The sequence below is a fragment of the Dipodomys merriami genome, unplaced genomic scaffold, assembly GCF_024711535.1.
Source record: "Dipodomys merriami isolate MVZ:Mamm:240054 unplaced genomic scaffold, mDipMer1.0.p SCAF_34, whole genome shotgun sequence".
Taxonomy (NCBI): Eukaryota; Metazoa; Chordata; class Mammalia; order Rodentia; family Heteromyidae; genus Dipodomys; species Dipodomys merriami.
The window spans coordinates 14,487,182-14,606,212 of NW_027204937.1; the positions used below are offsets into that span (position 1 = coordinate 14,487,182).

Here is a 119,031-nt window from a genome sequence, read left to right on the forward strand (position 1 = left end):
CCTGGGTTTGATTCCTAGTACCACATAATCAGAAAAAGCCAGAAGTAGCACTGTAGCTCAAGTGGTAGAGCTCTAGCTTTGAGCACAGAGAGGCTTAGGGACAGTGTCCAGGGCCTGAAGTCAAGCCCCAGGACTGGTCAAAACAAAACAAAACATCCTAAGAGCTGGGCACCAGTGGCTTACATCTGTAATCCTAGCTATTCAGAAGACTGAGATCTGAGGATTGCCAGCTGGGTCAGGAAAGTCTGTGAGACTCTTATCTTCAATTAACCAGCAGAAAACTGGAAGTGGCACTGTGGCTCAAGTGGTAGAGTGCTCACCTTGAGCTAAAGAGCTCAGGGACAGTGCCCAGGCCCAGAATTCAATCCCCAAGACCAATCAAAAAAAAAAAAAAAAAAAGAAAACATCACAAATTTACTTGCTTTTCTGTGTCAGTCGTGGGGCTTTAAGTGAAGGCTTGGGCACTGTCCCTAAACTTTTTTGCTCAAGGCTAGTGCTCTACCCCTTAAGCTACAGCTTCACTTGTGGTAATAGGATAATAGGTGTGAGCCACCAGTCACTAGCCTGAACTGGTTTTAAACTCTGAGTCAACAACTAAAAAGCCAGAGTGGGCCAGGGTTGGTGTTGGTGGCCCAGGCCTTTTATCCTCCCTATTCCAGAGTCTGAGATTTGAGGATTATCCTTTTTTGTTGTTGTTGTCGGTCATGGGGCTTGAACTCTGGGCCTGGGTGCTTGCTGTCCCTCATCTCTTCAGCTTATGGTGAGTGCTCTACCACTTGAGCCACAGCACCACTTCTGGTTTTCTGGTGGTTTATTGGAGATAAGAGTCTCATGGACTACTGAGTAGTTAGGATTTTAGGCGTGAGCCACTGGTACCCAGATTGAGGATTATCCTTTTAAGCCAACTCTGAGGGCAGACAAATCTGAGATTTTTTTTTTTTAATTTTGTCGATTATGAGGCTTGAACTCTGGGCCTGGACGCTATTCCTCAGCTCTTCAGCTTAAGGCTAGTGCTCTATCACTTGAGCCACAGTGTCACTTCTGGTTTTCTGAGTGGTTTATTGAAGGTAAGAGTTTCACCCTCATATCTCAGTCTCCTGTGTAGCTAGGATTACAGGCGTGAGCCACTGGTGCCCGGCTGAGAAATTCATATCTCCAATTGATCAGCAAAAAGCCAGATATGGAAATGTGGCTCAAGTGGCAAACAGCTAGGTGAGACTGGAGGCCCTGACTTTAAGCCACACACACATACACCACACACCTTTGAGTTAGAAATGTTAAAATTGATTGTCAGTATAAAAGGTATTCTGAGACATGCAAGAATCAGAGAGCTTATAATCCTATGTGGAAACATGTGAAGAGAATTATATCCAAGTGAAAAAGGATCCAAGAAAGACAGCATCCTGCAGGAGCCAAAAGCAGAAGACTTGTTTTTATAAACAAACAATTAAAAATGATGCTTATTGGGCTGGGAAGGTGGCTCAGTGGTAGAGCGCTTGCCTTGCATGCTCAAGGCCCTGGGTTCGATTCCTCAGCACCACATAAGCAAACAGAAAAAAGCCGGAAGTGGCACTGTGGCTCAAGTGGTAGAGCGCTAGCCTTGAGCTGAAGAGCTGAGGGACAGCGCCCAGGCCCAGAGTTCAGGCCCCACGACCGGACCCAAAAAAAAAAAAATGATGCTTATTGATTTACAATTTTTACATTGAAAGACTTAATTATATGAGTAGATGAGAAAGTATTATAAACCCTGACAAAGTGAAGTAGGTGAGTGGAAAGGTGGTTAGAGGAGGAAGCAGGAAGTCAAGTGAGCCAATTTTCTTATTTCCACACAGGGTAATCAGTAGGTACTGCATATAGGTGATGAATCAAAAAGCAGAAGGCAGCTGTAGAAGAATTTGTAAAAAGGTAATGTATCTCAGAGTCAGGAGGTAAAGGGAGATAAAGGGGAGGGGAGGAAACAAGTAAATTCCTGAAATCCTTCTCATTTTATAGCCCTGGAGTCAGCAGGCCGTATTTCCTAAAGGCATGTGAAAATAGTCACCATTATACTGCTGAAATCCAAAGTTCCAGAGAATGTAATGAAGCTTGACTGTTTGAGCTACTTTATCATGCACATTCAGTTCTTCTTTCACAAGTTATATTGATGACCTTTTTTTTTTTTTTGCCAGTCCTGGGGCTTGAACTCAGGGCCTGGGCACTGTCCCTGAGCTTTTTGCTCAAGAGATAATATTCTACCACTTGAGCTACAGAGCCACTTCTGGTTCTTTCTGTTTATGTGATACAGAGGAATTGAACCCAGGGATTCATGCATACACTCTACCACTTCATGCAAGCACTCTATCACCAAGCCACATTCCCAGCCCTGATAACCATTTTTTTTTTTGGGGGGGGGTCGGTCATGGGACTTGAACACTGGGCCTGGGTGCTGTCTCTTGCTCTTCAGGTCAAGGCCAGCACTCTACCACTTGAGCCACAGTGCCACTTTTTTTTTTACCCCCTTGGTTTATTGGAGATAAGAATCACATGGATTTTCCTACCCCGGCTAGCTTTGAAGGGCGATCCTCATGTCCCAGCCTCTTGAACAGCTAGGATTACAGGCATGAGCCACTGGCACCTGGTCCTGATAACCATTTTAAAGAGCATGCTATATTTGTAACAGAATAGTATGTAGCAGTTAAAAAAAAATGAACTCCTATGTATCTCTCCCTCCCTACTACCTGCCCTCCCATTCTCCCCCTTCCCTCCCCCATCATGAGGCCTGAACTCTGGGCCTGGGCACTGTTCCTCAGGTCTTCAGCTCAAGTCTAGTGCTCTACTACTTGATCCACAGCACCACTTCTGGCTTTTTCCACTTGTGTGGTGTTGAGGAATTGAACCCAGGGCCTCATGCATGCAAGGCAAGCGCTCTACAACTGAGCCAATTAGAAAGTAAATACTAAGCTGGAAGTGAAGCTGTCTGGAGCAAAAAAGCTCAAGAGCAATGCCCAGATCCTCAGTTCAAGCCCCAGGACTGGCACACAGAAAACAAGCAAATGCTTTAAAAACACAGGCTGAATTCAGTAGTAGAACACTTTTTTGGGGGGTAGAGGGGAATGGTGATGTTGGTACTGTAGCTTGAACTCGGGGCCTCATGCCCTATCATCACTTCTGGCTTTTTGGTGATTAATTAAATAGTCTCTTGGACTTTCCTGTTTGGGGTGACTTCCAATCTCGATTCTCAGATCTCACCTTCTTGAATAGCTAAGATTAGCGTATATATGGCCCAGGATTGGATCCCAAGCATCACAAAAACAAAAAACACCACCTTGACATAGAAAGAAATCTACAATATACTAAAATGAAAAGGTAAGTTGGCAAGTACATACAAACAGTATGATTCTAGTTTGTGTACATGCTTCTACATTTATTAAACATGCTCATGGGCCAAGTACTGGTCGCTCATGTCTATAATCCTAGCTACTGAGGCTGAGATATGAGGATTACAGTTCAAAGCCAGACTAGGCTGGAAAGTCTGTGACACTCTTATTTCTAATTAACCACAAAAAAAAAAAAAAAAAAAAAGGGAAATGAAGCTGTGGCTCACATGGTGGAACACTACTAGCCTTGAGCACAAAAACTGAGGGACAGTGCCCAGGTCCAGAGTTCAAGCTCCAGGACCAGCAAAAAACAAAATAAACAAAAAGGTGAGTCAGGTGCCAGTGGTGCATGCTTGTAATCCTTGCTCCTTTGGAGGTTGAGAGCTGAGGATCAAGGTTCAAAGCTAACTCAAGCAGGAAAGTTGATGAGACTCTGATCTCCAGTTAACCACCAAAAAAGGTGGAAGTGAGCTGTGTCACAAGTAGGAGAACACTAGTCTTGAGCAAAAAAGCTCAGACAGTGCCCAAGCCCTGAGTTTAAGCCTCAGGACCAACACACATACACACACAGACACACACAGACACAGTCCCCCCTCCCCCCCACAATAATAATTATACTAATCCCAGAATATAATAACTATACTAATCCCAGACAATATTAAAAGTTTGCTTATTTTAAAATTAATATTAACACTTTAGAGAAATTACCATGAAGTAGAACAAAGAGGCTGTTAAGATTATGTTGGGAGATGAAGGGAGAATGATGAGTAGGTGAGAAGAGATGGATTAGGATATATTATACACTTGTGTGGAAATGTCACAAGAAAGCTACCCTTCTATTACTAATGTACACTAATAAACAAAATTAAAAATCATTACATTGAAAGAGAATCATCCATCCTTACAACCCTTTTATGTGGAGACAGTTCTGGAGTTAGGCACCCCTAGGGGTAATATTAATTGCCAGATTCTAACCCTATTTCAATAAATGCTAACTTTACCTTTCCAGTTGCTCAGGCCTAAGCTGCTGAGTAACTCTTCTATTTCTTTTTTTCCTTCCTTCTTTTTTTTAATTTGGTCCTGGGGCTTGAACTGTGGGTCTGGGCACTGTTCCTGAGTCTTGTTTTGCTCAAGGCTATTGCTCTATTACTTGAGCCAGAGCACCATTTCCAGCCTTTTCTGAGTAGTTTATTGGAGATAAGAGTCTCACAGACTTCCCTGACTGGGCTGGCTTTGAACCGTGATCCTCAGATCTCAGGATCATGGGTGTGAACCACCAGCTCTGGCTCCTTCTGTCTCTTTTTCTTCTTTGGGTGCTGGTCCCTGGCCCTTGTGTTCTAGCTCATCTTTCTTGCTCACAATTGGTGCTCTACCAAACTCTGAGCCAAGCCTTTTGCTGGTTAGTTGGAGATAGAATCCTATAGATCCAGTCTGCTTTGAGCTGAGATTCTCCACATCTCAGCCTTTTGAGTAGCTAGGATTACATGTGTGAGCCTCTATCTAGCCTTCTCTATTTCTTTTCTAGTCTATTGGCTAACCCTCAGCCCTGTCTTCAAGATAATCACCTGGACACTTCTCATACTTGGACTTCTGCCCCATTCCCCTCCTGACCTGATTCTGCTACTCTCTTGCCCTTTCTCAGTGTCGAGGCCACCTTAGCCTCAACATACCAGGCATATTTCCACCCAGGGCCTTTGTACCAGTGGCCTCCTCTATCTCAAAAATCCCTCACCACATTGAAGTCTTCCTCAAATCCTCTTTCCAAAATATGTTTATTCACTATTTTTCATATCCATCTCTATCTCATGCTAGAATACACATGCCCCCAAGGGAGCTATCTGTTAGCTCAATGGTGTTTATTCCATATCCAGGTGCCACTTTGTTGCACAAATAGGTAAAACATTGGGTTGGGGGTGGGGTGGGGAGCTTGGACTCAGGGCCTAGGTGCTATCCTGTAATTTTTTATTTTTTTGTCAGTTGTGGGGCTTGAACTCGGCCTGAGCTCTGTCCCTCAGCTCTTCAGCTAGCACTTTACCACTTGAGCCACAGTGCCACTTCCAGTTTTCTGGTGGTTTATTGGAGATAAGAGTTTCATGGCTTCTCCTGCCTGGGCTGGCTTTGAACTGTGATCCTCAGATCTCAGCCTCCTGAGTGGCTAGGATTACAGGCGTTAGCCACTGGCCCCGGCTAGTCCCAGAATTTTTTGCTCAAGGCTAGTCCTATACTACTTGAGCCACAGCTCCACTTCTGGCTTGGGGAGTGGGGGATGTCAATTGGAGATAAGATGCCATGGACTTTCTTGTTCAGGCTGGTTTCCTTCCAACTGATTCTCTGATTTCAGCCTCCAGTAGAGGGGATTATAGGTGTGAACAATCATTGATTGCTCTGCTATCCATCTAATACCTTTTGCTGGTTACTTGGAGGTTGAGTCTCAGATTTGTTTGCCTGCACTGCCTTTAAACCTCAATCCTCAGTCTCCTGAGTAGGTAGGAATACAGGTGTGAGCTATGAGTGCCCCGCTAAAACACCGGTTTCTTTTCTTTCTTTTTGGCCAGTTATGGGCTTGAAGTAAGGGCCTGGGCACCGTCTCTGAACTTCTTTGAACTCAAGGCTAGCGTTCTACCCCTTGAGCCACAATACCACTTCTGGCTCTTAAGTGGTTAATTGGAGATAAGTCTCACAGGGACTTTTCTGCCCACGCTGGGATTGAACCGTGATCCTCATCTCAGCCTCTTGAGTAGCGAGGATCACAGGTGTGAGCCATTGGCACCTGGCCTAAAGCATTGGCTTCTAAAAGATAAAATGGGCATCAACAGAACCTAATTCACACAATGGGTTACACGAACAAATATATTTCAGGTAATTTTGTTAGGAATAGCTTCTCAAGGAAATCTTTTTTAGCAGCTGAGCGATACAAAATAGGGGGCTATCCACGTAGAGAGATAGGGAGAACGATCTAAAACAGCTTGTGGAAAAGCGCAAGACTGAGACAGGGCAAGGCTGGGGAGCACGGAGGGAGAAGGGGTCGAGTGCTGTAGAATCTGGGAAATGGGGAAGGACTTGGGGCTGACCCCAGGGCTTGGACAGGGTATTAGTATGAGAAGGATCACTCTGCTACTGTGGAGAATAGGTTGATCAGGACAGGGCTGGGGACAAGGAGACCAGATAGATGGTATGGCAGCAGTCCTAGGGATAACAGCAGAATGCAGATTGTTGAACAGGTTCAGGAGGCCATGTGGAAGTCTGGAACAAGTTGAATGTGAAAGTTTGGGAGGAAGGGATGGAGGTAGGTGGGAGGTGTGGCATAAGAGGACAGGAAAGGGAGGACCCACATCAGACAATGGAACAGGGACTTGAAAAAACACCAGCAGGTAAGGGCCCAGCTCTGATGCTCAGCTGCCCATGATTTCTGAGATGGAAATCTCCTTGTCCTTGAGTAAAGAGTCCTCTACAGGGGCTGGGAAGGTGCCTCAGTGGTAGAGCGCTTGCCTTGCATGCATGAGGACCTGGGTTCGATTCCTCAGCACCACATAAGCAAAAAGAAAAAAGCCGCAGGGGCTGGGAAGGTGGCTCAGTGGTAGAGTGCTTGCCTTGCAAGCCAGAGGCCCTGGGTTCAATTCCTCAGCACCACATAAGCAAAAAAAAAAAAAAAAGAAAAAAAAAGAAAAAAGCCGAAAGTGGTGCTGTGGTTCAAGTGGTAGAGTGCTAGCCTTGAGCTGAAGAGCTGAGGGACAGTGCCCAGGCCCAGAGTTCAGGCCCCATGACTGGACCCCCCCCCCCAAAAAAAAAAGAGTCCTTTACACAGGCCCTGAACTGTAGCCCTTGCTCCATAAAGCACTTAAGATTGAGCCTGTCCGAGGCAGTTTTGAATGCTGGTGTTTCTCAAGTGGAAACCTGCTATTCATCTCACATGAAAATGTTTCATAGGCCGGGCGCTGGTGGCTCATGCCTGTAATCCTAGCTACTCAAGAGGCTGAGATCTGAGGATCACGGTTCAAAGCCAGCCTGGGCAGGAAAGTCCGTGAGACTCTTACCACCAATAAACCACTAGAACACCGGAAGTGGCACTGTGGCTCAAGCGGTAGAGCACTTGCCTTGAACTAAAGAGCGCAGGAACAGCACCTAAGCCCAGAGTTCAAGCCCCATGACTGACCAAAATAAAGAAAAAAAATGTTTCATAGTCCATTCTTTTATTTAGCTAATAAAAATTTTTTTTTTGGCTTGAACCCAGAGCCTGGGCAGTGTCCCTGAGCTGCTGCTGCCTTCTTTTTTTGTCTTTTGTGGGATTTGAACTTGGCTTGGGTGCTGTCCCTGAGCTCTTCAGCTCAAGGCGAGCACTCTAGCGCTTGAGCCACAGTGCTACTTCCAGTCTTTTAGTGGTTTATTGGAGATAAGAGTCTCAGGGTAGGGGATGGGGTGGAGTGGGAAAAAAAATAAAAAATAAAAACAAAAAATAAAGAGTCTCACGGACTTTCTTGCCTGGGCTGGCTTTGAACCGTGATCCTAAGATCTCAGCCTCCTGAGTAGCTAGGATTACAGGCTTGGGTCACTGGCGCCCAGCTCCTGAGCTTCTTTTGTTCAAGGCTAGCACTCTACCACTTGAGCTATAGTTTCACTTCCAGCTTTTTTTTTTCTGTGTAAGTGGTACTGGGGAATCGAACCTGGGGCTTCACTCATGCTAGGCAAACACTCTAACACTAAGCCACATTCTCAGACCTAATCATTCAAATTTAATATCACAACTCAAGCAATGTGTGATGACCTTTTTCTGAGTGGTGACAGATGTCAGGCACTGAAGTAGGTACTAGGGACACAAAAAAAGCTGGTGCTAGGTTTCAATCACAGGCACTCACCAGAATCTCCTGTGCCCTTTACAATCAACTCAATATTTGGCTTCTTCTAAGCTGTGTCTCCCTACCTAACCACACTGAACTTCGTACAGCTTCCTGTTTATTTCATGCTTCCAAACCTTTATACACATCATTCTCTCCATTAGGAATGCTTTTCCTGCCTTTTACAACAAACCACTACTCACTCTATGAAACATTCATAATCGAGCTTATTACCTTATCCAGGAAGCCTTCCCTGTGGATTAGGTACCTACAGAATCTCCAAGATGACTCATGATGCTCTTTCCTGAAGTAACTGCTGACTCAGGTGTTTTTCTTCACCACTTATTCTTCATCTTTACCTCTGTATCTAGAAGTGCCATGATTTTACAACTCTCCAGGACTGACGTGATCACCACTAGAGAGGCCACAAGGCTCAAGGAGTAGATGTTGCTGTGTGCCAGTGCTTTTGGTGACCAGTATCCACAATGAAAGAATTCCAAGTCACTCAGGTCACAGAAACATCCTATTTCTTAGAGTGGAGGTGTGTGTGTGTGTGTGGGGGGGGAATTGGAGGGAGTTGCCTGAGGGAGAGGGAACCCAGTATTCCTGCCCACTGCATATGGCAACCTATGAGAAGAGGCAAGGCATATAAATTATATGCTCCCTGGCCTGGTATTCTTCACAATTATGACGCAGAGCTTAAGGAGGCAGTCATGTAGAAGAGCCCATCCTGTGATGAATACTGGATGGCCACACAGTCCTCAGAAGCATGAAATCTCTCCAACCCACCCAAGTTACTGATTTAGAGCCCAGACTCTGGATCCAAAAAGAGCTGAGACAGAGGCCCAGTTTTTAAGAAATTTGATTATTCAAATTTATTACCATCAAGAATTATGCAATGATGCTGTAGTTTTTCTTAACAAATAGAAAACAGACTGTGTACAACAGTGAACTCTACAGCACTAGCATCCACAAGGTAAAAATGAATGTTTCACCCAACATTTCCAACCCTGGATTGTTGATCTTGACTTAGCCGAGCTAGATTTCGGGACCTGGGCATCCTGTCCCTCAGCTAAAACAGCTATAAACCCTTTCCCGCCCCCACTTACCTATATCTAGATAGTCCTGCCTAGAGGAAGAGGCCCTCTCCCTGCCCCTCAGCAAGCCAAGATAATAAGATTATAGTACCATTGACAGAAATCCAGTAGTCTTGCCACATTGGTTTATGAGGGCATCTTGAAGAAGTGGAAAAGAGTAACTTTTTAAGGGGCTTTGAAAACAGCTGCAAACCAGGGAGAAAATCCATCTGGCCCCTGCTGAGGACAGACATGTGCTTCCAGGCCCACTGGCCTGGACCAGAAGGGCCAGCCATGCCTTGGCTTGGCCCTGAGGTGTGTGGGGCGTGGTCCATGCCCTAACTTGTGCCATTCGCATAGCCAGACGTCTGGAACCCCATGGTCTGCACTGGCCATTATGCAATGCAAGGGGACTGTGAGGCTCTACAGGCCCGGTGTGGGTCCCAGGTACATGTCGTCGCCTTCTTGGCCATCTGAAGTAGAGGCCAGGGATGACTCTCTTTTTTATTTTTTTTCTTTTGATTTTCACGTTTTTAAATTTTTTTTTTAAACCTTTGCAAACATGATGGTGATGAGGAACGCCTTGCCAGGCTCCTCCAGACATGTCTGTGGTTGTGGGCTGTTGTGAATGTTAAACACACACTGGAATAGATGGCTGGGGATGTGTGTTTCCTATCGCCTCCCCGCCTACCACTGTCTGTGGGGCCTAAAAAAAGGCTGTAAAGGAAAAACAAAACAAAGACCTTAAAAAAAAAATTGTGTTTCCCTGCATTTGGCTGAAACAAGATCTCATCTGAAAGGCTAGAAGAGCAGCCCCACTGCCTCCAGTCCACAGCCTTGTCTCGCTCAGGCTAGAGGCCCCAGCTCCACGTGAGGAACGCACACTCTGTCCCTCAGCACTAAGCCATACAAAAAAAGGATCCAAAGTGAACTCAAAAAGAAAACAAAGTGAGCTCCAACCCCTAGTGGCCCGTTCTGCAATTAAGGTTTTACAAAAGGAAAACACAGGGAAGAGGCTAGACTCCCTATTCTACCCAAACTTAAAAAATAAAAAAGGAGGCTTTGCCCCACCCCCCCATCCCCACCCATGAGAAGCATGAGAAACTCGGAGCTGAACAGAGAGCTTGAAGCGGGCTCTATTTGGGCCTGGTGAACAGAGCCTGACTGCCAGTCCACTTACTCGCCCAGATGGTCTGGGCTCTCTGATTGGTGTGGCAATGTTCCCGATGCAGTGATCCCAGTGGGCTGTACTTCACTGGCAACAGCATCCGTGCAGGAGGGCTGGACAATGTTGGTATGGCTCAGAGGAGCTGGGTCCCCTCCAGAGCCCCTCAGTGGGGGCGGCGGAGGAGAGGGAGCAGTAGTTACGTTGCATAGTGGTCAAAGCTGCCGAGGTACTCCAGGGCTGCGCGGTAGCACAGCTGATACTGGTCCTGCAAGGGCAGGGAGGCTGGTCAATGAAGGCAGTGCCAATAGATATCCTAACCACAAAGCTGAGGGCACTCATGCTGGCCAGAGACTGAGCATCTGCTGGATGCAGATAGCATCTCCAGAAGGGGGAAAGAGCATCTGAAGGCTCATTGCTCCTCTCTCTCCCAGGTCCCTGTAACTTCCTATAAACCATGTTCAGCTGCACCCCACAAGGACTGCTGTGCCCAATCCTATTACAAAACCAATCCACTAGTTTTCAGTCTTGAGCTACAGAATGAATACATCTTACTTGTCTCTACTGCACCTGAAGTAGGACAGACAGGCAATGCTAAATGCCTGTCACATAAACATATATGCCTAGAGATGTCTGTCTATAAGCACAGGCAGCTAGGGTTGCAAGGAGGGCTGCTGGTCCGCATACCTCTGTCTGCACCATTGCAGGACGCTGTGTGCGCAGGGTCTTCACGGTCTGGAACATGTCCACCACACCCTCATAGCGCATACGCTCCAGGACAATACTCAGAGTGATGAACACTCCGGTGCGGCCCACACCAGCACTGTTTAGGGAACAGCTGGGTCAGGAGGCTTGCTTGCTTGCTTGCTTCATGCAGCAGGTCTGCCAGGCCTTCAGGATGACCCTCCACCCCTAGCCCTTCATGGGAATAGCCCCACCTGCAGTGCACTGTAATGGGCCCATCCTGCCCAAACTGCTCCTTGGTCTTGTGCACCTGCCCAATGAAGTCGATGAAGCCCTCACCCGTCTTGGGTACTCCTTGCTCCGGCCAGTCTGTGAACTGGAACTGCCGGATTGTCCTTGACTGCCCATCCTGGGAGAGGTGGACAGGAAACAGTGAAGGTTTAGGGCCTTCAGCTGTAGCCCCTCTAGGCCAGAAGTACAGTAACACAGACATGTACCCACAAGACCATCCAGGAGATACGCCACAGCCTCAAACCCGTACCCCACCTTATATTCTGACAGATATCCTGTGGTCAGCCTCTGTCCCACATATGATCACATGCTGTGATGGACACACCTTTGTGCCAACAGGCATACTCTCAACACTTACCCGGGCATCTGTGACCTTGAACTCACGCAGGATATACTGGGGCATGTTGTATTCAGCCATTGGGTCAACGACAAAGTACTGGTAGCGAGCGGAGCGCTCTGCTGGCCAGTACTGGTGGCACTTCTCCTGTGAACAGAATGCCCAGCCCCCATGATCAGGTGGAGAGGACAGGTGAAGGTAGTGACAGGCTTCAGGACTCTGGGACAAGACTCCAGAAGTGGTGAAAAGGAGGGTCTGAGGCTAAGATAATGGTATGAAAGGAGAAAGGAGTAAAAGGGGCATGTTTCCCAAGGGTGGCTGGTGTTCTCCCAGGTATGGAAAGGGCACTAGAGGGAGGGGTGGGCTCACCCTGCCCATCTCCCGAAGTTTGGTCAGCATGACGATGATGGTGGAATTGTGCTCCCACAGCATGCGCCAGAAGTCCTCGGTGCTCTCTGCCAGAGGTCCTTGTGTAGCTATGTAGGCCTTCTGTTGTCTGGATGAAAATAAGACTGCATATACTGGAGGTGCTGCTGCCCCCACCTCCCAAGACTGCCTGGCCCCTCTCCTCCAGTATGTCCTCACTGTTTGTTCTACCCAGCCAGCCCCTCTGGTCTTTGGGCTGGCCCTGCTCTGCTACCATCCCACCAGCAAGGAGCAGGCCAAGGCATCATGGTGCAAGGACAAGCGCGCTGACCTATAGCCATCCAGGAAGCTGGCATTGATGTAATCAGAACCCTCCACGCCACGGATGGGCTGCAGACACACCCGGGTCAGTTCATAAGGCATGATGTTGACCAGGCGGTTCTTGAACTTGTTACAGGGCAGATTGGCACTAATGAAGCGAGATGTGTGGGCTTTGGAGCTGGCCAACAGCTGTTAAGAGGAAGGGTTTGGTTAGGCCTGGCCTCCTGTAAGGGGCCATCCCCCTGGCCCAGTCCAAGCCCCTGAGGTGAAGGAGGCACACCAAGCCCCACCTTGAACTCAAGTTCCATGGCAGTCACACTCTCCCCAGGAGGTACTTGGCCTAGCTTCTGGATGTGGGCATACAGGTTGCGGGCTGGCACTTCTGTGTGCCCACACGTGGCAGCCTCTAACAACGCCTCATGGATGAAAACATACTGGTCTTCTGTCTGCACCATGTAGTTCCTCTGTGATCGCATGCATGTCACATGGCCATAGATGTCTACTGTCTTCTCATGTTTCATCCTCTCCAGCATGGCGTCAATAACGATGAAGCAGCCTGTGCGGCCCACACCGGCACTGCAGGACATGGGCTTAGCTTGGGGCACTGCTCCCCACCTCCCACCCTACCCCATTTGACGGCACTGTGCCTCTCACCTGCAGTGCACCACCATGGGCCCTGCGTCCAGGGGATTGAACGCCTTGACCCGTCGTAGGAAGGCCAGGATTGGAGTTGGATACTCAGGAACCCCATGGTCTGGCCAGGCCATGAACTGGAACTGACGCAGCTCCCGTTTCTCACTGGAGCCACTCTGGACAGTAAAGTTGGGAGACAGGTCCTGACTAGGAGTCGGTATGCCATGACCCAGGGCAGAATGGACCCGTCACTGGGACCAGACCCTTCTCCCCCTACTCAGGACTCAGAGTCACCTGAGGCCCCCTGAAGGAGTTGTGGCATTTTTCCCATAACAGAGTCTGTCACACCACACTATCCTTTCACTTCCCAGGCCAGCACCCCCATTCCAGTCCACTGTCCTTACAAGGTTTAAGTGGAAGGCAAGTTTCATGGCACTTGGGGCCATCAATACCTTGTGGAGGGCAAAGGTACGCATGGTGTAGGTGGCCAGCTCCACTGTATCCAGTAGGGTCACCTGAATGAGGCCGTAGGTCTCAGTGCCACGGGCTGGCCAATACTGATCACACTTCACCTGCAGAGGGACAAACAGAATAGGGGGCAGAGGGTACATGACAATGATGGAGCATGCTCAAACACTGACAGGCAAGAGCAGAGTGTAAGATTCAGCCCATCTGGCTACCTGGTCTGGCTACCCCAAATTTTCAGATGCACGGTCTCTCGCCTTCACCAAGCTTCATTACTGTGTCACTAACTCTGCCCTCACTGGTGGAATGGGGCCATAATTGAAAATTATTTATTTAAGACCAGATCACACCAGGCACATTTTCTGCCAAATTTACCCATAACGTTTATGCCCCATTTTCAAGCTCTGTAAATTTTATGTTCCAGTCAGTGCTTTGCAGTGCAAAAGCAGATAACAGCAGCTCTTCTTCCTAATTAACTTAGGAGATGTGTTAATGCCTCAGGAATACTCTAGCATCTGGGGAACATGTGAACACCCCAGGAACATGCCAGCAACTGGGGAACACATTAGCATTCCAGAAAGTGATAGCATTTGGTGAAACACATTACCATCTCAGGAACCTAAGAGCATCTGGGGAACACACCATCTCCACTCCTCCCTCAAGCCCCCGGATACCCCAGTACTTTTGGAATATAACAATATCCCAGGAAAAGAATAGTACTTGGGGAATTCCTTGAGGAACTTCTGTCCACAGAACCAGAAGAGGGTGTCCAACACCACCTGATGACTGAGTTATTTCTCAGCCACGTCCTTGCAGGGCCCCTCAATCTCACCCGGGACTTCTCCTCCAGCCGTGTCATCATGACAACAGTGGCTGTGCGTTGTTCCCACACCATCCTCCAGAAATCACCCATGGTCTCAGGCAGTGGGCCCTGTGTGGCAATGTAGGCATTTTGCTTGCGATAGCCATCAATGTAGTTGGCATTGATGTAGTCACTCCCGGGGACCCCTGCAGAGGGAAAAGGACATGGACAGCATTAACCTAGGGCCCCCAGGCCCATCCTCTAGGCTTTTATGCACCCAAGAGTAGAGCATCTTCTACAATGAATTTTTACCCCAGTGAGAAAAGAGGAGGAAAACAGGGAAGTAGGAGATGGTGCTGTCCATGGCTCACCATCGATGGAGGTGAGGATGACTCGAGAGTGGTCATAGGCAATGACATTTGCATAACGATTCTTGGGCTTGTTCACCTCCAGGTTGGAATTCTCCCACGTGAACTGCTGTCCCGGGTCAATGGACTGTGGAAAGTAGAAGCAGGTGGGGTAAGGGACAAGACAAGAGACTGCCTCCTGGGACCCCAGCCTCTTGGGCTGTGCTCCTCCATCATCCCTCTGCAGGCCACATTACCCTCTATCCATGGTGCTGCTGAGATTGAACAGCCCCCCCCCCCCCAGCCCCAAAGGCGATGGGTCTTCTATCTGGAATGTGACAGATAGCTCCTGTAACCAAGCACCAAATCCCCTCAAGTGATTAGAGTGGTATGGGATGGGGTGGGGCCAGGGAAAGGGCAGTGTACTCTCAGCTAATGAAACCAGCAGTAAGCAGATAGAGTCAGCTACTTGGGCCACGTTGGAAACTGATGAAGGCTCTGGACACTGTGCACCTTGGCAGCTCTGTTCCAACTATTTGTCTATTCCTTCTCCATCTGCTCCTCCGACCTGCCTTTCCTGCAGGTAGGACACAGGCTTCTTCTCACTTACAACTCTTCCCAGATGACCCTTACTGCTCACAGGATTTTTTTTTTTTTTTTGTGATCATGGGGCTTGAACTCTGGGCCTGGGCACTGTCCCTCAGCTCTTCAGCTCAAGGTGAGCACTCTACCATTTGAGCCACAGCACCAATTCCAAGTTTCTGGTGGTTTATTGGAGATAAGAGTCTCACAGACTTTCCTGCCTGGGCTGGCTTTAAACTGTGATCCTCAGATCTCAGCCTCCTAAGTAGCTAGGATTACAGGTCTCAGCCACCAGTGCCTGGCTTCACAGGATTCTTATACCTGTCTGCTAGAGCTGTCATTTGAGTATCTGGCAGCTTCCTAGAGATTTCCACTAGGTGTTTTCACCTTCTGTCTCTCTCTCTCTCTTTTTTTTTTGCAAGTCTGGGGCTTAAACTCTGGGCTTGGGCGCTGTCCCTGAGCTTCTTACGCACAAGGCTAGTGCTCTACCACTCGAGCCACAGTACCACTTCTGGCTTTTTTGGGTAGTTTATCTAGTTTATGCGTATCTAGGATTATAGGCATGAGCCACTGGCAACCATCTCAATTTAATTTTAAAGTCAAGTTCATCAGGTTCCCCTCTGAACCTGGTTCTACTGCTAGGTCTTCTCAATAGAGGGCACAATCATCCATTTACTCTGAAGTCCAGGCCAGCAGCTGCAAGTCTACCTCAAAATCTCTGTATTTCTACCCATCGCTCACCATATCTAGTGTTCCTCTCCTTAACTCTCTTCAATCTGCCACGACTGCCCTTGGTCATTCCACCTAATTCAGGCTTGCATCTCCATTTCCCTGCCTCTTCTCTCTTGCCCTATTCCAATCTACTCTGGCCTATAGCCAGGACAATCCTTCGAAAATACAGATCTGAACGTCAAGTTTCTGCTTAAAAGCCTTAATGCTAATCATGGCCTCAAAGAACAGAAATGGTAAGAGCTAAGTGTTAGCAGTTGGCACTGTTAGAAGCACTCTCATGCATTTCTTCATCAATTTTCATGGGGTAGGTTCAGTTGTCATTGATGGACATAACCATAGTTCTCTGCATAACACACACACTTCCTATTTTGGCTCCAGCCTTGTTACTTCCATGGGATGGTGCCATTGCTTCCATGAGACCTCCATGATCACACCCACACTCAAGCTGCTTCAGTGCTCTCAGCCTCTTCCCTTTGCATGTTGGGAAAATTTAATATATATTTAAATATATCAGGGTAGATATTCAGTCACACATTCAACGCTGATTACCTGTCTGCCCATGTTTACCCACTGAGCTTCTGAAGACATTTGTTTTCATATCCTCAGAGCACTAACATTAACTGAGCTATGGGAACCTAGCTGAGGGAGAGCCCACAGCTGCCTTAAGTGGTCAGAGAAAGATGGTATTCTAAGGAAGAGGTATTGTAAGAAAAGCTTAGATCAGAGAGAAATGAGGGGAATCTGTGAGCAGAAACCCTTTGAGTCTAGACAATAGACAGAGCCTCATCAGAAAGGTAGGGATGGGACATGCCACAGGTTGAATAAGAATAAAAGACAAAGGAGGCCTTCTAGCCAGATAAAGAGTTGAAAACAGGGCTCAATTTATAAGCTTCATTACTACAGCAAGGTTATAGCTAAGCAGGTCCTATTGCCTCTACAGTAGCGGCAGAAGTTTGTGCAGCAAATATGCTCATTCCTATGTCCACCAAAGTTTAAGTTCCTCTTTGAAAACCTTGTTCACCAACTTTGCTATCTACTTGGTACATGGCCCTTCGAAGGGCTAAGAATATAAACTGCTAAGAGTGAACATCTGACCAGAAGGCCAGCAAAAACCTAGAAGAGTTGGTCTAACCTTTATTACTTCTCATGAACTTTCCTTCCTGGGCTGATTTTGCTGGGAACCCTCATATCCTGAAACCTGAGGCCCTGGCAAGTGGAAGTCAAGGCCTGAGTAGCAAGTCTCAAGTCTCATCAGTGAGCTGTGGTATCTGGAGTGAACGTGTGGGCACAGGTGGGTGGCAGCTAACAGTGTGCGAGCTGGGCTTCTACCATAACCACTGGGACAGCTCTTCTGGTGATGGTCACCACAGGAGGCTCAGTGACACCGTTACCTCAGGCACTGAGTGGATGGAGCCCACAAAAGTATAGGGCACTGGGTGTTAGGCAGACATGGGCTAGAATCCTGGCTCTATTATTTATCAGTTGTTTGACCCTCCCTCAGACCCACCCTCTGGTCTATAGAACGGGGCAGTAACAGTACCATTTCAATAGTCTGGGATGACAGAAAGAGAAGATGCCCAGTGCCTAGTTGTTGTGAAATAACCTCTGCTGACTATGGTTATTGATCTGTGTTGTATATAGTCTATGCTAGCCTCTAATAGCATCTGGCACATATCTGAGCATCTACCAAATTACCTTCTGAAGCACCTTTTAGCGGTTTACCAGAGGGTCCAGGCAGGCCCATGGCCAGGCCCAATACCTAGAACCATCAGTTCCCCCAGCTGAAACTTGGTGCTATTGACCCTCCTCATTGTACACCAAGAAAGTCTAGAACCCCAGTCCTAGCTGGGATCTGGGACAAGACAGGAACTGGTTATTGGCTAGGTCCAGGCCAATCACATCATGAGTGGGGACTGGGGATGTCTCACCTCATACTCCTGGGAGAACTTGAGGCCATCATTGGCTTTCAGGCGTTCAATGTTGTCTGCCAAGTCAGTGATAGGGATGGGTGGGTGGTCACGCATACCTGGGGGAGGTAGGGCATAGGAAAGTAGAATTAGCATGAGATTTGAGCAAGATGGCTGAGACAGCCCCAATGTATGTATGTGCAAATGTGACCATGGAGCACTCAGCACGGGTGGCATGGAGACAGCAGCACATGCAGCAACAAGGATGGCAGTACACATAGTGGCTGGGGCGTGGCAGATGTGTGTGCTGTCAGCACATGGGAGCATGTCTAGGTGACACACCGCTGAGTGAGGGCAACAGGGTTCAGCCTGGCAGGTCTGCTCAAGAGGATTAAGAAGCTTCTTCCCTCCCAGGCTGGGGCTGGAAGCCCAGGTCATCACAGCTGAAAGGATGGAAGCTGGATTTCCACCACATCTGCCCAGAGATGGCCTTCCTGCCCCTCACTGGCATCAGTTACCAGGGGAGACTTGGTGATATTGCCTTCCCAGGCACTGATTATGTTGATGAAATGGCCACTAAGTATAGAGACAATGACAGTGTGACTCAGAGATACACAGAGAGAGAAGCAAATGAAGAGGAAGACTGGAGAAAGACAGCCAAGAAGACAGGAGGCAGACAAGTGTCAGACTGAGACTAGAGGTGGCAGAGGCAAGGAGGCAAAGAGACAGATAGGGCCAGTGGGAAAGAAAAGAGATTGGAGGAAAAGTAGGCAGAAGAGAGGAGTAAAGAGAGGAGGAGACAGTCAGGAGAGAGGAAAGAAGAGATGAAGGTGGGGAAAAGCAAAGAAGGAAGTGAGAAGCAGAAGGGAAATGGGATGAGAGGAGTAGAAAAAGACATGGAAGCCAAAGTTTCCCCAAACATGGGAACTTTGAAAACTAACTTGAGATATTCGGGCAACTGGGGGCACTGGAACCTGTAGAGAAAACAAACCAGAAAAACAATAGGGGTAGAGAAGAGAGTTGGGTTGCCTTTTTTGGTCACTTGGATATGAGATCAGGCAGTGGAGGGCCTGGGGGTCTGGGAGGAGGATGGGGCAGTGAGGGATGAGGAACTGACCCACCACAGGTCTCCTTGTTACCCAGCAGCAGACTGATTTCCCACCTCCAGAGTGAGTGCTCCCAAACACAGACCTGGGTGGCCTCTTGGGGCTCTTTGTATGACCAAATGTGAAGTCCAAAATAAGCTCTTGTTCCTTCTGGAGCTATCAAAATTTGGCCTTGGATATTTTTAGATGACTTTCATATTGAAAATTAGGGAAGGGCTGGGAATGTGGCTTAGTGGTAGAGTTCTTGACTCGCATTCATGAAGCCCTGAGTTCAACTCCTCAGTACCACATAAACAGCAGTGTCTCAAATGGTAGAGCGCTAGCCTTGAGCTGAAGAGCTGAGGGACAGCACCCAGACTCCAGAGTTCAAACCCCATGACCAAAATAAATAAATAAATAAATAAAATTAAGAGAAATCTTTTTTTCCTTTCTTTCTTTTTTTTTTTTGTCAGTTGTGGGGCCTGAACTCTGGGTGCTGTCCCTCAGCTCTTCAGCTCAAGGTTAGAGCTCTACTTCTTGAGCCACAGTACCACTTCTGGCTTTTTCTGCTTATGTGGTATTGAGGAATTGAACCCAGGACCTCATGCATGCAAGGCAAGCGCTCTACCACTGAGCCAACTTCCCAACCCCGATAATTTTTTTTTCATTCCCTAACCCTCTCTCATCTCTTTCTAAGTACTTACCCAATGCCTGCACATTTCCCCATCCCCTGCAAGTTCTCACGAGCCAGAGACACTGGTTCTTCTCTACTCTAGGTCACTTGGTCCCCAATCCCTTGTATAGCTCTTCCCAGCTCTAGCTTCACAGACACCTGTTTGCCCTGTATCAATGTCTGCCTTACAGGTCTTAATCCATCCTTCATTTTTTTGTTTGTTTGTTTTTGGGTTCAGTCGTGGGGCCTGAACTCTGGGCCTGGGCACTGTCCCTCAGCTCTTCAGCTCAAGGCTAGCGCTCTACCACTTGAGCCACAGCGCCACTTCCGGCTTTTTTTCCCCTGCTTATGTGGTGTTGAGGAATAGAACCCAGGGCCTCATGCATGCAAGGCAAGTGCTCTACCACTGAGCCACCTTCCCAGCCCTTCATTAACACTGCACACCACCTTCCTCCCTGGGCTTCCTTCTTGCTCTGGCCTTGAGAGAATGCATCTCCTTTAGATTTTTTTTTGTCAGTTGTGTGCTTGAACTCTGGGCCTGGGCGCGGCCCCTCAGCTTGTTAGCTCAAGGCTAGCACTCTACCACTTGAGCCACAGAGCCACTTCTGGTTTTCTAGTGGTTAATTGGAAATAAGAGTCTCACGGAGGCCAGGAGCTGGTGGCTCACACCTGTAATCTTAGCTACTCAGGAGGCTGAGATCTGAGGATTGCGGTTCAAAGCCAGCCTGGACAGGAAAGTCTGTGAGACTTTTTTTTTTGTTGGTAGTGGATCTTGAACTGTGGACCTGGGAGGTGTCAGCTCTTCAGCTCAAGGCTAGCACTTTACCACTTGAGTCACAGCACCACTTCCAGCTTTTTCTGTTAAATGTGGTGCTGAGGATCGAACCCAGGGCCTCATGCATGCGAGGTAAGCACTCTACCACTGAGCCACCTTCCCAGCCCCCATGAGAATATGATTAAAAAAAAAAAAGTCTCATCGGTGTTCCTGCCCTGGCTGGCTTTGAACCGTGATCCTCGATCTCAGCCTCCTGAGTAGCTAGGATTACAGGCGTGAACCACTGGCACCTGGCTCTAACAATGTAACTGCTCATCAACTAAAGGTTGCCTAAATGAACCAGTTTTTACCATCTATAGGTTGGCAAACTTTTCCTATGGAAGGCCAAAAAGCAAATAAGATTTTGCAGTCATCAGCTATCTCTTCCATCCTTCATAGTGTAGTATCCTCAGTAATAAGTGAGCAAAACCTTATTTCTGAAACATAGTGGGAACGTATTTGGCATTAGCCATAGTGTGCCAGTCTCTACTTTAAATGGTTCTATCTCCTAGCCTTGAAGTCTTCCAGCTGAGGGCCCAGACATTTGGGAATAGAGACATTGCTCCTACTGTGCCCTGTGTGATTTCTGACTCATAGGAACTGTAAAAGAGAATACATAATTGTTGTTTTAAGCCACTAAGTGTGAGATAATTTGATATGCAGTAATAACTAGCTCATACAAATACAAGCCTTCTGTGTGTGCTCATTAGTTCATTCATTTGTTCCACTGCTGTGTGTTCATTTCACAAGCATTCAACAAGAACCCACTGCAGGTTAAATACAAGGATGAGGATGAACACGAGAGTTACTCCTGCCACAGAGCTCTGAGATTATCATTAAGGTAATGTAGCCCTCTGTTAGTGTCAAAATGCAAATAGAGGTTCCAGGAGCCAAGAAAGCCTCCAAACCCTGAATGGGGGTCTCTTTCTGGGAGGTGAGCTTTTAGCTGTTCACTAGACTGTAGAGAAGAAATCGCTAGACAAGACATGAATGGGGCTGAGGAGGAAGGACAGGTACTAAACCTTGAGCTTGGGTCCCTGTCCTTGCATGATAAACCTTGAGCCAGCTTCCAGTAAGGGTCAAGTGTGGATGTCTTACTGCTAACATGGCCCTCTTTTGCATGGAGGGGCAGAACATGGGTACACAGACTGGCCACCACATGGCAGGAATATGGGCTCTGGTGGGCTCCTTGTATCTTATATCCAGAGTCTCTGGAGATGCACAGGGGCTAATAAGAAGCTCTGTGGCCCTTGAGAGGTTCCCAGGTTCCATCCATTTGTTGGATATGGGGCTACTCAGTCATACTAGTCCAAAGAAAAGGACGAAAAGGAAGAAGGGCTGCAAGAAATGGGGCATGAACCCAAAGTCCTTTAGTGGAGAGTCCAGGGACCTGTGACACAGTCTGCAGGTCCGTGTGGTCTGAGCAGTGGGGCAAACAAGCCGCAAGAGCCACCCTACCTGGGGTCTGGTAGTTGAGCCTCCGCATCTCCACTGGGTCAGAAGAGTGGGCCAGCAGGGAGTCTTTCAGTCCAATGGACTGCTCATCCTTTGATGATGGGGAGTGAGTCCTTTTCCTAAAGATGCAGCGGAGCGGGAGGTTGATGAGAACCCGAAGTTCAAGCTCAGAGCAGCCCCATGTGCCCTATGACCCCACCCCATCCTGGGGTCTCTGAGCACAGAGGAGCCAGGGGCAGAGCAGCTTCAACATGAAAGAACACAGGAGTGTGGTAGACAGCAGGAGTGTGGAGTATACGGAAGGGCAAGCAGCAAGAAAGGGACACACAGGCTGGTGGTTCCTTTGGACAGAGAGCAGGTCACTGCTGGGCAGTGGCTGCTGTCCCCAAGACTGCCAAACCTGAGGCAGCAGAAGGCACCAGGAAGAAACATGCAATGACACATATAATATGCAAACACCACAGAGAACTGGGCCCCAGCTGTCTGGCCTTCATGGTATCTGTGTAAATTCCCAGAGCAGCAGGGGAGGGACAAGAAAAGTATCACCTTATCTGGGCAAAGTCTTCTCTCACTGGCCTCAGCCTTCCCATCCATAAAGACAGGGTCAGAGACAGACTACAGGGTCCAGCTACTGAGCAATACCCAGAGTCCACTTTCAGGTTGTATACTATATTGTCAAGGAGGAACTCACGAGTGTGCTTGTGTATACATAAAGACACTATTCCCTGCTGCTCTGTAGAGTGGAACAAGATCATCTTTTGGGGCATGATAACTTTCTAGACAATGGGGAGCCTGAGGAGAGTTCTGGAGAAGTCTGTAGACTTGGGAAACAATGAAGGCTGCATCGTGCATGAGCTCCAGAGGAACCTCCTCTATGGAGGAAATGCAGTTGAATAGGCAAAAGAGCGACAAAACCTGCCCCTCATGCCAGTGTGGACTCATCCCAAACCAGGAAGCCAGCTGTGCTGACCAGACACCACTTGCTGCTGAAAGCCAGTAGGCAAGAGGTTTCTGGTCAAAGCACCATCCCTCCCTGCTGGCCCATATGCACAGGAATAAGAAGAAAGAAATATGTGTGAAGAGAGAAGGAATAACTCCTACCTTTCTTGTTTACTAGGTCCCGAAAGACAGGCAAGGACAGAAGAAAGGAATGGTCATTGTTTCTGCCAAACACTCAACTCTCACATGATGGAGACAATGCGGGACCCTCATAAGGCACCCACATGACGCAGGGAGAAGGGTTCACCCCTGCACAGACACCAGGATCCAGGTGAGGGTGAGAAGGCTACTCAGTACTACTCAGTACTACCCACAAGTCTAACCACCCTGGGATGGCAAGAACTTGTCAGGAAGAAGCACAGGGCCCAGGCAAGGTCAGGGGGACAATGGGGCACAGGAGAATGGCACTCCTAAGGAGATACATCTGACACATAGACCAGGACACATGCATGGGACAGATACCCTCCCTCTGGGCATGCTTATGTGCTCTGTGTTCGGGGACAGGAGGCTCACCACGCTCAGCCACAGCTCCTGTCTAATGGGGCATTCTATAGGAGATACGGGCTGTGTCTGGGAGGGGCTGGGGACCAAAGAAAGCCTCCTGGACACCAGAGGCTACAAGTGAGTTACAAAGGATATGGAGATAACTGCCAGGCAGTATAGAAGAGAGCTGCAAAGCAGAGGAGGGTCCAGCCTCCATAGGTCTGGGAACCATTCACTGTGACCATATTAAGGATGTTGTCAGAGACAAGGTTAGCCAGGCATTCAACTTCCAGACTAAAGGGATTGGAAGCCACCAGCCTGTTTCAAATCAAGGGTTATAAAGTTAAATCTCTGGAAACACCTTGAAGGCCAGCAGGAGAGCTGACAGGAAAGGGAGACCTCAGGGTCAGGTGCTGTGACTACTCAAAAGAAGACCAACTGTTAAAGACACAGAGGTGTGACAGCTGGGAATGCGTTGGGTACAATAGGCTTTCAGTAAATGTCTGCTAACTGAATATTAGTGTGGATTTCTCCAGGACCATGTAGGAGAGGAAGCTGGAGAACCACCGAGGAATCATGTTTAAAGCTAGAAACCAGCAGCCAGTGGCATCTGGAAACTAAAATGGAAACACACATACACTCATATTCATAGAAACAGAGACACACATGCCTGACAATGTTCATGGAAAGCCCTGGCCCTCTTCCTATCCAGGCTGACACATACAAATACTGCTTCTGCCCATTCTGGCTTCCCACTGTGCCCAGGGGCCAGGGACCCACATTAGAATGAAAACATTCGCTTCATATGTACCATATTAGAGAGGGCCTGAGAGGCCAGGGGCAGGTGCTGTCCCCCAAAACCCTGAGCATAGCATTTACCTTTTAAACAAGAGGATGGCAATGACAATGAGAATGATGAGGATGACTGCCAGGACAGGGCCCGTCACCCACAGCATCTCAGGCTCCTCCTGCTGCTGGGCTGGTGTCACCTGGACCACGATCTCATCCGAGTAGGGGCTGGAGGCATAGCGTTTCTGTGGTCCAGAGGAGGAATAGCAAAGGCCGTAAGTTTAATGAGCCCTCCAACTTCTGCCCATCAAGCCTAGAGAGGGGCTCTGGGATTGGGACTTAGGCTGGCCCAGACCTGATCTGATGATCAGGACTGGGTGTCTAGAGACAAATTATATCTGGCTTTCGGGGCCTTGGTCAAATGTCTTGGGATACCTAATACAGATCTTTTTTTTTTTTTTTTTTTTTTTTTGGGTCAGTGGGCCTGAACTCTGGGCCTGGGCACTGTCCCTCAGCTCTTCACCTCATGGCTAGTGCTCTACCACTTGAGCCACAGCGCCACTTCCGGCTTTTTTTTCCTGCTTATGTGGTGCTGAGAAATTGAACCCAAGGCCTCATGCATGCATGCAGGCCACCTTCCCAGCCCACCTAATACAGATCTTAAGGGCTGCTCTAGGCTAGGGATTTAAATGTCTCAGGGCTAATATAGACCTAGGGATGGGGAGCTTCTCAGTAAGTAAGACTGGCCTAGTCTTGGATTAGATCTAGGGTGTCAGGATACTGAGAGTCAAGCTGGCTCAGGCAGACCTGGTCCACAGGTTCCTTTAGGGAGGCAAGAACAAAGCACTGGTAACTCAGGTCTGGAGACAGCGGCCGGTTGTAGAAGCCCTGGTAGTTCTTCTTGTCTCCCAGGGTGAAGGTCTCAGGGAGCACATCCACCTGAGCTGCCACATATGGCTTCAGCCGCTCTGTTTGTCGCCTCCGCCGATGTCCCTCTCCACCTTGTTCAATGGCCTCTAGAAGCTGCCAGAGCAAAGTCACAGAGGGCCTTGAAGCTGCGGCCTGGCACATCAGCTTCTAAGCCTAAGGCTCAATTTCTTTTCTTTCTTTTTTTTTTTTGGCTAGTCCTGGGGCTTGAACTCAGGGCCTGGGCACAGTGCCTAAGCGTCTTTTGCTCAAGACCAGCACTCTACCACGTGTGAGGCTCAATTTCTGTAAGGAACTCAAGCCTGTTCTGCCCACAGCCTTTATAGGATAATACAGGTAGTGTAACATGAGTCCAACCACCAGGCCATGAGAAAAGGCCTTATATAATGTCATGGCCTTATATAATCTCATCTCAACTAGACAGTTTCCATTCAGGCTGTCAGGAAAAGATAGAGGACTTCATGTATTCAAGAGAACTCAGGCTTATGGCTCACTCCAGACCCTCTATGGCCTTGACATCCACAGGCCTCTCCCATGGGCCTCTAGAACTGTGGAGCCATTTTCCCATCCCAGGAGATTCTCGCTAAACACTTCTCAACACTTCCAGAGAGTCCCATCAGAGTGTCCCTCTCCAGGAAGGGGTGGACTCCAAGCCAGAGAAGCCAGGATAATGACTTTAACCTACTGGCATAACCCTCAAGGAAAGGTGACCACTGCTAACTACAATTGGAGCCATCTGTGCTGCTCCCCTGCCTCCAGGTACCTCATCTAGCTCCAGTTCCTCAGGTGTGTTCCATCTTGGGGTGAGCATGTTCCCACCCACACGATCAATGGGCACCACCACGATGTAGAACCACCTGGACAGACAGAACAGCAATTAGGGTTGTCACCTCTAGTAGCCTGCAACCGTGTCCCATCGGCTGGCCCCCAACCTTCATATGCACACCTGACCAGCGATGGGTCCTGAACTTGGGGCATGGAGAGAGCAAAGCGACCATCTTCTATATAGGCAGAGGCAGGCAGTGGTTTGTGTGGCAGGAGGTCAGGGGCTGTACGGATGGACACGAGGTGTTGCAGTCCCCCTGCGCTGCTGCCACGGTTCATCAACACAAAGGAATACTCTGTATTGGGCTGCAGGTCTGCAATCAATTTCCTCATCGAGTGTCCATCCACCTCAACACTCTGACCGTTGTACAGAATCTGCAGGGGGAACAGAGCCATGGCAGTGCCTTTGGATGAGGATTCCCACTATGTGCCAGCAGGGCACTGTGCCTGTGCAACCAGGACACAGTTTACTGACACGTGATATGTGGGTTAGGACTGGAATGACAGCATACACTAAGTCTGTGTGTATGCTGGCTGGGCTGGCTGTGTCCATCACCTACCTTGAAGGGTACAGGAGACTTGTAGGAGTCAGGGACCTCCCAGCTGAGCAGCACAGATGTCTTCATCGCAGCTTCCACACGAAAGTTCTTGGCAAACACTGTAGAGGATAAGGAAGGAGTTAGCTTTGGCTGGCTAACTGGGCCACAGGATGATACTGGTCAGGGCAAGGAGGGGCCAGGGGGTTAGGAATGGCTGTACTCCTACTCCTAGCCAGCTTCAACTCCAGCCCACTCCCAGACTAAGCTCTTCCACAGTGAGCACCAAATAGGGCAGCAGCTGCCACAGCACCTATCATCAGAAACTCTAGAAGAGGGTGGGCAAATGCTTGATTTTGAGCTTACAGACATCATGTCACAGGGGCCAAAGGTCAATAGGTTGTGGTCATGAGAAGCATGTGTCCACATATCAGTGTATGTTTACTAGAGGTGTATAGGTCACAGTATCAAGGTTAGTGCCACACACCAGAGGTCAGTGGGTTGTACACCAGAGTGTGTGCAGTGGTGCAGTTAGAAATCAGAAGGTCAAGGTCAAGGTTATGAGATTGGAAGGTCACACAGTAGAAATCAGTAGGTCAAGGACAGCAGAGGTTGGGGCCATACCCCAAAACACGGTGCCTGTTTGCTAGAGGTTAGTGGTAATGGTCATGAAAGATTGAAAGGTCACACAGCAGAGGCTGGTGGATCATAGTTGCCAGAGGTCAGTGAGTCAAGGAGAGCAGAGGTCCCCAGGCGCAGCCACACTTGGGCAGGCAGTGCCATGATTGCCAGCACACACCTTGCTCCACAGGCATGGTCCGGGACTGGATGCTGGGGCTGAGTGGGCCAGAGCCTTTGTTGGTACGTGCGCGGACTTTGATGTCGTAAGTGGTATCCGGCTTGAGACCCGCGAGTGTAAGACGAGTATCAGTGGTGATATTCTGCAGCTCCTGTTGGCTGTTGATGTCACGGTATACCACAGTGTAGTTGGTGATGCGCCCGTTCCTTTCTGCCAGCACTGGTGGGTCCCAGGCCAGTTCCGTAGTAGATGTGGTGAGTCCTGTCACTCGTAGGTTTTGGGGGAATCCACTGGGTGCATCCTCAGGGGTCATGATCTCTTTTTCATACTCCTCACCTGGGCCAGCTCGGTTCTTGGCAGCAAGCCAGAAGATGTAGGTGGCCCCTTTGTGCAGTCCAGTGACTGTAAAGTGCTGGTCATCCTTGCCAAAATCTATGATGGTGGGCTGTGCCTCATCAGCCCGGCGGTACTGCAGCCGGTAGCCTAGCAGTTCACCAGGCAGCTCCTTGGGTGGGTGCCACTGAAGCAGCGCGGTGTTCATGGCTGTAGTGCTGACCATCATGGTGGGCCGCCCTGGGACTAAATAACCACGCACTGGGCTCTGGCACTGCCCTCCCCATTGCCAACCCTTGGTTCTGTCCCTGACCCCACCCTACACTTACCTGCCCCTGTTGTTGTAACAATCTTGGGCTTGCTTCGGGCACCATCTCCCTTGGTGGTGTAGGCAGCTACAGTAATGGAGTAGGTAGTCTCTGGGGTGAGTCCACTGATGGTGGTTTCCTGAGGAGGAAGGAGAAGCAGTCCCTCTCACTGTGTGCAGGAAGAAGCCAAACTGTCAGCCACCATAGTCCCCTGCCCCCAGGCTCATAGGGAAAGGGGTTTTAGAAAATGGGTTATACAATGCCTGACTCTGTTGCGACAGCCAGGTGGGATATGGGCTGGGAGGAGCCTGCTCATTGCAGGAGCCCTATGCCCACGGCAAACAGCTCATTCTCCTTTCAGATAAAAACAAAGGGCCACACTGTTTCCTTCACCCCATTGTGCTATGAATGGCACTTCATAAGGCCCTTCCACATACACACACAGAGGAAACTGAGCCTCACACGCACTGGATACCTTGCATGCCTATTGGCACGCAAACACTGAGACCTTAGCTCCTCCTACATTAGCAGATATAGGACTATTTATAGACACTAAAGCAAACACACACAAGGGAAAAATAAGGCTTCATACTACAGGGTAGGGTAACGCCCACTGAGGTTAGTGCCTCTGTAATATCTATGCCCTGCAAAACCTCCTGAAACCAGGGAATATATGAGGAGACCAAGGAAGCTCCCCATACCTATTCCCACTGATGCCTGAGAAATTACCCAGGGCATTCCTTTGCTTGGTGGATCCCCCACACCAATCTCCAGCAAAGGCACAGTTTCTAGACATGCGGAAAACACCACAGGAGATCAAGCCACGCCATACAGAGAGAAGAGTAGGAAGAAGGGAGGGGACCACCGTGCAGTGGGATCAGGGCTGCCACCACCAACCCTGGCATCCCTCCAGCTCTGAGCCTCAGGTGGAAGCTCCATCCTGTCCTAGCTGGAGGGTCTCTCAGGGCTGGGGCTTTAGCAGTACCAGTTTTGGGTCCTGGCTCCCTAGATGTTCTCCCAGCCTGGGCCTTGAGCAGGTTAATTTTTCACTCTAAGGATCAATAAGGTCTAATGATCAGGATTGGATTGAACTCCATCCCAGTCTGAACGAAGCAGGGGCCAGGTCCTGGTCGATCATGAACACTGGCCTCAATTGCTGCTCAACAGGCAAGAAGTAAGGATTAGAGGAAACGCCAATCATTGCTCAGCCTGGTGCTTGTGTCTAAATGCCAATTTTCTCTGGATGTGGCTGGTGCCCTGTGGATCTTGGCAGCACAGGCTGGGAGAGGGGGAGTGTCCCATGAGCCCAGCCTGACCCAGTCTTGCCGGTGATTGCACACCTGTTACTTACATAGTCCTCGGACTCCTCTGGCTGCCACTGACCGCGAGAGAGGGAAAGAAAGGGAGACAGGATGGTGAAAGGTGCTGGAGGGGACCTGGTCCAGGGGACCTGGAGGAAACCTGGCTGATGGAAGACTTGGGCCTCTACAATGCCCACAACGGTAATAGCCCAGCATCACTTTGCCATTCAAAAATTTGAGTTCCAGCATCACTCAGTAAAAGCTGTGTATTCCAGGGCCAAGGAAGGGAGACCTGGAAGGAAGCCTGTCTGAAGGGAGAGGGCAGATTGAAACCAAGGGATAGAGAATTCTAGGTGGAGGTGGTTTGAGAGAGAAGATACTAGATGTGGAGTGGAAGCTCAGAGTTGGGAAGGTAACACATGAGGGGCATTCATATACTCTGTTCACCTGGGTCAGTAGTCCTATCCTTGCCTTAGTATGATTATTCAGTGTATCCATCTACTCACAAAAAGCTGTATGCTAGTGACTCATGTTTGTAATCCTAGCTATTCAGGAGGCTGAGATCTGAGGATTATGGTTTAAACCAGCCAGGGCAGGAAAGTTCATGCAACACTTATTGCCAATTATCCACTAAAAATCCAGAAGTAGAGCTGTAGCTCTAGTGTTAAGAATGCCAGCCTTGAGCAAAAAAGCTAAGGAACAGCACCCAGTCTGAGTTTAAGCCCCAGTGCCAGCACACATACACAAAAAGACAGGGTCTGGGAAGTTGGCTCAGTGGCAGAGTGATTGCCTTGCATGTATGAGGCCCTATGTTCAATTTCCTCAGCACCACATAAGCAGAGAAAAGCTGGAAGTGGTGTTGTGGTTCAAGTGGTAGGACACTAGCCTTGAGCTGAGGAGCTGAGGGACAGCGCCCAGGAACAGAGTTCAGCCCTCAATACCAACCAAAAAAAAAAAAAAAAGAAGAAGAAGAAGGACCCCTAGGCCTAAGGAATGTCCCTGGTTTCCTCCTGTGGGTGTCTGAGAATTAAATTAGACACGCCAGTTTCATAGCTGAGAGTAGGAAACTCTTTAGGCCACTAGTGTGCATAGGTGTACAAGTTGGGTAGGTAATGGGACTGAGGTCTCCAACCTGAGGCATGGTAAAGTAAAGCACAGAAACATAACCCATGACATTGTCTAGGATAAAGGTGCTTTAAGAGTCCTGACCATTCTCAAAGTGCTGGTCTGGCCTCTCTGCCAGGGTGGCTCAAGTTCCCTTTGTCTGGCAAACTCTTGTCAGTCTTTTTTTTTTTTTTTTTGGTCGGTCGTGGGGCTTGAACTCTGGGCTTGGGCGCTGTCCCTCAGCTCTTCAGCTCAAGGCGAGCGCTCTACCACTTGAGCTACAGCGCCACTTCTGGTTTTTCTGGTGGTTTATTGGAGATAGGAGTCTCACGGTCTCTCCTGCCCGGGCTGGCTTTGAACCTCGATCCTCAGATCTCAGCCTCCTGAGTAGCTAGGATTAAGGCGTGAGCCACCAGCGCCCGGCTACTCTTGTCAGTCTTTGGAACAGAATAGGGAAAGATGCTAGACAAGTCTCTAACAGCTGTTGTCACTTTACAGGATGAAGCTAGGCCCAGCTGGTTAGTTTTTCTTGCTTTAGGGGAATTATGGACTGTCCAAGCCAGGTATAGGCATGGAGTTATCACATAGTATCTCTCCTGCATCAGATGCAGAGCAAGAGAGAAGGAAAAAAGAACAAAATGAATAAACAAGGAGTAATAGGGAGGGACAAGGAAGGGGTTGGAGGAGTGTTAAGGGAAGGAAAGGAGAGAGAAGAGTGAGAATATGTTGAACTAGATAAAACCAGAGCAGTGGGGAAGAAAAAGGCAGACTGAGTGTAAAGGACAAAAGGAGATGGAACCATGAGCCTCACAACCAGGCTGAAAAGGAGACAGGTCTAGTTGTAGGGAGGTCTAGGTGTGGGGAGCACATGCTATGTGGTTCTTACTGAACTGATGAGGGCCCTGGTGTAGCAGATGATATGGTAAGTGGAGAAAGACAGGTTGTGGTGCTCTTGGGAGGGAAGTGAAGTAGTCAGGCTGGAGTCTGGATTCTATCTGGTTTCCTCCTGCTCAAAGCACAGGATGCTTTGCCAAGGGTCCACAAGGGCAGGTGTTCTGTTTTCAGTGGCCTACCTGGAGCCTGGGTTCAGGTATACTTCCCCTTAAGGACATAAGGCAAAGAGGGTAGCGTCCCTGATCCTCTGCCCTAGCTACCTTTTCAAAATGCTTGGGATCAGAAGGGAAGACTCAAAGTGGTTTTGCTGGAAGCTCAGTGGCCACAATTGTGGCTCTGGTCCCCTAGAATGGGAGGGGCTGGAGGAAGACATTCTTAGGATGTTCTAGGTAGGTGTGGCCACTGAGGCTTTATGAGGAACCTTCAACCTGTTCCAGGAATGCAGGCAGATAGATAAGCATGCCCTCTACTGCCACCCTTGGTCCTTCAACCCAGGGCAGGCTCATGAGGAAGAGGGCACCCTCTGGGCAGAAAGAAATTTTGCTTTAGAAGGCAGGAATGTTAGCTTCTGCAGCCAGAGGCACAAAGTTCCTGTCTATGTGACTAAGCCTACCCCTCAGCACAGCCAATATAACATGGAATTTATGTTTATACTCCTGGCTCCCAGGGAGAGGTGAGAAGCTAGATAGGAAGGAAATCTAGCATCCTCCCACTGGGACTGGCTGGCTCAGTGCTAGCCCAAGGACCCCCAGGCCCTGATTCTAGATGGGTAAATCTTGAGAGCATGAAGTGAGGTGTTTTCATGCTTGAGTAGATTATTTTGAGAGGGCTCTCAAGTGAAAGTGCAGCCATTTTTCATGGGTCCAGAGACTTGGCCTCCTATCCAAGTTCTGCCACCCACATGCTGGGTTATTCTGGTTACTTGCATGACCTCTCAGTGGTCTATGTTCTCATATGAATAGTACACCAGGTCTCAGAATACCCCAGGGATCTCATGGGAAGTTGGCTCCTCCAGTTGGCTGACAGCACTTGAGATAAACATCAGGGACTGGGCCCTCCTCCTGGAGCTTTGCCATGGCCACTGGCCTTCAGCCAGAGGGTGGGGAAAGAGCCACAAGTCCTTGTCTGCCTTAGGCAGTGGCCAAGAGGGAATGCTTAGCACAGCACTGCCTGGGAAGAAAGCACAGTTCAAAGACCCAGACCAACCACTGCCGCAAATGTGCTTCCTACAAACCATAAAGCCAGACCTGGCAGTGTATAGTGGGGACCTGGGGGGTGAGAGGAAGAGGGGGGATGTCTGACATCTCCTCAGTGTGAATACTGGTAGCTAAGTCAGAGATACCCACCAGGCTAGGACTGGCAGGGCCTGAGCTGGCCCAGCCTGGACAGCTCCAAGAAAAGTATCTCTGGAACCTCATCTCATCTCATTGTTTCCTCATCTCCATGCTACCCACCCCTGGACACAGCAAGCCACCTCTAGGGTAATGACCATATATGTCAGTTGTAGCCCCCAAGGGCAGGAAACAATGCACAATGGTCTTTTTTCACCATTCCAACCACCACCATGCAATGGCGCACCTGAGCCTCAGCCAACATGACGTCCTGGATGACAGGAGGGCCTCGGGGCTCGCCATTCTCTAGTCGTACATAGGTGACCTGGTAGCCACGGATCTGGCCATGTTGCTTACTGGGAACAGGTAGCTTCCAGGAGACATGCACAGCAGTGGAGTTTAGCGGCTCTACCTCCACCTTCCGCGGTGGCCCACTGGGCACTGAGAGTCAAGTAGAGAAGGAAGTCAGGCTTGGTGGTATTGACCCTGGCTCAGGTGGGCACAGCGAACTCCAGTGCCTCCACATCCTATACTCCTAGGAAAAGCCCTAATGTAGTTTCCATGGGCTGGCTGTTCTAGTGATGAACCCTCTGCCTGTCATGGGGAAGAGGTCCCTCTGGCAGGACCACCTCCTTCCACCACCCTGGTAGAAGGGCAGACATGGGGAATAGATGAAGTACTAAGCCTTCAACCAACCAAAGTCAATACAACTTTTCATGGGCACCCATACCTTGTCAATATCCATCCAAGTTGTAGTCCTATTGACTCTATTTATTAGTCTTTTGCACTTCTCTTCCCAATCTTAATCTCCCAAATCTTATGGAGGGCTGCTTTTCCTGCCTTTTTTTTTTTTTGTCAGTCATAGGGCTTGAACTCAGGGCCTAGGCACTGTTCCTGGGCTTCTTTTGCTCAAGGCTAGTACTCTACCACTTTGAGCCACAGCTCTACTTCTGTTTTTCTGATGGTTAGATGTAAGCCTCTTGGACTCTCCCGACTGGGCCAGCTTGAAACTGAGATCCTCAGATCTCAGCTACCTGAGTAGCTAGGCTTATAGGCATCAGCCACCTGTGCCCAGCCTATTCTAGTCATTTAAGGCTTTAGCTGCTTCAAAGACTATTCGAAAAATGGAACTTGGGCCCAGGCTGCCTTAGCTATAGCTCCCCAATTTGGACCATTAGGTCAGAACTGGACTTAAAGCCTGGGCTGGTGGAGGAAAGGTCCTGGATGTCTAGTTCCTAGGCAGTGTGCCTCCCCTTCCACCCCCCGCTTGTGCCAAGGCTGCCTACCGTCTTCATCGGTGCGCACCAGCACTGGGCTGCTCTCAGGGCCAGGGCCCACATCTGTGTGTGCGCGTACCCACACCCGGTACTCCGTCCACTTCTCCAGGCCCACCAGGTCCCAGCTGGAATGCTCGCGGCTGATGCCATCCACCACATGCCGCCCGCGGTCCTCGCCGTCCACTGCCTCATAGGCCACGGAGTACTGGGTGATAACGCCGTTGCGGCTGGCTGCCGGGGGCGGGACCCAACTTACCCGGATGGTGGTAGAGCCCACGCTCACACATGTCACCTTCTGGGGAGGGGCGGAGGGGGCTGGGGAAGACAAATGGAGGGGAAGCAGGCAAATGGAGGGTGGGAATCATGGACATGGCAACTGAGTCACAAGGGACTAGAAACTCACCCAGGCAGGCTACCCCACGTGCTGCAATGGCCATCCAGGGTCCCTCTAGGCAGACTGCCACTGGAACAGCCTGACTCCTTCTGAACTACAGGCTCTTCCAACACACACACACACACACACACACACACACACACACACACACACACACACACACACACACACACACACACACACACACACACACACACACACACACACACACACACACACACACACACACACACACACACACACTAGGCAGACTGCCACTGGAACAGCCTGACTCCTTCTGAACTACAGGCTCTTCCAACACACACACACACACACACACACACACACACACACACACACACACACACACACACACACACACACACACACACCACACACACCTGATAGTATCTTCTCCAGATGTATGCCATCTTGCACAAAACGTACATAGTATCAAATACATATCACAGCATGGAGAATATAATTCTTCTCTTCTGAGGACAAGTGGTCCAAAAGGCTCTTTGGATGTAAGGCTGCTTTAACCTGTGCCTGTCTGTGAGCCTGAGCTCAGGCAACTGAGGAAATAGAAGGCTAGACACAAAGGTAGCCATTTATCCCTCAGGTTTGGAGAAAAAGTACCCAACAGAAGTGCTCCCAACTCAACAGGTCTCTTGAGGGATCAGGAGGCGGTGTCTTCTGTGTCCAACATTCCCAAACACTCTGCACACTGAAAATATCACTGCCAAAGCAAATGCATCCTCACTATCTCAAGTTCTGTCACTACCTTTAGCCCAGGTGACTTCAGCAGCTCTAACTCATTGGTCTCAGCCCCTCTCCTCTCCTCTCCTCTCCTCTGCATGGTTATGGCCACGCTCTGTATAGTACCACTCCTCCAAAATTATGACCTCCAACCTTCTCTACCATCTTGTCCCAGCTCAGCTGCTCTAGGACCCCAGTACTTCTACTCTTCATTCCTTAGGTTGGTCGGTCTATCTATTCATCCATCTCTGCCTTTACTGTCTTTAATATTCAGCTTTCATGCCAAGATCTACCAGCTCACCACTCTCCCCAACTAACTCTCTCACCTACTCATCTGTCCACCTCTGCTGGCCTGTACAAAACATGAATGAAGCAGCACTGAGTAGAACAGGCTGCTTGTCTGGATCTTCTTAGTGGTTTCCCCTGGGACTTCTTGCTGCATATTGGTGTCTGTTCCCTGCCTGGCTCATTCTCCTACTTAATATAGGATGTGACTAACTTTTTCCACACTTTTAAACCTACAGATTCCAGAATAAAGTCTCTTTTTCTCCAGAGGAAATCAAGCTTTCCAACAGCAGCTCACACCATTTCTAGCTATCCAAACCCATCCACTTACCGACATTCTCTCCTAAGAGTGGTGCTGCCATGTCTACAACCAAGCTCTCTCATTACCCATGCCCTGCCTCCTTCTACCTCCAGAGATTCTACCAGTTGAACTGTATCTTTTTCTTCTTGTGTGTGTTTGTGCATGTGCAGGTACTAGTGCTTCAACTCAGGACATGTTCTTGCTTAGCTTTTATGCCCAAGACTAGTACTCTAGCATTTGAACCATACCTCCATTAGTTAATTTGCTGGTTAATTAGAAATAAGAGTCTCACAGACTTTTCTGCCAGGTCTAGCTTAGAACTATAGTCCTCAGTTGTTGGCCTTCTGAGTAGCCAGAAGTAAGAACAGTCATTAGCCACCAGCATCCAGCCTTAATCTGTCTCTTTTCTGTGTTCCCTGTTTTCTCCTACTGACTCCCAACAGCATTTAAATATATTCAAGATCTTCTTCCTACCTTAAAAGAAAGCCCCATATTCAATGCTAACGTCTCCCTCTCCAGTTACCATGCTTTTCTTCATAGCTGAACTTGACATCCTCGGGGCTTGCTGTCCTACTTCCTCATTTCCCATAGTCCCCATGCTACTCTTAACTCTTATCAGGTCCACTCTTCCACCCACTAGATTCAGCAAGAAAGGAAGGCCTGAATTCCTCTGCTTCTGCCTTACTCCAAAGCAGCAAGAGGTCTACTTCTCAAAACAACTTTCAATTTCCAAGACACTACATGTTCTTGATTTAGTCCCATTTCATGTCCTCCCATCCCCCCTTAAGTACCTCTGCCTTTGGACAGCACACAGCATGTTTTGTTTTGTTTTTTGAGGGGGGGGTCTGGTCGTGGGACCTGAACTCTGGGTCTAGGCGCTGTCCCTCAGCTCTTTAGCTCAAGGCTAGCACTCTACCACTTGAGCCACAGTGCCACTTCCGGCTTTTTTCTTTTTGCTTATGTGGTACTGAGGAATCGAACCTAGGGCCTCAGGCATGCAAGGCAAGTGCTCTACCACTGAGCCACCTTCCCAGCCTAGCACACAACATCTTGAACTGCAAGTTCTCCAAACTAGGTAAACTTGTGTGTGTGTGTGTGTGTGTGTGTGTGTGTGGTGTGGTGTGTGTGTGTGTGTGCGCGCGCGTGTGTATGCGCACGTGAGCTGGTACTGGAGCTAAAACTCAGGGCCTCCTGCTCTTGCTTGGCTTTCTTGTTTGCTACTGGCACTCGACCACATGATCCACACCTTCAGTGTGGCATTTTTCTGGTTAACTGAACATCAAGTCTTGCTACAAGAAAACTAGGCTAACTTCAAATTGAGAACCTTTCAGGCCTCAATGTCCTGACTAGGATTACAGGTGTGTGTCACTGGCACCCAGTAAGGTGCCCTCTTTATATTTATTTCCTAATCTGGTAGTAGTATGCACTTCTCAGATCTCATATACCAGACCAAGATATACCTGGTTCCTGTACCTTCTCTTTCTTTCCCCCATTCTCAATCCATCACCAACTCCTGGATAAGTGGTATAACAGACAACTCTTAAATCGCCACCACCTCAACCTCAGCTGAGCCATCATCCTTTGCTTAGGCCAGTGTGCAAAGGCTTCTGAGTGATCTCCTGATTCTGTGTGAGCTTCCCTATTCACCCTCAACACAACAGCCAGAGCCAGTGCCTTCTGTCCCCAGGCTCTTACTGCTATGGATCCAGCCGCTGTTCTAGCCACAGTGCTAAGGCCTCTGGCTCTGTGTTATCTGTTCCTTTTGTTTCCTTTTTTTTTTTTTTTTTTGTCGGTCGTGGGTCTTGAACTCTGGGCCTGAGTGCTATCCCTCAGCTCTTCAGCCCAAGGCAAGCACTCTACCACTTGAGCCCCAGCCTCTTCCGGTTTTCTGAGTGGTTTATTGGGAGATTAAGAATTTCATAGCCTTTCCTGCCCCAGCTGGCTTTGAACCGAGATCCTCAGATCTCAGCCTCCTAAGTAGCTAGGATTACATGCGTGAGCCACCAGTGGCTGGCTTCGGTTCCTGTTCTTACCCAGTTGGCTGCCACTTTCAGGCCTCAGTGATTTTTACCTCTCCAAGGAATCTCTCTATGACCCCTCGCCAGGGGAGGTTCCCATACTATCATCTCTCTACCTGGTGATCTTCTTAATCCTACTTCGCACCAATGCAATTAAAAGCTCATTTGGGTAATAACATGTGGATTCCTGTCTTACTTAACGGTAGAGTCCCTGTGGGCAGAGGCCATTCTGCCAGCTCTGTACTACTCATAGGGCCTGGTTCCCAGCAGGCATATTGCAGGTGTGCTTCAAGAATGAATCCATGAACCCAAGGTCACATGCAGTCTCTAGACATCACTGGTTCATACACAGTCCTAAACCATAGGAATTTCATATATACTGTCATGTTTAGGGCTATCATATGTGGTTACCTTCTCAATCACATGGTGCCATTCAGCCAGCCACACCATGGCCACAAAAATCAAATACCATCAGATGATTACAGAGTATCATGCCCAGAGTCTCTCACAAACATAGCACCGAATGGTCTGTCATCTTCATCTGATGAACTACACAGACCCATTCATAGGACCAACAGGGTCATCACAATTACCCACAGTAACAGTTACAAAGGCCGTACCCATGATCCACTGGCACCTGCCGACCAGGTATAATCAGGTGTAGGCTCATAGAAGTTGCACATATAGGGGCTGGGAAGGTGGCTCAGTGGTAGAGCGCTTGCCTTGCATGCCTGAGGCTCTGGGTTCGATTCCTCAGCACCACATAAGCAAAAAGAAAAAAGCTGGAAGTGGCACTGTGGCTCAAGTGGTAGAGCACTAGCCTTGAGCTGAAGAGCTGAGGGATAGCGCCCAGGCCCAGAGGTCAGGCCCCATGACTGGAAACCCCCCCCCCCCAAAGAAAAGAAGTTGCACATATACATTCATACTGTCAGTCTCACACATGCAGAATACAACACCTCATGCCACACAATCACCACACAAATGACATGGTTCCTCAGGCAGACATGGGAGCATATTCTATGCAGTCAGATTATCATAGACTTGTCCCTAAGCACAGTGACCTCAGGGAGATAACACAACTCACAAGTAAGTAGTATGAGAAAGGGGATGGGGAAGATGAAATGTAGGGCTATGGAAAAGGAAGACAACTGCCAAAGCAGGTATGAGATATGGCAAAGTCACCACTAAGTCACTGGTATGACCCAACTGGAGGGAGGTCAGAGAACAAAGATGAGTCACAGATATAGAACTTACCTGGGCGAGAGGGAAAGGAGAAAGGAGGCTGGGCAGAGAGTGTAGCAGCCTCCTGGTCACAGACTAGGGAAGACTTACCTGTCCTTTGCTTAGGGTCCAGACTCAGCCCAGATGAGAGACCAATACTGGACCCAATATTCATTCATGTGATCAGAGGGAAAGTTGTGTGCATGTGTGTCTATGTGAGTGTCCCAGCCCAGGTGTGACAGTAGTGGCCTCCGGAGACACTTACTGGACTGTGCTGTGCGGGCCTCTATGGTGGGCGTGAAGACGCCCACCCCCATATCCGAGCGGGCGGCCAGCTGGAAGCGGTACAACGTGTCAGGCTTCAGGTCCTCTAGAGTGTAGGAGGAGGTAGGGTCGAAGGTCACCTTGTGCTGGAAGAGCAGGGGGCACGCACTCACTGCTTAGACCTCAATGGCCATCAGAGACTGTTCCCCAGGTGGGCTTCCACTTGTCCTCTGTGAGCCCACCATGGCTATAGGAGGCAGACCACAAGGTCATGTGGAACCCACAAGGAATAAATGACCTGGCCCACACCACAGGTGCCTCATGGACCACAGGCCATAGAAGCCACCAGGGATACATGGCCCTAAGGGAACTTCAGGGTTCTGCCATTACCAATTAACTCACAGAGCCCAGGAGAACCACAGGCAAACCTTAGGAACTCTGCCTCAAGCACAGAAGTGGCAAGTATACAGAATTATATAAGCCACAGACTCCACAGAAAAGGCAGTCTGTGCCCACATGAGCCACAAAAACCATGACAGCCTGCCTGGGGACACCCACCAAAGACCCTCAGGAACAGAGAACCCTTCCTTCCCCCTCTGTGTCCCCTATGGCTCACCTGTTGGCCTTCATCCTCTGCTGCCCAGTACACCAACTCATACTTGATGATACGCTCCTGTGGGGGCAGCAGCCAGGAGAGTTGGATCCTGGTGTCCGATTCAGCCTCTGCTTGGAAGTCTGCCGGCTGTGCTGGCACTGTAATACCCATCGCAGGCTCTGTCAGCTTTGCAACACCCCAAGGGCAGGGGCACCCAGGGAAAGAGAAGGGGCTCAACACACACTCTCTCATCCTGTATCCCAAGTGACCATGCATCTATGGAATATGTTGCTCTTATCCTCCCTCAGCTCTCAATCGCACAGCCTGAGGGAGGAAGGGCTCCACCACAGCCTCTCTGCAGCCCATCCCAGTGCCCAGTCCCACCTACCTCCCTGCTGTGTCTTGACCTGGATGGTGGGGCTAGGTGGGCCATCGCCCACAGCAGTGAAGGCAAGTACTCGCAGGCTGTAGGTGATGCCAGGCAACAAGCTGCCCACAGTGGTAAGGAGCCCCGCATCAGTATTGTGCTTATGCCAGGCACTCAGGGGGCGGCGTGAGTCTGGAGTATAATAAACTCGGTATCCCCGCACCAGGCCGTTGGGCTCCTCAGGTGGCTCCCACTGCACCAGCATGGTGCTGGCACTCAGCATGCGAGCCTGCACACGGCGTGGAGGGCTGGAGGGAGCTTGCTCACCCGTGCGTGCTCGCACGGACTCACTGGGTGGTCCTCGCCCAATGCTGTTCACCGCCAGCACTCGGAAGGCGTATTCTGAGAAAGGGCTAAGGCCACCGATGCTGTAGCGGGTAGTGGCTACCCCATCTACCTCCTGAAAGGGGCCCTCTGTGCCAGCTGCACGGTATTGGATGCCATAGTAGGACACAGGCTCCGCGTTTCCAGAGTCCCAGGTCAGAGTGACGCTGGTGGCAGTTGTCTCTGTTACCAGAAGATCAATTGGAGGCTTTGGCAGAGCTGGGGACAAAGTATAACACTTAGGACTTCCTGAGGTCCTGACCTGGGAAGCAATCCAACCCTTGAGCATCATCCATAAGCATGTGACCATAGCCTATCTTGAAGACTAGCGCCTAGAAGGGTACAGCAAATCAGGCCCACTGGTACTTCTGGAGAGCCTTGGGTCATACCCAATGCAAGTATGTAACAAATTGGCCTACTACCTAGTAACAAATAGACTCAGAGGTGGTATGTTCTTTGAGGTCCCATGATGATGAAAATCAATCATCCAGACTAGATAACAGACACAATTCTGTAGCTTACCTATACTTATCTGGTGGCAAGTGTTTAACAAGTGTGTGAGAGGGAGATATTTCCTAAGGGGCTGGCCCTGGAGTTTAGAATGAGAGATGGGGCTAACATACTCCATAGATTGGCTCAAGTGGAAGGTAGAGAAATCTCAGATACACAATTATCCAATGAATAATTATGGATTTCCCGCTAAATAACCAGAAAATGCATGGGAGAAATAGTGCCACAGAGTGACATTCTTGTCCTCATGGAGTTTATACTCCAGTGAGAGAATCATTGAACAAGTTGATGATAATCATGTACAAGGACAGCAGGAAAAGGTTGATGAGATACAGAAAAATCCACATAATCTCCTTAGGTGGGGTGATCGAGGAGGGAAAGTGTTACAACTTGAGGTATGAGGGGAATAGAGCCAGTGACAAGAAGGGCTGGGCAGGAAGGGAGCAAGGCAAACTGAAAACATTGTATATCAATGCATGCTAAGGACAGAAGGCAAGCTAGCCTTAGGGGACCCATGGTAAAAGTCCTAATCTTTATCCCAAGAGCAATGAGAGTCACTGACAGTTGTTTCTCCCTTTTTGAATGGAAGGATCAAGGGTGAATAAATGCAGCAGTGGTACTCACTAGAGACTATGTTGAAAATGAACTATACAACTTGAGGGTGGGCATGGGAAGGAGGAACTGGGAGAGAACAAGGGAAGGGGTGACATTGTCCAAAAAGGAATGTATTCTTTTCCTGACTTATATAATTCTAACCCCTCTGTGTATCTCCTTTTGAGTAACAATTTAAAACAGTCAAAATAAAATACAACATGGGAGTGACATGGGCTGGAGGACAGTTCAGTGGCATAGTGTTTGCTTAGCATACATGAGGCCCTGAGTGTATTCCCCATCACTATGCAAAAGACGGGGGGGCATGGAATAACATGATCCTAGTTCATATCTTAAAAAGATCACTGAAGGGCTGAGAAGGTGGCTCAGTGGTAGAGCGCTTGCCTTGCATGCCTGAGGCCCTGGGTTCGATTCCTCAGCACCACATAAGCAAAAAGAAAAAAGCCGGAAGTGGCGCTGTGGCTCAACTGGTAGAGCACTAGCCTTGAGCTGAAGAGTTGAAGCCTTGAGCTGAAGAGTTGAAGGACAGCGCCCAGGCCTAGAGTTCAGGCCCCACAACGGGACCCCCGCCCCCCCCCCCCAAAAAAAAAAGATCACTCAAATTGCAGAATAGAGGATGGATAAGAGGCAGGCAAGAACAGAAGCAGGGTAACCAGTAAAGTCTATCACATCTGTATTATGTACATATGTCTGCTCCTAGGACTCCATGAACAGAGAACCCCAAACCCTAAATGACTACTTTTTTTTGGTCAGTCGTGGGGCTTGAACTCTGGGCCTGGGCGCTGTCCCTGCGTTCTTCAGCTCAAGGCAAGCGCTCTACTGCTTGAGCCACAGCCTACTTCCAGTTTTCTAGTGGTTTTTTTGGAGATAAGAGTCTCATGGATGTGCCTGCCCGGGCTGGCTTTGAACCACGATCCTCAGGTCTCAGCCTCCTGAGTAGCTAGGATTACAGGCGTGAGCCACCAGCACCCAGCTAAATGACTATTACTCTACCACGTTTCTAGGATGCTGTCCAGTCCAAGGGTCTGGTACTTTGAAGTAGTTGGGAAGAGGCCGAAGATTCAGATCACCTAGGTTTAAGTCCTTGCTCTGTCATTTACTTCTGTGTGACTCTGGGCAAATAATGTAGCCTTTCTGTACCTTAGTTCCTTCATTTACAGAACATATAAGAGCATCTATTGCCCAGACTAAAGCTAAAACAAGATAAAATAAACTGTATTTATCAGCATGATGCCTGCAACTCAGTATGTGCTAGCTATTGTCATTAAGGCCATGAATAACAGAAGCCCCTCTTCCTCCAATGGTACAGAGGATCCAAGACAGGGTACCCAGAAGAGGGTAATGATGGACACCTTTATCTTGTCTATGCCCATAGTAGCCAGCTTTTACTCATTTGCTATAGGAGCTAGGATTTCTTAGAAGCCTCCGTGACAGGGAAGGGCACCAGCTGTGGCAGGTACCTGGTTTACTTACCTTTCACTGTGACCTGGGCTGTGGCTTCTATCATACCCAACGAGGAGATGGCCACACAGGTGTAGTTGGCAGAGCGTACAACATTGCTGAGCTCCAGCACATTGCGGCCAACTGGCATCTCGTCCTCCTTGGTGAGCTCCTCAGCCCCCATCATCCACTTCACATAGGGCATGGGTGCACCCACTGCCACACATGTCAGGTTCACACTGCCACCAGGCATCACCTCCTGGCTGCTGGGAGGGATGGAGAAACGAGGAGCCACACGGCGCACTGCAGGAGGAGGGAGAGAGACACTCACAGGCTAGGTAGGACACGAGTTTGTAAGGAAGGGCAGGGGCCCCTCATCCAGGAAGCTCCTCTTGTCAGAGCCAAGCCCATGCTCAGAGACAGGAGGGGTGGTGTCCCTGGACCCTGGCTCACCATATCCCACCCCACTTTGGGGCTACAAGTAGTTCCTGCACTCAGGGACCATCTGGAATAGCACATCTTAATGAAAGTTCTTATAATCAAGTTCCCATTTTATAGCCTGAGACATTGAGGCCCAGAAAAATTCTGTCTGTCCAGGGCCACAGACAGAAGACTCAGTGCAAGGTTCAGGCCTGGTCAAGGCCACAACCTAGCTTACTTCTGACCCCCTCCCCATGCATCTCCAGAGGGACCAGCTGGGGTACCAGAGAAATCCAGGCCCTAGGGTCAGGGTCCTCACAGCATGGTTGGGGCAGAGCAGTCCTCTACCTCCAGGCCAAGGGAAAGAGAAATGGCATGACCACCTGCTGGGCCTCAGCTGTGCTTGAGGTACAGCCTGGAACCCAGGAGGGCTGGGCCAGGGCAAGGGGTGAGGCGGGCCAGGGACGTGGTCTGCGGGCAGGATGGGCATGACGATGGCAGTAACATGATGAGGGCACTGAACAGACTGCATTCTGTGCCAGTGAGCAAGGATCTCAAGAGGGAGGGTGGCTGTGTTTGGACACAACTCCCCACCTTAGACTCCCCTGGCCAGAAGTTGTCCTCAACTTCTCAGTCCAGGGTGCAGCCTGGGAACACCCCCTGAAATCGCAAGCTTGGTACAGACATTTGGAGCATGCAGAGAGAGGGGAAGACAGACAAGACCTAGCTACACGCAGGCATGTGTGGCATGCAGACAGGTCATGCAGCTGCTGGGCAAAGGCTCGGGTGTGTCCTAATGGGTACCGTTACACATAGGACTGGAGAAAGCAGACAGTGAGACTAAGTGACCCCAGGGCACTATGAGACACAACTTTCCAAGAAGCCTTGCTGGAGAGACGAGGCATGCAAAGGACCAGTGATACCCGATCAGGAGCAACTCACACAGTCCTGTATCACAGCATCAGAGCTGAAACACTGGGTCCAACCTCTGACCTAACTACATAAGGGTCAAACTGAGGCCAAGAGTCAAGACATTCACTAAGTCACCCCATGGTGCTAATACCATTCACTGCCTAACTTTCAAATCTTATTTATTTCTCTCCAAATACATGGGTAACTATTTCTAAATTACAAGCCACCACCTCGCTCCTTGGGTTACAAGTGGATGCCATCTTCACTGGTTTTCCTGCATTGTATCATCTTCTGTGCCCCACCTAATTGACTTCCCATAAACAGGTGGCAGAAATCTGCCACTCCTCCATTTAACAAGCTCCTGCATGGTTTCCAATTGTACCTTTACCAGCCTATGAGACCTTGCACAGCCCTTGTTTCCAATACTTCTGTGGCCTGCTTCACTCTGAGTCCTCTAGAGAGAAAAACACTGGAAAGACACAGGAGAAGCTGGGCACTGGTGGCTTACACTTATAATCCTAGCTACTCAGGAGGTTGAGATCTGAGGATCATGGTTCAAAGCCAGCCTGGGCAAGAAGATCTGTGAGACTCTTATCTCCAATTACCCACCTTAAAACTGGAAGTGGCACTGTGGCTCATGTGGTAGAGCGCTAGCCTTGAGCTTAAGAGCTTAGGAACAGTACCCAGTTCCAGAGTTCAAACCCCACAACCAACAACAACAACAACAACAAAAAACCGGGAGAATGCTTAAGAACAAAGGTGCCAACAGTGGAGAGCAAACAGCCTGACCAAACTGAATATCCAACTCTAGCCCTTCCCAACATCAAATCTACTTCTACAATTTTTAAGTTTTTAGTTTTGTAACACCAGAGAGTCCTTATTCTGTTTACATTAGTTTAAGTGGAGTGTGTGTGTGTGTATGTGTGCGCGCGCGCGCGCGTGTGTGTGTGTGTCGCGCTCGCACGCACGCGCGCTTGCCAGTCCTGGGCTTGAACTCAAGGTTTGGGTGCTATTCTTGAGCTTCATTTGCTCAAGGCCAATGCTCTACCACTTGAGCCACAGCTCCACTTTTGTGTTTGTTTGTTTTTAGTAATTTATTAGAGATAGTCTCAGGAAATTTCCTGACTAGGCTGGCTTTGAACTGCGATCCTTAGATCTCAGTCTCCTGAGTTGCTAGTATTACAAGCATGAGCCACTGGAGCCCAGCTTAAGTAGATGTTTTTATCATCTTTCCTAAATGCCAGGAATCAAGGATGATGATAATGTGTCACAAGTCCAGTATTTCTCATAGCAGAGAACAGGTGGATTCAGGGTGATGACTGGCAAGAGCCCCTTTCAAGAACTCCCTTCAGCTGGCACAAGGAGTGGTACAAATAGGCTGCTGCCAGTCTGGGCTCTGGAGCTAGCCCAAGGGGCAGGTGCTGTGAGGTGAGGCACAGGCTGTGTGCAGACATAAGACCAGGCCTGCTGAGGATGAGTTCCAGAAGGAGAAGAAACTGTAACTGACCCAGTCTCTCTGTCATTTTGGCCAGTTGCTCCTTCTGCTCCCTGTTGAGGAGTACAGTTAACGGATTCAAGAGAAAACCATTCTCAAGCACCACAGTGGCCAGAGGCTCCTATGCCATTGCCTCATAAGCACAGATAAGGGGAGACAACACTGACATTTTTTTTTTTTTTTTTGCCAGTCCTGGTGAACTCAGGGGCTAGGCACTGTTCCTGAGCTTCTTTTGCTCAAGGCTAGCACTCTACAACTTGAGCCACAGTGCTACTTCTGCTTTTTCTGTTTATGTGGTACTGAGCAATCAAACCCAGGGCTTCATGCATGCTAGGCAAGCACTCTACCACTAAGCTACCTTCTCAGCCCACACTGACACTTTTATATCCCACCTTCAAAAATATAGTAGATTTGTGTGGTGAAAAGCTTTAGAGCCCTGGCTAACAAGGCTTTGGGGCTAAAGCCAGTAGGAAATGCAGCTCCAGCTGGTATAAGAATGGGATTTTGAGGGGCTGGGAGGTGGCTCAGTGATAGAGTGCTTGCCTTGCATGCATGAGGCCCTGGGTTCGATTCCTCAGCACCACATAAACAGAAAAGGCCAGAAGTGGCGCTGTGGCTCAAGCGGTAGAGCGCTCGCCTTGAGCTGAAGAGCTGAGGGACAGTGCTCAGGCCCAGAGTTCAGATCCACGACCGGCAAAAAAAAAAAAAAAAGAATGGGATTTTGAGGGAGGAACTGGTGGTTCACATCTGTAATCTTAGCTATTTAGGATGTGGAGACCTGAGGATCACATTCTGAAGCCAGCCTTGGCAGACAAACCCAAGAGACTCATTTCCAATTAACTAGTAAAAAGTGGGCTGGGAAGGTGGCTCAGTGGTAGAGCGCTTGCCTTGCATGCATCAGTCCCTGGGTTCAATTCCTCAGCACCACATAAGCAAAAAGAAAAAAGCTGGAAGTGGCACTGTGGCTCAAGTGGTAGAGCGCTAGCCTTGAGCTAAAGAGCTGAGGGACAGTGCCCAGGCCTAGAGTTCAGGCTCCGCGACCGGACCCCCCCCCCCCCCCCAAAAAAAAAACAAAGTAAAAAGTGAGCAGTAGAGGTATGGTTCAAGTGGTAAGAATGTCAGCTATAAATGGAGGGAAAAAAAATCATTAAATTAAAACTAACCACCCCCCCCCCCCCAAACCAACTAGACAGTTTGTGCCAGGGAACTTTCAGGGAAGGCTGCTAAGGCTGGAAGTTTAATACTGGTCAGCGATGAATCCTAAGATCAGGTCTCAGATGGCAGAAGCAAGAGACCCAGAAGAAGGAAGCGGGTGCTTGACCAATAAACCTTAGATCTGTATCTAGCCAGTCCCAAAACTTAACTGGACCTTACCCCCAAACACTCCTAGAAGACTTTGTGAATTCACTTTGTGACTCAGTCCTGAAGGTCAGGCCAATGTTTCAAAACCTTCAACCTTAGCCACTGTCAAAAAAAAAAAATGCCCTTTGGGAAATGATGCTAAGAATGCTTTTTTTTTTGGGGGTGGGGTGGTGGGTGTCAGTCCTAGGGCTTGAGCTCAGGGCGTGTGTACTGTCCCTGAGCTTTTCACTCAAAGCTAGTACTCTACTACTTCCAGTTTTCTGGGGTGGTTAATTGGAGATAGGAGTCTCACAGAATTTCCTGTCTGGACTGGCTTCCAACCTTCATCCTCAGATCTCAGCCTCCTATGTAACTAGGATTACAGGCGTCAGCCATGGGTGCCTGGATCTAAGAATGCTTTTCTTTTCCCCTCTTCTATGTGTTGGTGGCAGGTGGCACTCCAGTGGCTGGGGGTACAAGTGAGGTTATTTAGGGGTTTCCCCAATACCAGGCAAGGGACTTAACCCCAGAGGTCCCTGGGGGCATTGTTTTTACTCTTTCACAAAGAAACCACATGTAAGGAATCTGGAGTTCAGTTTCTTAAAATTCATATACCACTTCCCTGTGGGCTGGGAGGTCAGAATGTCTGAAGGGTGGAGGGAATGAATCTCTTGTTGTCCCAAGCACCAATGGGGCCCTGTGTCCTAGGCCTGTCTGGAGAGCCATCCCCATGCCAACAGCCAGAAGTGGCTGATGCCTCACTGATGGCAGCCCCACCATCTTCCTCCTGCTGTCACAAGCACAAGGCCTCCAAAAGGAGCTGGACTCACCCTGGCCTCAGTCTATTGACAGAAGCAACAGCAGGGAAGGAAAAACTGGAGCTGGGAAAAATGCACTTAGGGTCTAATCTCAAGCTCCAACAATGCCGGTCTATTACCGTTCCCTGAGTATCCTTAGTGCTGACATTTTATAGACAATTTCCAAAACAGGGCCCTGCCATTTCTGGATTATATTTCAGCTATAACTTTTAAGTCTAATTATTTGCGCTGACAACCCCCTATAATAGGGCGGTGCGGCGCCCAGAGGCATCAGCATTCAGTGGAGTGACAGCCTAATCGCAGGGGGAGGCAGCCCCGCAATCTGCATTCACTCGCGGAAATTTCTCTGATGAAAATAACACAACATTAAGGAGGGGATAAGGGGCAGGATCCACTGTATCAAGATAAAATAACTCTTTAATAAATAACCTTGTGGCTGCCGCAGAGCAGTAATTAAATGCTGGCGCACCCAGCACACAGTTTTAAGTAAAGCTGGAAAAATGTAAGATGCAATTATCAGCGCCAAACAAATTACCAGCCTGGCAAATCCCCCTGGAATATTTAGAAACTCATTTCTCCTTCCCATTAAATATTTGTGCATGTGCTTATTTTTGGTGGGACCACAGTGTGGGTGGAGTGGGGGAAGGGAAGGGACAAAGGACCCAGAGGGTGGGTGAAGGGGCGTTGGAGAAGTGGCTGTAGGCTGGGCTATCTGCTGATGACTGTTTTCTGACCATCCTGGCAGATCCGCCCGGTCAGCGAAATGGTATAACTGAAATGTCCCAGAGCTCAGGAGTGCATATAGATGCACACTCATAGCTGATATTTGAGCCCTAGGATGCAGCCTTCCGCCTGACAGAATCCTCTCCCTCCTAGAGAAAACTCAAGCCACGGAGCATGATGCAAAGAGGACTAAGTGGCTTGGGTCTGCTCCCTAGGGCTATGCTTCTACCCTGAATTCCAAAGTCCAGTGGATATGCAAATGACCACTAGACACTAGCTGGCCCTACATTGAGGGTAGAGGCCTGGCTCCAAGAAGAGACAGGAAGGGCTGGGAAGGTGGCTCAGTGGTAGAGCGCTTGCCTTGCATGCCTTAGGCCCTGGGTTCGATTCCTCAGCACCATATAAGCAAAAAGAAAAAAGCCAGAAGTGGTGCTGTGGCTCAAGTGGTAGAGCACTAGCCTTAAGCTGAAGAGCTGAGAGACAGCATCTAGGTCCAGAGTTCAGGTCCCACGATTGGACTCAAAAAAAAAAAAAAAAAAAAAAAAAGAATAGACAGGAAAAACAAGCCCCAGTGGGACTGCTTTAGAATAGGCTAGAGGGTGTCTCCAAGAAGCCCTACCTACCCAACCCAAAAATAAGTTGGGTTTTTTCCAGGCTCCCATAAGGCCTTGCCAAGTTACAGTTGCCTGTTTATTCGTTCCAAGTGTAAGTAACCTGGGTCTGAGTGCTCAGCACTAGTGATTGGATAGAGATGAGGACTACTGGCTGGTTGACAGAGCAAATACACTTTACCCTCTGAAAGACACAGAGGCTAGCTGGGAGGCTCAGACAGAGGGGCAGGTAGGGTGATATTCATTTGAATTTGGCTGAAAAAAGTTGACATTGGGGATTACTCAGTGAGCCAAAATGATGACCCTTGCTCTGGGTCATGGACACCAAGCTCCTGACATAGGTCAGGGCTCATCTCAGCCAGCCCTAGTGTGCCTCACTGAGGCTTGCTGAAGCTCTGGGAGGTCTCCAGGCCAGGGTAGACATTGCAGACTCTCAGAGGAACAACTCACTCTATATAAGCTTCTTCCTTGTGTCTTCAAGTAATTGTAGCTTTGCTTAGCGGAATGGCAAAGGTCACAGAATCCCCCTCCCCACCAATTACATGTCAAACACTATAGCTCTACAGTTCCTTCAGACTATTACTTCCCCAGCTATCCTGAACACTACCTGGAACAGACAGCTTGCCTAGCCTGAGTGCAAAGGTGGAGTGCGATCTTGGGCCATGCACATGCCTGCCCAACAACTCTACAGGTACAGGAGAACCTGGCTAAGGGAACATGCAGACACATGGTGCATCAAGGACTCAAGCAGCAGAAACATGCAGGGCAAGGGGCCTGCCCACCCATCCCTGGTCCTGCCTGCCAGCCCAAACAGTGATGAGCAGAGGCCAACAGGCGGGCAGGCACAGCAGGAGTGAGCCTGAGGAATCTGACCGAGCCCGCTGGTCCCTACTGACGGGCATATCCCGTTGACAGACGAACTGTAGATGGATAAGAAGTGAAAAGGACCAACCTTCTCGCTGATCTGAGAGATGAGAGTTTGGGTTGATGGCAGAGTGCGATGAGGATGAGGAGGGAATAAAAAAAAGACAAGGAGAAACACAGAGAGAGTAAAAACAGGCCAATCTTCATCTGCCCACACAGCACGGAGACAAGACAAGACTCCTGTGTCCCCTTGCACACACATGTGCACACAAGTGCACAATGACCACGCTGCTCACAAAAGACTCAGGACTTATGGAGGACACAGTGGACAGGGCTGGGGCCCACCAGCAGGTGCCAGGGACGCCAAGGGCAGAAGTGGACACCAAGGGTGGAAGGAGAGCATGGGCCAGTCCCCATACCCTCATACACACCCCACAGCTCAGACAGACCCAGTGAACTGGACTGGACTCGGGTCAGAGTCCACCCAACCCACCAGCCCGTCAAGGCACATAAGCCCCTAGACCCCCAGCAGCTTGAGGAAGCCCCCATCTGGGTGCCTGTGAGGAGAAGGTCTGCAGTATTGCCCCTGCCTTTTTTAGGCAGCTGTGGTCCAGCAGCCAGGTCTCTGTAGAGAATGAGAAGGGTGGTGGCCTCGATACAGGTAGGCCAGGCTCTGTGGAAGGCAGGACTCCACCCTGGTCCTGGCAGCTGTATGGTGAGAACTGAAGGAGAGACACTGTAGATGGAAGGAGAGAATGAATCACTCAGGAAAAGAGTCAGATGGTGACAGAAAGAGGCTGGTCCTCTTAGCATGCCTGGGCCTGCTAGACTGTGGGTGGAGCTGCGGGCAACTGTGAACAAAGTCAGACATAACTGCAGGATGCATCCCCTACTCAGTGCTAGTCTAACAATAACAGAGGACAACTGACCCTCATGTGCTCCCGGTATGCCTGGCACTGAGCCAGGAGCTTTATGAGTACTATATTGTCCCATGGAACACAGCAGTACAAGGAGGAAGTGAGAGCCCTGAGTTTGGGGAGCAGAGAAGGGATGTGAGGAAGACACTGAAGCTAAGTCTGAAGAGGAGATGAGGCCTAGGAGCTAATGGACACAGAGAGAGGAGAGAAACCAATGGAGACAAATGCCAATGAAATTACTGATCCAGAGCAGAGGGGCTCTACAGGGTAATTTGCCCCTAGGTGGCATGTGGCAGTGCCTAAATAGTGTAGTTATGTAGACTGGCTTGATTAAGGGCTGTCACTACTGGCTAATCAGCCAGGGATGCTCTAAGTATCTTACTTTGCACAAGAGAGCCCTCTGTAACCAAGAATTACTTAGTCTAGGGGCTGCAGACCATACCAACCCAAATCCAGAGACTCAGGCCCTGACAAGAGCTAGGACCTAGCCTTCTACCTCTGCAGGGAGAGGAGGGACGGATGCCATTATGAAAGGAAACCTCAAAGCTCTGTGCTAGGAGACAGGTGGGTTCCAGCCAGTGTGCTGGAACTAGGGGCTCGTCCATGGCTGTCCACCATAAACAGGGCTCCAGAAAGCCGGTGGTCAGTATGACATAGACTAGCTGGGGCTGAAGGACTGCCAGCACTGCTAGAGACAAAAGGCAAGAGACTTTGCCATATATGAGATGAGAAAGTATGGGAATCCTGAGGCAAGGGTCTCAGGGAGCTGGACTTTTTAGCTGTGTAGAAATTTTCTCAAGCAATAGGACCTGGGGACAGAAGATTAGGGAGTAGTCCTTAAAAATCAGGGCCCACAAATATGGGAGGGGGAGACAGGACAGCAGAAACTAGGCTGGCTGAATTAGCATCCCTGGCAAGAAGAGCCCCTAAATTCCCTGCTAATGGGTCTTGGGAATGGAGCCAGCAGGATAAATTCAGAGTGGTGGGTGAGAGATGGGTCATGGGAGGAATCATTTGGATCCTGTCTAAGCCCACTGTGCAGATGATGGGGCTCTGTAGACAAAGATGCTCCAGCTGGTGGAGGTTAAGACTTCCTTTTCCTTTGTCAGTGTCCCTACTGCTAGTTTAAGGCCACCTTGAAAGATAACCACTACCCTATCTCCAGGGCTAGAGCTAGCATGACTGACATCAGACAAGGTTGCTCAGCTAGGAGGATGACACAGGCTCTATACATCTTGGATCTGGGCCTTCTCTTCTTTCAGAATTGCCTCTGGCAGCTCCATCACCCCAAATAAGCCCATATGGCAATACCCAAGCAGCTGGCCTGGGATAGATTCTCTGCTGGGCCTCTCCTCTCATTGGTACAAACATATACAGACAGGGTTGCCTAATTGGGGCCTGAGACCTTTACACTCTCAATCCCTCAGTGTTTTGGGAAAGGACCCAGTCAAGGGGGCGGTCAAAGGAGTTAAGCCATTGCAAAGGCTTTTTCCAGCTATTAATCTGAGATTTGCCTCCTGTCCCTCTATCAAATGTTCGGCTTAGATCAGAGTGAAGTGAAGGCTGTGCTGTTTGTAACTCTACTCTACTCAACCATTTGTACTCCTTCCTGGTTTCTCTGTCTTCAAATTGTTGCCAAAGACAGGCACCAAGTCAGCTCAACAGAATCTTGGTAAGGACACCTGATAACAAGGTGGGCAGTGGGGACTTCTATCCCATACCCACACCCACGAAGTGACTTCATTTGTCTGGGGCACAGTTTCTCCATCACAAATGGCTCCTCAGCTTGACTGGGTCACTAAATGGGCTAGCAGCCAATGGCCTCTTCTGAACTACCCTGTGTCCTGGTACACAGCAGGTAAGTATTATTGCTGACAGTCTAATTCTATCTGCTCTGAGTAAGCAAGGCTGACCAAATGGCCCTAAAGAGCAGGGCAGGACACTGTCTTGTACTGTAGGGCCAATGGGACAACCCCTTGCAGAGCTATATTAAAATGATTTTAACGTGACTGCAAGGAAGCTGAATTCCTTTCCTCTACAAATCCCAAGTAAAAACAGTTTCTTTTTCTTTTCTTTGGGAGGCCCGGAGGTGCTAGTACTAGAGCTTCAACTCAGAGCCTCTTGCTCTGGCCACATCTCCTGTCTGCCTTTTTTTTTTTCTTTTGCTGAGCAGAGAAAGAATCCTGTGGACTTTTCAAGGTTCTGGCTTCAAACCTTGATCCTCTAGATCTTAACCTCCTGAATAGGTAGGATTAAAGGTGGGAGCCACTAGCATATGGCCAAGACAGTTTAACTATCCTTCCTTCAGGAGGGCTGAGGGAACAGCAGGTGGGTAGAAAAGGCTTCATGACTCTTCCTGGGAACTGTGCACACCAACCCTGTTCTCAGGAGGGGCCAAGGTGGTCAGTTTTATTGTCTTTGGGCTGTAAGTAGGATAAAGACTGGATACCCCAAAATGGTTTCCATTCCCCTCTGCTATGTACATAACTTTGAAAAGCACAGTATCTTCTTAGTTCCTATACGGAACACCCAAACAAACATTTGTTGCTCACCCATGGTGATCCAGAGGGGTTCACAGCTTCCTCCGCCTGACCACCCACATGAGGGGTCTGGCTGGTGATGGAAAACAATAGGTTCCTCCTAGAAGGGTTCAGGGGACAGGTTTACCTGGTCCCATTCCTGAGACCTGACTGATCTAGAGTGAGTGGCCCTGGAGCCTAAGATAGGTATGAGGGCAGATAGAAGGAAAGCTAGGCCACACGTGCACACTAACACACAACATATGTGCCTGTACCTGCACACACACACACACACACACACACACACACACACACACACACACACACACACACACACTCACTCACACACACATACACAGAAAAGTCTGCTGGGAAGTCTCCAGACTCCCACAGGGCTCTGCGCCCAGTCAGCAACAACCTAGAAGAGATACAAATGCTCCCAGGGGTGGGTGAAGGGGTTGTTTGTGTGTTTCCCCAAGGACCTGAAGGGAAGGAAGGCAAGTAGTGGCACACGCTTGGTGTCTGCCCAGTGGGAGCTGCTGCTGTGGCTGCTAGTGCTGCTGCAGAAAGAGGAGGAGAAGGGGAGAGACAGGGCCCCAGGCAGTCCCTCAAGCATTTGCATCCAGGGCTCCAGACAGAATGCCTGGCAAATACAGCTCAGCTCTAAAGTAATAGGAGCCGGCACTGCTGGGTTCTTACCTCGCACATACAGGTTTGCAGGGGCTGAGTACCGTGTGCCTGCGGAGTTGGTTGCCACACACTCGTACTTGCCTTGGTCTGACTCCTCACTGCTCTCAATCTGCAAGGCACCTGTGGGGACACCAGAGGAGAGGTCAGCCATGGCACATGTTGAGCATAGCCTGGAACACGGTGCTCTTGACAGCATGTGTGGCTGTGCTGAGCAGCTGTTGCAGCTCACCTGGGCTGTCCTGTACCTGTGCTGCTTCCAGGAAGCTCACCTACACAAGCCAAGTGGCCTCTGGGCTAGAACCCAGGGTAGTACTTGGTGCACAATCTCTGATTCACCAGGGGCTAACCTCACCCTTAACTGGAGTGTCCCATCTCCTGATTCTCTAGAAGAATCATCAGTAATCATCTCTTGGACCCACATCCCTGCCAACCTCCAGACCTATAGACCTGGAAGCCCTCAGTGGGCAAAAGCCTGACACTCTGCCACCAGAAGGAAGGAAGGGGCTTGTCAGAGAAAGCCTCTGCTTCTAGCCCCCATCTTCTCCACCCACTCTACCCCCACCCCCTGTAGGCCCCACCCATTCCGGCTCCTCTTCTCCGCCTGGTCCCCACTAAAGTGCTTCGACCCACCACAGCTTCTGCATAATTCAGGAGGGTAATGGAGGCTGTAGTTCTCACTCAGACCAGTGCCCTGAGGGGCTGCTCTGGCCACAGGCGGACAGACAGGAGCCAGGAAGGGGGTGGGGTGGGGTAAGGAAGGCAGCTGAAAAGGACCCTCCCAGAGGGTGGAGGAAACCTGGGCTTGGGCTTCATGCTGGCAAGTCCAGGTAAGGAAAGCCCAAGGTGGAAGATCATTTCCCTTTGTCAATCCCCAGCTCCAGCAGTAAATGCTTGAAAAAAACTGTGAAAACAAACTGGGCAAGCTGTCTGTGACAGTGAACCCCATGGCACAAACACCAATCCCCTCCCTGGAACAATTTGACAGACAATTACACCCACACAGGACAGTCCAATGGACAGTTATTAGCCCCCACAGGACACAGTCTGACAGAAAATCACCTCCTGCACAGAACAACTGAAATGATTCTAACAGCCCCAAACTCCCACCCCAGGGCCATAGCTGAGGATCACACCTACACAGGACGGATAGAAGTTGCCAAGCCCACCTAGCTGGACTGAATAGGAATCACAGGAAGACTTCCAAGCAATGCTCTCACATACGAGGGCCAAGGAGAGACTACTATGTGACCAAGGTATAGCTCTTCATGATGGTCCACCTTCTACTATCTACAACTTGGCAAAAGCTATGAACACTAGAACATCTGGGAGCAGCTGGAGGTGGGGCTAGAAGGGATGTCCATCAGTGCGCAAGGATAAAGTGATGGCCTATCTCTAGAGTCTTGACTTCAGCTCACTCCCATTGACATCAAGGATTATCAGAACCCAGTGGACATGCCAAACACCCATCTACTGTAAGAACAGCCCTGACAGGCAACCAACAGTTATGTTTATGGGATGGATGGACATTATTACAGAAAATGTTCATTCAAGCAGGTGAGGGTCAGGCCCCTGGCTGGTGAGGGCTGCCCTCAGGTCAGTTTATTAGGGGTATCAGGGATATGGGTGGCTGTCACCGAAGGCTAGGAGCAGGACGTAGTACCTGGGTAGGATTCTAGTTCACAGGAGAAGGAAGCTCTCCTGCGATGAAAGCCTAAGACTGGTTAGGAGACCCAACACAGACCTTGTACCTATTTGCACAAGGAAACTGCCAAATCTGGTACTGGTGCCAAGCCCTAGCATCACAGAATGCTGGGTCAGCAACTGTTGATCGGATGTACAAGGGAGTCCAGAGGGGTGGGGGAGGATCCAAAGAAAAGGGAGTTTTGTCCTGAGGGAGGGATGATAAGATGTATCAAAAGAAGCAACTGCTCCTCCTAGCCTCAATTTCTATTCTGAGAAGGCCGACTTCAAACTCTAAACTCAACACTGAGGAATATCAGAAAAAATGATAAGCTATCATTTTACAGGGGGTCTGCATATGGCAGACACAGTTCAGATCCTCACTTTTTTTCCTCGAGGTCTCATGGACTTGTGGGTAGGTGCACCTAATTCAAAGAGAAGGAAACAGACTCCTGAGAGAGTTTCTCTGAAGGTCACAGAGGTGGTAACACTTAAATCCAGAACATTAGTAGTCCAGAGTCTGTTCATCCTAGCCACTAGGTTTCAGGGCCCTGTAGTCAGGCAGCACCAAGCTGATAGATCAGGTGACCTAGTTATGCTGGAGCTTGTTTACTTCTCTGTGTCATCTCAAGTCTTAAGCACTGAATGTTCCTCCCAGTCCTTGCTGGGCTGAAGGGATTTAAGGGCTGACCCTCATTCAATTACAGGACCAAAATATTATAGGGGAAGTCAAGTAATAGTTGAGGTCTTCAAGAAAAAGGAGGCTTTTGTGGAGAAAGGCTTGGTAATGCTCTTCAACCTCATAGGAAGCTTCTCTATCGATGTCAGCTCAGGGGACAGGTTGGCCCTCACTGGGGGGATTGATTTAGTCCTTTTTGTGTGGCTTGCCTGGAAGGCCAGGGCAGCAGGGCTTGCCATGGCAGGTGGGGCTCAGCTCGAGTCTCCACATTCAGACTTGCAATGGATGAGTTCACAGGAGGGAATGACTGAGAGTGGAGGTGTGTGGTGGTTGGTGGTACTGGGGCCATAGCTGGAAATGAAGAGGCTGGAGAGGTCAGGATGGGGATGGGGAGGTGACGGACTGGACTGGATGGAGTGAAGGTGACGGCAGTGGAGAGGCGTGGCGAGATGCACGGACAGCATTCTTACCTCTGATTGGTGAACCACCTGGCGAGGTAATTTGAATGCAAATAAGATTAGAGAGAAGCATTAGTACAAAAGGAAGGAAAGCCAAACCAGATAAAATAAAACACAAGAAAGGTCCTTAAATATATAGCATACTTGAGGCCTGAGTTTAGTGGACACAGGTGATGTGTGAGCAAGCACCAGGCTAAGGTGGGTGAAGCATGTCCTCCCAAGGTCACTAGCATTGTATTGCTGGGAGAGTTGGTGACCAGGGCTGGGGGGTGATAGGAGTCAGGAAGGTGAGTCAGGGCTCCTGCAGACCCTGATGGCTGGGCCGATGGAGGGAAAGGGAAAGAAAAGAGGCACCAATACCTCACAGGCCAACCAAATCCCACAGTAGGGTAAGATGGCAAATAGAACACTTACCAAAACCAAACCAGGGCTTTTAAGCAGGCAGGAGGAAAGATTAAGGGGACTGCTTGCATAGGCTACCTACCACCAGACATACCAATCCTGGAAGCTGGTAGTGGAGGTACAGCACTCAATCAACTCTCAACCCAGTGATAAGATTCTCTGTAAATTCCACCCTCCCTCCCCCCAGGACCCTAGTCTCACTAGAAATGGAGGGACAACTGACCTCCCTTAGTCTAATTAGCCAGAGGCAGAAGCAGAACCAGAGGCCAGGCATTTCCCTCCACTTCCAGGTTAACTATGAGGCCTTAGTAGTAGTTCCTCCCCACAGTGATTCTTTATGTGTAGTCTAGAGGTCTTTAGGGAAAGACCTCTGAGAACCTTTCAGAGGGTCCATAAGATCAACATCATTCCTATAATACTAACAAATTATTTGTCGTAAGCAGCCTCTTCCCTTCATGAATACACAGTGGAGTTTTCCAGGGGACTTACAAAGATTGATACAATAATAGGCTGAATGTAAAAGCAGATACTGGATCCAAATGCCTGCTGTAAAGCCCCAAATTAAAAGAGATTTGTAGAAGTGTAAAACAAGGAAGTTATCCTCATAAACTTTTGTTTTAGAGAGTACAACTTTTGGGCTGGGAATGTGACTTAGTGGTAGAGTGCTTGTCTAGCATGCATGAAGCCCTGGGTTTGATTCCTCAGTACCACAAAAACAGAAAAAGCCGGAAAGGGCCCTCTGGCTCAAGTGGTAGAGTCCTAGCTTTGAACAAAAGGAGGAAGATCAAGGACAGTGCCCAGGCCCTAAGTTCAAGCCTCAGGACTGGCAAAAAAAAAAAAAAGTATAACTTTTCCATTCAGAAATGTTATTTATACTAACATACAACAGGTTTTTTAAATTATTTAAGATTTAAATTATTTAAATATTTAAGATCTCAGTGTTAATATTTAATATATAGTAAAGTGGTGGACAGGGTGATAATACACATTAGGGGACTAGGACCACTGACACCTGGCCTCAGCTATTCTAAGGTCTAACTTGCTTCCCTCTCAGATTATACTTTCCCCACCAAACTGAGAATTTGCCTTTTCCATTTTACAAGACAGGTGTGCCAGACCCAAAGAGTCAGCTTCCCTAGGAGTAGTCTCATCTAAGAAGTGTCAATAAGCTTAGGGCCAATAGGAAATTGTGAGCATGCACTGAATGTACTCTTCTGGACAGTCCCAGCCAAAAGCAGAATAGAGTAGAGGAAGAGGTACTTCTGGCTAGACTGGATCCAGCCAGCAGAATGAAGAGTCATAAGCATCCCCCCTTAGGGGACCATGAGCCAAAGCCAGATGCTACTGCCTTGTCTGTTTTGTTTTGGTGGTACTAGGAACTAAACTCAGGGCTTCACACTTGCTAGGTAGATACTCTACCTTTGAGCCATATCTCTAGCCCTGCCATCTGTTCTTAAGGCTGGTGGATACTGGGGGTGTGGAAGAGACAACTCTCTGGGTGAGAGTGTCCTTTACAGTGAGTGGCAGGGACAGCAGCTTGCACAGTTAGGCTACACAGGAACAAAGGAAGTCTCCTCAGGGCCTTGTTCAGGCTTGACAGAGCTTATAGGCTAGCAGTAGCTCCCAGGATTGTGCCTTGAGCCCCACTCAGAGGTGGGACTGCTCATGGCTGACATTGCCCACTCATGACTCCATTGCTATTCTTTACATGCTTAGCCTCACTCCTCTTGGGCCACTCAAGCTCACATGGCCCTCTGGCAGCATGTTAGCTCACTTTAGTGAGGAATGGGCCTGTCAAGCAGAGCTCACCTTGGGTAGTACATGTTGCTAATCACGTTCTGGCCAGTTCTTGCTCTTGGGCCACACCCTGGTTTGATATGCTACGGCTCAGGTCACAGATGCTGGAGGAATGGGGAAGGATGCAACTGTCTAACTCTAGAGTCCTAGTGGGGTCCAGCTTCCCCTCAGTTCTTAGGTTTGGACTATACCCAGGGGTAACTGCCTAGAGGAGCTGCTAGATCCTAAACTCTTATGTGAGCCTAGGTGATTTCCTTAACTCAGCTGTAAGTGGGCATAAAAATCACAGCCTGACTTACCTCCCAGGGTTTCAGGAGACACAGTGACAACAAAAGGGCAGAAAGTACAAACTCTTGGTGACACACAAACCATGGAAATTTTTGTAAAGAAACAGTGCTTAGGGGCTTGAATCCACTCCATGAAGAGATATCCCTGGAATATCCTCAGTTTCCTTCTAAATGTTAAAAGGACAGGGATGAAGCTACCGGGGTAAAGGGTCACAGGCCAGCAACTTGTAGGTACCCTACAGAGGAAGGATAACTAAGACTCCTGAAGAGTTACATGGCTCTATACCAAGAGCTAGACTCATTTATGAGCCTTAGGTCACAGCTTTCAGGTGTAAGAAAAGGAAATAAATAAGTGAATAAATAAATAAAATAAAGCAGATATTAGTCTTAAGTACAAGTACCAAAGACCAAGTTTATAAAATCATTTATTCAGCAAATGCTTAGAGACCTGTTCTACAGTTTTGTTTGTGCTGGTCAAGAGGCCACTTCCCCAAGCAAAATCTGTCTCAAGCCCTTCTTGCAAGAAGTACCCCGACTAGGTAAGTAGGGTTGGAACCAGATGAAAAATAGTATGAAGCAGGATGAGTCCTAAGGGAGGAGCTAAAGCTACAAACAGTAGAGACCTTCAAGTGGAGGAACTAAAGATAAGCAGAGGCCAGGAAGTGAGCAAGGATGGCTCAGTGAGGTCAGTACAAATGGGGGAGTGGTAGAAGGTAAGAAATGCTCCCTCCAAAGAGCCTTTACCTTAGGCTAGGTAGAAAACTCACACCAACTGTCAACTGTCTTAAGAAACCTCACGATCTCAAAGGAATTAATTTAACTGAGGCTACAGAGCTGGTGAGGATGCATCTGGGACTTGGTGATATCAAGCTGGAGATGTGGCCAGGGGAAGAGCCAGAAGGGTTTATGAGCCTTGCCTGAAGTATGCACTTGACCACATAGGCATGGTCCAGGGTCACAGACCTAAGGTCCACCAATGTTGTCAATACACAGGAGAACAGGATAGAAAATCCTGCCACATTTGCAGGGAGAGACTGGAGGTAGGGAGGGCAGTGTTCAGTGCCTTGTGACAGAATGGAGATAGTGAAAGAAGAGAAAGGGACCAATTTGAGAGCTACATGGGTTATACATCAAGAAGACATGATTCCTTACTAGAGTAGGAAGTGGTTGCTTCCCAGGTTTCAGGTTCAGTGGCTGCCATTCAGAGAGAAAGCCAATGAAAAAGGGCATGGCTTTGGGAAGGAGGTAACTGCTCATTGCAGAAAAAGTAATAGTTGAAAAGTGGACTGAGTGAGTTTTGGTCCTGAACTCTGACAGGCTGTCTGGGCTGGGGAGGCAGAAGTAGGAGTTTCAGGTAGTGGTGTGCAGCTGAAGCTCTTGGTGCAATAGGCACTCTGCTTGGGTAGGCGTCTAAAGGGCAAAGTTAAGACTCTCAGAGTCCTGGACTAAAGAAACCAGCAAACAGATATGTATGAGCTACAAGGTCGAGGTAGTAGAGGAGCCAGGAGAGGCAGAGACCCAGGGGAAGGTGGGAGGGAATGGCTAAAAAGGAAGGAAGGCTGTCAGCTACTACTGAGGACAAAGGAAGAAGCTTCAGAGGCTTTGGAGCAATCCAGCAGAGTAATGGGCAGGAAATGAGAAGCACAGGGCCTGGCACACAGCAAACACTACATAAATACTTGATGAACAAATGCTGCAGACAGTCAGTCTTCCCAGAACTACTGCCTACCACAGACAGTCAATGCCATTTTGGGGAGGGGTTAGGCTGTTGGGAGGACTATCTGCCTGCTTGGGAAGCCTGCCTGGGGGACCTGTGAGCGAGCGCCAAGGAGCTAAGCCATGCCGGCTGCTGTGCAGCGCTGGGCAGCAACCACAAATGCCGGACTGTTTCCTGCCTTGATTATGGCTGTTTTAATTAACTGCGCTACAGCTGCCTCCATCTTGTTGAGTTTTAATTAAATTAAATGAGCTAACACTTCGTGGGCTGTCTCAGGCGGCCGTGTATGGGGCCGGAATCCTGTCCTGCTTGGGCAGCTCATCTCTTCTTCCTCTCCCTAGGCACCAAGAAGGTGTGGGTCTGATGGGAGTTGATGTGGAGGGACTGGTACCTCAGGGACTGGTGGGAACCTCTGAAACCAGCAGCATCTTGAGAGAAACAGAGTCACATCCTTCTTCTCAGTGCCAACCTCACAGCTGATGGGCAGCAGGGGCTCTGGCCAGTGCTGGCTGCACCACTCAAGGCCCACCTTCCCAGAGCTAGCAGGATTTCTGGAACAAGGTCTATGGGTCTAGCCCAAGCTGCCAGCAGATGCAGAATGCAGCCAAGCTGATTCCAGCCTCCTCTCCCACATGCTCTGTTCCCACAAAAACGGAATCAATTTTCTTGGCAGGAGCCTTATAGGCAGATCGATCATCAAGGCGACACCTTCCTCCTAGTCACAATGGCATCCTTGTTCTGAAGGCTCCAAGCTGGCTCAACTTAGACTTCCAGAGAAGACAGGTGACTCTGATGTGGTTGAGGGATGGCAGCAAGTCCCCCTAGTTCCAGGCCCCGGAGGTCCATTTGAAGCCTGATGAATCAGGCATCTCTGGCCTCTTTCCCCAGCTAATCCCTGCCATCCAACAAAGCAGAGAAGCATCACCCCAGGATGGCTACTGGGAAAGTAGATGAGTATTCTCAAGACACCTTTCCAGAGCCTGCTGTGCTGCCACATGACACATGCTGGCAACAAAGCTCTTACACCAGTTCCCCTTTCCTGGGTCAGGTAGGCCTGTAGCAAGATGCAGCCCACCCTAAGGGGCAGGGGAGAAGAGGGGTTTGTGGCTGAGCCCTGGAGAGTCAGCCTGAAGCTGACCGAGGCCTAAGAGGGACGCTGAGCTGGGTTGTGGCGAGAACTCTTCTCTGGAGTCTTCATAGCCCCTTGGCCCCTGGCCTTTGACTCACCTGAACGCAGCTGTTTGATGCGGCCATTGCTTGCGGCAGGATCCACAGGAAGGAAGTCCTTGAACCAAGAGATCTCAGGGTCTGGATTTCCGCCAGCTGCACACAACATGGTGGCTGTACGTGCTTTCTCCACCACCTTCAGCTGAGGCCCCATGTCTATGGAGGGGAACCCAGATGGCAGCTGTTCCTCTGAAGAGAAATAAAAATGCGCACATTAGGGCTGACCCTGTCTGCCTCTTAGGACCTCTCAGTGAGGAAGCTTCCCCTGACTCCAGGGTAGGCATGAGGCCTACCCTGATATGAGGAATGAGTCTTCTTAAGTCCCTTTTGGCAGGGACAGGGGTTGCCATGGGCCCTGCCCCTGCCCTGTCAGTTCCCAGGTCTGAGAAGCATCCTCTCAGATTGAAGATGTCAGCACTTATCTCTTGAGGTCCTGGGAAAAACAAGGATCAATGCTTTGCTGGCTGCAGCAGAAAATGCTGCATGGACACCAGGCTGGGGGAGGGGGTTGCTCGCAGAACAGCAACAGCCACAACTCTGCCCCAGGCTCTGTACTTCCAAGCTTCCACTCCCTTGTTAGCACCCGCAGTGTTTCTCTTCTGCCTGCATCCCCTTCAGCTTCACCATGTGGCAGAGCCAAGATCCCTGGCCTTGGGTACCCTGCTCTATCACTGATCCTCTTCTAACTCAGGTCTTGACCCTGACCAATTCTCTACTGCAGCCTTGACCGTGCCTTCTCTCTCGTGCAGTCCCAACCCTGGTCAGGTCTGGGAACTATGTCTGAGTATATGTAAGCTAAGAAGATTAAAAAGCTCTATGAACACACCAAAGGTGAAACTCTTGGCCTCTTCTCTCAGTTCTATAGCAGGGAGTAGCTCCCAAAGGTGTCACTTCCATGGGACCAACAGGAAGGGATCTCAGCAGTTGTCCTTTGTCGTCCTCCCATTGTACATGGACTTCTGTAGCAGCACTAATGAGCTGAGAGTTGAGGCTATGCTACCCCATTCTTTACCACTGAGAAACATGAAGAGCTGAAGCTGGGTGGGCAGGCCCTGGACTAGTACAGGAAGTCGGACTCCATTCTCCACCAGTATTAACACTAGGGCCTGAGCGTGTTCTTTATCCGGTATCTCTGCTTTTATCTGACCACTTGGGTTCAAATGCTCATCTTGTAAAGCTACCAGGAGAGCTGGGGACTGGTGATTTATGCCTTTAATCCTGGTTACTCAGGAGGCTGAGATCTGGGAAATGTGGTTAGAGGCCAGCCTGGGTAGAAAAGTCTGTGAGACTCTTATCTTCAGTTAATCACAAAAAGCTAGAAGTGGAGCTGTGGTTCAAGTGGTATAGTACTATGAGCACAAAAGCTCAAAAACTATACCTAGGCCCTGAGTTCAAGTCCCAGGACGGGCATTCATATGTGTGCGTGCGTGCGTGCGCGCGTGCGCGCGCACGCGCACACACACACACTACCAGAAGGCCTACATTAACATATTAGGGGACATTACTGTGACTAGCAAGTGTAAACCATTGAGGCAGACAGATACTGAGACTAGGACCTGCGCTCCCCTTTTCCACCCTAGGCTGGTAAAAGTACTCCCCCTTGGGAAAAAAACCAAACAATAACAAAAAAAAAAAAAAGTGATTTCCAGAACTCAGTAGTGCCTCTGTACCAGTGTGGATGCCAGGCATACCCCAATGGAAGTCCTGGGATTGCCTATCCTACTGGCAAAGAAGCTGGGTTCTGTAGTTCTGGGTTCTGCATCTTCCTCCACAGGCCTGGTGAATGGGAACATTTGCTGAGGTCAAGCTCCTATGTCAGGGGAAAAGTACATGGCATCCTCAGAAGAGAATAAAGAAAAGGCTGGTAAAGCTGGTCTTCCCTGGAGGCTCTGGAGACCCAGGGGGAGTGATTATGGGGACAGGCAAAAGACAAAGCTGGAGGAGCTCCAACTAGCAGGGTCAAGATACATTTATCTGCCATTAGAGCCCCGGGAGCTCCACCAAGACTCCTGCTGCTCCCAAAGGGACTGGAGTTCATCAGAAGAGGTCTCAGTCTAGAGGAGCAAGGAGGACTCCTAGCATGGTCTGGTCTCCTAAGCCTTTCCAAGGATCTGGCTACACACTTATCTACTAGAAGCCCTATAAATTCCAGATATAAAGTCAGGATTGCCTTGATTGTAAGTATGATCACACAGTGCCCTGACTTACAGCTCTGGTTTTTAAAAGGATAATGTTAAACAGTGCCAAGAGAACAGAGAGAAGATAGAAAAGAGAAGGACCTGAGATGCACCTAGCAGGGCAACAACTTCTCTCAGTCCTGCCATCATTTTCTTTCACATAAAGCCAAAGCAAGGCCTTGGGCCCAGGGTTCTCTCTTAAGACTACCTGTAGCAGAGAGGGGATACTTGGGGCTGCTTAGAGACAGGGTACCAGGGTACCAAACTAGCTTCACTTCTACCTGTTCAGCCCTCCTGAGCAAAGTAGAGGGTTGTACAGGAAAAAGCCTGCCAGAGTAAGAGTCCAGGAGTTAACTAGCTTTTATTTCCTACAGGCAAGGTACTGATCAAGGAGAAGGAAAGCGGTACAAATGCCTGCAGCACGATGTCTCAGGAATCTACTCTGAATTCCTGACACGGGGAAGGTCTTTGGGATTTATGCCAAATTAAGGACAATTAATTTTCCTCCTTCAATTATCACGCCCTCAATGGCTGTCCTTGGCTCAGATCATCCCTTAGGCACTGCCACCAGAGCCTGAAACTAGCAAGTGTGAAGAGCTGTCCATAAAACAGCAGGACCCAAAAGCCTGGCCCCTCTGCCAACTAGACTTCTAGGCAATGTAGGAAGACTGGGCTTCTGCCACTTCCAGAAGGGGGTGGGTGTCTCTCAGGACTCTAGCCCCTCAGAGGTGAGGTGACCTGCTGTCAAGTCTCCTACCTAGAGGCCTCCAGCACATCCAAACCCTGCAAAGGCAGCAGTCTTTCCCTGATGCCTGTGGTGCGCCTGGAGCTGGGTGGAGAGTAATCAGTACCATTCAGGGGTGAGAACTGGATAGACCTAATTCCTCAGGCTGATGTCACTCCAAACCTATCAACAACGGAGAAAACTGAGGCCCAGATACAAAGGATATAAGGTTCCCTGCATGAAGCATTTACCACATCACAAGTACTATGCTTAAAATGCTTTACAAAATGACTTAATCTTTATCAAACAGATATGAGGTATATGAGGAAATGGGGACTTGGAGAAAGCTAGAAACCTGCCCAAGGTCACTCTGTTAAACTAGAGGTGGAGCTTGGATGAAAGCAGGTGGGCAGGGTCAGGGGAGAGAGGTGAAGGGCATTCTTTTTTTTTTTTTTTTTGTCAGTCGTGGGGCTTGAACTCTGGGCTTGGGCGCTGTCCATGCACTCTTCAGCTCAAGGCAAGCACTCTACCACTTGAAGCACAGTACCACTTCTGGTTTTCTAGTGCTTTATTGGAGATAAGAATCTCACGGAAGCCGGGCGCTGGTGGCTCACGCCTGTAATCCTAGCTACTCAGGAGGCTGAGATCTGAGGATCGTGGTTCAAAGCCAGCCCGGGCAGGAGAGACCATGAGACTCCTATCTCCAATAAACCACCGGAAAACCGGAAGTGGTGCTATAGCTCAAGTGGTAGTGTGCTCGCCTTGAGCTGAAGAGCTGAGGGACAGCGCCCACGCCCAGAGTTCAAGCCCTATGACCAACAACAACAACAAAAAAAAAGAATCTCATGGAAGGGCTGGGAAGGTGGCTCAGTGGTAGAGCGCTTGCCTTGCATGCCTGAGGCCCTGGGTTCGATTCCTCAACACCACATAAGCAAAAAGAAAAAAGCCGGCAGTGGTGCTGTGGCTCAAGTGGTAGGGTGCTAGCCTTGAGGTAATGAGCTGAGGGACAGAGCCCAGGCCCAGAGTTCAGGCCCCACAACCGGACCCCCCCCCCAAAAAAAAAAGAGTCTCACGGAGTTTCCTGCCTGAGCTGGGCTGGCTTTGAACCATGATCTTCAGATCTCAGCCTCCTAAGTAGCTAGGATTACAGGCGTGAACCACCAGCGCCCAGCTGCAGGGCATTCTTGAGGGAACCAAATCCCACCATGACACTAAGCCCAGAGCTAGTTCCCAGACTCCACTGCAAACCTCCTGTACACAAACAGCTTTTCCAGCAAAGAGAGCTACAGTGCTCCCCATCCTAAATGTGGACACCCCCGACATGAACCCACATTCCAACAGGATGCACAGGTCCTACTGAAGCCCCTACACCAGCATCCTGTCTGCACAAGGTTTGCCTGTTCAGGAGAGCCCCGCCCCCCTCCAGGCCACCAGGTAACCATGGTGACAGCGGAGAGGCAGTGCGGAAGGGCCGAGCGTGCTTACATCTGAGCTGCCAGCTTGCTTGCGGCCTGGCTGGGCACCGCCCTTCCCGCCTCCACATGGGCGGAGTGGCCAGCCCTCTCACAGACCCTAGCTCCCAGATCTGGGGAATCCTTCCCTTTAGGCTTTCAGGATCCACCAATGGGGCATGATCATCTCTGCCCAGGGCTGGGGGGGCACAGTTCAGAAGGCCCTCAAGCTGCCTCTGAAGACGCATGCCTGCCTTATCTGTCTCAGGCCAAGCCCTGGACACATGGACAAGTGTCCCTCAGAAAGAAAAGAAGCTCACTAGAGCTTTAGAACCCACCAGCAACCTACCTCTAGCCACTCATATAGTGTACACACTTTCCCTGCCCCACAGGGGCAGATATGCATGCATGAATGGCTTCTGTTCCCAACCCACTGAAGCTGGGAGACGTGTTCCCTTCCCTGAAGAGTTTCTGCTGCCCCAGGGCACAAGGACAGGAGAGGGTATGTGTGCAAGTGGGGGAACTGTTGGGGAGTCTGAGGCTGAGGACCTGCAGCAATGGGGCTGATCAATCTGAGTCTACCACTCATCTGTTATCTTGGCTTGATGGGAGAGAGATTCAAATATAGGAGCTTGGGAGGCAGAGAGCTTTGGTGGGGCTGCCTGAGCCAAGGCTGTGAGTAGAAGGGAGCAGCATGGGGGCTGGGGCATGTGTTCTGATAGATGAGGCCAGTGTGCAATGACTGAGGGTTGGGGGGGGGGGTGGGAAGCTGCGGAGGCACCCTAGAGAGCACACACAGGTCTCTTTGTCCAGCTCAGTCTGTGATGTCTGGGGCGGAGTCTGGACCAAGGGAGGGGGTTGCTCCAGGGAAGCTAACAGATGGAGGTGCCAGCCCAACAGGGTCTGGGGGCAGGCAGCGCCGTCTGTCAGCATGACCTCCTCACCCGTGTTTACCCAGCTTCATGGTGTCTCTATGAATGAAGGTACACACACTCATGCACAGATGCAGGCTCCCTGGAGTGACAGCATCTGTAACCCTGACCCTCTTCCCTATGAGTGTGGGACCTGGCCTCATCCTATCTTAGAAACATGTTCCGCCAAGGACTCTGAGAAAGGTATGGAGAAAGAAACAGGTGCAAAAATAGAAACCTATGTGTGCATGTGGAGGGACACATCTGCGGTGACAAGCAGCTGTGGAAACACTCTCACTAGCAAATCCAGAGGTGGTATGGCAGACATATGAAAACACACATGTGGAGACATGTAGATTCAGAGATACATATGCCCAGACACATGTGTCTGGTGACACAGAGACAAAAACCAGGAGGAAACCTTGTGGGTAGTAGGGATGCCAGTTCCCTCTGGCCTTTAGGCATTCCTAGGAAGCCAAGACCACATCAGTCTGGTCCCTGGGTATCTATATCCCCACCTTACCTAGCAAGCAGAAGACCTTCCAGACCAACTTTCACTTGAGAGCCCAGCTCCAACCCTAAGCTTCTAGGCAATAAGGGGGGCCTGTGGAGCCTTGGGCCCATCTCCCTTCGCAGTTTTCAGTCTCGATTTTCAGCTGTTTTTTCCAAGAGAAAACTCCCACCTCTTCCAGCACTCAGATTTCATCAAACTTGGCATCTTAAAAGCCTGTTTTGTTTTTGAATCTGAGCTGTTTGGGGCCTGTCGGCAGCCACGGACTCCTCCTCTCAGTAATCCCCCTTCCCTCAGGCTTCCTTCCTGGTGTTCTATATCACCCTACTCAACCTGGCAGATGAGGCCTCCCTACCACACATACCCTGTGAGCCCAGGGGCTTCCCTCTGGTCATATAATGGCTCACACTGGACCCTCCTCTGGAGTTCCCCTTCTTCAGTCCTGCTGCAGGGAAATTCTTTTCATCCATTTACCCCCTAGGTTCAGGCCCTGCTCTGTCACTCCAGACCACTGACAGCCTCCCACTCTCTCCTCAGCCCCCTGTAGCCCTGCTGCCACCCCCATTGCCTCCCACAGAATGCTCAACAAGGTCAACGACTCTAGAGATCTAAATCCAGAAAACACTTCCCTTTGCTCTTCTTGCCTGGCCTCTCTCTTCCTCCTTCACATATTTTTCCAAGGCTTCACAATTGGCTCTTGGCTTCCCTCCTATCGCTCAGGAATTCTCCCAACATGCAGAGTTAGTTGGTTTCTGCAGCTCCTTCTCCTATCTTGGCTCTGGCTCCCTGAGATTTGTCACTTCTTGGCCCTCTCAATTTCATCTCTAGATGTCTCTTGAGAGTGCCAGGCAAACTCATACCAGGCCTCCTTGATATCCTTGTCCAGATGCCTGTGCAACTATGTTTCAAGATTTGAATTGGACTCAACTTGCCCTCTCAGACCTGGGTCTCCTCCAGTATTTGAAATTTAGAAAATGGCATAGCTGTCTACTCAGCCTTGGAGCCAAGAACCCAGGCAGCCCCTACCTTCTCTCTGATATCACAGGAGCTAGAATGGCTTCTATGTTCCTAACCTGCTGGTGGTTCTAATTCCCATCCCCTTTTCTCTTCTACCCATATTCAGGTTCAGGTCAATGCCAGCTCCCACCTGGGCTGTACTGATCTTTCACTGCTATCATAACCTGGTTTTATCCTTTGCTAGGCATGGGATCCAGACACACTCATATCACTTTTTACTTTAGGTATTTTCCAGGAAGGGCCTCATGTTTTTATGCCTGGGCCTACCTGGACCTCAACCCTCCTACTTTGGCTTCCAGTGTAGCTAGGATGATAGGTGTACATGACAACATCCAGAAGTTTTGTTGAAATAGGGTCTCCCTAACTTCCTGCTATGGCTGGTCTGGAATAGTGATATTCCTAATTTCCATAGTTGATAGCTCAATTGTATTCTACTGCACGCTGTATCCACAGTGATTTCTCTAATTCATAAATTTAGTCATGTTGTTCCCTTAAAAATCCTGTCTACAGGAAAACAACAACAGCAGCAACAAAAAAGCCTCTCTCCTCTGGCAAGGGAGGGGGCACCAAAGTTGGAGAATATTTACATTCAAGGGTATTTAAAAAACTTGGGTCAAGCCGGGCGCTGGTGGCTCACGCCTGTAATCCTAGCTACTCAGGAGGCTGAGATCTGAGGATCTCGGTTCAAAGCCAGCCCGGGCAGGAGAGACCGTGAGACTCCTATCTCCAATAAACCACCAGGAAACCGGAAGTGGCGCTGTAGCTCAAGTGGTAGAGCGCTCGCCTTGAGCTGAAGAGCTGAGGGACAGCGCCCAGGCCCAGAGTTCAAGCTCCACGACCGACCAAAAAAAAAAAAAAAAAACTTGGGTCAGGTGCCAGTGGTTCACACCTGTAATCCTAACTACGCAAGAGGCTGAGATCTGAAGATTGATGTTCAAAGCCAGCATGAACAGTATAGTCTGTGAGACTCTTATTTCCAATTAGCCACCAAACAGCCAGAAGTAGAGCTGTGGCTCAAGTGGTAGAGCACTAGCCTTGAGCACAAAAGCTTAGGGACAGTGCCCAGAACCTAAGTTCAAGCCCCAGGAGAGGCTTTAAAAAACAAACAAACAAACCCAACCCTTAAACAAACCAAAAAAACCCTCCAACTAACTTGGAGAGCTGTTTCCAGATCTGCTGGCCCCACTGTCATTTTAAGTTTGGAGAGAGGAGCGTAAGCAAGGCACATAACAGGCCTAGACAGAAACTGGGCCTTGCAAGGGTTGGATGGGGAGGATGGGGAGGCCTGGGAGGGCAGGCAGGGCCCAGGGCAGGTACTGTCTTTACACCTAACAGAAGAAACAGCAGTTCCACATCATGGGAGTCTATTTAGGCCCTTGAAGATGATCATTACTAGAAAAAATGGAGGATGCAGGGACTGAGAAACCCAAGGTCTGATCTTCAAGACCCCCAGGCAGCGTTGACCTATCTGGCATCTCTTACACTCCCAGAACTTCATGTCTGCATGGTCCTGAAATCCTCTGTGGTCACAGAGGACAGAACAACAGGTCACAGGTCATAACCACTAGACAGGGGAATGCCTACACTCCAGTTGTCAGGACAGAGGGGGTAGTCTAGGTTTCAAGTTCTAGGACCTTTTTTGTCTATGGTAGCTCTCTTCACCTATCAGTCAGTCAGGCCTGGGCCAAGACACTCTACTGTGAGTGGAGGGAACAGACAGGCCTAGGTAAGATGACTCCCTTGGAACACACCCATCCGGCACAGCCCAGGGGACAGGGACATATGTTGTTTTATTGGACATCTGTCCCTTAGGGCTGTTCCTAAAAGGAACTGAGTGAGGAGGGAGTGTTGTTTCAAGAGGCCTTCATCACCCAGGTCCTAGAATTACTGTAGAACCTGGACGTCCAAGCCTAGTGCCCCACCCTGGCCTCTGGTGCACACAACTGCCAGTCACTCCTCCCATAACCTTCCCCAAGTAGGCAACGGCAAGCACTCCATGCAGACAGCTATACTCCTGTAGCATGGTCCTGTACTCCTGGTGTGATCTTGATCAGTTAGAAAACACCAAGGTTAGATGGGAACAGGCAGAGAGGAGCCTAGTTTTGGTATAGGGAGGAAGGACAAATGAAGAGAGGGTTCTGATATCTCCCTCTTGGCTTGACTAGACAGGAACTGTTAAGGCGCCACTGTAGACGCTGACCACACTTCAATACCTGTTTGCCTGTGGCCCCTTGTCTATCCCTGTCCAGCTTTCCTGGCTGACCAACAGATACAAACAGGGATATTGAAGGTCTGAGACACTGAGCCTGGACATATACCTCTAACCTCCACCAGCACATTCAGCTCAGGCCGCTGACCCCCTTTTGCTGTCCACACAGCTTGTAAGGTACATACTGCCTATGACCCACTCACACTTTACACTTTACCTTTACACCCCTCTGTGGTGCATACTGCCTGAGGAATGCACATGCACAGAGCCTGCTTCACACCACACCCACACATTTCACACGTGGCACACTGTCTCACAAGTGGCACACAGAATAGCCACACCACACAGAGCACATTATTTGCTGTGGCCATGACAAGGCAAATGTTGTCACCTGCACTTGGAACCAGGCCCCCAGGACAAGTGAGAACAGCTCATCCCAGCTCCACAGCCTCTTTTCTTTCCTCCTCGCCCTCTCTCTTTTCCTTTTCCTTCTCCTCCTCCTTCTCCTCCTCCTCTTCCTCCTCCTCCTCCTCTTCCTCCTCCTTTTCTTCCTTCATCGGTGTCCATTTCAGAACTACTCAGTTACTAGGACAGAGCCCACATCCCTGGCTGGCCTTCTCTTGGAGCTTTTCTTGACTACAGTTCTGCCTGGCCTAGACCCCACTGCCCCTGGCAAATCCATGACCTTCAGATGTGAGCTGAAGACCCTCCCTACCCCCACATCTTAGAAGGAAAGGCCCAGAAGAAAGGCCTGTGTCCCTTCCCCCAACCCCCTCCCTCATGAGGGAAAATGTCAGATTCTCTGTCTCAGTGGCAGCAGCGGGCGGGTTGGAGGGGGAGTGATTCAGCCGCCGCCTCAAGAGTGCAGAGCGAGAAGAGCTTTTCCTGCCATTACTCGGCGAGGGAGAGGCTGGCGCGCTAATGGCTTCAATTACCACTCAGACAGGAACGCTGGGCGGCGGGGCCCTGTGCTAGCCCAGTCACAGCCCAGGACAGGCTCAGCCCCAGCCAGCTTGTGCTGAGTACCCCTGGTCTGTATTTCACCCCCCTCCTCCAACTCCACTCCCAGGATGGTAAGGCACAGGACTGGCCATCCCCATCCCAGAATAGCCACCTGGGGCTCACCAATCCACAGTGGAAATGGCAGTCCTGCTCTGGAGCACAGTGCAGAGAACATGAGAGACCTGGCATGGCACTGTCCCCAGGGGCTATAGTGGGAGTAGCCCAAGAGAAGGGAGCTGGTGTGAGGAGAACTAGGCCTAGAATGGAACAAAGCAAGCAGAGGATACTGGATGGACTTACAGAGCAGGGATTCCTTTTGGGGAGGTACACAGAATCTGCTCCTGAACAAGGGAAACCCCAAGCAGCCCCTCAGCCACAGTCCTGAAGTACCTAGCTCATGGTGAGCAGGTGCACACACCTAAATGCTTTGAGGAGCACATGCCCAGTGTGATTTGGGTAGGAGACTCACCCTTATTTCTCAGCCCCCAAAGAGCTTCATCTTCCCCCGCTCCTTGGACCCTATAGGGGCTTCCTGCCAATAATGATCCTGGCTGTCCCCTGACCCTACCCCAGCGCTATCCTTTCATCCAGTTCCTGGCACCTCAGCTTTCCTGCCTCCTAGGAGGAAGGGTTAGGGCGGGTGGTCCCTTGACCTGGTCTGGCCCTCAGGAACTCCTTTATGCCAAACCCAAAGCTGGTCAAAGTTACACATACAGCATTTTGTGCTGCAGGTGCTGTGTTTCAGCAGCCAGAGGATCTCACTCAGGCCCACAGTTTCTCTGTTCCAGGGGAGTGGAAACAGGGCAGAGACCTAGCCCACACTCTCCCAGCCTTATGGGATACCTACCACAACCCAGAGGCACACACATATAGACCCAATCCTTGGGCTGGGGATATAGCTCAGTGGTATGACAGCTCAACTCAATTTGACTCTGGGTTCCATCTCCAGTACCACATGAAAACAAACAAAAAACATAAACCCCAAGTCCTGAGAAAAACTCTTGACCAGGAAGGCCATTCCTAATGGAGACTCTGCAAGTCTGAATAACTAGCCTCCTCCCCTCACATTCTTGATGACCACCCTCATCCTCCTCAGTCCTTTAAAATATAAAGCTCACAGGACAGTGGTGGAGGTAGAAAGGTTCCTCAGCCAGAGAAGCTGGACTTAATGACTTGCAGTGAGTTCTCTTTCAATGCTACCAAGGAGTCCCTGCTTACCAACCTGAGAACCCCAGAAAATTACCCTCCAGGACAGAAGCCATAGTTCTAGCCCTTTGGCCACTATCCAAATGCCAGGACAGGGATGATAACTCCCTGCTGGAGCAGATGCCAACAGCAGGGAGACAGTGCAGAAATACTTTCCTCCAGGTCACAGAGGGGAAATCAAGGTTGGAGGTGGCAGAGATGAGCTTCAGCAATCAGCATCTAGCCAGGGCCAGTCCTCAGGGCCCTTCCTCCAAAGATTCCCTCCAAACAGGGTAGATCATGAGGATAGACCAGGTAGTATGAAAGCCAAGGATCATCAGATAAAGTGGCTAACCCTTAGAATGTACAACTTCTAGTCCAACAGCAGCTACCACTCACACTAGAATTCTGGGAAACACTTAACTGCATTGATTTTAATCCTCCAAACCAGCTTGCATACCAACTACTATATCCCAGGTTATAGGTGGAACAAATGAGGCTCAGAGGCAGAGTCACTGGTCCAAAGTCACACAGTGTGTAAGTGGTCCAGAGTTCACCTTCACCATTGTTCTCTATGCCCCTGCTTAGCTGGAAGGTCTATGGAAGCTTCCTAGAACCCACTGATTCACACAAGACACACAGATCCAAGACTTACTGAATATATGTGTGAACACATAAAACCACAGCATAAAACGGCCAATGTAAAAAGATGTTCAACTGTTTTTGTAATCAAAGAAATGCAAATTAAGTTGGGATGTCATTCTTTGCCCATTAACTTGGCAAAGACATTTTATAATGGTAATTTCTACTGCTGGTGAGGATGTGCAGAAAAGAGGCCCTCTTATGCCCTTGCATGGCAGAAATATAAACTGATATAATCTTATAGAAATATTGAAGACATAAAAATGCACATGCCCTTTGACTTAGCAATTCCACTCCATAAATGTAGAATAAGGAAATGATCAGCAAAGTGAATACATCTATCTCCAAGGACACGTATGGCACTGTACTTAGAAAAGCAAAACATTGGGAACAACGTATGTGTCTAACAATAAATAAATAAATTAGGATATGGGGGCTGGAAAGGTGGCTCAGTGGTAGAGTGCTTGCCTTGCATGCATGAGGCCCTGGGTTCGATTCCTCAGCACCACATAAGCAAACAGAAAAAAGCCGGAAGTGGCACTGTGGCTCAAGTGGTAGAGTGCTAGCCTTGAGCTGAAGAGCTGAGGGACAGTGCCCAGGCCCAGAGTTCAGGCACCATGACCGGACCAAAAAAAAAGAAATTAGGATACTTCTATGTGACAGCAATTCATAGCTATTAAAAATAATAATGCAAGCTTAGCACTCCTAGCGACTCAGGAGGCTGAGATCTGAGGACAGAGTTACAAGCCAGCCCACGCAAGAAAGTCTGAGAGAAGGCCGGGCGCTGGTGGCTCACGCCTGTAATCCTAGCTACTCAGGAGGCTGAGATCTGAGGATCGAGGTTCAAAGCCAGCCCGGGCAGGAGAGACCGTGAGACTCCTATCTCCAATAAACCACCAGAAAAACCGGAAGTGGCGCTGTAGCTCAAGTGGTAGAGCGCTCGCCTTGAGCTGAAGAGCTGAGGGACAGTGCCCAGGCCCAGAGTTCAAGCCCCACGACCGACCAAAAAAAAAAAAAAAAAGAAAGTCGGAGAGATTCTTTATCTTCAGTTAACCACCAGAAAACCAGAAGTGGAGCTGTGGCTCAAAGTGGTAGAGTGCTAGTCCTAAGCAAAAGAATTCAGGGACAGAGCCCAAGCCCCAAGTTCAAACCCCAAGTTCAAACTTCTGCATCAAAAGATGCAGAAGAATATTTAATGGCAAGGAAATGTTCAAATACAATTGGACTTTTGTTTATTACCAGTACTAGTTTGAACTCAGGGACTATATTTAGCTTGCTTGCTCAGCTGGTACTCTATCACTTGAGCTGTGGGTCTTAGTCCAGTTTTTTTCTAGTTATTGTGAAGTTTTTTTTTTTTTTTTTTGGGTCCGGTCATGGGGCCTGAACTCTGGGCCTGGGCGCTGTCCCTCAGCTCTTCAGCTCAAGGCTAGTGCTCTACCACTTGAGCCACAGCGCCACTTCCGGCTTTTTTCTTTTTGCTTATGTGGTGCTGGGGAATTGAACCCAGGGCCTCAGGCATGCAAAGCAAGTGCTCTACCACTGAGCCACCTTCCCAGCCCTGGAGTTAAGTTTTGTAGAGTTTTCTGCCTGGGTTAGCTTTGAACTGTGATTCTATGATCTCAGCTTTCTGAATAGCCAGAATTATAGGGGGTGAACCAGAAGTACCTGGTATACATGTACACACACACACACACACACACACACACACACACACACACACACACACACACACACACACACACACACACACACACACACACACACACACAGAGTGCAAAGTGGCTCGGGATATAGTTCACTGGTAGAATGCTTGCTTAGTATATATGAGGCCCTGGGTTCAATCTTCAGCACCACAAAACAAAACAAAGCAAAAAAACAAAAACAAAACAGTCCACAAATCAATGGACAGTATCTGATTTCTTTTCTGTCTTTATAGCTGCAAGCAGCAAACACACACACACGGAAATAACCAGTTCTGTCTTTATAGCTGCAAGCAACACACACACACACACACACACACACACACACACACACACACACACACACACACACACACACACACACACACACACACACACACACACACACACACACACACACACACACACACACACACACACACACACACACACACACACACACACACACGGAAATAACCAGTACTGGTAGAAGTAGGATAATGAGTGATTTTTATTCCTATATAGTATTCTACACTTTTCAGATTTTTAACTGAGAACAGGTATTGGTATTGCATTTAAATCATCAATCAATGCTATACTTTGAAAACACATTCAGACTGATGTAGCTGTTGCATCTCCCCACCCCTGTGTCTTTCTATGCCCCCAGAAGTGTTCATTTTTTAATTTGATAACATGAGCTCTTCCTTTCAACCTCCAGAAACATGCAGAATTGTTTTCAGGCCTTCTGTCTGTGCCTTCCACATCCCTGACACCTGCCCACTAAAAAACCCAAACTAAACCATTTGGAGCTCATTCTACCTTGCCTGCCTGTGAGCTTCAGCACATACTTGGACACCAATTGACCCCTAGATTCTCTTCCTCTACTTTTGAGACCTGGCTCACACAGTAAGAGCTCCCTCTTCTTCTTCCTCTTCTCATCAGCCCTCTGAGAATTTTCTCACTAGATGCTGCTCAATTTGAGGATAGAACCTGGTGAGATGACCTTCTCGACTTTAGTCAGTCCAGGGAATGCTTATGAATGAAGATTTGCCAAGTGAAAAACACACTAAAATTCACATTCAGAGCCATAGCCCCAACCTGGGACCCTTGCTCAGAGGAACAACAGAAACACACCCAAAACCTACAGCCAGACTCTACTTGAAAATTTCACCCAGTGCCACCGCCACATAAACTAAGGGATACAGGTGTAGCTCTATTTGTCAAGTCTGACCCAGACCCCACCAGAGCAATGACCTGGCCTAGCAGAAAGACACAAAGGCATCTAGCCCACAGCTAGCCTCAGCTCAAGCCAGCAATCTAGGCATTTGAAACAGACTTATCCATCTCCAAATGGCCAGTTATTTCAAGCATACATGCCCATGGCAAGGCCAGAGCCAGCTGGCTTTCTCCACAGCAGTCTACCCACCACCATGTCATGCCCCTCCTGGCACATACCTTCAAGCACTGAGAGCTTGGCACTTGTGTTGATCTCTCCCAGGCTATTGGTAGCTGTGCACTCATAGATGGCTTCGTCGCGTTGTACACGCAATGGCTGTATCCTCAGCACTGACCCTGCTCCATCATCAAACTCAATTACCTGTCAGAGAACAGATATGTGGTCACAGCCTAGTGGGGACCTACTGAGGCCAATCTTTATTTTACCTCCAAAACAGGATCAGGTGCAGGACTGGAAGGAAGAGTAAGCCAACCCTGCAACCTGCCTGGCCCCTCTGCCCAATGACATACCTCAAAGCGCTGGGAGCTGACTTTCTTCCCCTTCTTCATCCATGTGATCCGTGGCTTGGGTTCCCCTGTGGCTTGGCATACAAAGGAAGCCACTCCTCCGGACAGCCCAGTCTGATCCTCTGGGACCTTAACAAAGACAGGTTTGCCTGAAAGAGATATAGACATCAAGTTACCACAGGCACCGTCCCATCCAGAATGGCCAACACTACAGGTGACAGTTGGAGGGAGGGGCAAGAAAGATTTAAGAGATAATAGTAATGATCTCTAACCTTTATGTAAGGCTTCATATGTGTCAGGTGCTGTTCAAAGAGCTAAATGTTTATTAACTCTTTGATACCTATGAGGTGGTCAAGGCACATGGAGGCTAAGGGATTTGCCCTACATGACACAGCCAGTAAGGGGTAGAGTATAATCTGAACCCCAGCACCAGGAGCAATGGTTTGTTTCTTTTGTCAGTTTCCCACTCTAGTCATTCCAATCTCCAGGACAAAGCATGCCATAGAACTAGCTGCTCTCTGGGAAGAGCCCTTCCCTCTTGCTTTCCATTTCCATAATAGCAGTCCATCTACCCCTAGACTTGAGCCAGAAACTGTAACTCCTCTTTCCTCAGCCCCAACATACTAGCAGTCCCAAAGGACTAGACATTCCAGCTCCTAAGTATCTCTGGACTTCTTCCCAGGTGAATGCTTTCCGGTAATGGGCCCCTCCCTACTCCTTCCCCCTGGCTTGATGGTTGCTTTTGCTGTTCCTTGAATTCTTCCTTCAGAAGGCAAGGGAAGGGGGAAAAGAGAGGGGCTCAGGCACTGTCCTGCCACATCTTTGGCACTCTGGTATTCACATCAGGGCCCACCCATAGCCCCTATCCCTATGAATCCCACCATCCAGGGTCATAAGCCAAACTTGTTCATTAAGACGTGGCAATGCCTCGTTAATCCTGACAGCAGATCTATTTCCAATTAATCAGACCAATGAACAGCTACTAGAAGGGCTAATGCTCTGAGAAATGACCTTTTAGACCACCTGCTTAGTACCTAAGATATCTCAGGCCCAGGCCAGGCCTGATGCTAAGCATCCACTCTGCACCAGGTACTTATTTAGTTTTTCATCATTATTATTTCCAGTTTACAGTCTGAGAAGTCAAATCACTTGCCCAAGGTCATATATCCAGGTCTTGAATTCAGGCCTGCTAAGAGTCCAAAATAACAAGCAAAAACAGTTCATGGGGGACTGCTGGGGACTAATCAAGAGCAGGTCCAAGCCAGGCACCGGTGGCTCATGACTGTAATCCTAGGTACTCAGGAGGCTGAGATCTGAGCACCATGGTTCACAGCCAGCCCAGGCAGGAAAATTTGTGAGATTCTTATCTCCAATAAACCATCAAAAAATCAGAAGTGGTGCTGTGGCTCAAGTGGTAGCTCACCTTGAGCTAAAGAGCTTAGGGACAGTGCCAAGGCCCAGAGTTCAAGCCCCATGACGACAAAAAAACAAAAACAAAAAAAGAACAGACCTCTTGGAGTTGTAGAGGAAAAAGTCAAACCTAAGAGGCAGTAAAGTGAGCAGAAGTAAAGAAGTGGAAAGGAAGCACAGCAGACTGTAAGGAAGACTGGCTGTGATGGAAATAAAGATAGCAGCTGGAGTAAATGATTGTAAGGTTGTAATTCTTGTTTTTTTTTTTTTTTTTCAGGACATAACACCTTGAGTTTTCATCAAAGACAGCCATCACTCATTAATATCACCATTCCACAAAGGTATGTTATCACCTGAATTTTAGAATCCAGGAAATGAAGGTTCAAAGGATGAAAAGATCAATGAGGTGAAGTGTCCAAATATTCAACTCATTTTGTAACCTTGTGGCCTCCTGGAGGAGGGAAACTTGGGACCCATATTTTCTGTTCTTGGCAGTTGTAGAGGGGTGAGAGCAGCTAGCTCAGAGGAGCCAGAGAAGCCAGAACAGAGGGCTGGGCCAGAAGGTTATGGGGATGACACCTCCATTTGAATCTCTTTTCTCCCTTTAAGGAAGGCTTGGGATTATCTCAGTGTGTGCAGATCTGTAGTCTGTCACTGCTTCCTGCTCCTCTGAGATTGCTCTTTTCAGACAGGATAGCTCATGCCCACTGGAACAATCCCTTACTTCCCACCCCTCCACCGGAGGACCTCCTGACAGCAGCTCCCAGCTCTCTATCTCTACTCTCACCACCTTCAGTCCAGACACGATCTACCTGTTCAGGACAACCCACAAGCTGGTGTCCCTCCTTCCCTTCTCATCCTACCCCACCTCCTCTATTCTCCATTCAGCAGCCATAAGACAGCATTCCCTGATCAAATCTCTTCAAAAAGCCTCCCACTGCTCTCAAAACACTATCACTGCAGACAAAACCCTGCCAGGGATGACCTAGCCACTCTCTCCAGAGTCCTGGCTTTGGAGCCCTGAATAAACAATGTTCTCCATAGCCTCAGGGCCTTTACATACGTTGCTCCTTCTACTGAGAACCTCTCAGACCACCCACTCTACCCACAATCTCCTAATAACCTTTCTAGTCTCAGTTCAAACATGATCAACCAGCCCTGCCCCCTATCCGCTCACTCTCAGTTCCTGGTTTTAGTCTGTGCCTCCTGCCCATTGTTTATACCTGAGTGTGAAGTTATAACTTTTGGTTGTGTATCTGTGAGGCTATTACTTTTTCTACATTTTTGTTTAATAGTGCTTCCCAAAGAGAAGATAACCCTGGGCAGATTTTGAGCCTGTCCAGTTTCCTGCCCTGTTCCAGTGTCTGACCCAGCTCCTGGCACACTGGGGTGTAGAATGAAGGAAAGAATGAACAGAGAAAGGAATGTGTAAGGCAGGTGGAGACTGGGCCCCTCACAAACACCTTCCCTCTCAGCAAGGGAGAAACTCCAGGAAAAAAGTCCCCCTCCAACTCCTGCCTCAACGTGTCTACACCGAAACCAGAGGCAGCAACCTGCAGAACCGGAATGCCTGGGAGTACACTGGGGGGCAGGGCGAGGAAGGGCCTCCTTGCCAAACAAAGAGCAAAGAAGCTGGGGAGGGGAGCCAGGTAGAGTCAGGAGCAGCCAGGAGGGACAAGCCTGAGAGCTGAGTGGAGGCTGGACTGTGCCCAAGGCCTGGGGCCATTGAGAAGGCAGAACTACTCCCCTCCCTTGGAGCTGGCGAGGAGCCAGCGCCTGGCCCCACTCACTGCCCTGGGCCAGACTGGCAGGGCTGCCCAGTCCTACACAGCTCAGGGCTCTTTGGTAGGCCTTGCCTTGCTTCCCTCCAACCTACCTCCTCAACCCCAGGCCCTCACACAACACCAGAGCCAAACCCCAGTTCCTCCTTATATCAGACCCCATCAAGCCCTTGACTTTTCTGTTCACCATGAGAGCCCACCGTTTCTTACCTACAAACCTGTCCTCACATAATCTTTTTTCCCTTCTCAAAGATGCTCCCTCTAACCTTCCAGCCCCCACCTTCTATCTCTTCCAGCACTTTTGAGCACCTACTACTTGTTCAGAACAAAGCATAAACTATGATAGGGCTAAGTCTATCATAGTTTATGCTTTGTTCTGAACAAGTAGTAGGTGCTCAAAACTATGATAGACTTAGCCCTATCGTAGTTTCCTCCTTGCCTTTGGTATGATTTGTTCTCTGGTGACTGGTCCCATTCAAGAGGCTGTAGAAGCCTGCTTTCTGTGCCATGATTAGACTGAGCATCCCAGCACAGATAGCATCCCAGCACTGATCACATCCCTGTGACACCCCAGATGCTCATGCACAAGGACAAACCTCTGTGGCCACTCCTGCTCTGAGCCTGATACACAGCTGGTCAGAATACAACTTCTGAATTTGTGTCAATAGGGTGCCAGCTGAACATACTGCTGCAGCCCAGCTTGACAACTCACCAGTGTGTCTCCCCTCCCTGCCACACAGGGTCATGGGCAGCACAGAACCTTGGGCTCCAAAGGTATACACTGAGGTATTCTCAAGAGCAAGCCTCAAACCCTGCAGATTGGGATAAAGGGACCTGGTGGGAGGTAGTGATTTAAGAAAGGAACTGGCCTGGGCTAAAGGAGGCATAACCTCCAGGGAGATTCCAGGGACAGCCAAGCTGGGCTACCTCCAAGGCTCCTCCACAGGGAGACTGACTGCTATTTTATGCCTTCTCTGAGGAACACATCCACACATGCACATAAACAGCAGAGTGAAACAGAGGGCAGACACACAGTGAAGGACAGACAGAAGGCAAGGGCAGAAAGAGCTCCTGGAGAGGCGATTTCCCAGGCTCTGAACTGCCTAATGAGCTAGGGACTCATTAATGAGCTCCTGTGACTGCCCCACTCCCCTCTAGGGCTCAAAGACAACCCTAGTTCCAAGTCACTCCTGAACTCTTGGAGCCCAGTCATTGGCCTCCAATAGGGGGAACATTTACTAGGTGCCAGGTGTCTTGGCCACATGACCTCAGTTAACCTTTCCCTATAGTAGTGATTAACTCTGTTGTGCAATAGGAAAACAGAGAGAGAAAGCATTCATACCGGAAGTTCCTGAGGGCAGAGTCTAGACTGGCCACCCATAAACATGAGGGGGAAAGCAATGCAGAACCTGTGTACAACACCCAGACATGTTCCAGCTTCAGGGGCTCAAAAGGAAGGCAAATGGTAGAAATGCACACACCATTGGCTCCTCAGGCCCTGGCCTTCTGTATCTTCAGCATCTGCCCACCCCTCTAGCCACCAGGTATCCTGTTCTGAGCTTTAATGAGTCCAAGTAACTGGACCATACCAACTCACATCTGGTCCTGAGGCCCTGTCTCTGTTCCATGTTGTATGTGGGACTCGCTATAGATTTCCAATGAGCTCAGAAGCCCAGGGACCATCTTTCCTCCTTCCAGTCTCACCCCATTATGCAATACCCCTTACCACTACCCTTGGTTTTCTCTTCCAGGAAGCCTCCCAACACCTGTTCCAAGATCACTGCCCACTGCCTGTGTCAACACTGCCCGAACTTGCACCCACATTGTTGCATTGTCTACTTGAAGTTCTGTGCCCCTACATGATTGGTACTATCCTATGATATGCCTGCATAGATTCTTCCCATCCTGGCTCAGAACCACATCTGGCCTCACAGGTCTCTCCTCCTGAGAAGCCACAAGGTCCTGGGCTGGGGAGATGGATGAGAGGAATCCATCCTCACAGGCTTGCCCAGGTTTAAGTGCTTGTCCAGGTTTCAACTGGAGCTGAGTAGGCATTGATGCTGGGCCTCCAGGCTAACTCTTGGCAGCTACTGCTCCAGCTAGCTTCCCTCCACTTCCCTCCAGGCCACTTCTATAGCCTCGTTAAGAGGCTATAGAAACACATTTGTCCATTCCGCGCTTTGCTGCTCTAGTCGTCAATTCTCTGGGGTGCCCGCCCTGCCTTTGCTATGTCTGGCTGTTTGCCCCTAGTGAGGAGTCACCCAAACTCAGTCCTAGCCCGGCCATGGTGGAGATAGAGCCAAAAGCGAATGCAGCTTAAGGCAGGTTTTTTGCAGGGGAAAGCCTAATCCTGGGACCAGGTCACTATGACCCCCAGTTGAGAATCCTGTCCCATAGTTCTAAGTGTGGGAGAGTCCAGGTGACATCACTAGAACTCCCACCTTAGCAGAGGCAGGATCTCAGCTTCTTCAGCTGGTAACTACCTTTAAGACTTTGGTCCCTTGCTTCTGGTTACTAAGGAGCCAGCAGGGAGATTCCTGGAAATCTGCTTTAAAAGCTGTCCCCCCACAAATGCCTATTGAAGTACAGGCCCACTCCATCTCTCTACTTACCCACCAACCACACATTCTAGGTCCTGAGTTGGGCAACATCTGAACTTCCCTGACTCATAGTCAGTGGGGTAGAATGCTACAACTGTAGTATGTAACCAAGGACAGAAATAATAGAAATAAAGGCCTGGACACAAGCAGTAAGTGAGCCAACTCAGAGAAGTGAGTATGTGGAGGAAAACAAAAGAAAAGGTTGGCAAAGGTTCTGAACCCTGAAAACAGGGAGGGGAAAAGGAGTTAAACTGAGGAGTGACTCAGTGTAGTTTTTGTTTTGCAACAAGACTCTCATTGTAGAAAGGGGAATAAATTCGGAGGGGAGACCAGAAACAGGGAAGCTATCAGGAGGCTGCTGTGTGCTAAAGCCTAAGTAAGAGCTGAAGGTGGCTTGGATAAAGACGGTGGAAAGAAGTGGATACATCCTAAAGATACTCAGAAGGTAGAAATAACAGAATGTGCTGATGGGTTAGACGTAGAGTATGAGAGGAGGACCATGGTGATGCTATTCACAGGAAGGAAAGGAAGCAAAGCAGGTAGGGGCATACTGGAAATGAAGCAGGAAGGAAAGCAAGTTGCTTTCCCAGAACCCAGTTTTGTAAAGCTCTAATACTAGTTGCATATCCTCTCTCTGCCTTCTCAGGCCCTGAGAATGTCGGTTGGGATAGGAGAGCAGTGTTAGTCCTTCAATGTTCAAGGGATCCTAACCACCTCTCAACAAGCCCATGTTTCCCGGCTGACAGTAGTCACACCCAGTGAGGTCTTCCAAACTGCCTGTCTAAGTACCAGCTCTCTCCCAGCAGCTCCAAGCAGGCCTGGAGGTCACTCCCAACTCCTTCATATTACTCCTTCCCCCTACAGCCTCTAACTAGGTCCCAGCACTGCTCCTTGTCTAGCCTTCTCGCGGCCAGCAGCTCCCACTGCTCTTCATCCTCCCCTCTATAGAGGAATGTCAGCCCCTTACCCCTTCCCTTCTAGCTCCACTCAGGACCTAGCCTCTGAGGACAAAGGGCAGGGTGCTTCAGGGCCACCCCTCTCCAACATGGCTCCTGAATAATTAATGAGCCATTAGGAGAAAGAGCCCTGGTAGGGCAAGACTTTCGCCCAGAGACTTGGGGGTGGAAAGGACAACTATGGCCTGCTGACCCTTGAATTGGTCCTGGACGGCTTCTGGGCTCTGGACAGGCTGGGAACATCCCCTTCCCCCAGGGACCTCGACTCTGACCTTGCCCCTCCCCCTAGCCTGCAGATTGGTTGAGCCTACCCTGTGCTCCACCTCCCACCAGTAACCAAGCAGTGGTAACCATGGCGACGGGAGGGCTGTGGCCAGTCTACTGTAGTGCCAGGCTGGGGGAAGGGCAGCAGCAGGAAAGGGACCAAAGTTCAGAGTTGGACCTGGATAGGGGACAGATTGCACACACACACACAGATTGCACACACACACACACACACACACACACACACACACACACCCCTACCTCTTCAGTATTACACACACACACACACACACACACACACACACACACACACACACACACACACACACACACACACACACACACACACACACACACACACACACACACACACACACACACACACACACACCTACCTACCTCTTCAGTATTAAAGCCGAGGTTGCCCCCCATAGAAGTGCCCCTATAACCTTAGTTCCTTGACATTACCAAGATACTAAATGGTTTAGTGATTGCGTCTCTGGAAAGCTGTACTCATATATCAAAAACAAGTTTGCTCATTAAAGCTGGTGAAGAGATGCCCTGGCCTTGAAAAATTCCTAGTAAAAGGTGGAGGAAGGGGCTCAATATCCCCATAGTTGGATTCTGAGGGTATAACCCAGGGGAAGCTTCTGAGCCCTCTCTGGACATTTGGCACCCCATTCACACATCCATGCACATTCTCTGGTCCTTGTACACACATCTGCAATAAGGACACAGCACATGCCTGAGCATGTCACATAAAGACCACATGAATTCAGGACATGTCTTCCCAGCCCCATAAAACTAGATCATGCTTTGGCATGTCTTGCCCCATAGAGCCCAAGTGATACACAAGTACTCCACAGGTACTTACAGGAAGCAGTAAGGCTGAGTACTCTGGGCACCCTGTTATTCCTGTAAGTAGTTCTGTCCTATCCCAGAGAACTGCTAGGAAGACTGTCCTTTCAACCTGAGAGATCTGCACCTTGAAGGGTTACTTACTGTCGCCGTGGACACCCACCACCAAACCAAGCATCATGAGTGTGGGCACAAGGGGCACCATCATCCTCCCTGGGGCTGGTTCTAGGGCCATCCAGGGCTCTTCAGTCAGCCACAGCCCAAGACAATGCACCTGGTAACAGAGAGAAAGGTAGAGCCAGTCAGTTGATATCCATCAGTATCCCTACTGCCCACCCCTGCTTTCTTCCAGTCTCTACTCATCCTCATGGTCCATCCAGACACTAGTTCAGCAAACTAGTATACAGGAGGCCTTCAGGCCATTCTCTAAACAACATCAGAAGAACAGTGAGCTACTGAGACCAGGGTATACAAGGATGATCCATCCTAATCTTGAGCTTCCAACTCACTCCATGAAGTAGGCAAGGAAATGGGGTCTGAGACACACAGTCAGAGACACAGAGACTGAACCAACAAAAACAAGACACAGATAGGGATCAGCTAGGAGCTAGGCAGATCCACACAGGCCAGGTACTCCAAAGTCTCTGGGGCATCCTGTTGCCCCCCTCTGCTCCTGAGCAGGGAGGGAGACAAGAGGCCACACCTCCACACAATGAACACAGGTCCCAGAACACAGACTTGCTGGCAGCAGACAGATCAAGGTATCAAAGGATTGTAGCCAAAGCCACAACCCATCAGGGCTGGCCAAGACTGCTCTTGACAAGCTGCAACTGCCCTGCCTGGCCACCTTCATCCTACCCAATTCCCATGATGCCTTCCCATTCCAAAGAGAAACCACAGGGAAGCTTCGGTGGCCAGGAATGGAGGTGTTAGACCCTAGACTCAATCCCCATGACTCCTATTCCTTTGTCCCAGAAACCAGAAGAATATCAGAGAGAGGACAGTAAGGGACTGTGTCTGGAGGCCTTTGTTCACAGGCTCCTGCATGAGTGCCCTCTCTACTCTGTAGACACCAGTATGATACCTTCCTGTGACCACAAAACATACTGAAAACATTGCCATCATTCCTCAATCCTAGTGGCAAGCTCCCAAGGGTCACTCTTCCACATCCTATGCCTAGGATCTAGGAGCTTCAGGCCATATGCAGCAGTGTCCACCATCTCTGCATACATGTTGCCAAGGGTGGGGAACTGGCACTTGGTCAGGACTTCATTAATACTCTAAAATTTCGACAGAGCATGATAGGAGTGAGTGGCAGTGACCATGGCTTGGGTACCCATAAACTCTGGTGGCGTCATGGTCATGGTCAGACTCAGGTGCCTGCTGACCCATAATGCTAAGAGAATTTGCAAGATTACAAGGTAGATAAACAGGAAAGATAGGGATCTAAGATGGTTCTGGGCCTTCCTAGAACTTGAACCTTTATTTCAACAGGAGCAGTCAAAGGTCATGAGGTCAGAGATCAGTAGATGAGCAAAGGTGGTAGACCAAGCACAGATGACTGTGAAGTGTGATAGAGGATAAACACAAAGAAAAAGGGAAGATGTCCCTTGCCTTAGGATTTTAATGAAACTTGCAGACAAGAACTGAGCCAGAAAAAGCAATTAAAGCTGAAAGGACATTGAGTATCCAGCCCCATTTGCACCAAGCTGGGGGTCCTGCTGAGTGATCACATAGCTGAGGTGGCTGAGTCCACAATGATGTCCTACACAGTCATGTCAGGATGGAGGTCCAGAACTGCTAAGACTGTGCTGGATTTGGTCATCATAGCACAGTGGTACTGCAGTGTAGCCAATAGTACAATCCAACTTGTCAGCAGACATCAGGTAATGAACTACCTAGCCAGGTTATCATGGAGGCACAGTGCCCTGATGCAATCATCCTTCAGCTGCAGAACAGATACCATAGGTGCAAATCAATAGTGTTGTACTAAAGGACAGGTGTAAAGTGGCCTAGGACAGGTATCATGGAGTGTGACAATACAAAGTCAACAGTTTTTTCCAAGTACGTAACCCCCAGTGTAGACACCACAGAGATATAACCTCTTGTACAAATATCATGAGGGTACATCTCTCTGGTACAGACATAAAGGGATGAAGCTAAACAGAACAGACATTATAGGTACAAATGCACAGCACAGTCATGGTATGAAACCCAGCATAATTACCGCAGAGGCTTAATCTCCTGTAGCTGCCTTGGTACAGCAATCATAGAACTTTAACTCCCAGGTGTAGACATTATAAAGTGTAGCGTCTGGCCCAGATATTATATGAGTATACACAGAGGGTACACACATATAACAGTATAACTGCCTGTTAAGGACAGTATACTACTAGAGAGGCCTAACTCCCTGTCATAGACCCCATGGGTGTCAGGCTCTGCTATAGATATTAAAGGAGTATAAGGCTCCATCCAGTAGAGCCATCATGGACTATCACTAACAGAACAGATCAATCTTGGGTGAGATTCTGGCTACAGGGGTTAAGAGACCTGGATTGAGATACCCAGAACATTTTGTTCAGATCCACAATGTAGGACAGACAAAGGCAGAAAAATTGAAAACAAAGTCGTTTCCTTGTGGAAAAGCTTCTCCCAGTGGTCCATGGACACAGACAGGGACGTAGACACTCAAGAGATACAAAGAAATACAAGGACACACACACATGAACACCTTTTTAGGAACTACCCTGGCAACCACACAACTGTCTGAGCCAGGACGTCTCCTAGTTAGTAGCTCTTGGCGTGAGCAAGCAGTTCCCGCCTCCAGACTGCAGAGCATAGAGCCTGCCCCACATCAGGTGGTTCAGGCCACTCCCAGCTCTAGGGCCTCCTACAGCCAGAGGAGAGCAAAGCAACTCAAGAGTCCCTAAGCCTGGCCTCAGGGCTAGACGTTGGTCCTGCCCTCACCCCCCAGTCACAGGTCACCTGCTAAGAGAAGGCAGAGAGGAACAGGGAGACAGGACTACTGCTAGCTTTACATAACCACCCTATGAAAGAGTACTCAGAGCAGGGTGTCTACTTCACCAGCAAGGCTGGGTAAGTCTGGGCCTTTGATGGCTCAGATTAAAAACAAGGCCCAAATACTTGGGCACTCAAGCTCATCTCTGAATTGCACTGTGGACCATCAGGTCTAACAAACTGACACACTTGAACAGGAAAACAATTACAGGCCATGTGATATTATTGAATATAATTGGATGCAATTTTTCTACATTCAAGATGGTTTTTAATACATCTTTTTTCTTTGCTACATCAGTGTAAATCTGCCAACTGCCCTTTTGTAGGAAGAACTGTCCTTTATTCTTAGATTTTGTCCTTGGTACTAAAATGTCCTTTCCTGTATGACATGATGGGGATAGCAGATAAACAGTTGCTACTTACAATGTCCTTACTTGGCAAAATAAAAAAAAATTGCCAACCCTATGTGTGGCCTCAAGAACCTTTGGAAACTGAACCGGTTTGTGAAACCAAAGAGCCTGGGAAAAGTAAGAAGCAGGCATCACACCAAGCCACAAGACCTGTACACCAACATCATGGAAAATGTGTGCTATACAGAAACATCACCTCCATGTGGCCCACCCTAATCACCCCTGCCAAAACCAAAGAGAGACTGAGGGGCTATGGGAGGCCAGGAAGGAGGGGTTCCTGGCTGAAAAACAGCTGGGATCATTCCGGAGGCCCCCTTATGAATATGCAAACACAGATTGATTTGTTTCCCTTGGGCATGAGTATTATTCACAAATATTAATTAGTCTCCAAATACCACCTGTTCCTATTCCTCTCCTAACCCTTCCCCAGGCCAGGACCCTGGTTCCTAGAAGACCGGAACTCAGAATAGACCTAGGCAGAAGGAGTAACCCAGGGCCACATGGAGTAGCCAGCCAACAGGAGAGGCCAGCACTTGGGCAGCAAAGCACATTGGGGAGGGAAAGCTGGGAGCTACTCTTCTTCTAACCGGTGGCAGCAGCTAACCAAGCCCTTCTGTCATGTCCTGGACAGTTTACCACGTGGCACTGCAACGGCAGCTACGGAGGCGGAAACGGGCCTTGCTACACTTGGGAAGGGAAAACCAACATGTTTCCAACTCTCACCAAACCAACCGCTGGATTATGACAGTAATAAATCACAGCCTCAGCCAAGACCCCAGCTTCAGGAAAGAGGAAGGCTGGCAGAAGGGGGCTGAGATTGCCTTCTTTCTTCTAGCCAGGGGGCCAGAATCTGTAAGCAAAGCCAGGAACAACTCTCTCTCTCCCTCCCAGCTGTACAGAACCCCCATCCTCCTGTAGCCCTCAGCTACAAGGAGGGAGTGACTGGAAGTGTTGAAGTCTCTGGGATGGCAGCCAAGGGCCTAGGAGGGGACTAGCTGGAAAGCATGAGATCAAAACAGACCAGTGGAGGTACCTTCCTACAATTACACTCCTAAGCCTCCAGTCCCCTTCCTCTCGAGGTGTGGGGTCCTCTTGCTAATGTTCACTAACTTTGCTGCCTCTAGGCCTCTGCCCTTGCTTTGTCTTTTCTGGGAAAGATGCCTTTCTCCTGGCTAGCCACTCACTCAGCCTTCAGAACTAGGCTCAAGTGACACATCAATGTAAATCTTTTCCATATGATCCTGCTCAGTTTTCTAGCTTTATATAGCATAGAGAAAGGCACAAGAGGTGATACAGACTAGTGGTTGCCAATCCAGGGTGCCTGTTCCCCGTGAGATTAAATAATGCCTGGAGCTTTTTTTTTTTTTTTTTTGTCGGTCGTGGGGCTTGAACTCTGGGCCTGGGTGCTGTCCCTCAGCCCTTCAGCTCAAGGCTAGTGTTCTACCACTTGAGCCACAGCACCACTTCCAGTTTTCTGAGTGGTTTTATTGGAGATAGTCTCATGGCCTTTCCTGCGCGGGCTGGCTTTGAACCATGATCCTCAGATCTTGGTTCAGCCTTCTGAGTAGCTAGGATTATAGGTGTGAGCCACTGGTGCCTAGCGCCTGGAGCTATTTTTGATTGTCAAAGGCAAGGGTAGACAAGGGTGCTACTGGCATCTTAGTAGAAAAAATCTGCAACACTGTTAGTGCTTCTATAATAACAGGTCAATCACTAGAGTAAAAGGTCATCTGATCCAAAGTATCAACAGCACTGATACTGAGAAACTCCACTGCTAGTTCAGGCTATACTCTGAAATGGCCCCATCCCCAGAACCCAATCCCTTAGAAACATCCTGGGCCACAAGCCCAAGGCAGCCACAATTTCTCCTCTTAGCTGGTTTCGGATCCTCAGGACCTCAGAGCATCTTCCCCAGCCCCAAACCAACCTACCCTCCATAAGTTGGTTCTGCAACATACACAAACGTGCCATCACCAAGTGGCCTTCACAGAAGACAAAGGGATCCCCTTCTGGCAAACTTTCAGGCAGCCCAGACCATCATCTGATGAGCAGGTAAAGGGCATACTGTATTCCTACACCCACTTTCCTCACCTGACCTTTACAACCTGAGGGTCCTGTGGACCCTCTACCTGAATCCAATGTTCATTTCCTCCTTGTCTAGGCCAGACCCATCTTTTCCATGGACTTCTTTGTCCAGTCATCCATTCAGAACTGTTCACTGCCCAAAGGCAAAGGTTCTGTCTTCAAGGTGTTCACAGAGAGTTAAGAGGCCCACCAAGCCCTTGGCTCAGGACCGTCTAGTCCCTCTTCATCAAAGGGTCCTAATCTTAGGGATCGCATCTCGATCTACTTAGTCATTCAAGCCAGCAAGTTTTCTTCAAATGTTCCCTTTCTCCATCCCATATATTCAACTCACCAGCAAGTTTGAATCTGCCTTGCCTCCATCCCAATCACCTCTGGCCTCTTTAGTGGGCTTCATTCCCTTCCAACCCGTCCTGAACTCAATCAATGGTGCATCTAGTTTACAAAAATGCAAAATGTAGCCAGGCACTGGTGGCTCACACCTGTAATCATGGCTACTCAGGAATCTGAGCTCTGAGGATCATGGTTGGAAGTCAGCCTGGGAAGGAAAGTCTGTGAGGCTCCAAGCTCCAAGCAACCACTGTGGCTCAAAGTGGTAGAACACTAGTCTTGAGAAAAAGAGAGCTCAGAGACACTGCCCAGGCACTGAATTCAAGCCCCAGGATCAACAACCCCCAACCAAAAAGCAAATGCAAAAATGTGTGTCATGGGCACCATATTTGCTGCTTGATCCCATAAAAGGTGCTCAAGCAAATGTTCTATGATTAAATGAGTGAATGGACAGTTAAACTGATAGAGGAATATGCAGATTTTGCTTCATCCCCAGGAAAAAGTTTATAGTCTTTAGCCTGACATCCAAGCTCATATAATGCTAACTTCAAACTCTCAACTTCATTCTTTGCAACTCAAGCCCACCTCTGTGCTTCTCTTGGAAAGCAGTGCTTCTCATAGAGACTCAGCAGCGGGAACTCTGCTCCTTGTACCACAGTCTTTAGTTTGCAGCATCTTTTCAGAAGAAACAGTGAATGAAGAAGCAGACAGATCCTGGTGTAAGCCCCAGAATGTCACCCAGAAGCTTATTTCACACCTACAGCAGTTGATGAGTTGTGTATCATTCCCCACCCACCTCTGTCATCTATTCCAGCCAGAAACTCCTTGACACCTCCCTGCTTCATGCCCCATATTCACTCGGACTGTCTACTCTACCTCCATAAATAGCACTCACATCCTTTCTTTCCCTTTTATCACTGTCTTCCTGGTAAAGGCTTCTACCACCTCTCAGCTATATGAATACAGGGCCATTCCATGCCCTTGTTGACAAGCCCTCCATGGACTTCCATGGGCCATGCATCAAAGCCAAGCTATTCAGCCTGGCACAGAAACTATCCTGCACCCTTGCTTCTGGTCATACTTTGGGGCACACTCACCGTGTTTCTGCCTGCTCACAGTCACTCCTGCTGAACAATCAGCTCTGAAAGCAGGGTATGGGGGTCTCCGCTCCTTGCTGGACAGAGAGGAAAAGATGAGAAAACAAGAATTTTATCACATCAGAATAGGAATTGACACAGATGTTTAACATTTGCTGGGGAAAGGGGGCTGCTGCGGGCAGGAGAGACAGGTTATAGAACTGGTGGTGCAGAATTTAGTAAAAATGCCAATTTTTTCAAATCACTCTTTCATTGATACTCCCTGAGCTCCTAGTATGTGCAAGGCATCCTTCCATATGGTTATAAACAACACAGAGCAAGTGTCTAACTTCAGTAGTAGAACTTGTGTCCACATTTCTCACCATAAACCTGGCGCTAAGCAGTCACTCAGCCTTTTACTGGCTGAGTGAATCCCACCTGCCCATGCTCTCCTCCTACTAGCCAGCTACTAGAACTTTCTCTTCTGATCCTCAAATGCACCAATTTATTTTTCTTGTCTCCCAGCCTTGCTTAACTGTGTGACCCTGTTGGAAATGGGCTACCCATGTTCTTGTAGTCCATTTGTATGCTTATATCTCAAATCCAATGGCACTTTCTTACTTCTCATGATGTGCTGACCCTCACGCCTGGACCCTGCTTTGGAGCAATAACCACAAATGTATTTATTTACTTATACACTTACTGAGTCACTAACATAAGCTCAATAAGAACCCAAGTCATGTTTGCCTAGCTTAGTTTCCTATTCTTAATGTCCAGCAGGGAACCTGGCACATAGTAGGTGTTCAGTCAATATGTTTAGTTGAGTTGATAAATGCATGAATGAGTTCACAGAAAAGAGTGGAAAACACACCCCAGCATACATGCCAGTCTTCAAAGGAACTTCAAGAGCAATATTTATTTTTGACTTTCTGCTTCTCTATAATTTTTTAAATGAAGGTGTGTCCCTGCATGCCTCCTCCGCTGGCACACACAGTGCAACCGGAGCCCAGCCTTTCCATCCAGAATCATTACTGAACCCCTATTAGCATGGGCACCAGCAGGGTGAGGCAAAGGGTCAGTAACTCTCACATCATTTAATCACCATCTCAGCTCAGCTACTAGGCTCTAACAGTGCCCACTCAACTTTGTAGAAGGCTTCTCCTGGGCCTCAACCCCACATGTAAAGACAGCCATCCCCTCCCATAGTCCTGCCACCATGGCTCTTCCCAAAATGGACACACAAGTACACTGGTCATAGGGGCTAGGAATATCATCACTAATCTAGTCACTGACCCTTATTACCAACTCAAGACCAAGCCCCCAGACATGGGAATTAGCTTAAGATTGCTAATTTTTGGCATGATGAGTGTGTGTGCACGTGCATTCACATGCATGCATACACAGAGGTGTAGCATCTTCTCTGGCCACGGGTCATCCTGACGGACCTATGACAGGTCTCACCAAATCAATGCCATCCTTACCAACCCTGTCTTGACAGCTGCAGAGCAGCGGTACTGCTCCCCACAATGAAATAATGTTCTCATCCTGGCATTGGTGGCTCACCCCTGTAATTCTAGCAACTCAAGAGGCTGACAGCTGAAGATCAAGGTTGGAAGTTAGCCCAGGCAGACAAATTTGAGAAACTCTTATCTCCAACTGACCAGAGAAAACCCAGAAGTGAGGGCCTGGCTCAATTGGTAGAGCATCAGGGCTGAGTGACAAAAGCTAAGCAAGAGTGCAAGGTCCTGAAACAGAAAACAACCTGCCCCACCAGAAATAACAGCCCTGGGCCTCAAAATGCCCACATACCTCCCTCCTCCAGCCTACTGTGTTGCTCCACAATATTCCCAGTGGTCATTGCTCCCAGTACACAGGCTGCCAGGCAGGTCTGGCTAGACAAACCAGCTTCCAAAAACTCAAAGGCCCGTTTGTCTAGAGATGTCTGCCAGGCTTCACTGAGTCTGACATGAGGTTGCTGGCTCTACTGCTGCTCAGGAATCCAAGCAAAGGAGCAGTGTCCAAGGCACCAATGTCACACTCAAGGCCATGCCAGGACCCCAGGCCTTGGGCTTGGAGAAGAGAACAGGCTCTTCATCAAGCAGGAGCCACATCTGGAAATAGGCCTGTACTCAAAATGGCCAAGAGGTGAGTTCCAGGACAGACTAAAACACACACAGGTGGAAAAGCACTGAAGCACACAGAATAGCACCAATACACAATTCTAGAACAGCCCAAATAGCACTTGGACCACACCAGTCTGGGACAAATTGGCCCAAAACAACCCAGACAGATCTCTCTTAGATATACAGATTTTCCAACAGCAGCTCCCAGAACCACTTTAGACAGATTGGGGCAGATTTCAGAATAGTAGATGGGGGCATCCTGAGAACAGACCAACGTTGACACTGGGAGGCAAACTGGAAAACTACTCAAAAAGGACTTAACTGGCATAGGAGCAAAGTTAGCAATCATACTGGGTGCCTCCCAGAAGGGCCTTGTAAGGTTAGTAGGCAGACATGACCAAGATCACACAAGGCCCTGGGCAACAATCCAGATGGCCCCCAGCAGGATTCTCCATCATCATCAGGCCTGAAAGCTGGCTCTAGCAGTGGGAGCAGAATCAAGTGGAAATCTAGAACACAGACATGGTTTGGAGCAGCCCCCAGGCAGCCCCTGTGGCTACATCAGGAAAAGTTCCCAGAAACAGCAACTAAAATACAGCCAAAGAACTAAACTTGGAAGTCTTCAGAACCACAGACATGGTGCTTTTGGACCTCTAAGGCGAACTCGGAGTAAATCTCTAGAGATGCTCACGTTTCAGGAAGGGCCAAGGAATTGAGGAACTAGACAGGTGAGGCTGCTTCTTCCCAGAATTCTACCCACCTTTATTCTTCTTACACTTGTCCAGCTGAAGGTTAAATATATCTGAGTAACATACAATCCCATTGATGATGATGAGGGCTGAGGGCAAAAGCATTCTTCTCCTTGTCAAACTACCTACCTGCTAACTCCAGCTCAGAACTGCAGCTACCTTAGGTGACCAGTATAGGTTTTTTAAGGCAATCTTGGGTGATTCTGATGGGAAGTGGGCTTATACTACTCTTGTTGTCAATGGTTAAAATGATTACTACCAACACCACTGAGTAACAGTACTTAGGAGGTATCAGACCTAGTTCTAACTACTTAATGCATATTAACTTTAATCCACCTTACAACCCTATGAGACATGGAATTTTATTATACTCACTTAACAAATGAGGAAATTGACTCAGAGATGTTAAGCAACATGCTCAAGTCAAGTCAAACTCCAGTAATTCAAAACCAAATTCTAAGCTCTGTACCACTGTCTGAAGCTGCCTTCTCTTGATGAGTATCACCGTCGGCTCTCCTATATCTGTGGCTCTCCTTCTTTGGCACAAAATGTCCTCCCAGATTCTATTTTCATATACCCACCTCTGCAGAGCCCCCCACCTCCACTGAATCCCAAGTGCCCAAGCACCTCAAAGACAACACATCAGACCCTGAATTCAGCATCCACCTGATGTGAGATTCCTACCCAGGACTGTCCAAATGTTTGAAGGCCTTCAGGAAAGCCGTACCTAGCTTCCTGGGAACTTGGGCTCCTTTCTCTTCCTCGCTCCACATTTAATAAGCTATCCTGTCCTGACGAATGGGTCTTCCTAATGGCCCAGGCCCCCAACTCTATCAGGCCACAGTTCTTTCACCTAACTTCACTCCAGTATTTTCCTCACTGAGCATGCCATCCCATCTCTACTTTGCTTCACCCAGAAGCCATCTTCTAGAAAAATAAATCTGACCACAGCACAATCCATAGCCATCACCCTCACTTTAAACCTTTGGTGTCAGCCAGGTACTGGTGGCTCACACCTTTAATTGTTGCTACTCAGGAGGCTAAGATTTAAGGATTGCAGTTCAAAGCCAGTCCAGGCAGGAAAGTCCCTGGAGTCTTTTTTTTTTTTTTTTTTTTTGCCAGTCTTTAGGCTTGAACTCAGGGCCTGGGCACTAATCCTGAGCTGCTTTTTTGCTCAAGGCTAGCACTCTACCACTTGAGTGACAGTGCCATTTCTGGCCTTTTCTGGTTATGTGGTACTGAGGAATCAAACCCCGGGCTTCATACATGTTAGGCAAGTACTCTACCACTAAGCTATATTCCCAGCCCTAGTCCATGGATTCTTATCTCCAATTAATCAGCAAAACGCTACAAGTGGAGCTGTAGCTCTAGCGGTAGAGTGCCAAACTTGAGTGGAAAAGTTAAGCCCCAATACTGACACAAAGCAAGCAAACAAACAAAAAGAAAAATGTTAAAATTCCCTGTTTTCTTTTTTCTTTTTGTTGTGGGGCTTGAACTCTGGGTCTGGGCACTGTCCCTTGAGCCACAGTACCACTTCCAGTTTTCTGGTGATTCATTGGAGATAAGAGTCTCATGGTCTTTCTGCCCAGGCTAGCTTTGAACCATGATCCTCAGATCTCAGCCTCCTTAGAAGCTAGGATTACTGGCACGAGCCACCAGCGCCCAGTGAAATCCTGTTTTCTAAGTCACAGGTATCTCTCAGAGCTCTGTAATTTCTAAATGCCCTACAAGTGGTTTCTCTTACTCTCTTCATATTAGTTTTTTGTTGTTGTTGTTTTTTTGTTTTCTCTACCAATAGTGTTCTTTCTCCCTTCTTCAACTGGTAAACTCCTGTTCAGCCTTCTGAACCTGGCTCAGACAGCCCTTCTTCCGTCTCCTCTGGGACTCATCACACTTTGACCTCAAACTCCTCCATTTTATGGTGAACTCCCCAATCTTCTAATCTTAGCTCAGAACTGCAGATGCTTTAAGTTAACTGATGCCACAACCTCAGCAACTAAAGGGTGTACTACCTCTTCTACACAGCTGTTAGTCCTACAGAAAGCAAACAGCCTGGCTGAATGTGCCTAGCTTTGGTGCCTCCAATGTAGTCAGCAATCAATAGTAGGTTACTGAATCGCTTTTATAGTCCCATGAAGTTACTGCCATCGCTGAGAATGTACTGCCACACAGTTTCAGTGGCTTCTCATAGCAGCCCTAACGCCCACAAGGGCCTGTTCTACCAGGGTTAAAACTGAGATTGGGGAGAAAGTGACCTCCTTGAGGACCAAGGCTGGAGGCTGGAGGAGCAGGTTCAATATGTACCAATCTCTAGTGCATTAAGTCCGGGTGCCACCACTCCCTGACAAGAATCCCAGGTTAGGGCTGCTGGGAAGAAGAGTGAAGAAAGCACAAAGCACCAGGGCCACTATTTTATTGCACATCAATGCAATTCCCAAAAGAGGTTTAGCCAATCTAGTTTTGTTTCAGTCTACCAAATCCCCTGCCAAACTGCTTCTCCAGCATCCAAACCCACCCTGCTCTTTGCAAAGTCCTATATACCACACTAGCACCAGCTGGGCTTGTGGGTAGGATGTAGCACACACTGTACACAGGCAGGACAGAGAGAGGGAGGTCAGCAGCTGCAAAATAAAGAAAAAAGAGGAAGGAGATGGAGGAATCACCTTAAAATGCTTCCTGATCAAGAAATGAGCCGGGCGCTGGTGGCTCAGGCCTGTAATCCTAGCTACTCAGGAGGCTGAGATCTAAGGATCACAGTTCAAAGTCAGCCCAGGGAGGAAAGTCCCTGAGACTCTTATCTCCAATAAACCACTAGAAAACTGGATGTGACTCTGTGGCTCAAGCAGTAGAGCATTCACCTTGAGCTGAAGAGCACAGGGACAGTGCCCAAGCCCAGAGTCCAAGCCCCACAACCAACCAAAAAAAAAAAAAAAAAAAAAAGAAAGAAATGAAAAAGTAGCCTGGCGCCAGTGGCTCACACCTATAATCCTAGCTAATAAGGAGGCTGAGACCTGAGGATCGGGGTTTGAAGCCAGCCTGGGCAAGAAAGTCTGTAAGACTCTTATCTCCAATAAATTACTCAGGAAAAGCCAGAAGTGACACTGTGGCTCCAGTGGTAGAGTGCTAAACTTAAGCAAAAGCAGCCCAGGGACAGCACCCAGGCACTAAGTTCAAGCCCCAGGACCAGTTTAAAAAAAAAAAGGGGGGGGGGAGCAATTGGAAAAGACACAAAGACATTTCAAGTGATAAAAGAGAAATTAAACAAGCAAAACTATGCACAGAAGTGCATGTACCAGAAGGCACAGGACTGAGTATGCATGTGCACAGGTGTGCTGTAAGTGTGCAAGCACAGCGGATTTCTGAGCCCTGGTTGGTATGGGGGTCAGAGCAGGCAAGGACAAGAAGGAAGGGAATGTGGAACGTGTATGAGGGATGAGATTGGGAAGGCAGGTGGGAAAGGAGAAGTATGCAGGGTGCGTGGTGTGCGTGGTGTGTGGCCTGAGGCCCAGCTAAAATACAGAGGCTGTACTCAAGGAAGCCCTGGGCTCATTCATATAATCAGGAAAAAAGGGATTTTCATGCTCCCTGAAGCAAGAGTTTCTAAGAAGCCAAACAGAATTTCCTTGTATTTCCTGTCAGAACTCTCCTCTGGATGCTATCAGATCCCTGACAGGATCCCTTCCTGAGTCCTTCCTCTTGGAAGGGATACCCCAAACCCTTTTCCAGGCCTCCCACCTCAGTGCACTACACTTCCCTGGATTCTCCAGCCAGAGCCTGCACCCCCCATCACTCAGGATTCGTCCCCAAAGTGGGGCCTCAGTCACCAACGTTTGGCAGTCCAGCCTCCCTGGTCCTCCCCCAGGGGCATCAATGTGGCCCCATTTCACAGTTCAGGCAGGTCCTGCAGCTGCTCCCACTGCTATCCCCTCCCCCCATTCCAACTTTGGGGCCCCGCAGGGGAGGTTGAAGTGGGGAGACGGGCTAGCCCCTCCCCCTCCCCCCAGAGTGGAGGAACCAGAGGGGCAGCATTCCAGAGAAGTGGGGGAAGGGGCCTACCAGAGGGGGTACAGAGACACTAGCACAGAGAGACCCCGGGAGGGAGACCTAAGCAGAGAGAACACAACGGGGCAGAGAGAACAGGGCAGGGAGAGAACACAGGGACCGAGAGAGAAGGGGAGACCCCAGAGGGAGAAGGGAGACAGCTGGAGAGAGACTCTGGGACTGCAGGGGGTGAGATAGCAAGGCAGGGACACAGGGAGACATGGAGACACGTAGGGAAATAAAGCCACCGAGATTAAGACGGGGCGCAGCAACTGGGGACCTGGCACGGGACGGGACAAGGGGCGGCGACGGAGTGAACTTTCGGAGCGGGTCCGAGTGGACACGTCCTCACGGGACGGAGCGTTGCAACGAGCCGGGGTGTGGGGGGGGGGGGTGGGCGCCGCCCGCTCCGGCCCCTCCCCAATCCGCGCCAGTCACCGAGCGGTGGGGGCGGGGGCGGAGAGGGGGCTCCAAACTCGCACCCGGCGCATCCCGGGACCGCACGTGCGCCGGGGCCCGCGAGCGAGATGGGGGCGCGCCGGCTGCGGCTCCCCCGCCGGCTGGGCGGGGGCGCCGGTGCGGCGGGGGTGGGGGCGCGGCCTGGACCCGCCCGGAGCTGGGGGTGGTGGTGGGAGGCTGAGAGCCGCCCCCGAAGCGCGTCCGCGCCGGAAGGTGGGGAGCGGGGTGGGGTGGGTGGGGGGAGGCCGGGCCGGGGAGGGGGCGCACACAGGCAAGGGGAAACTTTGCACCAGGGGCGCGGGCTGCGGCTCAGGTGCGGCGGGAGGGAGGGAGGAGAGGGGCAGCGGGGAGCTCGCGGGCCGCGGCGCCGGTGGGGGGGCGTCTGCCGCGGGGTAAACGCGGGGAGGAGCCGCCGGGCGCGGGGGCTGGGGGGGCCGAGCCGAGACTGCGGGCGCGGCAGGTGGGGGCGCGGCCCGGCCTTCGCGTCGCCCCCCCACCAGACCCCCGCCAGGACCGTCTCCCCCGGCGCACACGGGGGAGGGGGCGAGGCTAGGAGGGTGGGCTGGGAACCGGCGCGGAGAGGACCTGAGGGGGGCCCTGGGGGTCACTCACCGCCTATCCAGGGGCCGTCGGTCCGCATGTCCCCCCACAAGCCGCCGAGGCCGCCTCTCCTGGCTCCTCGGCCGCCGCCACCACCACCACCTGGTCCCGCTCCCGCCACCACCGCCCGGGCCGGAGCCGGAGCCGGAGCCGGAGCCGGAGCCGGAGCCGGAGCCGGTGCTGGAGCCGGAGCCGCCGCCTCTGCTGCCGCCGCCACCGCTCCCGCCGCTCCCGCGCCAGCTCCAGCCGCGCGTCCGCGCTCGCGCCCGCGCCCCTGCCCCTGCCGTGCGCGCGCCCGCGGCGCCCCTCCCCTCGTGCACTCTCGCTCGCTCGCTCGCTCACTCGGAAAGCCGCGGAGCCGCGCAGGCCCAGCGAGGCCACAACCCAAGCCCGAGCCTAATCCCCACTGCAGCGCCAGCGTGGAGCCCGAACCCCAGTCTTGAGCAGGCACAGCCCCAAACTCCAATCGGAAGTCTAGATCTTTCTAGTGACTCTCAATCCTAACGTGAACTCGTTGTAGTACTAGGACCCCCATTTCTATTTCCATTTAGATCCAAGCCTGAGACGTAGCTCAGACCCACCCTTAAGCCCAGTATTGAGTCCAGACTCCTAAATTGGTCCTGAAATGGGCACGAGTAATTTTAATCTGAACCTCTGGACACTATATGGGCCTCTAATTCTAACTAATGTCTTCATTTATTTCCACCTGCCCTAAAGCTTGAGAAGTGATGGATCAACCCTAGACTCTGGATGGACTCCAGTACTAATGCCAAGACCCTGCCCCTAAGTAAACCCCAAAGTGCAGTAGCTATCTTGCTCTGAACCCCAATAATATCTTCTGAACCCCAAGTCTTAAGCAAACCCTGGTACCACACTCCCATTCCCAGGTCAACACCAACACACTTCCTGAATTAGAATGCTCAGTTTCAATGACAAAATGGAGACTAGATAATCAGAAAAGGCCCCAACGCAGACACTAACCTCAAATCCCACCCTTCGACCATTTAGCACACCTTACCCAACTCTAAAAGTAATCTTGGGACCTGAGAGGATTGGCTTTGCAGAGACCCCCTAACAAGCTTCCTTCATCCCCACATTCCACTTCTTAGTTCTTGGTCAATGCCTCAATATTACACCAATTCCAAGAGAACTGCTCCTTAATTCAAGATTTGATAATGCCTCAGACCTGATATAAACCTTGGTACTGAGTTTATGACTTCTCAAACCAAACTTGAATGCTGACTCATAAATTTTTCTGGACTAAACCAATAGCCTACCTAAAGATTTATTCTAGGTCCTAATACTCCAAGAACCAGCCTTGGCATTAAAGCTTTTAGACTCCCCCGTCCCTCTCCAGTCCATGCATCAGCCAGTCACACAAGACTCCTCCTGTCCTCCACCCCACTCAGTTCTTGCTAGGCTTCACCATGAAGTTCAGGGGATTACCTCCACTTGCCCTGGGTCAGGTGAGACCCTTTGTAAGGTTCCTTATCTTCTGTGGGTGTCTCTCTGATTGTCCTGTGAGTTTGGAGTGCAGAGAGAAATAAACATGATGTTGGGATTGTTGAGAAACCCATACCCATTTGAGAATGTGTAGGGCACACATTGTGTTGCTTTGAGTTTAAAGAGGTCTGGATTGAGGGCTCAAATTGTGCCTAATTCACTGCCTGCTTTTGTCCTGGATTTGGATTCAGAAACAGTGCGTGTGCGCCCCCTCGTGTGCGAGAAAGGGATGGGCCTGGCTCCAGTGATTCTGGGCAAACAATTTGGCCTAGATGACAAACAGATAAAAAATGAATACTTCCAGTCAGTGGTTTCTCACTCAGAGTAATTTTGGTTTGCTAGAGGGACTGTTAGAATTTTTATGTATCTTTAGACATTATTTTGTGTGTTTTTTTCCAGAACTTTGAGGGTTTCTCTTTCCCTTCTCCCCTCACTTAAAAAAAAAAGTGTACTTTTCAGCAATTATACATGTTGGTTGGTGAACTTATGAAGACACCAGTCTTCACTGGCCCAAGCACTTCCCATGGGCTGTTTTTTCCCAATTCCTTTACCATCTCTTCACTTCCATGGCTCCATCCTAGGCTTTCTTTCCCTTCTCTGCTTTCTGAGCCACCATCTCAGCCACTACCAATCATGTGCCAATGACTTCCAAATCTCTCTTCTGAGATCCACATCCATATTCGAAGAGCCGTCTCCATACCACTTCCTGGATGTCTCTTAGGTAAACAAGTCTCAGCTTTCCCACTCAAGTCTGCTCCTCTTCATTCTCTGTTACTGGGCCAGAAATGCAGACTTTTTCTCAGTATTCTCCCCAATCAGTCATCAGTCCCAAAAACTTTCAGGAATAGAATGAGGCTATAGACCATATATCTCCTTGAGAGACAACATGGATAGAGAGAAGGAGAGAGAGAGAGAAAGAGAGAGAGAGAGTGTGTGTGTGTGTGTTTCTGACTTAATTCCAGTTCATACAATACTAAAGTGGTCTTAAAATCTCATGCACACCCAGGAATTGGTGGCTCATGCCTGTTAGCTACATAGGAGGCTAAGATCAGGATGACTGAGATTCCAGACCAACCTGGGCAAAACAAAAACAAACCCTCATAAGATTCCATTTCAGCAGAAAAGACTGTGCATGGTATAGTGGAAAGCATAAACGGGAGCACTGCACTCCAAGCTGGCCTGGGGGCAAAGGTGAGACCTTATTTCAAAGATAACAGAGCAAAAAGGTCTAAAGACATGACTTCAAGCTGTAGAGTGACTGCCTACAAAGTGACAGGCTCTGAGTAAAAACTCCAGTGCTGAAAAAAAAAAGCAAAATCTTTTGCATATAGTTGTACAAGGATATCCCTTGAAATTTGCTCTACCTACCTGGAGTAAGTTTCAGTACCCTTGAGCCAATCCATACCTATTAAGAACCATTGCTAGCTGGGTGCTGGTGGCTCTTGCCCTGTGTAATCCTAGTTACTTAGGAAGTTGAGATCTTAGGATCACAGTTCAAAGCCAGTCCAGGCAGGAAAGTGTATGAGACTCTTATCTCCAGTTTACCACCTGAAAACTGGATGTGGAGCTGTGGCTCAAAATGAGCAAAAGAGCTCAGGGACAGTGCTCAGGCCCTGAGTTCAAGCCCTGGCCAACAGAAAGAAAAGAAAGAAAGAAAGAAAGAAAGAAAGAAAGAAAGAAAGAAAGAAAGAAAGAAAGAAAGAAAGAAAGAAGAAAGAGAAGGAGGGAGGGAGGGAGGAAGGAAGGAAGGAAGGAGGGAAGGAAGGAAGGAGGGAAGGAAGGAAGGAAAGAAGGAAGGAAGGAAGGAAAGAACCATTGCTGTCAGGTGCCAGTAGTTCACACCTATTACCCTAACTACTCAAGAGGCTAGGATCTGAGGATGAAGGTTTGAAGCCAGCCCCAAATAGTGAGACTTATCTCCAATTAACCAAAGCCAGTGACAACCTGAGGCCCTGAGTTCAAGCCCCTATACAACAAACAGAAGGCCCCATTGCTTCCTCTAGGAAGCCATCTTTATCTCTGAATTAACTGGGTTAGAGACTTGCCCACTGGAGCTTTAAGTCTGGATGTCATTAATCTGTATCTATTTCTTCTGTCTATAGAGGAACTGTAGGTTCCTTGAAAATGAGGAACAAATCTGCCTCAACCACCTGCCACTTCCCAGTGGCCAGCAGCAGGGCCTGACTCCTGATAGGGGCAGGATATATTATTGTTGAGGGAATGAACAGACAGATTTCACCTCTTTTGTGTTCAAGGGACATCAGGCATGAATGACTAGGAGAGGAAAGAACTCCCTGACCAAGCCTTGGAGCTTGTCTGAACCTTAGTCTTCTGTAGGCCTGGCTGGCATGTGCTGAAAGAGGGACTTAAAGCTTCTGTCCCGTGTTCCTGCTTAATCTGAAGTTCTAGCAGTCCTTTTTCTCTGCTCAATGCTCCACAGCCTAGTGAGTCCCACATCTGCAAGGTAAGGAGGCAGGACCAGGACCTCTGTATTTCCGTGGCTAAAGCCATCAGACCTGCTTGGTGTTGTACCAACCAGACTCTTACTTTAAGCACTGCAGGATTACATTCTGAGGCTCCACATGGGGTCTCAGAATTTCAATCCATTGGTCTCTAACCCACTGGTCACCCATCTTTCAGTTCCCATGTGCCAAAGGGTGTGTGCAATCAGAACAGGAGAATGCTGTGAGCCACCTATTCCAGTCTCAGCATGAAAGCCCAGGGAAATGAAGCCAGAAGCCCAGGGCCCTAAGCCATATGAGGAGAACCTCAGGTGGCCAGGCTTAGGAGAGCTCAATAACTCATAAAGGAACAGAGCCAAGGCTGTGTCCAGATTGCCAAACTCTGAACACAGGGGTCCATGTGGGGCTGCCCTGCTGCCCTGCTCCTGGGCCTGGCGGGGAGGGATGTCCTTGTGCTCATCTGTGAAGGCCAAGTGGTGTCACGTGGTAGCTCTGTGTCTACTGTGTTCCAGCCGCAGGGTGCAGGGTGAGGGGAGAGCCAGATGTCAGTTCCCACTCCCTGCTTACCCTCTGTCCAGAGTCTGGACCCACTGGACACTCCTCCAACAACATGACGTCAATACATCTCTTACTCATCTCTTACTCAGTCTAAATCAAATTAAATTCAGCTTGAATCCCCACCCACCAGATCAGTAAGATTGCTGTTATCACTAATAACTTTCCTTTCTTCTCTCTCTAAAAGGAGACCCAAAGATGATCAGTCTGTGTTCCAGATCCTTGAAGGGAGACCTGACAGTTTTTTTGGGGTATCAGTACTGGGGCTTGAACTCAGGGTCAGAGCATTGTCCTTTTGCTTTTTTCACTCAAGGCAGCTATTCCGCCACTTGAGACATGGCTCCACTTCTGGCATTTGGTGATTAATTGAAGAGTTTCACAGACTTTCCTACCTAACTTTAAACTGCAATCCTCACGCGGTTCAAAGCTAAGCCGAGGCAGGAAAGTCTGTGAGGCTCTTATCTCCAATTAATCATCAGAAAAGTGGAAGTAGAGCTGTTGCTCAAAGTAGTAGAGCACTACTAGTGTTGAGCAAAAGGAGCTCAGGGACAGTGCCTAAGCCCCAAGTTCAAGTACCATGGCTGACAAAAACAAACCCTGCTCCTCAGATCTCAGCCACCTGAGTAGCTAGGATTACAGGCATGAGCCCCTCTGGTGCCCAGTGTGGGCTGGCACTTTTTTTTCTTCTGCCAGTCCTGGAGCTTGAACTCAGGGCCTGGGCACTGTCCATGAGTTTCTTTTGCTCAAGGCTAGCACTGTACCACTTGAGCCACAGCGCCACTTCTGGCTTTTTCTGCTTATGTGGTACTGAGGAATTGAACCCAGGGCTTCATGCATGCTATGAAAGCACTCTACCACTAAGCCACATTCCCAGCCCAGGCTGACACATTTTTCGGAACACTGCTTCTGTGGCAGCCATCAGCTATCACTGTGATGAGTTTTCACTATTTGTTCCCCCATCTGCAAAGATTGAATTGCCCAGCCCTGTCCTTGGGAAGGTTCTTTCAAAGGAGTCTCTTCCAGAGAACCCCTTCAAGTGGCAACTCTTAGTCCTTAGCATTTTGGGTTGTATGTGTTCCTGGGGAAAGTAGGGTAAATAGAGAATATTGTTCACCTGTCCTTTTCCACCTGGATAATCAGCTCCCCAAAACATTATCAGCTGTCCTCCCTCAGGGAGAATTCATATACCAGAACTATGACATGGTCTGTTTACCTTTCCAGGTACAGGAGAAATAAGGCTGAGGCCTTAGAACACAAAAGCCTTTGGTTCCTTCCTGATGAGTCACTATGGTGAGGAGTCTGATACAGGAGTTAATTTCTCAATAGAACTCCATTGCTGATAACCTCAACTCAGGCTTCACTTGGAAAACAGAAGCCACCCCAGCAGGACTCCCTCATGTCCTCACTACCAAGTCTGCAAAGCCACCCACACCAGGCACTTCCTGTCAGCTTCCATCCTAGTGGTAAGGGGGCTGGAGCCTGCCAGCTAGTCGAGACAGTGACCTGTGCTCAGGATGTGTGGCTCCTCCAGGACTCTGCTTCCCTCTCCCCCATCCACTGCATCCTATTTGCTACCTCATTCATAATCATGCTCAAGCCTCTCCCACCCCACACAAAAATCCCCTCCCTTCAGCCCACACCTCTTCCAGAGTGGGAGAGACTTGAATACGACTCTACTTCCTGGCAAATGCCAAAACAGTTTCTGCATGATGCCTTCATTCTTCCATGTCTTGCTCACTCACTCAGCCCACTAGAATCCGGCTTTTGGACCAACACTTCACTAAATTGCTTCTAACATACTGACTGTTCACTTCCATTTTGCCAAGTCCAGTAGCCTCTGTGCTCAGGTTAGTGGCCTTGGCCACTTGACCTGACATCTTTGGCTTCAGAATTCATAGAGGTCAGCTCCTTGACCTTCTCATAGCAATGGCTGCCTCATACAGGCCACACTGAGCCTCATCCTCATCCCAAAATGGAGAACCTCCCCACCCCCAGCTGCACCTTACCCATCCTCCTCACGCGAACTGTTCTGTCTCACCAGACTACCCTACTTTTTTTTTTTTTTTGGTCCATCATGGGGCTTGAACTCTCCCTCAGCTCTTCAGCTCAAGACTAGCGTTCTACCACTTGAGCTACAGCACCCACTTCTGGCTTTTTCTGTTTATGTGGTTCTGAGGAATCAAACGCAGGGCCTCATGCATGAGAGGCAAGCACTCTACCACTGAGCCACCTTCCCAGCCCCAAATCGCTTCCTTTCTCCTATCCTCAGTTTCCTCTTCTGTAAATGGGAATAATACTTTGCAGGAGGAGATTGTAAAGTGCTTCATCAGAACCTGACTTATTCTAGGGTCTTGAACATAGAAACTATGCGATGATTATTAGAATTAGCATAAGCAAGCCTGTTCTAGCACCAGTTTGGAGGAGCTTTTACAAGCTAATCCCACCAAGTCCCATATCCTAGTTAATCCTCAACTACTATCTGAATGAAAGCCCAGATTTCATTGCCTATCAACTTTCTTCAGCCTTTCCCTTCCCCTCATCCAACTTCCTGCCATTACACCCCCTACATCTCAAAGCAGCCCCTTTAGATCTCCTCCCTCAAGCTCCTGCCTAACTGAGGATGAAGCTATTGTCTCAGGGGAGGCTGCAATTCCTCAACCACAGAGCAATGAGAAGGGCTGGGCCTTCTCAACTCCAAAGCCACTCCCAGATCATTATTCCTGCAGCCTCGTGGAAAAATCCCACTTATTTAAGGTTCATGCCATCTGGCTCTTAACCATTCATTCAACCAAGATTTTATTAAGTGTATTCTCTCTCTCTCTCTTGTCTTTTAGAAAAGGAAAATTTTATATACATATATAAGATTATATATGATATGATAATATAACAATATATTATATATGATAATATAACAATATATTATATATAATATGTTATATATATATATATATAAAATAGGGGTCAAACATAATGGTGTACACCTGTAATCCCAGTTATTTGAGAGGAAGAGATGGGAGAATTTCTATCTAAACCCATCTAGGGAAAAGTTAGTGTGAGGCCCTATCTGAAAAACAAACTAAAAGCAAAAGGATTGGGGGGGGGGGCGGCATTTGCAATTGTGAAGCCCTGAATTAAAATCCTCAATACTGCAAAACACAAACAAAAGAAATATCATGTCATGAAAGATATGTGACACATACTAGATTGAGTTTTGTCTCACTCAAACAAGGACATAGAAGATTCAATGTTATTCCGGACTCAAGTTGTTCAGCTAGGAAGTTCTACAGGGCATCTCATCTCATAATGTAGGTCACCACCTGGAGCTGTTCCTTTCCCTGAGCCCCAGCAGTTCCCCCACCCTCCACAGCATCCATGTTTTATTCTCCCCAAGACCATCACCTGAGCCTGGGTTGCCACATGTGATTTGCTTTAGTGAAGGACAGTGCAACTTAAGACTTACAATGTAGAAAGAGAATATTGTACAACTAGGTAAGAACTAGGATTTCTCCAGAGACCAAAAACAGAAAAGTAGCAGGTGGGTGCCAGTGGCTTACACCTGTAATCCTAGCAATTCAGGTGGCTGAGATCTGAGGATAACTGTTCAAAGCCAGCCCAGGCAGGAAAGTCTATGAGACTCTTAACTTCAATCAACCAGCAAAAAACTAGAAGTGGAGCTGTGGTTCAAGTGGTAGAGCACTTATCTTGAGTGAAAAAGCTAAAGGACAGCACCCAGGCCTTGAGTTTAAGCCCCAGTACTGGGAAAAAAAAGAAAGAAAAGAAAGAAGGAAGGAAAGAAGGAAGGGAGGAAGGGAGGAAGGAAGGATAAAAGGACCTCCAGTAGCTACTAACTGTGCTAATTGGTCCTCCAGCCAATTCAATAGCCTCAGTCTGGATGACATCATAGCCTCAGTCTGGATGACATCATTCACAGGACTTTTCACTTTCATACTTTCCTTCCCCTTCAGGGCAGGGCCTATCTTCTAAAGTCCTTCTCTTCCCTTCCCCTCCTCCCCATTCATTTGTTTGGATTGGGGTAACCATTCTGGAGTCACTCTGCAGGCTTCATCAAGTTGGTCAGTAATACTCAGATCTTCCTGAAGATCATTTTGAAGGGAAGGGTACTGGCATCCCACCTTCCATCCTTCAAAGTAAGCAAGGAATCTCTAAGTGGGGCTTTCTTTTGAATGTTCAGTATTCCTACTGGTTTCTTCTTTATGTATCAAATCTGCTAAACAAAATGTTTTCATGCTCATAGCTCAAAGACAGACAATACTTTTTAGGTCTAGTACATTCTAAAGCCATATTGAGAAAGGAAATAATTCCTTAACTGCCTCCTAATTAGCAGTATGTCTTCCCTATTCCCTGAGAATGAGTAAATCCGATTATTGTGGCAAGGGTAGATGTCTGTTCCATTCTTGATCCCCTTTGGGGTTTGTTTGAATAAGAATATGGTTGTAGTCCCTTTAATGGCTTTGCAATGATTTTCATAAGAGAGGCCTTGATGGTTTGATTTTAGGAAGCCTCAATTACATTCTTGCCAAGGGCTAATATCAATTTGGGGATGATATATTCTCTCAGTTAAATAAAATTAAAGATAAGTGTATGGAGAAACAGAAAGAAAATGAAAACAAGGACAGTAATCAAGAGAGTATGGTTATAAGGATAGGATTATAAATCAATATAGAACAGAACAGAGAGTCCCAGAATAAACCCTTACATTTATGGTCTGTTGAGTTCTGACAAACCCTTACATTATGGTCAGAGGTAGCAAGGTAACTCAATGGAAAAGCACAATTTCTTTTAAAAAAATGGCCTTGAGCAGGTTTCTGTAGTGTAGTGGTTATCACGTTCGCCTAACAAATGGCTCTGAAACAACTGGATACATACATGGAAAAATATGCATGTAGACTCATGCCTTATTAACTTATATGTAAAAATTAAGTCAAAGTGAACTAGACATAAATGTAAGAGCTAAAACTATAAAAAGTCTTAGAATAAAACAGAGAAGTAAATCTTTATGACTTTGGACTAGACAAAGAGTTCTTTAAAAAACTTGGATTTTATAACAACTAAATGTTTTCAAGAAGCTAGTGGAGTGTCTCAAGAGGTAGAGCACCTGCCTAGCAAGAATGAGGCCCTGAATTTAAATCCAGTACCACCATAAATCAAAAAGCAAAACTAGCTGGGCGCCGGTGGCTCAGCCTATAATCCTAGCTACTCAGCAGGCTGTGATCTGAGGATCATGGTTCAAAGCCAGCCTAGGCAGGAAATCCGTGAGACTCTTTTTTTTTTTTTTTTTTTTTTTTTTGTCGGTCGTGGGGCTTGAACTCTGGGCTCGGGTGCTGTCCCTCAGCTCTTCAGCTCAAGGCGAGCACTCTACCACTTGAGCCACAGCGCCACTTCCGGTTTTCTGGTGGTTTATTGGAGATAGGAGTCTCACGGTCTCTCCTGCCCGGGCTGGCTTTGAACCGTGATCCTCAGATCTCAGCCTCCTGAGTAGCTAGGATTACAGGCGTGAGCCACCAGCGCCCGACTCCGTGAGACTCTTATCTCCAATAAACTACCCAGAAAACCGGAAGTGGCACTGTGGCTCAAGTGGTAGAGCCTTGAGCTGAAGAGCTGAGGGACAGCACCTTGGCCCAGAGTTCAAGCCCCATGACCAACCTTCCCCTCCCCCCCACAACCACACACACAAAAAAAGCAAAACAAAGCAACTTTTTAAATTAAAAAAAAATTTTTTTTGCCAGTCCTGGGGCTTGCTCAGGGCCTGGCACTATCCCTTAGTCTCTTTGTGCTCAAGATTAGCACTCTACCAGTTGAGCCACAGTACCATTTCCAGCTTTTTTCTGAGTAGTTTATTGGAGATAAGAGTCTCTTGGGGGCTTTTCTGCCCAAAGTGGCTTCCAACCCTGATCCTCAGATCTTAGCCTCCTGAGCAGCTAGAATTACAGGTGTGAGCCACTGGCACCCAGCCAAAACAACTTTTAAATAAAAAAACATTAATAAAGTGAAAAAAGACAAATCATACAGTCTGGGCTAAAATCTGTATAAGTCATGTATCAGATAAAGGATTTATATCAAGAACATATAAAATAGAACTCTTAAAAGACTCATAATAAGACAAATGATCCAAATTTAAAACATGAAAACAAACTGAACAGGGATATCACAAAAGAGAATATAGAAGTACTCCATAAACACATAAATATAGTCAACATCATTAGTCACTGGAAAAATGCAAATCAAGACATAAGGAAATGCTACTTCATGCCCACTAGAATGGTTCCATTCAGTAGGACAGGCAATAACAAGTGTGGGTGAGGATATGGAAATACCAGAACCATAAGACCTATATTGCCTGTGGGAATGAAAAATAACACAGAACTTTGAAACAATTTGGACAATTCTTAATTTTACCCTTTACCATGTGACCCTGTATTTAACTTACAGGTATTGTTAGCCTAAGAGGAACAAAAGCATGTATATAGAAAGATTGACATGTGGGGCTGGGAAGGTGGCTCAATGGTAGAGCGTTTACCTTGCATGCATGAGGCCCTGGGTTCGATTCCTCAGCACCACATAAGCAAAAAGAAAAAAGCCGGAAGTGGCTCTGTGGCTCAACTGGTAGAGCGTTAGCCTTGAGCTGAAGAGCTGAGGGCCAGTGCCCAGGTCCAGAGTTCAGGCCCCACGACTGGACCCCCCCCCCAAAAAAAAAAGATTGACATGTGACTACCCAAAGCAGCATTATGCATAGTAGCACAAAAGTAGAAGTAATACAAATATTTATCATTTGATAAATGGATAAACAAAATGTAGAATATCTATATAGTAGAGTATTATTCAGCTATGAAAAGGAATGACATTCAGATGAATGATGCTACCGATGAACATCAAAAATGTGGTACTGAATGAAAAGAAACTAGATACAAAAGACCTTGTTGTGGGCTAGAAGTGAGGCTCAGTAATCCAGGGATAGCATATGAGATGCCTCTAATTCAATCTTAAGTACCCCCCGCAAAAAAATCCATATGATTCCACTTATGTAAAATGTCCAGAAATAGGAAATCTACGGAGACAGAAAAATAAGTGAGAGGTGACTGGAGATATGACTGAAAATGAGCATGCTCTTTTAGAGAATGTTTTAAAATTAAATTGTAGAGAATGTAGCACTACTATATAAATTTGCCAAAAATCATTGAGCTATGCACACACATACTCACACACCACAACAAACAAACAAATAGACCAGGCACAATGACTCATTCTTGTAATCTTAGCTACTTAGGAGGCTGTGATCAGAAGGTTTGTTGTTCATGTAACTCCCTCTTAACCATTAAAAAAGATGGGCACGCCTGTCACCCTAGTTACACAAAGAGTATACATAGGATGGTTGTGGTTCAAGTCAGCCCAGACAGAAAGTGAGACCCTGTTTAAAAAAAATAGCAAAAATGGAAAGAGCTAAGGGTATGCCTAGCAAGCACGAAGTCCTGAGTTCACACCCCAATACTGCCAGAAAAGGATAAAGAAAAAAAAAAAGATAACAGAGTAGGAAAGATATGGAACTGAAGGTGATATCAATATTCAAATATACATTGGGGCTAGAGAGGTGGCTCAGTGGTAAAACATATTGACCATATGAAATGTCTTAGGTTTGGTCCCTAGCACCAAGTAACAAAACTCCCAGAGAGGCACACATGCTATAAGTGGGCTCTGAATAGGGCTGAGCTTCCTACAGCCAAAGGGAAAAAGGGAACATGATTGATTATGACCTCGAAGCGGCCTTAAGATTAAAAAAATTAAATTAGTTGTTTAGGAGCAGCCTTGCCTTTTCAAGTTCATAGACAAACAACAAACTTTCCTAGTAAAAAAGACAGTATATGGCATTATGAACATCCTAGACACTTCACTGCAATCAATTTAATTGTTTCCTTTGACAATTTCACATAATGTCCCTTATTGCCATTGGAGGAATTAAGGTAGTATTGGGCTGCCTTATATAGTAGAAATTAGTAGCTAGTAAAATTAAAGTTAATTAAAATTCAATAAAAGTAAGCCAAGCATTGATGACTCATGCCTGTAACCTTACCTACTCAAGAGGTTGAGTTCTGAGGATTGTGGTTCCAAGCCAGCCCAAGCAGGAAAGTCTGTGAGACTCAAGTAGTAGAATACCATCATTGAGTGGAAAAAGCTAAAGGATAGTGCCCAGGCCCTGAGTTCAAGCCTCAGTACTGGTACACAGACACAGACACACACAGACACACATACATACTTATATACACACACAAAATCAATAAAAGTAGAAATGTAAAGGGCTGGGGTTATAGTTTAGAAGTTCAATGCTTTCCTATCATTTACAAAGATATGGCTTAGATCCCCAATACCATAAAAATTAAAAATTTAATTCTTCAATTACCCTAGTTATATTCCCAATGTTCAATAGCCATACATTCTAGTGGCTGCTATCTTGGACAGTTCACATAGAGAACATTTCCATGTCTGTAGAAAGTTCTGGAAAGCTCTGGATTAAAGAATAGTTGAGTAACAATAAATAAAATTTGGAGGTTAAAATGTTGGTGAAGAAGGAGGGAAACAGGAAAAAATACAGCAGAGGGGCCCATCAGCTGTATTGGACATTGATGAAAGTGAACTAAGCAACTCAAGGGCCGCGATGGGAGGGAGGGAATGAGAGGGAAAGAGGGAACAGCTTACACTAAAAGGAAAGAAATGTACATATCACCTGATTTGGAAAAAATAGCTGTAGTGTCAAAGTTTATACAGACCATAAGCTTTATAGACCATAATAATGACAATGCACCTTGTGAAGGTTAAAATGTATTTATGACTTTTTTTTTTTTTTTTTTTGGTCGGTCGTGGGGCTTGAACTCTGGACCTGGGCGCTGTCCCTCAGCTCTTCAGCTCAAGGCGAGCGCTCTACCACTTGAGCTACAGCGCCACTTCCGGTTTTCTGGTGGTTTATTGGAGATAGGAGTCTCACGGTCTTTCCTGCCCGGGCTGGCTTTGAACTGCGATCCTCAGATCTCAGCCTCCTGAGTAGCTAGGATTACAGGCGTGAGCCACCAGCGCCTGGCTAATCTCAGAGATTTTTGTTGTTGTTGTTAGACATTGGACTTGAATTTAGGGCCTGGGTACTGTCCCTGAGTTCTTTTGCTTAAGGCTAGTGCTCTACCACTTTGAGCCATAGCACCATTTCCAGTTTTCTGGTAGTTAATTAGAGATAAGAGTCTCATGGCTGGCTTTTAACCATGATCTTCAGATCTTAGCCTCTTGAGTAGCTAGGATTACAATCACCAGTGCCTGGCCATCTCAGAGGGTTTTTTGTTTGTTTGTTTGCTTTTGGTCATGGGGCTTGAACTCTGGGCCTGGGCACTGTCCCTCAGCTCTACCACTTGAGCCACAGCACCACTTCTAGCTTTTTCTGCTTATGTGGTGCTGAGGAATCGAACCCAGGACCTTATGCATGCAAGGCAAGCACTCTACCACTGAGCCACCTTCCCAGCCCCATCTCAGAGATTTTTTTAAATAGCATTTCATTGACAATAAGGACAGAAAGAAAAATTTGGGAGAGGAATAGAAACTTTATTTTATTTTTAAATTTTTAATTTTTTTTTTTTTTTTTTTTGTTGGTTGTGGGGCTTGAACTCTGGGCCTGGGCACTGTCTCTCAGCTCTTCAGCTCAAGGCTACCACTCTACCAGTTGAGCCACAGCACCACTTTCAGTTTTCTGGTGGTTTATTGAAGATAAGAGTCTCACTGGCTTTCCTGCCCGAGCTGGCATTGAACCATGATCTTCAGATCTCAGCCTCCTGAGTAGTGAGGATTACAGGCGTGAGCCACTGGCGCCCAGCAAAATTTTATTTTAAAATAATGAGATTTAATATAGATATATTTCAGCTTCTCTGTTTTACTTGTCCATGAAATGGTGGGACAACCAGAGGCCACTAGGGCACACTCGAGGAACAATATTTGATTAGATTCACTGTTTAGCTAATGAGCAGACTTCTGTTGTTCATAGCACTCTTTGGCTGGCTTCTCTTTTGCTGAGTGGTAGATTCTGGCTGGCAGGATGCTGATATACAAAGCAGGATGGCCTGAGCCAGCAGGGAGCAACTGGAGCTCCTGAGGTGAGGGAAATGGAGGGGAGATTGGCAAGAACAGGAAGAATATGGCCACTGAGGAAGGGGCTTGTTAAGGAAATGTGGATTTTTCTTGACAACATGACCTTCTCTTCCAGCTCTCTAAGAAACTTCCAGTCACTTTGGACATTGGGTTTATTTTAGAGGGAGTTCATGGTGGTTAGAGATTAGCTTCAACTCTGGTTAATGGTAGCAGAAGCTAAGGCTTAGGGAGATGCAGTCATGTGTGGGTTAAAAACTGGCCTTAATCTGGAATATATATATATTTTTAACCTATGAGTAGTGCCCAGCTGCATCTTGAAATAAATTGTATTCCTCAAGCTCCAGAGTAGCTCCTCACTAGAATTGTCATGCTTGCAAATTTATGGCATAAAGAAATGAAGATTGATCAGGCCTGAGAAGTGATGGAATTTGAAATAGCATCTCAGAGTTGGATCTCTAAGATCAACATTAGAACTTTAGCAGTACAAACTCCCCTCCAGACCCACATCTGCCTTCCTGAAGCATGGAATGTATAAAGGCCAGAGTCACAAAAGGGACCTGTGGCCAGTCTTGATAAAAAAAAAAAAAAAAAGGCACAATAACACATAGGCCATATGTCAAGAGGGGATAGGCATTAGTGTTATGAAAAGTCTATCTTTTCTGTAGACATTCTACCAAGCAGTCCCCTTCGCTCCACCCCTTCCCCTCCCATCTGGAGTGAAATCAATTAGAATTGAGTAACTGGAATCTTGCACCAGAGTCCAAGGAGATAGAGGCAGGCACCTGCAGGAGGCAAGGAAACGGTTTATAGGAAACAAACAGGTGAAGGCAGAGAAAAGAGTTAGAGGGTTGGAAGTAGAGGATTTCTCCCTTCTTAAATGGAGTTGAAAATCTCATGGACTTTCCTTTCTAGTCTGGCTTTGAACCATGATCCTCAGATCTTAGCCTCCTAAGTAACTAGGATTATAGGCATGAGTCACATGTACTTGGCAGTTTTTCTCCTCTGTTCTTGAGAAAGTGATCGTTTGGGGTGCAGTGGGAGCCTCCATGGAAAAGCCCTTGATTATGGAATTGCTTTTAGGGCTCAACCTCTTCTGTAAATAGTTCTTGGGATGTCCACATGGATTAGAATGAAAACTCAAGTCAGAAGTCAACAGTAAGTTTGTACATTGTTCCTTTGAGTGTTCATTTTGCTGGTTACTAGTATGGTGTTTATAGTAAACAACCATTTCCTTCCTTCTACATTTGGAGTGTAGTATTGAAGTGAAATCATCAAGAAGTATTGACAAGGCTAGCAAGTTCTATTGACAAGGCTGTGACCAAGTTCTATCACATTAGTGAATACAGCCATCATGCTCCAGCATGGCATCTGAATCATGGCAAGAAATGCTATGAGAAATAAAGGACATCCAACATGATCCGGAATGAGAAGCCAGGTGTGTTGGAGGCTTCAGTTACACCTGGTACTGGAGCTTAGTAGTGCAATTTTTGAGAATGTAGATTCCAATCAGATAGCCATAACTCAAAATAAGGTGTTCGGTGAATGCAGCTGTGTGGACATACCTGGCCTGAGCAAATCTAGGGCAAGAACTACAAACACTCATCACTAAAGCATGTGATGATCTACTGACATCCTCCAAGGCCTCTGTCCTTCTTTGGCTATGGAGAATTTAATGGTATGTGAAGAGAATCACGAATTCTATGTATTTCAAGTTGTTCAGGGTTTCAGAGGGGTTGTATTACTTTCATTTTGTTTGGTGGTGGGGGGAGGGGAGAATCCAGGAACTTACACTAGGTCTTTCCTATGGTGTGGAGGGGGTGCTCTGAATCTTTATAGGTCAGGATCTGGAGTGGGGATTTGGAACTGTTGATGCTATGAAGCTAAAAAGAACGATTACAAGGTAGGGCTGGGACTTTGCTAGGCTTCTGAGAAGTGGACTCAGATTAAGGCCTTTACTGGCCCCCATCTCATACACTCCCAATCAAGCTAGTGGACCACAAGGGCATCTTGGAGTGGTACAATCAACAGTAGCTCAGAGCCAGTGCCCAAGGATCTACATCTTGAGGGCAGCCACCGGCTCTGAAAGATGGTGTTCAGAACACCAGAGATCCATGCTCTTGCATTCACCTTGCCAACCCACCTTTGTCTCCCTTGCCACTTCCCCTTAGAAGGTATATTAGCCATGGTTTTTCCCAGGACACTTGGGAAAGAAAGAACAATGTGTTAATTTATGGAATTGAAAAGTCCAGGATGTAAAAGAGAAAGTTTGAATTCTATATTGTGTTTTCAGTAGGTGTCTCTTGTAATTAGCATTTGTTTTTCTTGAATAACGTATGCAAGGTGGGGAAAAAAACCTTACAAATGCTCTCTCCTAATGCCAAGGAACCCAACCACTCTGTGCTGCTTCAAATAAAACAAGAGCACTACAGTCAGGCTTTGTGGGTTAAATATTATAAGGTTGATGGAAAGTTCAATTTCCTATAACAAACTTACAGTGAGTAAATATAATTTTCTACAATAAACAAGCATCATAGTCTTAAGGTTAAGGGTTCCAAAATAATAAAACATTGTTGTTAGAGTAGAATATTGCAGGAGAGCTTCTTGCATACAAACTACTCAATATTATGATGTTAAGATGTAACAGAAGAATGAATGTAATTTGAAATAAGACCTTAACTTCATATGGTTCCCTCTCTCTAAACTCTCTGTAAACTCTATCTTCCTCTTCCCCTTACTCCTAATCCTGGCCACATTAAAATAATTCAATCAGGTCCAGTACTTTGTATTCTCTTAAAAGTCCTTAGTAACTTCTCATTCTCTCAAGATTCCTTATCTGTTGCTATTGAAACCTCTCATTCCAACTACAGTTTTAAATAAAGATGAAATTTGGAGGCTTATAATATTTAATTTCCTTTAAGTATGGATATTCAGAAATGGCTGGTCAGGGACTCAAATCATGTTCATCAGGTTTCTCTCTGTCTCTGTATCCATGTCTCATCACTGCTTATTTTTTGGGTCATGCTGTTTACTGGCCTCATTCTCTTCTATGCACTATTATTATTAATTCTATTAATATATAATATTATTTATTAATTATTCCTTCAAATGGACAGTGAAATGGTCACAGAGAGCTCCAGCCCGCACTCTCAGAGGACAAAAGAGCATTTCCTTGATAGTGCTAATAGAAAACGCCCAGGAAAGATTCTGATTGGCTTGCTTGATCACATGCTCATTCCTGAACTCATTGCTATGGCTAAAGAAATGGAATAGGCTGTTTTTCAGTGATACTCAAGGCCTTTGGGTCCTGGGTTTATGGGAACTGAGTGGGGAATCAGTGCTTCCTAAACTACAGGAAATGAAGGAGGGGTGATTCCCTAAAGGAAGAAATGCAAGCTGTCAACCTTGATGTAGGACAAAGAGATGGCAGATAGCATTTTATTATGTCAAAGGAAATAATAACACTGTGGCTGGACACTGGTGGTTCAGGCCTATAATCCTAGTTACTCAGAAGGCTGAGACCTGAGATCACAGTTTAAAGCCAGCCCAGGCAAGAGAATTTCTGAGACTCACCTTCAATTAATCACCAAAAAGAAAGAAAGAAAGAAGGAAGGAAAGAAAAAAGAAAGAAGGAAGGAAGGAAGGAAGGAAGGAAAGAAAGAAAGAAAGAAAGAAAGAAAGAAAGAAAGAAAGAGAGAGAAAGAAAGAAACTGGAAATGGAGCTGTGGCTCATGTGGTAGAGTTCTAGCCTTGATCTGAAAAAGTTCAGGGACAGCACCCAGACCCTGAGTTCAAACCCTAAGACCAGCACCAGGAGGAGGAGGAGGAGGAGGAGGAGGAGGAGGGGGAGGGGG

At 48.5% G+C, this 119,031-nt stretch overlaps 1 protein-coding gene across 14 annotated transcripts; it reads right to left on the bottom strand.

Moving 5' to 3' along the window:
* Window positions 1–9,037: 9,037 nt before the first annotated feature.
* On the bottom strand, window positions 9,038–100,707 carry LOC138803435 (receptor-type tyrosine-protein phosphatase F). Of its 14 annotated transcripts, XM_069987439.1 has the most exons (37): window positions 100,536–100,707; window positions 92,573–92,649; window positions 92,061–92,150; window positions 85,780–85,909; window positions 77,770–77,915; window positions 77,479–77,620; window positions 62,516–62,704; window positions 57,098–57,115; window positions 54,278–54,388; window positions 42,992–43,261; window positions 40,034–40,615; window positions 39,667–39,803; window positions 39,052–39,196; window positions 33,839–34,144; window positions 32,800–32,993; window positions 29,274–29,300; window positions 27,944–28,061; window positions 27,282–27,860; window positions 26,507–26,604; window positions 26,068–26,321; window positions 25,885–25,978; window positions 25,002–25,217; window positions 24,285–24,439; window positions 21,927–22,042; window positions 18,838–18,870; window positions 17,918–18,015; window positions 14,700–14,823; window positions 14,359–14,534; window positions 13,514–13,633; window positions 13,083–13,237; window positions 12,719–13,004; window positions 12,439–12,617; window positions 12,111–12,237; window positions 11,763–11,888; window positions 11,368–11,522; window positions 11,117–11,252; window positions 9,038–10,697 (listed from the first exon to the last, which is right to left on the bottom strand). In XM_069987439.1, exons 4-37 carry the CDS (start codon window positions 85,868–85,870, stop codon window positions 10,629–10,631), a joined length of 5,772 nt encoding a protein of 1,923 aa, XP_069843540.1. In that variant the 5' UTR covers window positions 85,871–85,909; window positions 92,061–92,150; window positions 92,573–92,649; window positions 100,536–100,707; the 3' UTR covers window positions 9,038–10,628. The 14 variants fall into 14 exon arrangements, with proteins under 14 accessions (XP_069843540.1, XP_069843539.1, XP_069843541.1 ...); XM_069987438.1 differs by lacking the exon at window positions 92,061–92,150; XM_069987440.1 differs by lacking the exons at window positions 92,061–92,150; window positions 92,573–92,649.
* Between the last annotated feature and the right edge of the window lie 18,324 nt (window positions 100,708–119,031).

Excerpts from the sequence above, each read along its gene's own strand:
- LOC138803435 (XM_069987440.1), bottom strand. The coding sequence starts at position 85,870 with ATGGCCCTAGAACCAGCCCCAGGGAGGATGATGGTGCCCCTTGTGCCC. Across the intron at positions 27,861-27,943 it reads TGTTACAACAACAGGGGCAG|TCCCAGGGCGGCCCACCATG; the intron begins GTAAGTGTAGGG and ends GTGGTTATTTAG. Across the intron at positions 22,043-24,284 it reads GCCATCCTCTTGTTTAAAAG|GAAAAGGACTCACTCCCCAT; the intron begins GTAAATGCTATG and ends CTGCATCTTTAG.